A 144,179-nucleotide genomic window follows, 5' to 3' on the forward strand; every position below is an offset into this window, starting at 1 on the left:
GTCACCAGTGAAAGACCACTGGAAGACATCAGTTGTCAAATTGCGTTTGTTATTTGCTGCAGCAAGAAAGATGGCTTGCACTGGGAATGTGGGGCATCTCAGTAAAAGCGTGTTAGGAAGGGATCAATACAAAAGGTGAGGTTGTGTTAGGTGACGTTGGAGAGGTTTCACTTATTTTGCTGTTGCCTCTGGATTGGGTTATTCATCAGAGCAATTCTAAAATTGGGTATCTTGATATTTTGTATGCATTAGGCAGGAGGACTAAGAAAGGCAGATGTTTGTGGCTGATAGAAAGCAGCAGTCACTCGTGTTTGTTTGAATTGTTTGCTCATTTTTGTGGTTTTCAATATGTTTTTATTTTATTTATGCTGAGTATTAAGAGAGCCTTGTTTTCTCATGCACCATCATGATCATAGAATGAATTCCTGATGTTAATGTGCTGTGCCCTTGTTTATATTCAGCAGGAGAACACCATGGCCAGCTACTTGGCAGCAGTAACAGGGACACTCATTTTTTTCTCACAACCATAGATTTAGCAGCCCAAACCAGAAACCCAGGTATCATCTTTAAATCCTTTATCTTTAACCAACACATTGAGCCATTTTCACGCTATTTTGATAGCTCCAAATGACTGTAAAATTCATCAGCTTCTCCTTCCCCTCTCTGCTTCGTCATCTCTCATTTTTTTCTACCATTTTAGGTGGTCTGAGTACTTTCAATTTGCTCCTTCCTTGTTGATTTTATTGATTTCTTTTGGGATGCCATTCCTATTAAAATTTATTCTTCCTTTATTTTTTTTTAAAGATTTATTTACTTATGCATACAAGAGCTGGGGTACAGGCTAGAGGTGTGGGCAGTGAGAGGATTCACCAGAGACAAAGTAGGGAACAGAACAGGCAGATTGACCGAAGTACACTACTGAGGGGAGCAGCGGGCGAGGCAGAAGAGGTCTGCTGCAACATGTGGGTAGCTCCCTGGCCGGCCAGGGGATCAAACTCATGCTGCAGAGGCTGTGGACAGCTTGATAGATTGTGTCTTAACCACTTTCACCATCAGGGAGGCCCCAAAATTTATACTTCTTTTAAAACAATAGTTTTCCATCTTGGCTGTCGATTCGGATCACCTCTGGAGGTTTTAAACACTATTCCCCTTTCTGAGAAGAAAGATTGCACTAATGTTTAATTCTATGCATTTTCTGTAGCTAATTCTTCTACTAAAATTAAGACTTATCACCTAACTAAAGTTTGAAGGAAACGTGACTAGCTAGAAGAGGTTCATGGAGGGAAAGAAAGACAAAAAAGACGAAGAACGAAAATTCCTTTAAGTACTATGGAAAGTGTGATATTGCGATGTCTACTACGAAATATATATTTGTTCTTCAAACTCGTTCCTCTCACAGAGCTCCTAAGCCCTTGAAATTTCTTGAGAGATAAGAGCAATGAGAGACAATATTTGGTCACTAGTTATTGATGGTGAAATGGATATCTCGTTATTTGTAACAAGCTCCTTTTGAATATAATTGGATTTATGTCAATGAGGGGACTTTAGAAACTTATTAAGAAAACAAGATTATCAGAGGAATCAACCATGCAATTAGAGGGTAGGAAATTTCTCATTTCTTACCTCTCCCTCACCCCTCACTTCCAGGAGAGAAGAGAATAGATGGAGATTGACCAGTGACTTAATTGTGCCAATGTGATAAAGACACCATAAAGACCCCAAAGATGGAAACTTCTGGTTTGGTGAATACTTAGTAGTGCTGGGAGTGGTGCTTTCAGAAAGAGGGTGGAAACCCTCTCCCTTTCTTCTTACCTCGCTCCATGTAGTTCATCCACCTAGCTGTTCTGAATTATATCCTTTCAGAATGAACAGATAGTCTAGTAAGAAAAGTGTTTCTCTGCATTCTGTGAGCCCACTCCAGCAAATTAAACCTAAGAAAGGGCATATTGGAACTCCCACCTATAGTCTGCAGCTTAGAAATACAGGCTGTGCTAGCAACTGAGGCTTAGAGTGGGGGTTAGAGGCCTGTTTATGAGAAAGATGGATCTGATGCCACATCAGGGCAAAAAGTGTCTCTGCATTGACATTCTGCTGGAGTCTAATTGCTTGGTGACTTAGGGAATGCCTTCTGACAACACTCTCCCTCTCAACACACACACACAGACACACAAACACATAAATGTTGGGATTGATGATCAAAACCTGTTAGGGAGAAATAAAAGGGAGCTGAACTACAAAGGGACATTAAATTAGCTCATCGTTATGGCAGGATGTTTAGGCTCTGAGAAACCAGCCAAAAAATCACCTCTCAGAAAGGGCTTTCCTTTGAAAGATGAGAAGAAAAGCAGATCTCCGTGACTCTAGCAAAGCTGCTACTTGTCCTCTACAGAAGACGCACTCTGGAGATTCATCAACCAATACTGAGGGTTTCTTTATCATAATTCTCAGTGCTAGCCTTTGGCAGAAAACACATTCATTTATTTTAGCAGTCCTTGCTGAAGCAAAATGTGTTGGGTAGCAAGTAGTAGTATGTTTCAACAACTGGGACTAAGAGCATGTCTTGCTCTTTGTGTTGGAGTGGCCCAGGCGGCTGAGCTTTGCATCCCTCAGCACTGAGGGCAGCCAGGGTGCTTGGCCCCCAATTTCCAGCACTGCCCACGTGGAGGAGACGATGCCTGCACAGCGCCATGGTCTGACTCCACCCCTGACATCCCAAGTAAGTGGGTTGCTGGTAGAAACGGCCATTTTTGTGAGCCTTTAAAAAGGAAAGTGGTTTGGCCTAAAATAAATTTTCTTTTGCTGATAACCTTATCCTAACTCTTTGTGACTATGAAAACCTATTTTGTGCAATTCCTTGCAGAGTCTCTCTACTTGCTGGATGGGATGCTGAATCATTTAACGAAATCAATTAGATGTCTAAGTTTATGCAAAGATTTTTTTCTTCCAAAGTTTAAAATTCTGATATTCTGATTTGCTATTTGCTGAACAATGACAAAGGGCAAAGCACACAGCTGTAAGGAGTTGGTGGTAAGTCATCTCAAAATTATTTTTCCACAGTCATCCCTTCAGAGAAGACCATCACTATCCTATGTGGGGAACTTTTCTCTCTCATTCTCAACAGATGAATTTATAAGACATTGGATCTGAGGGGAATGATTTCATTCTCTGCTGTTTTCTAAGTTCTCTATAGTTATTCTTACATTTCCTCTTTGCATTCTATAGAAAAAGGACACGTAAGTTTGTAAGAATTATCTATAATCTTGAGCCCATCTTTAGAGCACATTTCAGTAAACATTTTTCTGTACAGTACCAGATGGTTAATGTTTTAAGTTTTATGATCTGTGACTTCTTTTCCTCCTTCTCTGAAATGCTTGAAAATTGAACCTCAAACAAAAAAATCCCTGAGCTTAATTTGACCCATAGGAATTTTTTTATATGTATAACCATGATTTTCTATTTATTTATTTTTTTAATTTAAATTTTATTTTTATATTCCCCATACAATTACAATCCCCTTACTTTGACCCCAATCCCTCCTTTCCCTGCCCCGCACCCCCCATAGAGTGTCTCTGGTTCATAGTTGTTTGTTGATTTTGATATTTTCTTTCTTAAAGTTATTCTCTTTCCTGGTCACTTATTTAAGTTTTCCAGATTCCTGCTATGAGTGAGACCATCCGGTATTTTTCTTTTTCTTTCCGGCTTATTTTGCTGAGCATGATGCCTTCCAGCTCCATCCATGTTGCTGCAAATTGCATATGTTTATCTTTTTTTGAATGCTGATTAATATTCCATGGTGTGTATGTACCACATCTTCTTGATCCAGTCATCTATTTTTGGGCATTTGGGTTGTTTCCAAAGCTTAGCTATTGTAAATAGTGCTGCTATAAACATAGGGGTGCAGGTGCTCTTTGGAATTGATGTTTCTTTGTCCTTCGGGTAAATACCTAGGAGTGGAATTGCTGGATCATATGGAAGCTCTATGTTTAGTAGGTCCAGAAATCTCCACACAGCTCTCCATAGTGGTTGGACCAGGACCCACAGGAATTTATACTACACCTTGCCATGCCCATTATTCCGTTTTCTCCTATTTTTTTCTTCTCCCATTGACTCTTAGCTCACCTTTTCCCCATTCTATTTTTTTTAAATTTATGCATACAAGAGCTGGGGTGTATTCCAGAGGTGTGGGGGGTTGAGAGGATTAATCAGAGAGAGTGGGGAGCAGAACAGGTAGATCCACTGAAATACACTGCTGAGGGGAGCAGCAGGCAATACAGAAGAGGTCTGCAGCACCCTGTGGGTCAGCTCCCTGGCTGGGGATTGAACTCTTGCTGCAGTGGCTGTTGTTATCTTCATAGTGCTGACACTTAACCCCTTGCACTACCAGAGAGGCCTCAACCCTGTCACTATTATTTACTTATGCGGGCACTATGTCTTTTCCTCTTGAGATTGTGCACTTTTGAAGCTGGTTTTATTCATTTTTGTAGCTCCAGTGTCTGACTCACAATAGAATCACAGTGAATATACTCTTCTAAACAATGGAAGAACACAAGGAGCACCATTTGCATCTCTCCATCTGTGTTACTATTTCTATTGTTATGATGAAAGAATGAAGGGTAGGGGATTTATGACAAAAACTAGTGCCAGGTAAATTAATTATCTCCAAAAACAGCTTTACATTTTACTTTGATGATGGTAGCCATGGCTTTTCTTTCAGGTGGATTTCTACCCTTAGCTCTGCTTTAACATGAAAGACAGAAATTGTGCTTTTCAAATGGAATATGGCATTATCACCTATTATCAAGCATGTTGAAAGTAAGGGAAAAAAATAAGGGGAAGAATAAACTTAATTTTGTTAGCGATGAGGAAAATATATTCCAAATGAAGATGAATAGAATCTTATTTTCCAAGTTTTAAGAATGCACTTAGATATCCAGTCATTTGGTTATTTATCTAACAAGTACTATTAAGCATGTATTATATGCTCAAAACTGCTTTGAGAATTTCACACTGAAGAAGGCTGGGAAAGATCTTTTTAATTTTTGTAATATACCTGCTTCTGACAATTGAAAATATCAGTCTATTTTTTGCCTTATAATTTGCAATAGCCATCAAAGACAAATGAATATACTTAAAGTGTACTTGAAATATCAAAATAACTTCATAAATGGGTTCTATTATCTCTCTTCCCTGCTGACAATATTTTCTTGGCATAAAGAGATTTAAAGGTAGGAATAAAATTTTATAGTCTTGATAGAAATAAAGGCATAGTAAAAAAAAAGATTTCAGGGAGAAGTTTTACTTGAAGTTTATAATTTTATTATTGGGAAATTAGCTACCTAGAGGTTCACATCCCCCATCCCCAGAGATTATGCAGAAAGAGCAGAAACAACCAAAAACCTCTCTTAAAAGCTAACAAATCAGTGGAGTAGATGAACAGTGTCTAGAGCTGATGAGTAAAAAGCAAAGTGCATTTGTATGTCGTGGTTTGGCTATTCTATCTTAATAAACTTGCTAATTTCCTCGCTGCTCTCCTTTTGGACTGGTTTGTAGAACCAGGAAACTCAGTATAAGCAGATCTTAGGCCTAGATGTCAGGTCCCTACCAAGAAACTGTGTAGTCACAGATGAGGTTCTCCGGGAACACAACTGTGAGACTGATTGGTGTGTGAGAAGTTGGGGATTATTCTCCAGACTAGGATGGATGGGGAGAGAGCAAAGCAGAATTGGGCTGATGGTAGCACTGGTCAATCCGATCAGCAGCTGTGAAATAGGAAACTTTTCCAGGTGATCCTGAATGCCAGCAGGTCCCTTCTCCAAATGCATAGGCCTGGGAAGGGAGCGGAAACTTGAATGAAGTGGTTGCCTTAGCTAGAAGCCTGGAAGGGAGATTCTGTGACCTGGCAAATGTCAAGCCTCCCAAAGCTGGGAAAAAAGTGCTTCTATCTTGAGTTTGAGATATGGGTGGTACGATTCCCACTGCATGGGGGCTATAGATACCTTAGGACATAGGAGTCTGAAGGTGAGGAACACAAGCGTTTGTGTCACGAGGCAATTTAATGAACAAAGTTGGGTGACATCGTGTCTGTGAAAGTGGATGTGTACAGCTGTCATGTCCTATCACTCAGTCTTCCCCCAGGTAACTGAATTAATTAATTGATTTGTGAATAAATCAATTCTCTGTGATATTCTGTGATGATCTTTGAGAATAAATTTAGAGGAATTGTTTTTTTTTTAAAGATTTGTTTTATTTATTTATGCATACAAGACCTAGGGTGTAGGCCAGGGTTACAGAGGTAGAGGGATGAAAGGATTCACTAGAGACAGAGTGGGGAGCAGAACAGGCAGATCTACTGAAAGACACTGCTGAGGGGAGCAGTGGGTGAGACAGGAGAGGTCTGCCGCGTCATGTGGTTCAGCTCCCTGGTGGGGTATTGAACTCAGGCTCCAGTGGCTGGCCATAGCTTGATAGCTCTGAGACTTTAACTCCTGCACCAACAGGGAAGCCCCAAAATTTAGGGGAATTCTTGATGAGATAGCCTTAAACATTGAAATTTTAAAAGTTTTAAAAGATGTTCCTAATTTATAAAATTTCAGATTATATCCAGTTCATTGCTAAAAAGATTTATTTGAATAAAACGACAGACCCTAGGGCTTGGGATTTTAAATTTACTGAGTTCTTAATAATATAATAGAAAGTTGATTTCTTTGGATTAATAAAAACAAAAGTAAGAGGGAATGCTGTTCTTAGAGTAGGACAGGTCTGTCTCTTTTTCCTGTTTTGCTCTTCTGGTCATGAAAGCCCATGGGACGCCTTCAGCAGCAAGCTGTGAGGCTGGGCATTCAGTCGGCTAGCACTGTCACCCACCACACCCCTGGGGAGGAAGTGACAGAGGCAAAAACAAGATCTTAATCTCCAATTTTTCTGAAGCTCTGGAAATATGTGCATACACTCACAGGGTACAAGCTTTTGAGTTGCAAATGAACTTCAATGTAATCCATGTAGATTAGAGTTGGGATGAGTGCCTATCTATTAACAATGAAAGAGAACAGCAATTTTACTGAGAGCTTTTTCTTGGCATATTTTTCAAGTATGAAACAGTTTATTATGTAACTGGCAACATAATCATAGGAGTGATATCTCATCTTACTCACAGATTCCTCCTACTCTTAAAGAGGAGAGGATCATACCAGGGCAAAGGTCATTGGAGGGTATTTTAGAATTCTGCCTACCACCAACTATAAATTTTAAAATGTCAATTACTGATACCAAAATTCCTAGTCTTAAATCTAATTCTTTTAATTCCATTCTCCCCCCCCCCCCCTTCCTTTAATTGACTGCTTGGCATTAACTAGTTCCTCTGTACTCATGAACCTCCTGAAGTCAGGTGGAATTCTCACGTTAGTCCATATGTTCTCTACCTTTGAATTTAAATCTTCTACAAGGTTATGAAACAAATCTAGACTTAGAAGTAACTTAGTCATTTCCAGGAGCATAACTCATAGGAAAACCATGAGGACATAATGCTACTCTTAAACTGAAGGTCTATATTTTTCTGTTGCTTCTGCTTCTTGTATATATAGTGAGAAGGTAGTTAGATTGTTGATTTTTTTTTTCTTTTTCTCTCATGAGATAATGAGGGGAATCTCAACAATATTTACCTAAACTTTACTCTCCTCCTCATTCATCTGCAATACCTGCTCCAACATACATTGTATTTCTAGTTATGGGAGAGTCTATTTGCAGACTTTACATTCTTTTCATCAACTCTCTATCAATGGTACACTTGTTAAAAGGACATCAGTTCTTTTTTTTTTTTTTTTAAGATTTATTTATACAAGCACTGGGTACAGTCAGAAGCGCGGGAGGGTGAGAGAATTCACCGGAGCCAGAGCGGGGAGCAGAGCAGGCAGAAGGACCGAAGTACACTGCTGAGGGGAGCAGCGGGCGGCAGGAGAGGTCTGCGCGCCATGTGGGACCCTCCTCCGGTGGCTGGGGAGCAGCCGGGGATCGAACCAGTGCCACAGAGGCGGCGGACAGCTTCGCAACCCAGCGCTCAACCGCTGCGCCACCGGGGAGGCCCTCAATTATCTTTTTGATACAGTGCTTAGGAGTTACAACATATGAATTTTGTACCACAATTACAACACATATTTATTTATGCATACAAGAGCTGGGGTACAGGCCAGAGATGCGGGGCAGTGGGGAGGGGGATGAGAGGCTTCACCAGAGACAGAGTGGGGAGCAGAACAGGCAGACTGACTAAAATACACTGCTGAGGGGAGCAGCAGGCGAGACAGGAGAGGTCTGCTGTGCCATGTTGCTCCCTGGCTGGCCGGGGATCGAACTCGTGCTGCAGAAGGCTACAGATGCTTCATAGTGGGGTGCTTAACCTTTTGTGCCACAAGGGAGGTCCTCAACAGATATTTTTGTTCCTGATTTTTAAAAAAATGCTTTAACCTTTTACAATTGCATGTAATAGGTCAGTTTTAGCCCTATATCCCTAAAGCTGAATGACATTTGACTGCCCTTCTTCCCTCCACAAACACCAAGTCAGCAATAATTCATGGACAAATTCCCTTTGTGAGAAATAAGAATAAGCTGAAAGGACTTTACACCCCAGCAAAATCCAAAACCAAATTCTCAAAAGTCAGTAGGAAGATCCAGGATATCTTTTCACCAGAGACCTGCACCCACTACAGTGCCAACAATCAGGACGAGATGCTCCATCTTCCAGCTTCATCTAGGGGAAAGCAGAAATTGGTTTGCAAGTCCAATGCCCTAACATTTCTGAGGGGGCATCAAAGAGTTATAGGGGCATTTCCATAAAAGGGGGAGGTGCCTTGTTTCCAGTCCCTATTTACATGCAGCTGCCATGCACAAGCTATTGGGAGCTAGGGGGCAGCACTGCACAGTCAAGTGAGAGTCTATGACACAAAGGCAGTGATCTGGGGAAGACATGTGAAGAAGGGCGTGCAGCTTGCTTCTTGGCTTTGGATGTGTGCCAGAGACTAGGGGCACTTGCAGTAGACACATGGAGGAGAGATATATAGAGACACTTGACAGAAATATGTAGGGAGGCTGACAGTGGCAGCTATAATCTTGATTTGTACTTTGATTTTGATCCTTTCATCCCAGACTTGCCTGGTCCCTTTTGCCATTTTCTCATGGTTCCCTGCCAAAAAGTGCCTTTGACTTCTGGCAAGTGTTGGGGCCTCAGTGGCCCTGTTTTGATTCAACCCTGTTTGGCTGGGCATTTACCCACAAGGGATGGGTAACTTTGGGTATTTTGTTGGAAAACTATTATCCTTTCTTCCTTTTTTTCTCTATACACACTAATTACATTACATTTCAACACTAAGGGTGTGCTTTTTGGGCACAGATAACCGGATGCCCTTAGAATGTGCAAGTTTTGGGGTTGCAGGGTATCCTTGGTCTGCATGCTAACTAAAGGACTGACTTCCCTCTTGCTAGTCTTGGCGGTTTGGGAGGTCTGGTATAGTCTATCTGCTCAGTGCAAAATAGAGGTTGTGGCTTTTGCTGGTAATCCCCTTGATCCCCCGCCCTCCCTGATTGCACAAAGTGTGCAGATGGAAAGACCCCAGCACTCAGCTTCCCCCCGGGAGGGCAAGAGTTGATCTCTATATCCAGTGCCTTAACTTCTCTGATGCTGCCTAAATAACTAGCATTAGTCTTGTCAGTCCTGAATGTCTGAATGGAAACCAGAATCTTAAAGAGATATCTACTCTAATACTTGTATCTTAATCTGTCTAACATGATCCAGCAATACTCCTTCTGTGCAAAATCCACAAATAGGTTTTGTGGACTCCACCCCACCCCAGACCAAAGAGGTCCAAGATACCAAGGACTACTAATCCCATTATGTCATCACCACTGAAGGGAGGATTGCTGGGAACTGAGGGTGGAGTTAGGCAGCCAGGGTTGTGTATAACCAGACATGTGGGTCTTGGGGGCCCTTGGTTTTCGCCAGCTTTCGGCATGCTATTTGGGTTCCAGCTCAGTGGAACTGGTAGGACACATTTACCAATTTATCTCTCTTTCTCCCTGAGTTATTCATTTCTTCATTTCTCCTTTTTGTAAATAAACCCATTATTAACCTTTCTGTGTGTGCCTGCAATTGAGTCTTATTACAAGTCCCTTTAAAGGTTGCAGGTGGGGCCTCCCCGGTGGCGCAGCAGTTGAGCGCTGGGTTGCGAAGCTGCCCGCAGCCTCTGTAGCACTGGTTCGATCTTCGGCTGCTCCCCGGCCACCAGAAGAGGGTCCCACATGGCACGCAGACCTCTCCTGCCGCCTGCTGCTCCCCTCAGCAATGTACTTCAGTCCTTCTGCCTGCTCTGCTCCCGGCTCTGGCTCTGGTGAATTCTCTAACCCTCCCGCGCTTCTGACTGTACCCAGTGCTTGTATAAATAAATAAAATAAATAAAAATAAATCTTTAAAAAAAAAAAAAAAGCGTGCGGGTGAGGACCCACAGTCAAGCCAACCTATTTCATATTGGGGTTGCCCTGTAACACTTCTGGATATTTATCCAAAAGTTTTGAAATAGGAATTTCAAGGAGATAATAGCATGCCTATGTTCATTGAAGCACTATTCACAAAAACAAGATATAGCAATAATAAAAAGATCCTTCAGATAAAGACAATATGGATATATGCATACAGTGGAATACTATCAGCTCTTAAAAAGAAGGAAATCTTGCCATTTGCAACAACATGAATTAAACTAGAATACATTATGCTAAGTGAAATAAACCAGTCACAGTGACAAATATGTCATATTCCAGATATAGGTATCTTAGATAAGCTATCTAAAATAGTCATTCATATTTGAGTTGGAGGAGGGGAAAATGGAGTTATTAACCATCAATTACCAGTCAGTAAGTTCTAAAGATCTGCTGTGTAACATGCATAAAGTTAATGATACCGTATTGTACACTTAAAAGTTTGTCAAAGGTGTAGAGCGCATGTTGTGCACTTACCACAATAAAATAAAATGATATAAAGGTGTCAATTTCACTTTGACTATCAGCATTAGCAAGAAATAACACTGCTAACACCGTATCTCTATGGAAATTTTTCTTTAACTCTCATAATCCTTTGTGCTTAAATTCTATTTTGCTTCAATTTAGCTATGTTGACTATTCTGATTTGGAGTGTCAGCTATTTTCCTATCCTTTTTCTTTCAGTTTTTCTGGGTCTTACTTTTAGGTGTGTCTACTTCAGCAAGTTCTGAAACTTTAATGTGCATCAGAATCACCTGGAGAACATTTGCAACTGAAACGCAGGAGGCTGGGGCTGCTACTCCTGCAAGGCAGGTGTATCGCTTCAGCTGGGTTTAGGGCAGGGAGGAGGAGCTTCCGGCCTGAAGTCCTGGGCTGGGGCTCTCCTGAGAGCACAACCCCCAGCCTGCCCTGGTCTTATGTCAGGTCGGCATGCGCACTCCTAGGTAGGCCAGGGAATCGAATCCAGGTGGAGCTGACTGGCGCATAACAGCATCTGTTAGGTTGAAAGGTGGGCCAATCAGGCTTGACAGGCAGGAGATAGCAGCTGAGGTTCCAGAAGGCTACACTCTATTCAGGTCTTCGCATTTGGACTTTCAGATTTACATTTGTTAGGACCTTGGAGAAGAGACTTGTTGGGGAGACATGTCTGGACCTGGAGAGGGAACTTTGTTGACCTCCAAATCTGACCTCTGCTTGCCAAACCGCCACTCCTGCCTCCGGCCCTGCCTCTGAGATCACGGGCTGCCAGCACCATGAGCCTGTGCCAGTGGGTCTGGGCTTCCTGTCTGTAGGGGTTGTCACACTAGTCCTGTGCTCTGGCGCCATGGGCATTGCTGACCTGTGTCCAGATGCGTCTGAGTGCCGCTACTGCTTCTGAGCCTCTGGTGGCCTCCTGGTGCTGCAGCCTCTGGCTCTCTCTAATCTGGTGCCTGGCCCCTTGGCCAGCTCGGTCTTCAGATGGTGTTGCTGGCTGCCTTGGCACCACTGCAGCAGCCTGGCACCTCTGGCTGCCACAGTGAATTGAATCTTGGCCCCCCGCTTGTCAGCATGCTCTGGACTCCTGGTCCCCACGAAAGGAAGGTGCCATCTTGCACAAGTGGCCTTCGTTTTGAATGACTGGACACTGTGGACACTACCTTGGGTGAGGCAGCTGGCTGCTTGTGGCCTTAGAAACTCTTTCCTTTCTCAATCTCCTGTTTGTTATTAAACCTGTTGTTGCTCCCTGAGCCTGAGGGGTCTTGCAATTGTGATCCCAAGGGTGGGAGCCCATAGATAGTAACCTGTATCTCAGTCTTGGCACCTTAGAAGTTTATTGTGTTTTAGTTGGCAACCATGGCAGGGCTGACCCACCCTGGGGTTGACACCAGCCCAAGGTCCTTTCCGTGTGTTGGTCCACTTAAACGCGGTTCAATTGCAAGATTGGATTTGGGGTATTTTGAATTAGACGTGAGTCCAGCTGTCAGTTTGCGTGGCTCAGCTTCCTCTCCTCTCCCCTGCTCCTTCTACTTCTGTCCTCGGTTTTGGTTTGATGGATCTAATAAGTTCTGGTGTAAGCAATTTCTTGATTATATTGGAGGTTATATGGGCATATCATTGTGGCTCCTTACAAGTTCTGATTTAGGATTTTGGCACCTGGGGTTTTTCATGGGTACATATTGCATGTTTTATATCTTTTTTGGTTCGAGAGGAGTGAGCCTTCTATTTCAGTTGAGTATCTGCAAGAACAGATTCTGGCTGTCTTCTAGAAATTAGATTTGGTAAATACAGAAACCCATTTGATGGCACAGAAAAAAGTGGAGAAATTCTCCCCTCACCTTGATGGTGGCGTGGTGAGGCACAGAAAGAGAGGACTGCCACTAGATGGCAGCCTTGAACCCATCAGCGGAGAATCCCTTCAAGAGCAGTGCCCCTTCTGGGGAGACCGAAAGCTCCACAAGATTCATTGCCCCCCAGGAATATGGCTGTAACAGACAAGACACCCAATTTGGCCAAGGGAGCAGCTCTGGGGCAGGACAGTTCCCTTTACACCTATTCCCTATGGGAGGATTGAACAAAGAGGGCCTGCCTGCTGGGTGGTATTGATCTTACAAACCCTTTCTCCCCCAGGGATCTCCTGAATTGGAAAAATTCTGTCCTTCCATACCGGCCTTATAGCCAATTTGCTTGCTTCCAATTTTATCTCCCTTCTTGGGCACACAGACAGTCTACGTTACAAACATTGTTAACTTGTGATGAGTGGAGAATGGCTTTGGAGAAGACTAGAGAAGAGGTTCACTGGAGGATATAGAAACCTCAGAACCAGAGGAAGCTGTGGTAGACCCTAACTGGGACCCCAATAATGGAGGCATAAAAAGGTGGATTACTATTACTAAAAGTGCTTATTAGTAGAGTTAAGGCAGGTAATTCCTAAGCAGAAAAGTCTTAGTAAGGGGTGAATGGTGGTCCAGAATGATGGTCCACATGAAGAATAGAGGGACTGCGGGGTTCTACTTGATTCGAAAGGGCCTATTGCAATAGCTCCCTCGGAGCCCCAGGTAATACTTGTTTAATTAACTTTTTGGTGGACACTGGATCAACCTATTTGGTTTTAAACTTGCAGTTAGCTCAGGTCAGTGAGAAACTGTACCCATCATGAAAGGTATGGGAAGGCCACCATAAAATGCCTTCCTACAACCTTTCGAGTGCCAGTTTGGAAATACAAACCTGCAGCATGGTTTCTTTTATATAGCAGAATGTCCAGTTCCTCTCCTTGATCATGATATCCTTCGCAAACTGAAAGCACAGATTGATTTTTCAACCAGGCATCAGAGGTTGCACTACTGGTATCCCCAGAACATGCCTTACAATACAAAATGATGCTCATTCAGCATGCTCCACTGAAAGTTGAAGCACTGTCTCCTGAGATTTAAAAAGGGTAAATAAAGTGGTTTGGGTTGATGAAATTCCAGGACCTCCCAAACCTATAAACTCTGCAAAAGTTGAATTGGTGGAAGGGAGCAAGGCCCCAAGGAGAAAATAAAACCCTCTATAAGAAGAGGCTTTGGGCCTCCGCTGGTGGCGCAGCGGTTGAGCGCTGGGTTGTGAGGCTGCCCACAGCCTCTGCAGCGCCAGTTCAATCCCTGGCCACCGGTGAGGGTCCCACAAAAAAAAAAAAAAAAAAAAAAAAAAAAAAAAAAAAAAAAAAAAGAAGAGGCTGTAAGGGAAATCTAGCTGATATTAAAGAGGTTTCTACAGTCTGGCCTCATTGGTTCCTGGCACTCCACCCCAACACCCCAACACTAGCGGGAGAGAAACTCCACATGGCAAGCCAGAATTGAAGGCCATTAATGAAATTGTTAAGGACACACACCCAACGGTGTAAATCCTTATACTTTGCTGACTGTCATCTATGAGGATTTTGGTTGGTTCTTGGTGTTAGACTTGAAGGATGCATTTTTCTGCATTCCAGTAGATACTTGGAATCAGAAATTTTTGCCTTTGAATGGCAGGACCCTGTTTCCATGAGTATTTTGCAATACTGCTGGATATGCTTCTGCAAGCATTTAAGAATTCTCCAACTGCTTTGGGGGAAACAGGGCAGCCTTCCACCGGGTGACCTATTGCTTATGAGCCCAGACTGTTCTCATCTGGAGAATACCATGTTGGTTTAGAACCACCTAGCAGAATAGGCTACATGGTGTCACCCAGGAGATCCCAGATGAACAAGAAGAAGGTAGCATAGCTGGGATTTGAAATTAAGAAGGGCAAGCAAATCCTCACGACCAAGAGTAAACAGGTGGTTACTGATCTCAAAGTCCCCAGCAATCTCAGGCAGTTACATGGATTTTTGGGAATGGCTGGGTATTTTAGAATTTGTTTCCCTAACTTTGGATTCACAGTTGAGTTGGCAGACTTTTTGCACCAAAGCAGCACAAGCACCTGGTATAGGGCTTGGAGAAGCTGAAAGAGAAACCCTGGTGGTGGTGGTGGGGGCTGTTGAAGAGCTACATGCTCTGAAAAGAAAGCAAGTGTTTATAGAGTCACTTTAGCCTTGCCGGGAGCCTGGGCTGAGCTCTAGAGTGCAATGGCTGCTACATGACTTCCGCCTTCCCTAGTTCATGCAAATTGTGCTCGTGGCCAAGATTAGCATAGAACTTTACAGAGAGGGTTCTCTAGTTATAGGCAGCTAAATGACATTGTGTAATTTCATTATAGACATTCTTCATTCCTTCATAATTTAAAAACTTATCACTAAAATAATTTATTAGCTTATTTTTATATGTGGCAGTTTTTATTAAATTATTTTATTGGTCAAATCTAATCAAGTTCCCGTTTCCTAGTCTCCTGATCTATTATTGTTTCCTTGTCATTCCACATTTAGTCTCTATACAGAGAGACAAGCATATACTTCTATTCTTTATTTCACTTCATCTTGTATATATTTTTTCTGATGCTCTGTATTTTGTAAGGTCTGTCTTTAGCTTCTCAAATAGTTATCTTTATTCCTACTACTTGCCATAATAATTTTAGCTCTCATTTCATCATTAATGACTTATAGGAACTCTACTATGAGTGATTAATTAGAATAATTTGACATCCTCATACCTGTGTTCTGTCCATTGTCTGATTTTTGTTTTATCTGATTTTATAATGTCATTATATTAATTTTTGTATTTATTCTTTATACTTTTGAGTATATGTCCAATATACTTGATATTTCAGCTTTAAGCCCACTCCTTTGGTTTCAAGTTATAAAAAGATGAAGCTAGCATTATTCAGGCCTTCTTTGTTCTCTGTGCTTCCATCTAAACTTTTATTTGTTACATTACCATTCTACAGTGTCAGTTTAGAAGATTAAAATTTTCCTCTGTAACCATAAACTTTTCTCTTTTAGCCTGTGTTCCACACGTAAATGGATTTAATGCTCTATGTCAGCTATTTTTACCATAGGGTCACCATTCATATATTTTTCATTTTAAGTTCCTCTTCTATTACAACTTTAAAAAGAGGTTATTGAATTCTATTTCATGAGTTCTATATATTGTAAATATTTGTCTGTGGTCTTTAAACTCATAAGCTACCCTGGCCAGGTAAATTTTTCTTCTGTCATGATTTTCCTTAAGAGGATGTTGTGTGCATAATTCCGCTCTTCCCCAGAAATAACGATCACTGTGGAAAGTGGAAGCCACTCTAATATTTGAAAGGGAAATATTACCTTTTCTTCTGATTTGCAAAAGTTCTTTTGTTGAAATGCCAATAACTTTTTGGTACATATATTACAGCTGAAAATTCTGTACCAAACTTTCTGACTCACAGTGTATCCTGTTATTTTTGTTTATTTATTTATTTAATCTATCTATCTATCTATCTATCTATCTATCTATCTATCTATCTATCTATCTATCTATCTATCTATCTTATAGAGGCATGTTTTATTTATTTATTTGTTTGTTTGTTTGTTTGTTTATACATGCACTGGGTACAGTCAGAAGCAGGGGAGGGTGAGAGAATTCACCAGATCCAGAGCGGGGAGCAGAACAGGCAGAAGGACCGAAGTACACTGCCGAGGGGGAGCAGCGGGTGGCAGGAGAGGTCTGCGCGCCATGTGGGACCCTCCTCTGGTGGCCGGGGAGCAGCCGGGGATCGAACCGGCACTGCAGAGGTCACGGGCAGCTTCGCAACCCAGCGCTCAACCACTGCGCCACCAGGGAGGCCCTCTATTTATTTTTTTTTAAAGATTTATATATGCATACAAGAGTTGGGGTGCAGGCCAGAGGTGTGGTGGAGGGGGAGAAGATTCACTAGAGACAGAGTGGGGAGCAGAACAGGCAGATCTACACTGCTGAGGGGAGCAGTGGGTGAGGAAGGAGAGGTCTGCTGCACCCTGTGGGTAGCTCCCTGGCTGGGGATCAAGCTCATGCTGCAGTGGCTGCTGATAGTTTATAGTGCTGAGACTTAACCCCTTGTGCCACCAGGGAGGCCTGTCACAGTGTATCCTTTTAACCTGTAATTTCATGTGCATTTTTTATTTGAAGAATGTTTTCTTGAATTAAAATTTAGTGACTGTCATTTAAGTCTTCATATATTTTCTTTTCTAATTTTTTTCATGAACTCCATATGCCATATTTTTTATTTCCTTTGGCTGTCTTCTTCAAAAATCTACAAAAAAAATCTTCAAATTTTCTGTTTTTTTTTTTTAGTACAATATTTTCATTTCTGCTTTTGAGTTACTAAAATGTCTTTGCTCAAGATTTTCATTTATTTGAAGGTACCGCTTTTCTGCTTATCTTTCATGCCTCATTTTTGTTTTATTTACTTATTTATTTATTTTAAAGATTTAATTATTTATACAAGAACTGGAGTACAGGTCAGAGGTGCGGGAGGGTGAGAGAGTTTACCAGAGACAGAGCAGGGAACAGAACAGGTGGACGGACCAAACACATTGCTGAGGGGAGTAGGGGCAAGGCAGGAAATGTCTGCCTCGCCATGTGGGTTTCTCCCTGGCCAGCCGGGAGTCGAACCCGTGCTGCAGAGACTGCGGACAGCTTCATAGCACAGCGCTCAACCCGCTGCGCCACCAGGGAAGCCCTTATTTATTTTTTATGCGTAGATATTTTATAAATCCTATCTTATTCCACAAATTTTATTTGAACAAGTCAATTTCTTGCAAGACCAACAATTTTTTAGAGGATGGTTGGTACAGAGTCAGGGTTGTCTGCTCATGGAATCCACCCCGGCTCACTGTGGAACCCTCCAGCTGTTCAGCTGAGGAAAATTAGAAACTTCAGAGTTCCCGATCATTCCCACATCTCAGCATCACAGCACATTCGCAAAGATGGTGTTTTCAGTACATTTCCAAATTTAGCTATTGCTTCTGCCACATGGTGATGTCAGAAGGAATATAGGAGGCATCTTGGATGGCACTGTAGACAGTCCCCGTGTAACATTCTGAACATCCAAGCAAGCAGTGGCTAACTGTGTCCCTCGGGGTGCTACTACTTTGGCAAACTCTGGGCCCTGTCTAACATTTTTGATGCTGAAGTATTATCCTCATGTTCCTGCTGATTAAATCTTCCATTGTCCCCAGTGACCCATCCTATGTGGATTTTTGCTGTAGGTGTGTATCCTCATTCTAACAGCCATGGGTTTCATTTTCTATTGTATTTCTCCCTATTACCTTGGGATGCAATTTAAAAAGGGAAGAGGGTGAAACATATTTTATACTCTATCTTCTGACTTAACCTTTTCTAAAAAAATCTATAAAAAATTTTGAAGCTTGCTCAAACACCTTCACAATATAAAAAATAAAAAACTCACTGTTATACAGAAAACAGAAAAAACAACCAAAACAAAAACAGGTTTACACAGAGCCAGCCATCTACTTCATGAGCTCAATAGAAAGAAATTTTCTATCTTTTCTTCCATGTTTTGTATATGCCAGATGAAGAAGCAAAACAAAGATTTCCATCAGGAGAGCAGGCAACTGGCAGTGGTTCAGGATTTCCTCTAGAATCCACTCTGACTGCCTTTGATGGAATTCTATGTAATTCATAGGAATTTCTTGTTTGTGTAAGTTTGTTTGCAACACAGAAATGTTTCTAGGTTTATAAAGTCCTGCTTTTATTGATTCTTAGTATGCTAATGATATACAAAATACTTATGAGCGTCCTGGGGTGGGGGGGGCAGAAATATGATTCTCCTTTTCTTTTTCTCTCCATTTGAAAATGCTTTGCATAGGGAGGGTCCATAGTTAGCTGAGGACCCCAGGGTTCATGGACGTATCTGGCAAAATACTTGAGAGTTTTAGAGAAATTGACTGCAGAGGGGCTTGAGCTGCAGTCAGACTCCAGGGAGGCAGCAAGGAGAGCATTGTAACTGTGGGAGGGGGATCAGATCACCTTGCACTGTTTCCCATACATTAGGACGGCATTGGGCAGAATTGTGGTGTCAGCAGGTGCCTGCTTGCTGAGGACAGTGAAGTCTGAATGTATGTGCTCTCTCCAAAAGAAATGGAGAGGAACTACAAATGGAATGAAATTGTTCCCCCTTATTCTAGTACAATGGGATATCGAGAGAAATTAATTTGGTTAATATAATGAAATAACAGTACTTTATTTCTAGCATACCTGTGTTTGTGGACAGACATATTTTACTTCTGATATATTCAGGTACTTTGACTGGACAAGTACTTGTAGACAGAATCACTCATGGGTGGCATTGTCATTCTTTAATAACAATATCCATTTTCAATTAGCATTCCTTTGAGTTTATTGAATGCAGCTTAATCTTAAAATAGAAGTGTGTGGATTTCAGATGTGTGATGATTACAGTCATGTGTGCTTGTATTCAAAGAATTATGACATCTTAGATATGCACATTTTGCTATGAGATGCTCCTGGTCTTCCTTGGTGGCCTGGCAGTAGTGCCAGTGGTGCCTCACTACCTATACATGTGGTAGTTAAAGCAACCAAATCCAGAAGAGTCGTGATCAGTTATAGGGTCTGCCTAGAGGAGAGAGTCTTTGTTCCTCTATTACTTTGGTAACTATCAGTGGATAATTTTTCAACAGGTGTGGGTCCCCTGGGGAATCACAGGGACTAGTAAATATTTGGAAAGAAACCTGGAAGATTTTAACTTATACCACTTATTTGAGAAGAATTTCTAAAGTTACTTTATTTTATTTTATTTTTAAATTATTTTATTTATACAAGCACTGGATACTGTCAGAAGTGCGGGAGGGTGAGAGAACTCACCAGAGCCAGAGCGGGGAGCAGAGCAGGCAGAAGGACCGAAGTACACTGCTGAGGGGAGCAGCGGGCATCAGGGGAGGTCTGCGCGCCATGTGGGACCCATCCTCTGGTGGCCGGGGAGCAGCCGGGGATCGAACCGGCGCTGCAGAGGCTGCCGGCAGCTTCGCAACCCAGCGCTCAACCGCTGCGCCACTGGGGAGGCCCTCTAAATTTATTTTAAACTGCATATAAATATAAGTGGACCCTTACCTGTTGATTACAAGCTGGTAATGTGAACTATTAGTGTGGTCTTCTATGATTTCAACAATTATTTTAGGTATACTTTATTCAAGTTACAGCATACAGTAAGAAAATTTAGGATACCTAAAGCATGAATTGCTTTGTGCTGTGAGATTTAAACCATTAAATGTAGGAGATTTGCTACTACAAATAATTATTTGAGCCAATCCTGTGGTAATAACTGTAGAGTAGGGCTAGGCAGTCCTATTTCATAACAATAAAATCATGTTTAGCTTTCTGTTCACAGCAGAAAATGAAAGTTGAACATTCGTTCTACTCATAACCAAAATGACATCAAAGGATAAAGTTATAAAAGAATGAAGTAAAAATTTAGCCTCACTTCATTCCTCTAGAATCCACTACTGAACTTAGCAAATCCCAGTCTCTGGTGAGCCTGTAGGGTTGTTATTCTATGAATGGCTAGGAATACTCCATGTAGTTAGAAAGCAAATTCCTAACGATTTGGGAGTAAGTTGGAATGCTGTGATGGAAAACAGAGAGAACCTTGGGCGCAAAGTCTTGTGGATCTAAGGAAAAATAGCTGCTGTCTTCATTTATCTTTCTGAAATGCAAAGAGCATGCAAATGTAGTAATGGCAACCTGCCTGGATAGAGTCTGAAGCTTGTTTCATGATCATCAATTGGGATATAATTACGTACTGCTCCCTCCAATAGAAGGCGGAACAAATCAGAATTCCAGCTGTGTCCCTCCCAACCTTTTGCTCATTTATCCAAGCCAAGTATCCCAGAAATCTGTCATCGCTTGTAATTACATGGTAACTTGACCATCACTGGAGAGGCTCATTCCTATCCCAACCTTTTCTTACTCCTCCTACACTCAGCAGACAAATACACATAACACGAAAATTATTATTACTCTCACTATGGAAAGAATTGTAGGGTGATATTATGACTGTGAACCATAAAGAAGGTTCTTCAGGAGAAAATTGCTTAGAATATAATAACCTCCTTCTAAGTCTAGACCTTGCAAATAGAGCAGTGAGTGAATGGTTCACAATGCATTTGAAAGATCATAGCCTTCTTTGGGAAAATGATGAAAGTACTAGATCATCCTCAATCCATTGTGGGAAAAAAGCCTTTTTTTTTGGTATTTAATTTTGAGGAGCCCATGGATTCTCTAATATTCAATTAAACATGCCAGGTTGACAAGAATCCAAAATTTAGGCATTGCTGGGAAAGGATTTGTCCAGCCACAGTTGCAAAGGTTATGGAGAAAAAGCTTCTAAAGGACCTTTCTTATACCAGTATACAATATGTATGTGTGTTGACAGTATATTACATTTTAACTCCTTGATGGAAATTTTGTGGACAATGAGAACATAATTAATGTTTACTTTTTTCTGATTTTTCTAGGTGATGCCTAGATCACCTTGATGATCTGTTTGGAATCTGGAAAGGATGTATATTTAAGAGGTTACTAAGACTTCTTTTCTCTGAACTATCCAATGTTTCAAGTCATCCTTTGAAAAAATGTTAAGCAGCAATCAGTTCATATCTAGAGAATGATCAACGAGTGATTTGATCATTGTGAGAGTGATTTGATCATTGTGAGAGAGAAAGACCAGTGATAGCTTGTTCTGGACCCCAATTTCTCCTTTATTCTTGATTCCTTTTAACCATAAAGATTAGTATATTACAAGAAAGAGGATCACTGTCCATTCTATTGCCATTTCTTTGTTTCCTTACTATATACTTGAGTGAGGCTTAAAGTAAGGGTGGTATTTCAGAATATTCATGGTGGGAGACTTAGAACCTGGTCAATCATAAACCAGTAAAGTGGTATATGTTTTTACTCTGATAATCAAATATGTGAATGGCCCCCACTCTGATACCAGGGCGCTCCACTTTTTGTTTCAACTTGTGTCTTTTTCTTTTAATAATTTTAGGATGATTTTCTAATCAACCACCTGTCCTTGCAATATTCCAAAGGCAAATAGATTTTCTCATAATTTGGAAGTAGGAAAGACAAAATCTATCTTCTTTCCTTGTGCATTTCTGATGTATACTACCTAGGAAAAACGTAAATATTTGTTAAATAGTCTTGAATGGGAATGAAGAGATGGGACTCCAGAAAGATCATGAGAAGTATGGATTATAAATTTGTCTATTGATTTAAAAATAATTCAGTTCCATCAGAAGTGATATTTTAAGGTATTTTGTGTGATTTCATGAAACCTACAGTATTATTAGGATGTTTAAAACATTTCCATCAGGAATTTCAAATTTTTCATTTTTTTTTGAAATTCCATTAGCAAGTTAAGCCTTTATACAGAAGTAAACACTAATTTAAAATAAAATTTGCTAATGTCCAAGGGCATACCTTTGATCAAGTTCAAGTGCTGATCTAAGATAATCCTAGTTTCCATTTTAGTTGTCATCAGCATTAAAGGATTCATCAAGTTATGCAAACAGAACTTGGTATTATCTTCGTTTTGTGGAAAATTAGCTCTTTTTTGTTTCTCCTCACTCTATTTTGTTACTTGACTTGTTAGAGTAAATATGTTTTATAGCTCCTTCATGGTCATATTTTCCTTAGCAGTTTCATATACTATACATAAGAGATACAGAGCCCTCATAATAAATCCAGTCTGTTATACCATGACACCCTATGTCGCAAAACTGCATGAAGAGCCATTGTACAAATTACCATGTTATTAGTTTAACAATTATTTGATTATTGTTTTTGCCCAAGGACAAATGCAAGAACTCATTTGATTTTTCTATTCTATAAACATTTCTCATATATGATGTAAAATTGTCTCCCCAGCTCATGAAAATTTTATTGCCAACTGTTGCTAATTAATTATTAATATTAATACTGGGCATCGTGTGTCTGATGAGTCACATTATACACTTTTTGGGTTAGTTTTCCTGTTTAAAATTCTTATTGATGTCAACATGGAGGGAATTTGCTACTAATGAAGCATATAATGAAAACAGATGACTCCACTTTATCTTTTTTGTTCAGCTACCAGGAGAAATAGCAGTTCTTATTGTGAGAACAATGCAGAATTCTGTTTACTGAAAAGGCTCTAGTGAATGGCTGTTAGGAAGATAAGTAATGGTCGTCATTCCCTGAACTGTCATTTCATCAGACAATTCTTCAGCTTTAGAATGGAGCAGATGTGCAGCCCACATTTGTGTACTTGAAACAAGCTGAAAGTATAAAGTCAGACTGAGAGCACTTGTTGGTGAATGGAAGATGCAAGGAGACATGAAAGGCTGTAACTACAGGAAGAATTATAGTTCAGCATGTTCTAGAAACCATTATTTTGGAATTCATTTAAAGGACCCAAATGGTAATAATAACAATGTCTTATACAATATCCAATCCTGGGAAAGCAAAGAACTTTAAAATACATCATGTTGTTTAAACCATGATAACAAACAGTTATTATGAAACTATTACATTGCTTAGAGTAGAAGAAACTAAAGCGAAAGCTACAGTGGTTTTAATTCCACCTTATTTTATATCATGATTTGCCTTGCCTTGATTCAATAAAGCAGAAACAAACGTTAGGTGAAATTTTGTTATCACTGACTCATGAATTTATTCTTGCCTTCATTTATATGTATATTTTAAGCCAACTTTAAACTGAAGCTATAGTATAATATCTCCTCCCAGAATGTACTTCCTTTTGTTTTATCTATGACTAAAATAACCTGAACAAAAGCACTATGGTCCAGCTTAAGGTTTCTCCAACTCAGCACTAGATATTTAGGCTGCATCATTCTTTTCTGTGGCGGCTGTTCTATGTAGAATATTTCGCAGCATCTCAGCCTCTACCCACGAACTGTCAGGAGCATCTCCCCTACCCAGATATGACAACTAAAATGTCACCAGACATTGCCAAATGTCCTCTGTTGGCAAAGTTGCCCCCATTGGGAACCTCTCCTCTAAATTCTGGTCCTCTGACATTCTTCTCTAGCATCATGTGACCTGAAATCCTAGCAGTACTGAAAGAATGCTACTGAATGTTGAAATATGGAGTTTAATCAACCCAACTGCTTCAATCCTGTCACAATTTAGGAAAAAAATCTTTAAAAATATATTATAATTCAGTTTATTGAATCAAGAGTAGAAAAAATTCTTTCATATGAATTAATCTTGAGGCACTTGATGCTCAGCATGAATAATAGCTGTAGTCATAAAATTCATTAGCATGTTGCTGTGAGTATTTGATGGTCATTTTATTCACTGGATAATTGTTTACCACTTGGCATGTTTTACCTGGTGCCTGTAGCCAGCAATGTTCTGTAAAAGGCTTTCTTAGTTACTACATGTGTACTGTTTTCATTTTTACTTTCTTTTTTACACAAAGAAGCACCTTCATGAATTCCAAGATGTAAGAATGATCTTCCTTTTTCACACAGTAAATGCACCAACACCCCCTGTTGGTACAAATTGGCTCAGTGAAGAAAGAATATAATTTGGCATCATGTTAAATCCTGCTATTTCTAGAAAAGGAAAAATCCTAAATTTAGGAGGCACTAAATTTGGGAGACCTTCTTTCTCAATGAGAAAGTGACACAGTTGTTTGCCTTGTAGCAGGTGCTTTTCCATAGTCATTAATTCAAGACTGATACTAGGCATATGGTATCAACATATACCTGCCCTAGAATTATTTATACTCTAGTAGGGGAAAAAAAGATGATTTTGTGAAAAGGTAAATTATAAAGCAGAACAATGACAGAGAACTACTGAGAGCTAGTTTTAAGGAATTCTATTAGGGTACTCTACACAGCTAGTGATACAATGCAAAGGAGAGAACATTTTTGCATGCTCTGAAATTGTCATGTAAATTTTGATTTAGATGATTATGAAGGATGAGTAGGAGAAGAAGGGCTTTTCAAAAGGGTAGAATGATATGAGCAAAACATAAATGAGGCAATTCAAATTGAGAGTTCAGGAGAGACAATATATAAACCATTCTCACTTCAGTGAATTTTTTTTTTTGGAGTAGAAAGGTTGGTTGGAATTTGGAGAAGTTTTTGGAGAGTGTTTTGTTTAAAAGATTATTTCTTTTTTCTTTTTTTAGGAGAAAGAGGTATTGTTGGTGCTTTTATTTTTATTTTTTTAAAATATATATTCATTTATGCATACAAGAGCTGGGGTAAAGGCCAGAGGTGTGGGGGGTGAGAGGATTCACAGAGACAGAGTGGGGAAACAGAACAGGCAGATTAACCAAAGTACACTGCTGAGGGGAGCAGCGGGCAAGTCAAGAGAGGTCTGCTGCATCATGTGGGTTTCTCCCTGGCCGGCTGGGGATTGAACTCATGCTGCAGAGGTTGTGGATTGCTTCATAGTGCGGTGCTTAACCCCTTGCGCCACCAGGGAGACCCTTAATGGTGCTTTTAGAAGGGGAAGATAGCAGAAATACACCAGTATTTTAATAACATGATTTGTTAGTATGGGCAGTGGAGCAATGAACATGGTGCGGTTGGCACTGATACCCAGATACCTGAGTCATTACTTGGGCTCCTATTGTGAGAGAGGGGTTATATGCAGTCCAGTTCCTAGTGGATCCACTGTCACTGGTGCAAGGTGCATTTTTCAGTGGTGATGACTCTCAGGTGAGCTGCAATGGTCAGCCATTTTGCCTGAGAGTAGGCTCTGGAATGGATAGAAGGGGAAGGACACAATGACTATCAGTTGCAGTCTTAACCTTCACTGCAATTCATCTCACAAACCTTCCCCTGTGAAATTTCCCCCAGGAAAAGAGGACTTTCAGAATCCTTGAGAAGCTGTTTCCTGAACTTAAATCTGAGTAGCCGAAGTGTACACTTTGCTGGATGCTGTGGGGCTCCATCTAGTTCTCATTTCAGAACAGAACAGTTTGTTCTCCCAGCTGTTAGGAATGCTGGGAATGGTGCCCACTAACATCCTTAATTCTCTGCTCTTTGTAGTTTGCCACAATGACTCCCCTTCCCTGGGGCAGCCTGCATCCAACCTGTGGTGATGTGGAGGTGGGAGTAGTTTCTTTGTTTTGGTTGAGGCAAACCCTGAAGGTCTATCTTGCTTCCAACTTTAGTGGGTCCCTTATTATGGCTGCGCATCAGTAAAACTTCTCCCTATGGGAATACTCTCTTCTTCCCTTTGCGCGTGTTGAACACTACATCTTAGAGTTTGCTCTTTGTGAACCAATATTACTTTTCTACCTCTCTGTTTGTTTTTCTTGTTATTCACTTAAAATTTCACAACATCCATTTTGTTTTCCTCTCCGTTTCCTTGCAGGTTTTAAAATAGAACAAATATCAAAAAAGTGACATTGCTGTCATGTTGCATTCATCCAAAAATAGCTCTGGCATGGTCTTCCAGAAAACTGGTGAAGGCAAGTTCACTTTTATACATTTAACTGTGAAAATCAGGTGATGATTTACATAACATTAGGGCTTCTACTTTTAGAGGCTTGGAAATTACTTATATAGTATTATTCATCCTTATCACAACTTGTTATAAAAGGCTGATGAAATAAAAATATAGATCACTTCCTCACCCTTTTCTTTCTTTCCTCGTGTTTGTCATGTGATTGCCACCTTTGCTGATCCAGAGTAGTTTCCCCCTACAAAACAAATCTATCCACACAAATTGCACAGCTTAAATGTGCTTTTTCTATAGTTTTATATGTATTTCTTTTTTTAAAAAGATTTATTTATTTATGCATACAAGAGCTGGGGTATAGGCCAGAGGTATGTGGGGGGGTGGTATGAGAGGATCCACCAGAGACAGAGTACGGAACAGAACAAGGCAGATTGACTGAAATACACTGCTGAGGGGAGCAGCAGGTGAGACAGGAGAGGTCTTCTGTGCCATGTGGGTAGCTCCCTGTCTGGCCAGAGCATTGAACTCATGCTGCAGAGCCTGAGAACAGCTTCATAGGTTGCATCTTAACCCCTTGCACCACCAGGGAGGCCCATTATATGTATTTCTTTGACAAAATTTCTAAAATTTTGTCAAATTTTAGAGTAGCTATGTTTGGAAAAAATATAGGATAATAAAAGTATTATATTTAGTATAGTTATGAGTAATTCACTGTAATTGATAGAATATTCAAAGAGAAAAACAAAGCAATAGTTCTTCCTATTCAAAACAAGAATGATAATTAGAGGGGAATGAGTCATTTTATCATTTTTGTCTCATACTCTTACAGTCACAAAAATCATTTTTTGTGGATATTAGTAGGTAAACAAACATTTTTTTTCATTGTATTACTTTAAGGTCACTTTTAAATTAAGAAAAATAATGTACTATCATGAAAGAGTATCTTCCCATGTGCCATTTTGAATTTATTTCAAGTATGTTTAGAAATAAGTTGAAGCCATTGTTTTATCTCAACAAATAGTCAGGGCAAAATGTCTATGGCCAATAGAAAAAGAAACATAAAATTAATAGACTAAAATTTTTTCAGTTGTAACTGAGTATTGCAACATTCTCAAATTTGTAGATGAGGGGATGGGGACATATTGATTTATGAATCAAGAAATAGGGGGAGAAGCTCAGAATATCAGGGGTGTTTTTTTATTTGCTTATATGCTTCTATTTCCTAAAAGTGACATAAAATGAATGAACTGAAGCAAAAAGGTGAACGAAGAAGCTGAAATTCCATCAGCTATAACTAGATCCTTGCTTTGCATGTTTCACAACTCCTTTTCATGTTCTTTAGGTAGTTTTTTGACATTATAGATCTTAAAATATTCTACTTATTTTATATAAAATAATTTTCTTTTCTTAAAATTATTTTTCTTTTTAATTATTACTTTTTACTGTCTTAATTTCTTAATTTCTGTCTTAATTTCTTGACACTCAACCCTGCCAATATTCCATTTAAATAAACATATGGGGCCTTCCCTGGTGGCGCAGGCGGTTGAGTGCTGCACTGTGAAGCTGTCCGCAGCCTCTGCAGCGCAGGTTTGATCCCGGCTGGCAGGCAAGGGTCCCACATGGCACGACAGACCTCTCCTGTGGCACCCACTGCACCCCTCAGCAGTGTATTTCGTCATTCTGCCTGTTCTGTTCCCCACTCTGTCTCTGGTAAATCCTCTCACCCTCCCACACATCTGGCCTGTATCCTGGTTCTTGTATAAATAAATAAAATAAATCTTAATAAATAAATAAATAAACATATGGACCCAGATTATTTATCAAGTTTATACTTACAGTTTGTTTTAATTTATACAACACTGGCAAAAAGTGATTTTATAAATAATAAATAACTATAATATAAATATTTTATTAGCAGTGACATTTGAAAAATATTCTTACATGTTATTTAAGAAATTCTTATTCATTATTTGCATTGTAAAATATCTAAACATTTTAAATTAATTCTAGTATAATTCTGCAATTTTTAAAAAAGGTTTATTTATTTATGCACACAAGAGCTGGGGTGTAGGCCAGAGGTACAGGGGTTGAGAGGATTCACCAGAGACAGACTGGAGAGCACAACAGGCAGACTGACTGACATTACTGTTGAGGTGAGCCCCTGGGCTTGCCAGGAGAGGTCTGCTGTGCCATGTGGGTCAGCTCCCTGGCCTGGGATCAAACTTGTGCTGCAGTGGCTGCTGATAGCTTCATAGTCTGAGACTTAGCCCTTTGGGCCACCAAGGAGACCCATAATTCCTCAATATTTTTGAAAGAATGTAACCAGACAACAGTTGGCAGATAACTATGTAGGAACAACTTATTACTAAAATATTTTTATGTTACAGAAAATAATTTTAATATTTATTTCTGGGTGTTTTTAAGTTAAATCAAACCATTTTTTAATAATCCTTTAAAATTATTCCAGTATAGCTATATGAAAAAACTGGAGTCCAGTTGGGAAGTTTTTATAGTACACAGTTTTTAGATTTTTAAGTCAAGGCATTACCTACTAAGCATTAGCGTGTTTCTTTTTTTCCTATAAAATGATTTTTTCCCTATAAAATGATTTTCCTTTAAAAAGATGATTGCTAAATTCCCCTGTAATGTTTGATTTGATTTAAACAGTTTTCAGTAATATAATTCTGTGCAAAGATCCACATTTGTAATACTATTATTTTATCTTGATGTCATGTTTTCATAGGTTTTTTTCATTTAACTTCCATTCTTCATGTTGACCTAGCAATCTAGACGTGAGAAGAGTGACTTTAGGAATGAATGTGATTCTATGACAAGCAATTCTCCTCTTCTGTACCCAGATCAATTTTATTCTTTTTCCCCGTGATTAGATGTTTCCTGCTAACATTTAGAGAAATTGCTTCTATCATCTCCTTTCCATTAAAGACAAAGTTGCTGTTAGTAAATTTGTTCTTTCCATTTCTTTTAGACAATAGTGAAATCTAGTGACTGATTTTCAGAAAATAATGCAAATTACTGATCTCCCTTCCTAGTTTATTGGGTACAAACTTACATATCAACAAACCGTCACAAGTTTTTTTTTTCCCTTTGCTTTATCTTTGTCAATTCTATCAGAGCCACATTCTCATATCAGACTACAGGAAAGAACATGGGCACTTCCTTGTGAAAATGGCAAAGCTTTTAGCAAACCAATCACTTTGGTCTTGTAATTTGCACAACTGACTTTCCAGGTAAGCTCTTTGTAAAAAAAAAAAAAAAAATCCTTTTATGGTTCAGAGCAAGCTACTGTTTGCCTATGCCAAAAAGACAAAATGGGGGAAAGCCATTTGCTCTCTCACTGGTGTTCTCTCTCACTTTTTCTCTCTTTCAGCTTTCTCATCCTAGAAAATCACCAAGTCAGTCAAGTGTAACTTTCCAAGTATTTCCAAATAAAATGTCTTTCCTCGGCAAATATCTTTTCTTGCTGTACAAAAAAAAAAAAAAAAAAAAAAAAGAAATACAAAGGTCACTATGTATGTCAGTTTTAAGAGCATATCCAAAGATAAAAATAATGCAATGAATTATTTAGCGAATTTAAAAGTCTTAAAAAGCATCTTGGAGGATAAAAATGAAAACATAGCAGGTTGCTTTGGATTAAGTATATTAGGGCCAGAGTTAATAATTCCTCAAGAACCTGAGCGCAGCACTAAAATAATAAAATATAGATAAAGTTGAGGAATAGTAAATGATGCAACCAGAAAACCCTGCAGAAAGAGGTAAATATTATAACTACTCACCACCATTTCTTCTCCATCTTCTCTGAATAACACCTTAGAAACACATAAGCACCTTAAGAAAAGAACACCTCTTATCACTTAGCCTGTTTTTTTTTAATGCAACTCTTAGCATGCCACATAAAAATTTTTCATTCTTCCTCTGCTTCATGCTGTTTTTTTATGCTTGGCACTTAGTAAATGTGAATGGAATATTTGTGAATGAATAACTGAATGAGTGAATGGTGAAGAAAAATAAATATTCCACATTGTTGACAAAATTTTCATTTTCATATCTCTATGTACTTCAGATAAGATTTATCATTAAAATAATTACTCTGTGAGAACTGAACTGAACTTAGAGATTCAGTATAGGGAGACTAGGTTCATGCCTACGAGACATTTAGCCGCTGAAGAACTTTAGTCTGATTGCCTGTAGCAAAATCCCCTCATATCTATATATTATTTTCAGATAATGTGAAGTGAAATTTCTGGTCTGATCTCCCTCTCTGGAATGGAGCAAGATTTGGGAGAGAAGTCAGCTTTCTGGGGACATTTTGCAATGTGTGAATATTGAGGGAAATTATGGACAGCATCTTATAAATGGCTAGGGCAGAGCTAAGAACAACATTCCAAAGAGAATGCCTGATCCAAATGAGACAATATTGAAAAAAGGAAGCCAAATGTGAAGTCATAGATCTTGATAGCAAAAGGAAAGGGTGTCTGCAGAGACAAAGCAAGGAAGGCAAATCTCAAGAATTTTTCAGGAAGTCGAGAAGACCATTTTTCATGTGCTGCCTTTGGCATCTGGAATTATCCTGGGGGTAGATAACAGGTCATTACTGGAATGGGCACTCCTGGTTTTGCTACCACTTAAATTTTTTTCACATGTGCTTACTGTAATATATTTACAAGGTTAAAAAATACATTTGTATATATATTTTTTCTTTAGGCAACACTGGTTTGCAACACTATGTATGATTTAGGGGCATAGGATCTTAGGACAGCACTATAAAGTTATCCACAGACACTGCAGCATGAGTTCGATCCCCAGCTTCAATAAATCTTTAAAAAAAAAAGATATTACTGATAACTGCACAACTATTGAATGTGTGAATATAATCCTGGATATTCAAGAACTATATTCAACTTATAACTAGACTGAAGTTGTAATGTCCAAGATGACTTTACTCATATAACCAACACTTGAACTAGGGATGTTATTTAGTGTTTAGTTTTATTTTTTTACTATTATTATTTTAGTTGCACATTTTTTTCTACAAAACACTGCTTTTATTTCACTATAGATGCATTAAAAAAGATCATAGCCATAGTAATAAAAAAGGAAATAAGATCTTGGAAAATAAACCTTTATTTTAAATATTCAGAAAATAAATGTGCTTAATATACATAGCATTTACATGCACTTATACAGGAGTCTGTGTGTCATGAGTGGCAAGAACTAAGATGCATTTGTAATCAAGAGACATAAGAGATAAATGAAACATCAGAATTTTTCAAATCAGAGCTTTTCTGGTGCTAGAAAAACATAAATGATCTTATGGGTTCGAGAAAATGAACAGAGTTAAAGACAAAATTGAGGCTTACATTTCAAAGAGGAGAGATAAAGTAACTTTAATTTGATTATTGGGTTTTTAAGAGGAGAAGATCTATACCCAATTTTTTTTTTCTGATCCACATGAGTTAGAAGCTTACAGGAGCTTGCCATCTTAGCATACCTCATGGGAAAGCAGCTGAATCTTACTGTGTTCTTGAAGATTTCCCAAAATTTAGTGAGAAATTAGATAGAAGTAGGAAAAATAATTCTCCCCATCACAATGAGGAGTTGCTTCAGCAATGGAAATTAGCATGGATCACACAGATCATGGAGTTGGAAACAAGAATGCCTTAGAAATTGGAGAGGAAGTGTCTGAAACAGTGAAGGCATTGTCCATTTCAGGGGAAGTCACATCTTTGATTATGATAACAAGTGTTGGCAGAGATGGGCTAAAAGGCAACCCTTATGCATTATTAATGGGAATATTAATGGATGCAGCCACTATGAGAAACAGTATGGTGTTTCCTCCAAAAAATTAGCAATGGAATAACCATGATTCAATAATGCCAAAAATGAGACTACATCCAAAAGAAATGAAATCACTATCTCGAAGAAAAAGCTGCACTAGCATGTTCATCATAGTATCATTCATAGTAATCAAGTTATGGAAACAATGTGAGTGTTCATCTATGGATCAATTAATAAAGAAAATGTGGTATATATACACAATGGAATTTACTCAATCTTTAAAAATAAGGAAATCCTGTCATTTGCAACAATAAGGATGAACTTGGAGAACATGCTAAGTGAAATAAAAACCAGAAATATAAATACTACATGATCTTACTAATATATGGAATCTAAAATAGTTGATCTCATAGAAGTAGAATATAGAGTGGCGATTGCTTGGTACTGGGGAGTGAGGGTAATGGCAAGAGGTTGATCAAAGTGTATTAAGTCAAGTTTTGCAATTCTGGAAATTTAATGTACAACATCGTGACTATAGTTAATAATGTATTGTATACTGAAATTTTCTAAGGAGTAAATCTTAATTATTCTCAACAACAACTATAAATAATTAGCTGGATTGCAGTAATCATCTCACAGCATACATAGTGAAATCAGAGGACTTCAGATATGCTGTGCTCAAATTTCTGACCTTTAGAAACTATGAGGTAATAAGTGTGTATGGTATTAAGTCACTGAGTTTTTGGTAATTTGGTTTCTTAAATTTACTTATTTTTTTAAATAATAATTTATTCTTTTATTGTGGTAACATTAGGATTCTTCCCCTTATGTATGACCAATGTGGGGTACCCACCACCAGATCACCCGTAGTCCACCACCAAGGCCCATTGTGCTTTCTTTCCTGTTTATTCCCACTCCTTCCCCCTTTAGATGCTTAAGTTCTTTGGTCAGTTTTCAAGGGTTAGCTTTTAAGGGTGTCTTTCTCTGGTTCTTAGTTTGGTTTCTCTATATTCCACATATTAGTGATAGCATCTGTTATTTATTTTTCTCCTTTTAACTTATTTCACTTAAAATTATCTCTTCCAACTGCATCCATGTTGCTGTAAATGGCAAGACTTTATCTTTTTTGATTGCTGAGTAGTATTCCCTTGTGTATATTGACCACATATTCTTGCTCCAGGCACGGGAGACTTCGCTGATGAGATGGCAGTTAGCTGAATATGGTCGCATTAATTTAGCAAAGCAAAACCTGTGGTTTCTCTTTGAATATTCTATAATAACCCCTATTACCACTTGGTTATTTAGTAGTACACATTCTACTAAGACAGTTTCTTTTAAGCAAACATGTACTTCATTTTCTAGGAGAAAATTCTTATATATTTTCCTGACTTTAGGGGATGTTAGTGAATGTTTGAATTATCTAAAGTACTCGAATCAGAAATAATGTAGTTTGATAGTTTCTGAAATGCTAATTAGAAACCCCTACTCCATGGCTTTTATTCTATCTGTAAATAATACCAAGTTTAATTAGTCCAATGAATCTTTAAAATAATTTTCACTGATGAAATGAAAATGCTCAATATTTATGGAAAGGCTAAAGTTATTTAACAGCCAATATAATAGTTTTATGAACACAGAATAAGAATCTATAGAGTCCATTAGTCTCTACATTTCTGATTAGCGTGGTAAGATTATAGAGGTTTTGTTACTTATTCCATTGAGAAGGTTAGCTGAATTTTGTCGTCAGGATATTATTACATCTGTCTGATTATGTTCATTACTAATGGGTTGAAAACAATAATATGTATTGACACTAAGGAATATTTGTTCATAATGTTTTCTTCCTGATGAGGGAGTAGTAGGGAAGGTGAGGTAATAAATATATAAAGTTGTTGATATGGCAAAAACAATATGCAAAATAAATGAAATAAAAGACATTGTTATCATTTCTGAAAGACTGCTAAAACAGTAATGAACGACTTCATAGAAGTTGTTGCATCCCTTAAGCTTTAAGGATAATGAAGTATTCCATGGTTAGACAGTGCAAGGGTGGGCTATAAAAATAGTACAACAGAGTGGGAATTCAATAGGTATTTTCACAGACTGGGGAGGAATTCATTGTGATGGAAGGGTAGATTATCTTCATCTCAAGTGCCTTCCACATCTCACTGAGAAAATTGGTTTTTATTTTCAAGCATTGTAGAGTTATGGAAAGGTTTTAATCAATATAGCATAATAAAATTTGTGCTTTAGGAAGATTATTGTGACAACAGTGCCCATTCTGGCAAAGAGACCAGCCAGATGAATGCAGCAGAGACTGGATAGCTGCTCACAAAATCCTCTTCTCCAGATTGAAAATTATACCCTGTCTTAAGGGGCTGTGGCGGGGCGGGGGGAGCATCTAAAACTATATGCTGAGTTCTGGTAAAAGGAAAACAGATGGAATGTCACTTTTAGTGGATATATGTATCTTCTAGGCCTGGGACATAGTACCCATGAACATGCAATCCTGCATATTTTTCACCTGTAGAAAGTAATCCCTGAAGACGGTAGAGCCAGTAACCAGTAGTTAGAGATCGTCTGAGTTTGATCAGTATTTGGAAACATACCATCCATAAAATCAGAATGCTTATTTTTGGCATTTTTTTGAGTGAAAAATACATATTTGTTGTTATTGAGGGTTTGAGATTAATTTGTTATGGCAGATTCTTTCAAATGAAGCAGAGATTATTACATGGTATGGTGAGGAATTATTAGATATTGAGATAGTGCAGTGGTTGTGGGGTTAGAAAGTAATGGGCAGCTCTCCTGCCCACCTGTCAGCATGCAGTGCCTCTCTTTTTCCTCACAAACCTGTCTTTTTAAAATGTAAGAAGAAAGAAAGAAGGAAGGAAGGAAGGGGCTTTTCCACCAGATTCAGGAGATAGAAGTAGCAAGGGTATTGAGTGATCTACTGTGAAATAAATGGAGGGATAGAGGATTACTTAGATTTTCCCATCTTGGGCAACTGGAAAGATGGTACTAGTAAAATGGCAAAGGTAATGTAGGATTCATAGAATGATAATAAGGTATTTTGGAAAAAAATTGTCAAAATTTGAAATACTGCTTTCATGTATGATGTTTTGAAAGATCACTTTTGTTTCCCACTTTTAAGTTCTTTCTACCCTTTGCCATACCTTCCTATGGGTAGAATATACTTCCCTGCACTATTGCTTTTGGGCTTCATGGTGTTATTTTGTGGACCAATGAAAGGAGAATAGGAGCTTTAGTTTCCCATTCCAAGTAAAGGTCTTAAGAAACAGTTTGTCTTCCCTTCCATGACTTCTCTTGCTTTCCTGCTTTCTACCATGAGGACAGGATAACCCGGACTTATTTCTGTAGCCATGTCACTATGGTTTATATTTTAACATGATCAGGAAGAAAGCTATCACAGCTGACCTCGATCCTATAATTAAGAAATAAATAGGCTACAAAACTGCATGAGTTATGTGGCATTATCCCAGAAAATAATAGAGCTACTTGGATGAGATAGTTGAATGCAGTAGGAAGTTGGGGATATTACTCTGGAGGAGAATAGGAAGAGAAAGATTTTTATTTTTTTAATTTATTTTTAATGCTATTTTCTTTTTACATCTTTGATCATTTTTAAACAATATTTGCTTCCCCCCACCTCCTCAGGTGTAGTCTCCACAGAATTTCCTTCCCCAAGGCACCCTTGCACCATCACCTCAGTCCCCTGTGCTCCCCCCTCCCTCCCTCTGATCCCTCTCCCTCCTCCTCCCCTGCAGGATGGCTCTGATTTATAATTGCCTGGTTTTGCTTTGTTGTGTTTTGTACTGTTATTATAGCTTTTCACACTGATGTCTTATTTGGTTCCCTTATATTCCTGTTAATAAGTGAAACCAATCCGATATTTTTCTTTAGGAAGAGAAAGGTCTTTCTTTAGGAAGAGAAAGGCATTAAGATGGATAAGGTAATCCAGGTCAACCATAGAAGAGAAGTCCAAGCATGGAAGGAACCCTAAGAGCAGCAACAACTCAGGTGTAGGCTAGAAAGAAATCCTACAATGGAGAATGAGGATGAATCAGCAGCTGCACAAGAAAGTAATGTCATGAATTGGAAGGGCTAATAGTACTTTGGTGTTTAAGAGTGATAACAAACAGGGGCCTCCCCGGTGGCGCAGCGGTTGAGCGCTGGGTTGCGAAGCTGCCCGCAGCCTCTGCAGCGCCGGTTCGATCCCCGGCTGTTCCCCAGCCACCGGAGGAGGGTCCCACATGGCGCGCAGACCTCTCCTGCTGCCCGCTGCTCCCCTCAGCAGTGTACTTCGGTCCTTCTGCCTGCTCTGCTCCCCGCTCTGACTCTGGTGAATTCTCTCACCCTCCCCGCGCTTCTAACTGTACCCAGTGCTTGTATAAACAAACAAACAAATAAATAAAAAAAAAAAATGCCTCTATTAAAAAAAAAAAAAAGAGTGATAACAAACATCACGAAAAGTTTAGGTAAAAAAAGTTGTGGAAAATAAGCCTTTGAAAATAACAATTAGAAGGCACTGCTAAAATTCACAAGATTTCCAGTGAACTTAATACAGTCTGTACACTTAATTAATGCTTGTTCGATTAATGCTTGCTGAGTGAATGCCTTTGTTCGACTGTACTTACACAGAGGTTAGAAAAAAAATCCAACAACAACAAAAAAAAACCCTTGACATTTATTCAGCATGTAGTACAGTCAAACGTCTGTATTATGTAAATCTAAAACACTTTTGTGTGCTTTAAAAATTACTGTTTTACTTTTAATTGAATTAAACAATGCTTTACTAAAATGGCATGGTAGAAATTGAACTCTGAGATTTTTAAAGAGAATTTAATGCTTAAAGGAGAAACTACACATTTTGATTTTTATATAAATTGAAGAAGACTCTAAATTTATAGATTTTTACCCACAGAGACCAATATTTAATAAGATATTTTAAGATATCCATACATCTGGTTGACATAGTTTAAAGTTATATGTGTGTGTGTGTGTGTGTGTGTGTATATATAATTTTTTAACTTACGGAATTTAAAAATGAGCATAAAATCTTTCAGATCTTTCAGAATGCTAAAAAAAGAATGAAATACTACATATACAATCTACTTGACTGATTACCTTTTTGGATAGAGACTTACAAGTTCTTATGAACCATATCATAGACAAAATATCAGGAAACTCTTAGAAGGCCACTTTTAAGGATCCTTTTGATGATATTAGACTGATTTGGATAATTCAATTCATCTTCCTACTTAAGATCCTTAATTTAAAGACATCTTTGAAGCCCCCTTTACAATGTAGTCTAATCTATTCATAGACTCAGAAAATTTGTTCTGTGAGGACCTCTATTCTTCCAGTCACAAGAAATAAGGAAACTGAGGCCCAGAGAGAATGACATTCTATATTCATAAACTCAGTGTATACTTAGAACTAAAGACCATGTTTCTTAATTTCTGGATCTCTGCTTTTTCTATTATGCTTGAATGAAAAAATAATCTCATATTTGACTATTTAGTAAACCAAGGATTATAGTCAATATGAGGCTTATTCTATTGTATAATGTTTTGACCCTTTCTTAGGGTTAATGGAAAGAACTCGGGATGTTAAGAGGGGTGTATGTTTTAGCCTAAATGATCCAGACAATTTCCCTTTAAGGTTAGTTTCACAGCTGCTTGCATGAATTGTAATTCATTCAACTCAGGAAAACTGAAATAGTTATGATTTGATCTAGATAGAAGACCATAGACTACCCAGGGTCCCTATTTAAGTAATTGTTTTGTCATATCTTTCTTTGGATGTCATGAGTTAAGTGCTTCATTTGGACTAATTGGTATTTTCCTTGCCCTTTGCACAATACCAACAGATACCATAACACACTCAATGCCTTTTGGCATTGCTATGCAACTTCTGTGCACTTCTGTGTCTACCAGTCTTACCAGGAGTCAGCTGTGTTAACAATTAAATCTGCTTATGCCAGTTGAATTGCCACTGTAACTATGCAATTTAGATACTACATAATATGCTAAAATATGAATTGAAAAAGAGTTACGATGACCATTAAATTTAATACCCTGGAAAGCTTAAATGCATTCAAATTAGCTCTATATTAGACAGCTCTAAAATACTGGGAGGAAATCATGGGAACATACAAAATTCAGAGGGATTATGCACTCAGTTTGCCACTAAGGGTCTTAATGTTCTTGTTCCCCTTTTAGGATCCATCTACAAATCTTAGGCAATACATTGTGCTTATGGTTTATGAAGGAAGAGCTTGAGTACCTGATCACAGATATTTGCTCAAATATTTTAAAGTTTGTAAATAAGTGCAAGTATATAGAAAATAAGTTAAAAAATAGATCTGTATATCTCTTTTGAGACTATCACTTTTAAGTAACTTTTGATTAACCAATCCACTCTGTTCTACCTTATTCATTTAAGAAAACTTTTATGATGTCCAAATCTGTAGAAGTCTTGCCAATCTGACGAAACTCTCATCTTTGATTCTTGACTTAGAGTTTTCCCTTAGCAACTTGATGCCTCATTTGGACTGTCTTCCCTAGTGATTTCTTGTGCTAATCTTCCTGAGATGTATTCCCATGCTGGAACAGGAGAAAGAGAGCAAAGCCCTGAGTAGGTTCTCTTCTAACACAGAGCAGATGGGACTGGAGGGCCTTGTGAGGCCATGATCTGGCATACAGTGATGCTCAATAAATATTGGTTGAAATAAATGACCCTAAATGCCCTGCCTGGGCCATCACCGCAATCATAATTTATTGTTTTAGATATATGACTGCTTCTGTAACTTTTTTCAAGTCTTCTATTGTATGAGTGAATTTTTCAATTTATTTCTCATCTTGTTCTAGACTAAATGAATATTGTTAAATTCCAAACATTATTTCTACCTATAAACTACCTTAATTATTTACATATTATTTATAAGTAAATATTGATCTTATGATCCTAATCATATAGTAAATCATTATTCTACTCAGAGTACTTATACTTAAAATTAGAAGATTAGGCTTAAATCACAAGTATATCATTCTCCAGCAGCTTAATTTTAGGGTATTCATTTTACCTTTTCTTCCAACTCTTATTTTCTTCATCTGTAAAGAGTCAGTGACCTCATACTGTATGTAATGGATCTTGTAAGTTTTAACACACTGTTATCACTGCAGATATTGTGCAGTATTGCTTTGAATAGGATTACTATTTTGATTAAAAATATACCTGTCCTTCTGAAGTTAATGTTTAAAAACTTTGTAATAACCTCCTACCAGAGAAATGCATATTGCACATTTTAATTATAGTTTAACTTAAATGAGCATAAATTCTTGTTCAACTGTAGATTAACAACAGGGGCAAATATCCTATTTCAACTGTATAGTCTGCATAAGAGTGCTTCTTCCCTAGAACTATTTTTAATAATTCAAAATCAGTGTGAACTGGGATACTCGATAGAGGATCCTAAGACTTGCTTTCTATATTTGACACTGTCACTAAATTGGCATTCTTTTGGGTCAAGACATTTAACTGCTTTTTAGTTTAGTTTTACCAGCTGTAAATTGGCTTCTTAGGATAGACTGTCTGCAAAGTTATTTTTATCGATGAAAATACAATTTTAAATTATGAATAAGAAGTAGAAAGCATACTCTAAGGGAATGGAAGGTAGCATAAGCCTTATGAAGTAAAATTACATGCAAAAATAACTCAATATTAATTATTAATTTCCCTAGCTTTTCAAATGAAACACACAGAATAATTCTTTGACTGCCTTTAAAGGATATTTTAAAGCAACAATAGACAAAGAGGCATCATATTCTTTCCCCCTTTAAAAATAGCACAATAATTGCAAAATCCAAAATCCTTGAGGGATGGTGTGAGAATCACATGCTTGACCACAGGCTATTTCAAAGGTGCTTGCTTGGCTGATGGTGTCTAGTCATTTCTTGTTAAAATTGGCCGGAGTGGAGATTAAGGATGAAGGATGGCTAAGTCAATTTCTTCCCTGAGGTTCCTTCAAACTTTAAAAAATTTAACATATCCTCACTATTCTTGCTTCTGATGCTCTTTCCTTGCTTAGTTACCCTCAGGATGAGATTGTCCTGTGCAGTAGAAACAAAGTTAGACCTTTCTGGAAACCGGGATTTAATAAATCAGATGTTCTGGTACCTTCCATTAGTATTAACCACATTTCAGCTTTTACAATTGTTAATGCACTTTTTAAAAGGAGACACTGTTTACAGTCCCACAACTAAAACTGCTAACTGATGCCTAAATAACTCATATCTGTGTCATTTCATATTCCTAGCTACTCAGCAGATGTTGTTCTTGTCAAATCCCAGCCTGTTAGAAACAAGCCCAGAAGAGTTTCAAAAGTTCATTTTCAGAGTAGAGCAATGTCATGGTACTTTATTTCTTTCCTCAACCATTTTTAGTTACCAAACTCTCTGGGAAACTATAGTGGTCAAGTTTTACATCAGAGATGAAAAGACTCCAAAATTAGCTCTGGAGGCCATCCAAAGGAATTAATATTGTTAGTTTATCTTTACTATTAGGGAGTCATCTAAAGTTTAGTACTTTATATTTTCAAAACCAATTGAAAAGAATTGTCTTTTTTCCTGAGATACTAAAATGTTAGCACTATTCTCACTCTTTACCAAAAAAGAGAAGGAAAGGATGATTAAAGGAAATTACTAGGATGGAGGAGTGAAAGACAAAAAGTTGACTGAAATCAAATGCGTTCTCAAGCTTTTCCCAAGCTACTTCGCCTATTTTAAATGTCCATTCATCCTTGTATGATTTAACAGTGTTGATAATCATTTACCTTCTGATTGAATCAACAATGTTTTTATTCATAGGTATTAAAATCCATTAGAATCACATTTCTAAATGTAACAGAAATTCTGCTCTAGGGAGTTTCTGATGAATCCAGAAAAGACATCAAGAATAGAGTTTTTTCCTAGTTGCTGAAGAACCGTACACTTGTCTAAATTTAGGTACAGGTACTTCTAATCAAATTTCATCTACATAGATTTTTCAAATATAGGAATATATTCCCTTCCTAAAAGTAGGAGGGGGTTGACCAAAGGTAGTCACCCTATTTACTTAGTTGTTTATTTTGGGAAAAACTTAATAGTAATAAGGCTTTCAGGAAGCCTCAACTAGAATACTGTAATGTTTTTGACTTATCAAATTCATGTCTGTTACCAGATGAATTGACAATCTCAAGATACTGTCTCTTCCCTAATAGATCTAGGGCAAAATTCATATTTAATTCACACACACACACAAACACACACATTTCTAAGATGTGATTCATCCCCTAAATAGTGGCAAATGATTATGATTAGGTTGAAGCAAAGAGTTGGTGCTTCAGTTTTGCTTTTATAACTGATTATTTCTAGAAAAGTGAATTAGGAAAAAATAAGTGAGATAAAAAGTAAAACACTGTTAGGTACATGTGGATTATGTCTGTGCTTTTCAAGCCTCAGAGAGAGGTGAAAAACACATAATAGTTTCTAATTATCACAAAGAACCAGTCCGAATTTCATTTTTAGAGAAAATATGAAAGAGAACATGAAAGGGGGTTTGTTTGTTTCTGGAAATTCAAGCTCATTTGTACCATTTCAAGCTGATGGTAAAAAAAAATCAGAATAATAGAATCAAATTTTCAATTTTCTGCCTATATTCAAAGTTGTTTTTGGTTGTAAATGAGCTGATTTGCAATTTAACCAGAAACGTAGAGTTTAGTTCTTCACTGAGCAGTGGTGTAAATAGTGTAATTGTGTTCTAGTATAATCTGGTGGAATTCCATTGTGTTTTGTAGGTGGCAAGAATATTTGGTAGAAGTACCAACTCTCAGTTCTTCTACATAAAAACAAACAGATCTTAAAAAAAAAAATACTAGCTCTGCATCTCTTCAAAGTCCTATTATAGAATATTCACCAAAAAATGAGACTTCGACCAAAAATTGGGGAAGGTTATTGTGTGCTTGTGCTATTCAATCTCATTGTGTGTCAGTTTCCATACTTGTATAATGTCAGTAGTGATACAACGTAACTTGTATGGTAGCTGTGAGACTTAAATGAGATAATGACTCTGAAATACCTCAGTGATAGTAAGCATACAATGAATTTAGATATTTAGAATTTAGATATTTGGAAGTGTTTATTAATATTCAAATATTTGAGTACCTACTTTAGTAGACACTGGCATGTTCTCATAGTGCAATCTGATAAATTATAACAACATATAGTCTGTAATTTGCATGCCAAATAATTCTGCATGTTAGAACTTCAAATGCAGACAAACCTTTCTAGGACATTTACTTAGTTATACAGTTTATAATATTTATGTTAGCTAAAGTAAGAAAGTTCTTAAATAAATGATTCCCATTAGAAAAAAAATTACTATGGATAAGGAAAATATAAATGTGATATACATAATATATGTATATATATGTGTACATAGAATATATGTAATATATTTACATGTAAAAGTATGTATATTCTCATGTAAATGTGTGTGTATAGACTAGAGAGATATCTATATTTGAGAAATATCTATATATGTGAAAGTATATGCACATTCTTATATGTATATGTGTGTACAGATGTTCATGTACACATATATTTTATATCTATATGCACACGCTGGAATATTATTCAACTTAGAATAGAAGGATAGAAGGAAATCCTGCCATTTGTTACAACATGAATGAATTTGGAAGGTATTATGCTAATTGAAATAAAACAGACTGAGAAAAAGAAATAATGCATGGTATAACTTATTTTTGGAATCTAAAGAACAGGAAAATTTAAAAATCTAAACATATGGAAAGGTGATTGCCTAAGGTGTGGGGTGGGAGGGGTAAGGAGAGGTTAGTAAAAGGGTAGACTCTTTCAGTTATAGGGAATATATATATATATATATATATATATATATAAACCACACAGAGACTATAGTTGATAGCACATTGTATTGTATAACTGAAACTTACTAAGAGAATAGAACATAAATATTCTCACACAAAAATTGTTAAATATATGAGGTGATGGATATGTTACTTAACTCATTGGAGGGGATCCATTAACAGCATATATCAATTTATTGCATTGTACACCTTATTTTATAGTTTTGTCAGTTATACTTCAGTAAAACAAAAGAAAACAAAAAAAGGAAATGAAAAAGTAACATTACTATTCAAGAGAAGCTCATGGTCCTATAGTTATTCATTGTGTCATCTATTTAAAAAAGAACAGTATAAAATTTGTCAGTAAAGTGATTATATTTGCTAGATAGTTATCTTCTACCTTCTTTTGAAAGAAGCTTCAGGCCTTATAGTTTTATAAAAAAATAAAATGAAGGTGTCAATTACCTTTGTTTATATGAGATCTCATATTTCCTTTGCTTGCAGAGAAACATTCTTAATTTTTGCTACGATCTAGCAAACAGATGGATAAATTAATGGACATTCCTAGTTCTGCTTAAGAGGTCCTGTACCTATTTTCTTTTTCATAGAGATGTGGCCATAGATCCTATCTTGTTTAGAGCAGTTTTCCAATAAAATGCTCTCTAAAGTGGGAAAGCTCTGGGCAAGAAGTCAATGTTACAGCGAACATCTGTGTGTTTTATCACAGTAGTGGCATTTAACTGTGTCTACCATCCACTGTCAAAGTAAATGAGATTAAATCTTTTATTCTTTCTTCTCTCCCACTATTCCCTTTCTGTTCTTTAATTAATTTTTCTGTATTTTTCTCTTCTTCCTTCTCCTTTTCTTCAGATGATAGCTACTGTTGCTCAAAGACTGACAAACCATTTAACTTCATCTGTGGGCACTGGAACTAGAATTTGTCGACACAACTTATTTCCTTAGACAGAAGTCTGTGGGGACATTAGCCATGCCTCCCACAAAGATGTAGGTTTTCAAGGGAGACGAGCCAAGGACTGATCTGACTTTTGATCTTTTAACATTTATACTTTATTTGGTACTGCTACCCATATCAGTACTTTTCAGGTATATGTCAGACATCTATACTGGGTTTATTTTCTACCTTAATTCAAGAACTTTGAAATATAGCAACTGAAAATTTTATAAAAATGCCTAGTTTGCTTCATGAGTGTCATGCTGGACCCAACTCTGATGGTGGAAATCCTAAACAATTCTGATATTGCTTTGAGATTTTAACGTTTTCTTGTATGTCAGATAATTTATACATAAAATAAGTAAATTAAAATAAGTGATACTACTCAGAATTATTATGTAAAATTGGGTTAAATATGTGGGTCATTATTCACTTCCAACTCCCTTGGAAGTGAAGGGAGAGGTGAATTGAGAGCTTTCTCAATTGAGTATCAGTTTCTTATACATCAGATTGAATAATCTTTTCTCATTTGGAAATCTAATAAATTGCTATTAGATTGCAAGGACATAGATTTGGAAATTAAATGACTGTCACTACATATAGTCATATTTATTGACCAAATTACTAACGAATGAGTCTGTGTTTAGTTGGTAAAAAAAAAAAATCAATCATTCAAGGTGTTTCAACTTGGACTAAATTAAGGAATTGAATATCAAGAGAATATTTGAAAAAATAGAAGCATTAGAGATCAAGAAAACAATGGCTGTTACAAAAGAGTTCTCAAAAACTGAGTAATTCACAGGAAATCACTGTCTGTACTCTCAACTGCCTGCAGAACTGAAGTGGGAGAAGTCACACAAAGTGATACAAGTTTATGCCTACAATTTCTACCATTTCCCCATGTCTTTGATCATCAGAGCTGAAAGAGAATAATACCATCATCTCTTTTGTTTTCCAAACCTGCTGTCAGAGCCTCTCACTCGGTACAATTAAAATTTGTTTATTTGGTATGTCCTAATCCACTATGACTGGTATTTTTCCAAAAAGAGGGAATTTGTACATACAGACAGACATGTATTAATAGAAGATGAAATGAAGGCCAAAGGGAGAATATGGCCATTCAATTGTAGTGATAACTTTACGCACGGAGGAGCACCCAGGACCACCAGCAAACCACAGAGGCTAGAAGAGCAAGGAAGGATTCTTCCCTAGGGGATTCCGAAAGAACATGTCCTATTGACACCTTGATCTCAACTTTTAGATTCCAGAATAGTGAAACAATAATTTTTGGTTGTTGTAAGCTATTCCGATTTTGGTACTTTGTATGGCAGCCCTAGGAAACTAACACAGTCCCCTAAATTCTTTAATCTCGGCAGTGCCTGTGTCTTTCACCCAGTCATATCTAAAACTTGGTATTAGAATGAAAAGAAAATATACCTACAAACACAGCAGAACCCTGCTGGGACTGTGGATGGAGAAGCCTTTTTAGAGAGGAACTAGCTTCAAAGAAAGGTCATGAATGAAGTTCTGGCTGCAGAACTTGACTAGGTGTACATACACAAAAAACTCTGCTGTTCTGAGTATTTGTTTTATATTGTTTCAAGCAAATAATATGCAGGCCTTCCTCAGAGAATACAGCCTGGAATTGTGCTGTGTGTTGGAAGCAGAGGTACATTACAAGCATAGCTCTCACAGTCTACAAGCTACACGGGGGTGGGGTGGGGTGGGGGGGGTAGGCAGCTACCTTAACTGTGCACACCCTGAATAACCCTCAGGAGCCTGAGGAAGAAAAGTTAATGCTTTCCTATTAGGTTTAGTTTCCTAAATTGAATGGGAGGAAAAAGAATTACAGGAAAATGAAGCTGACTGGTTGTCATTTTTATTCCCTTGAGTTCAAGTTATGGCTGAACATTACAGAAAAGACCATCTAAATGCAATCTTTTCTTCTACTCTAATGATATAAACATTCATTAATTAAAGCGATTGGGCTTAAATGTCATCAATAAAAACATGACAGCTGTTAAATGCATAATTCTAAGACACATTCTAAGGGCAGTTTTTAGGGCTAATTTAGAAAAACCGGCTTTAGCTAGGCATTGCAAGAAGAATGTGCTTTAGGCTTCAGTGGCCATCAGAGAGATCTGTTCCTTTGAACCTAAAGGAAAGCTGTTTTTCAAATAAAGCTAAATCTTTGGAATTGGGAGTAGTGTTTGGATTGGAGAGCCCCTGATTTATTCCATGAATACGTATTGATTAAAGACTTGAATGTAAGACCCAAAACTATAAAATATATATTTTTATTTTTTAAAAAAATATTTTATATAATTCTTATAGCATTTTTCATCTTTGTACATGTATGCATTTTCATTTTGGTTATATTCCCCATACAATTGCACCCCCCCTTATTTTGCTTCTAGTTCTTCCTCTCCCCGCCCTGTACCCCCCTGCTGCCCCGTAGTATGTCTCTGGTTTACAGTTGCTTGCTGATTTTGATTATTACTTTGCATTGATTAGTCTTTTTCCTGGTCTCTTATTTAGGTTTTCTAGATTCCTGCTATGAGTGAGACCATCCAGTATTTTTCTTTTTCTTTCTGGCTTATTTCACTGAGCATGATCCCTTCTAGCTCCATCCATGTTGCTGCAAATTGCATTATCTTTTTTTGAATGCTGAGTAGTATTCCATGGTGTATATGTACCACATCTTCTTGATCCAGTCATCTATTTTTGGGCATTTGGGCTGTTTCCATAGCTTAGCTATTGTAAGTAGTGCTGCTATAAACATAGGGGTGCAGGTGCCCTTTGGAATTACTGTTTCTGTGTCCTTTGGGTAAATACCTAGGAGTGGAATTGCTGGATCATATGGAAGCTCTATGTTTAGTAGGTCCAGAAATCTCCACACCGCTCTCCATAGTGGTTGGACCAGTTTGCACTCCCACCAGCAGTGCAGGAGAGTTCCTTTTTCTCCACACCCTCGCCAACATTTGTTGTTGCTAGTTTTTTTAATATGTGCCATTCTCACTGGTGTAAGATGGTATCTCATGGTAGTTTTGATTTGCATTTCCCTGATGACAAGTGATGTTGAACATTTTTTCATATGCCTGTTGGCCATTTGCATTTCTTCTTCAGAGAAGTTGCTTTTTAGCTCTTCTGCCCATTTTTTGACAGGATTATTTTCTTTGTTGTTGTTGAGTCTCATCAGCTCTTTGCAGATTTTTGTGATCAGTCCTTTATCATTAGTGTTGTGTGAAAAATGTTCTCCCAGTCAGTGGGGTTTCTCTTTGTTTTTGTTATTGTCTCTTTTGCTGTGCAGAAGCTCTTTAATTTGATGTAGTCCCAGCTGTTGATCTTTGCCTTCACTATCACTGCTTTGGTGATGTGTCTGTAAAGATGTCTTTGATGTTCATGTTATGTAGTGCAAAACTATAAAATATTTTGAATAAAACTGGAAAACAATATATGACACTTGCTTCAGTGATTGTGGATTCATTTCCAACAGCAAGAGAAACAAAAGCAAATATAAACAAATTGGACTACATCAAACTAAAAAGCTTCTGCACAGAGAAAGAAACTATTAGAAAAGAGGACTCACTTTTGAATGGGAGCAAATATTTTCACTTCATACATCTGATAACAGGGTAACATCCAAGATATATAAAAGTCCTGCAATTCAATGAAAAGAAAATGAACAACCCAATCAAAAAACGGGCAGAAAAGCTAAACTTCTTCAAAGACATACAGATATTTAACAGAAACATGGAGAATGCTCACCACTACTTATCAGAGAAGTGCCAATCAAAACCACAATGAGATACCATTTCACACCTGTAAGAATGACCCACATGAAAACGACTTGAAACAGTAAGTTTTGGAGAGGTTGTGGAGAAACAAGAATACTCCTACATTGTTGGTAGAAATGTAGACTGGTCCAGTGACCATAAAAACAGTGTGGCATCTTATCAGAAGATTACAGATATATCTACCATTTGATCCAGCAACCTCACTCCTAGGTGTCTACCCAAAGAATGCAAAATCATTAATTTGGAGGGATATATGCATGCCTGTGTACATCACCGCACTACTTACAATAGCCAAGTTATGGAAACAGTGTCTAAGCCCAAGGACAGAGAAGATTAGGAAAATGTGTTATAGATATGCAATGCATTGCTACTCGGCTATTAAAAATGATGAACTTTTGCACTTGGGACAATATGGGTGGAACAATGGGGGATAATATTAAGCAAAATAAGTCACAATCTCAAAGAAAAAAACCAGATGGTGTCTTTTATATGTGGAATATTGAGAAAACAAACAAAAGACCAGATGAAAAACCCCAATCCTTGAAATCTGACTTTAGTATGGGTGCTGCAAGATGGGGGGGGAGCATTCTAGGGAGGGAGCACCACAGACTACGGGAACCTTGGTGGGGGGTGTGGTGTGGAAATGTACATCTGAGGAGGGGTGATCCTATGCCTCTGAATCACATTCAGTGTTGTGAACCTATGTTACTTCAATAAAATAAAATAAAGTAAAATAAAATAAAATAAAATAAAATAAAATAAAATAAATAAAATCCCAGTGTTAAAAAAATCACAACAACATATATCAGATTGCTCTTCACCTCATCTCTTATTCCTTCTTCTATTCCTGATTAACTGAAGTTAGGAAAGCTGAAGAAAACTGTGGCTCAGGATTTTCATTCTTAAGGGACACAAAAAATTTGGGGCAATTAGGAATCACAGTTATAAGCACTTAGGAAAATATCCCGATAGAAGAGAAAAATCTAAATATTGTCTCCATCTTTCTTTTTTTCTTTTTGTGGCATATACTCCATTTATGGTGTTTTATGCTTTTTTATGGCATTATCACCACATAAAGAGCTTTTCTAGCACATTACAATATTCAAAAGACAGCTCTCTTAAATTTTCATTTTCAGTGTTGGCTGGAACTTAGTTTAACCTTCAAATCACCTCTTTTCAGCAGAAATAAAAGCTATTTACTCCCTATCAGTCATTCTGTTTCTGATGTCTTCACACTGCAGAAATCAATAGTCACTAAAGATGTGGACACTTTCTATGTAGGTGTTGTAGACTTTCTCCCTGTCTGATTGTTACATAGGTGCTGTAGTTACTTGAGAAGTTTTTTCATATAATATTTCTGTGTTTTTATTTTTATTTTCTTTATCTTAGCTTCATAAGTGGCCTGAAGGCTATAATATGATGAATCATTTGAAAAGTACTGATGGGGAACTCTATGTTCAGATAAGTGAAGTCACTCCAGGGAGGCTTGTGGACTCTTCCCAGGAGATACACTCAGAACTTGGCAGGCTTGGTTTGCTGAACGAGTCAGTAACCAGCCTAGGGGATCACAGAATTTTGGTGATTACAATCTGTTCTGCTGTGCTCATTTTAAATTCAGCTGCTTTTTGATTTAGAGGCTTAAAATATCATCTTTCAACAAAAGGAAATAGGGACATGAATAGCATTTTTAAGGAGTTCTGATGTTGTTTAAGCTGATTTGTATATCAACTACACTTTGAGCTATGTTGCAGCATAGGGGCCTGTGGTTGTAAAACCTCAGGGTCCAGAACCTTTAAGAATCCTCCTCACTCATGATAGAGTTTGCAGATTCACAAAGAGGAGAATGACTCCCAGGTGTTTATGCTTTGTCTCAACACACACACACACACACACACAGTTTGTATATACACTGTATATACAGGTGAGTTGTACTGATTTTCAATTTGTAAGATGCCAGAGAAAGAGCAGCATCTCAATCATAACTGCACACACATTTCTTACCAATTTGGCAGGAAGGAGGTCAGAAACATTAAAATTGATAGAGAAATTAAAGAAATTTCATGCTTCCTGTTTTTGAGTTTTGTGTTGGTTGTCAAGTCATAGCTATGATTTATTATAATAAAGTTATAGAATGATGTCAGAAATATCTAGACAAGAAATGTTTAGTCAGGATCAAATAAGATGTTTGCTATTATTTTGTATGAGATCAGAGATGACTAAACATTATATTTTCTCCTTTAAAATTCATCCTGAAATCACAATTATAGAAACCAAGATTTATTTAAAAAATAAGTTATGGATGGAATAGCCAGTTTTTCTTCTGTTTACTCTTTGTATTCAGATGTTGACATTTCATCTAAAAGTAGGCTATATTTAGGTAACTCACTTAAAACCAATTATCTTCCATTCTTCAGATCACAGTCTTGGAGCTTCAGCCTACATTTAGCCATGTGACTTCAATTGGAACATTTAGTGACTTGTTGCATCTAGTATATTTTTGGTTTTCTCCAACCCATCTCTTTGCCTTTACTTTCGTCTGTGTATGTATGTGTGTGTGTGTGTTTTGATGAATATGTATGTTTGTGTGTGTAATGGCAGCGAATGCTTCAGTACCAATATTCATTTTTGTAACTGCACTAAGCTCTTCCCATTCCTCATATACTCCCTGCCTAACCTCACAAATAAGGACAGTTGACTCTCTCTTAGAGGTTTAGCTTCCCTGCAATATCTAAAACAATTCTGAATTCAGATGAGAGGACAATTTCTTATTGGGTCTTCTGAGACTCATGGTCAAATTATCTAGGTATTTAGCTTTGTGATAATTGTCAGATAATTATGGTTGTATGCTTATTTCATTCTTTACATCTTGTCTCCAGCTCTGACTGATGCCTTCAGTGCTTACTGTTTAGCCTAGGCTTAATAGCCCACAAAGTACATTTGGAGATACCCTCCTAAGCACAGAACCCTAAACTATTGCACAGGTCACAGATCTACAAGACTGGCCCTTATTTAAGCCACCTCTTCCTGCTTCCTTTCCAGTCCCTCATCTCTTAAAATGGCAATTTTATTTATTCTGTGGTTTGAGCTAAAAATATTTTGAATTTTTTCCTTTCCTCTAAAGAAATCTATAAATCTAGTCTGCCTGTGACAGTCCCAATTTATGTTTGTTTTTCCAGCATAAATGTTAAGGCCTCATTCATTCTTAAGGTATTTTGACATGGGTAAAAATGGTATGTTCAGCTTTTCTAATTCCATGGTATATTTCATAAAATACACATAAAATTTTATTGGCACTACCCTCAAAATATATCCAGTATCCATCCACTTCTTATTTCTTATACACCATTATTATAGCTTATGTTATTCTTTCTTATTTGGATCATGGCAACACTTCAAACTGGTTCCTACTTCTAGAGTTGTTGCATTCTCCACTCCATCTACTTTCCATCCAAGAGTAAGGTTATGTCACTCTCTTGCTACACAACATTCCAATAACTTTCCATGTCAAAATAAATGTGAACATGTTGTCATGCCTTATAAGACCAGAAATGTGCCTCTGTTTATCTTTCCATAATTATGTTCTAACCCTCTTCCTCTTCAGTTTTGTCCCAGCTGTGGTGGACTTTTTTACCCTCTTGCAAACACAATAAACTCAACTTCCATCTCTGCAATGTTTATCTCTCTGACCAGAGCTTTCTTCCCCTGGTCTTTGCATGAATAAAGCCTCTGATTTCATTTGGTTTTTACTCTACTCAAAGTTCAATTTATCCAAGAGACTTTATAGACCACCTTTTTGAAAACAGCTGCCCTCATTTAATGTAGGAAACAGAAAAACTAGTTATTTCAAGCAGAAGGAAATTTAACCTAAAACTAGAAGCCTACAAGATCAATCAGAAGAAAGGAAATCAAGGGAACATCACTGGGCCTTTGGCTTTGGGTCATGTCCCTGTAGAGTTTAGGAAGTGGCCCCTTCTGTGGCCATCTCATCCCCTCCAAGTGAGCTTTAGAGAAGGACTCTGGAGCCCAGCAGGGTACATGTTCACATCTGCTGACCTTTCTTAGTCCATTGCCAATGATGCAGGAAAATGGCCTCTATTTCCCTGATTCTTCTATAATTTATGCAAGGGTAGCTCACTGGGTGAACCGAAACTACACCTAGTGAGCTAACTAAAGAGCAGTCTGGGAAATTTATTATTTACGCTTCCAATTCTAGTATAACTGGAGGAATAAAGGGGGAGCAGAGGGTCAAGAGCTGAGCGCATTCTCCCTAGGCCCTATCATGCTCTCTTCTTGACTCTGCTTTATTTTTCTCCAGAGCACTTATCCCTGCCTCAAATATTTATTTGTCTGTTCGCTATTTTCCTTTTTATAATAGAATCTGAAGTCCAAGACAGGGATTAGGGTGATGTCTATTGGCTCAGAGTACAGCACTTGAAAAACAGGTGCTGAATGTATGAACAAAGAAAGGAAGTAGCCAATATATATCTGCCTTGGATGTATGGACATATTTAAGCTATTTTTAAAATAATAGCTTGCTCCATGTTGTAGAGAATGATTTCATTAGGTAAGAAAAGGGGAAGTGATTAAAAGTTAAATTAGTAGTCTTAGGGAAAACTCAATTTTAGGTCTTTTAGATTTTATGGGGAATAAGAACGACCAATTAATTGTTCTTTTACATTTCCAACTGGAAATTACAGTTCCTTCCCTTAGGGAAGGAAAGCAAATGGCTATTAGTTGGAGTAGCAGTAGCTTTCCACTACTTTTTCTACCACTCTCTACTCTCCATAGGAGGTTGACCTGATTGGTGAGATTGTGAAAACTGTGTATGCTGGCTTAGCCTTCTTTCTCTCACTTACAGGACCTGACTGCAGGCAGACCAAATGCTAGAAGCCAACAGGGGTAAGCTCTGGCCCTGCAGGGAGTAGTCTGTGATTATCTAGCTGTTCCAACTATGACTAGAGGTTAATTTCAATTTGTGTGCAAAGAAACAGAGGATTATTTTGATCTCATGGGTGAAACTATGTTCTTCAATAATAGGACAAATTATTTTTTTGTGCTTAGTTGTCTCCTGTGCCTAGTACAGTAGTTTTCAAGCTTAGATACACATTGAAATCACCAGAGAGCTTTCAAATATACCAGTCATCTCCAGAAATGCAGATTTAATCGTTATGGGGGACACACTTGAGAACTGGGGATGGTTAAAAGCTCCCAGGAGATTCTAATAATCAACCAAGGTTGCATGCCACTGCTTTATGGAAAGGAGTGTTAATTACTATTACAAAACCTACTGCAATATTTTGAAAATGGCACAAGTTTATTGTTTTTCTTCTGTTATGGCTTATGGGAAGCTGGAAGAGGCAAGGAAAGATATTCTCCTAGAGGCTTTGGAGGGAGCATTCTGGGTATATTTCTAGCTTCTGAAACTGAGAGGAGACATTTTTGTTGTTTTAAGCTATCCGTTTTATGGTGCTTTGCTATGGTTGTCTGAAGAAAGTAATGCATGCTGTTTGAAAGTACCTTTTCTAAATGCATTTCAAAGACTAGAAGCCTTCTTAGATATCTCATACTTCCAAGTACAGTGTTGAAACAGGCTTTTGGATGTTAAACTCTTCATTAGTCAGAACTCTGTTGTCATTCTAACTTCCTTAAGAGGGCTATTGTGAATTCTTTGTCTGACAGTTTAATAGGTCCATTTCTTTAGAGTAATTTACTGGAGCTTTAGTAGTTTCCTTCTGTATTGTCATGTTTATTATTTTTTATTGAGACAACCTTGGTCTACATCATAATATATGACTTAGGGGTAAAGGTTCAGACTTCTTCAGATTTTCCGTAAAATAACAAATAAAATGAAACTGGGTGAGAATTTTCATCCTGTTTTCTTTCTTCATCTCAAGAAGAAAATTTGTTTATTTTTTTCTCCTCCATAAATTCTTTCTTATCTTCCTGGTGTTATTTTTTTTTTAAGATTTATTTATTTATGCATACAAGAGCTGGGGTACAGGCCAGAGATGCAGAGGGTGAGAGGATTCACCAGAGACAAAGTGGGGAGCAGAACAGGCAGATTGACTGAAATACACTGCTGAGGGGAGCAGCAGGAGAGTCACGAGAGGTCTGCTGTGCCATGTAGGTTTCTCCATGGCCGCCTGGGGATCAAACTCCTGATGCAGAGGCTGTGAACTGCTTCATAGTGCGGTGCCCAACCCCTTGCGCCACCAGGGAGGCCCTTCGTGGTGTTTTTATTGTTTATATGGTATACTTCCTGTATCTAATATCCTTACCATTTACCTTTTTCATTATGATTTCTATCCTATTATATTTCTATCCTATTCATATCCTATTTCCATCCTATATAACACTTTGAAGGAAAACTTGAATTAAATCTCCCAAATCACTTACTCAGGTCTCAAGTCTGATCATACTCTTCAAAATGTATGCTAAATTGTGTTTTTTTGGGTATAATTATGCTGTATTTTAATTTTTTAAAATCTCTCTTTTGTGTTGAATCTCCTGAAGTGTTCTCACTATTTTCATTCAAATTATTATCTGTCTTTCCAGCAACTCTAGTTTCCTAGGCATTTTTTTAATTTCTTTTGTTTGATAATGCTTTTAAATTGCTCTCGGCCAGTTAGTAGGATATTACATTTTTCAGTTGGAGGAACCTAAATGACAGTAGTCACACAGACAATGGAAGGATATAGTCTCCTTTCCCTGGCCTGGCAGTGTAGAAGGATGGAAGAATTCCGCTGATTTCCATAGCTCAGGGAGAGGTAAGACTCAGTTCATCAACTTGGCTCATTCTTTTCCTTTAGGCCGTATTAAATGTCAGTCACATTCATGGCTTATGGAAACAAGGAATTTTTTTGCAAGTCAAACATTTCCCAGGAGTCAACACTTCCCATTTTCTATTTCTTACCCAGGGGCACCTGGTCCTAATCTGAAGCTAGCCAAGGCCATGCCATGGTTGAAAAATTTCCATTCACTTGTATCTGTCACTCTTTGCACAATATCTAATCCTGCACCTACCTTCCACCGTCAACAGCACAAACAGGAGCAAGTAGGTTGGAGATGAGAATGGGGAAAACAAGTCTTGTTCATATCACCATGTCTTCAGAATTCTTTTCTTGACAATCATTCATAAAGAGAGGTAATTTAATGAGAATGTGTTATCAGCTATACTATTTACTTCTTCATTTATATAGGAGATTGACAAATAGGTAGAGGTTAAAGTATTCTTTGTCCCAGTAGGAATAAAAGAAGTGCTTAACTTTCAGATAGCAGTGAGTGCATGTCAGCCATTAATTTAAAAACTTGCCCATTTCTGATGTAGCTTCATAAAAACAGTGTGAAGTAGGCTCCATCCCTACCCCCAGCTTTATGATGAGGAAATGGAAGATAACACAAGCCCTAGGCTGCACATGTGGTGAATGATAGAGTAGGATTCAAGTGTTGGCTATCTGGCTTCAGAAGGCACCATGAAATGAGGGTGTTTCATCAGGATGAAAGAAACAATTCATTATAACATCTTTTGTAAAGTAGTATGGAAAATGGTATTCTGATTCAAGAAAATGCTGAATTCTGATGAAGAAAAAAAAAGGATGAAGGAGGAATTAGTATTCCATGTAAACTTTGATAACAAAATTAGTCTGGGACAATATTAGGAAACCTTAAGACATGCTTATGTTTTATATTTCTCCATTTTATTGAGATTCCATTTCCCCTGCATTACCCTAGGACATGGATGATAGGAATCAACTCATTTTGGACTTCAATGCCAGGAATTGATAAGCTGTGAGCTAACACCTAGTTTAGATGACTGCCTATTTTATAAAGAAAGTTTGTTGGAGCTTGGCCAGACAGTGTGTTGAAGCTTGGCTACACCCATTCACTAATCATCCATGGTTGCTTTGGCACTGCAGAGTCAGAGATGAGACGTTGCAGTGAAGACCAGGTAATCTGCAAAACCTAAAATATTTACAATTTGATCCTTAGAGAAAAATTTTGCTGAGCCTTTCTCTAGATTAATATATTCTTTTCAAGAACTATTCTGGGACTTTCATTTCCCTTGCAATACAATATAATATGAATCCAATTCCAGGGGGCTTGTGTTGTCTCTCTTCCAGTGAGAAAGTTAAATATCTAAAACCTAATTTATGTGATGATATTGCAGACCAATGCTGTTTTTTATGTGATTCTCTTAGGTGGCATTTATTCTCTAATAGACTTCTGAAGAGAAATGTTGTGGAACAAAGAAATCACTATTTCATTTTATAATTTGAGTTCACTGCAAGTTAGAAAATATCTTTTTAATGCTTTTCTAATTATACTACCAGGTCCACTTCTGATTTTATCATTATGCCTGTACTTTGTTTGCTTTGGCTGATATTTCTCTCTCTGACTACTGGACACCAAAATGAATTAATATCCTTTCTATGGGATAGTTCACTAAATCTGGTTGTGGAGGTCTGTAAGTAGCAGCAGTCACACAAATGATGGAAAATGGTGTGCTCCTTACCTCCTTGATCAGTGCTATAGAAGCCATTGCATGGTTATGTCGTGGTTATGTCATGGTTTCATCAAATAGTTTTATTTACAATTAATAGATGTATTATACATAATAGATATGGGGCTAGTGCATAAATGTTATTTGGTAGAAAGGAAAAAAAAGCTATTGTAGCAATGACAGCTCTTCTGTTGTAGATATTTATATTAGTTTTTGAGGTTTACGAAACCCTTTCCACACTCATTTAATCTTTTCTACATCTTCGTGGATGTATCTGTATTTGTATTCTCACATCACAACTCAGACTCAGATTAAATAGGTTGTAAGTGACAGAGGTACAACAAATCTATGTTTTCAGGTATTAACTATCAGGCTCTTCCATGTGTCCATATTGTTTTATTGGGAAGATATAGAGAAGTGTGATGGCGAGACATTAAAGGACTTTGAAGGGAGTTGGGGCTAAAGCAGGAAAAAGCAATTTTGCGCCCTGCAGAAAAAGACTATTTTTTTTGTCGCAAAGGAGAGCTAAAAAGAATTATTAGAAAGTTTTTCCTTTTTTTATCGATCACTCATTTAACAAACATTTATTGAGAGCTTACTGTGTGTCAGAGATTGTTCTAGGAACCAGAGTGACTGCAGTAAACAAACAAAAAAAAATCCTGTTTTCATAGATTGTATATTTTGGGGAGGTGGACAATTAAAAAAAATAAAATACATAGTATGTTAATCAATAATTAAATAAAAAAGAGAAAAATCATGGAAGAGGGATATAAAGCATCCAAGGCATTAGGCTGAAATTTTTTAAAAAGATATATTTATTTTTGCATATAAGAGCTAGGCCAGAAGTGAAGGGGGGTAAAACAGAGTGGGGAGCAGAACAGGCAGATTGACTGATATACACTGCTGAGGGGAGCAGCAGGAGAGACAGGAAAGTTCTGCTGCACCATGTGGGTCACCTCCCTGGCCTGGGATAGAACTCATGCTGCAGTGGCTGCTGATAGCTTCATAGTGCGGAGACTTAACCCCTTATGCCACTAGGGAGACATATCATGTTGAAGTTTTTGAAAGAATGTCCAGGAAAGGTCTCACCAAGAAGGCAGCTAGGAAGTTCCCCAACAGGCAGGTAATGTTATTTTGACTAACTTGCTTAATAGTTAATTTTCCCATTTTTCTCTTGAGAGATGTCCAGTACCCTATTCTTACTAAATCAGCTGATTTACTTGTAAGTGTTTCTATCTACCTATACATGCTAGTTAATTTATCTAATTTTTTTTAAATACAGTAACTGTGTACAAACTTGGTAAAGTTTGGTACACCTATCACATTAATTCAGCAATGTCCCAGATAGGCAATGTTTTCATGACTTTCTATTTAAAGTCATAGCTATGAAAGTTATAACTCTTCTTAAAATTCCAGTACTATTAGAATATTAACTTGGATAAAATGATTCACTGTATTGCTTGTACAATTGTCTTTGTAATGCTAAAAATACAGATATACTAGAAATCTAACAGTTAATTTTATTGCCACCTCTACTAGAAAATGAAATAGATGACAGTTAATATTCCATTTCTCTTCCCACAATCCGTGAGCATCCATATTTACCTTATGGAATATTCAGACAGTCGATAGCTAAGAAATAGTTAATGTCCTTTTCTGGGGCTTTTGAAGCAGTAAGCCAACAATTGTTGACATTTAAGCAGGTTCGCAGCACCTTTTCCCTAATATCTAAATTTGGAAACAAAATACTTGAGAGTAAAAAAATTTCAGCTTTGTTACCAAGAAAGCTGTTTGAAGAATATAGCCTATATTTGCAGGTGAGTGGTTTTGCTAATGTTGTTCTTTATAATTAAATATATGACCTTCAGGGCTATCTGCCTTGCTAACCCCACCATGCAGTTGAGAACAAATAAAAACCAAACCTAAAAACAAACCTCTATGCAGACAATTAATTCTTTGGAGAGAAAGACCAATTTCAGGGCCGCGAAATAGAGAGTCATGACAACAGATGCCTGGCACTGAGTAAAATATTCCCTTATCTCCCTCTGGAAAAATGTAAGATTAGAGGTGAATAGTGTCCGGAAGAAGAGACTGGAGTGCTACTCTAACATAGGTACCTCTTTTGGAAACATCAATAAAGGGAAGATTTGAGTTCCCTCTTAAAGATTTCATTTGATCCAACAACACTTTCTCATATTACCTTCAGTATGGTGATATATGAAGACATTACTTCTAAAATTAATTTGGTATTAGTTTTAACATCACTCACTCAATTCAAAACAGAAAGAAGACTTGCAAAGTTAAAATGGATATTGTAGTGCACTAGCTTCCGGGGATACTTGAGAATGAGATATAATCTTTATCTTAAGAAGTTTATAATTCATTAGTTTGGGCAATAATAATAAACATAGTAACATAGCACTGAGTATTGGCTATTACTGAGTGTGACAGACTGGGTCATAAAGATAGAGGACAGCATGGCATATTATAAAAAGTCCTCCTCTGGCAGGCAAGAGTTCAGGATTCCCGTTTTAATGAAATCTGAGAAATTCTAGATAAGCCTGATTTAATCTCTTTAGGTTTCAATTTCCTATTTTATAAATGAAAGGTTCAACTAGAACCTAGATTAAATTAAAATTTTAATTTTTCTAGTATCATAGCAACCAAAATAACCTTTGAGTTTTAAAAGTTACAGTGAATACACATCTTTTGTCTTCCATATCGCCAATCACAAGGGAAGAATAGAAAGAAAATGTAAATTGGTAGAGGTAATAATGAAATATGAAGATACGATAGAATCATCGCAGGAGTTACGAAGAAAATCCAATCATAAGTGATTTTTTAATTTAATTTAATTTTTAAAAAAGATTTATTTATTTATATAAGAACTGAGGTACAGGTCAGAGGTGCTGGATTGTCAGAGAATTCACCAGAGAGAGCGGGGAGTAGAACAGGCAGACAGAACAAAGACACTGCTGAAGGGAGAAGCGGGCAAGGCAGGAGAGGTCTGCCTCACCATGTGGGTATCTCCCTGGCCGGCCGAGAATGGAACTCATGCTGCAGAGGCTGCAGACAGCTTCACAGAGCAGCGCTCAACCCTCTGCACCACCAGGGAGGGGAGGCCCCCAATCATAAGTATTTCAAAGGCTCAGATATTTGTTGAAACTATGGTGAATGTGTACTTGGTGGAGTTGTGTGTAGCTGGGGTGTCTCTGCACTTCTGCTTCTGAATGGGAACACATTGGTCTGCAGAAAGGTATCCAGGGTCCTTTCTTGAGTGTAATTTCATGTAACCTAGGGTGGGTGAATCTAATTTGTGTAATTTTGGTCTCAGCCTCGAATGTTTCTGCTTCCAACAGATGAAGTGTCATCTTTGCCCTGTGAACCTTAATGGGTGATAGGAAGTGAGAGGATAAAAGGAGACTATTCTCATTTGCTCCATTAACTTTGAAATTGCTATATATTTTATGGAATGGGAAACAGCATTTTTTTTTAATAGCTAAAGAAAAATAAGGCACTTTCTTAAATTTTTTTTAAAAAGGGTTATGTTTGGGTGAATTTACTGTCCGATCATTGACCATAAACTTAACCAGTGGCCACATACAACAAAACATATAGACTTCCTAGGATTAGTTTCAGAAAGTCACTAAATAAGCAGCAACAATAACTAATGGGTCGGGTGGGGGTAGGACCCTGGTTTCCAGAGTTCATATTATTTTATTAAAATTTGCATTTTCAACAAAAAGGAAAAAATTTGCAAACCAACAATTATGACCCATACACAGGATAAAAGCAACTAATGGCAATCTGTAGAAAATAAGGTCTGTCTCTACAGAAGTGTAGATATTGGACTTATTATGAAAAGTCTTGAGATCAACGATTTTATGTTTTGTTTAAAGAACTAAGGAAATTATGTCAAAAGAATGACTCCTTATATGATTTCTTCATTCATGTAACTTATATTCCTTCACTTATTTAATTTCCTTTCTTTTTATACCCCTGCACCTTATATCAGACTTTCGGCATCCTGAGGCAATGTCTTTTGTGTTCCTTCTCGTCTTTTTTTACTCCATTTTGCCCTTGTATCTGGGCTCTTCCCAGATACAAATGATGCTGACTGACCTGGGTATTCTTGATTGATCTTTTGGTGATATCTGACTCACTCTCATCAGTATATGCAAATTATCCTATATTTGCAGTTTTCACAGTTCTTAGAAGAGTATGTTCCATGGTTACTTTTACAATACATGCTTTTGAACAGAATTAAGGTATAAGTAACTTACTTATAAACATTTTTTTTGTCATTTTGTTTGTCACAGAACAGAAGCACATGTGGGTGGAAAGACACAGAGGAGACATTATTTATAAAGGGCTTCTTTTCCACTGTTTCCATGTCTCTGATTGTCTCCCAAATTGCATTCACATCTTTTGGGGAGTATTGGGAAAAAAACTCTTGCTTTTATTCATCCCTTATTTTTTCTTTTTAATTGGTGGAACAGGTGCATGTATGGCCTTGACACATTGCTTCCACTGCAGACCCCTCTGCCTGTCATCTACTTATTCTTCACTGCTTCTGCTTCTGCCAGTTGGCAAGTTTGTTGGAGAAAGTGCTGCTTCTACTGGAGATTTTCATTAGTCTCACTGTGTCAGCTGAGAATGTATGGACAAGTCCAAGTAAAGGAAAAGTTAGGAAGCAGACCTTTGCTGTATCTCTCCAGTCCAATTTCCCTTATATAAAACCCACATTTTGATTTCTGTTTGATCTTGCAGATCAGAAGGGTGAAATAAAAGGACACTTCAACCCTACACTTTGGAGTCAAAATGATCTGAAAAATATTTGGAAAAAAGGTGAACAAGGATGAGAAAATATAAAGTGCTATTTTTTTGGGCTTGGTTCATTATAAAAGCAGATAGGAGTACAACAGATTGTTTAAATGTCTTTTTTCCCCCTCCTTCTTTCCCAATACCAAATGACATGAATCATCATGTATATCAGTATATCACCATCATGTATATCAGTCACACTGTTAAGGAATAATTATTATAACAATGTTGTGTTAATTAAGGAAAATTCTTATGCTATTTTTGATAGGCAAATGATAGATACCCAAAAATGTTCTAATCCCTAGGTTCTGTTATGTTATGCTAACTTACATAACTAAAGGCACTTTTCAGCTGTGATGAAGCTAATGGGGAGATAGAGAGATTGTCCTGGAATACCCAGCAAGGAGCTATGAAAGCACAAGGGTCCTATCAGTGAAAAAATGAGACAGAAGCATCTGAGTCACAGATGTGATGACATTCTGTTTTAGAAACTTTTTTAAAGATACTAAGTTTGTGATAATTTTTTTTACTGCAGCAGTTGTTCTGTATGTGTTAAGTATTTTGATTTTGCTAAAGACACAGAGACTTGCCTTCAGAGGTATAAACAATGCTAAAGGAGAATAAAGACTTTTTGGGAATGATGTGTGGGAAACATTGATTCATACAATTTAGAGAGCATGGTCTATGTTGCAGCTAATCATCAATGGAAGAAACAGCAGTACTCCTGTTTTCTTATGCTTTATCCAATTAGTGGATGACTCTTATACTATGGTTTGGCATACAAGAGAAAAGGGCATATCTAATTTGCATTACAGAGGCAACAATAAGAAGGATGACCTGGAGCAGTAAATCACTAACAATGTGCTATACTTTTCAAGGGATATTGAGCATCACTGAACAGCAGGTGCTAATTAAGAGGGAGAGAGGGAGGGAGGGTTCCAACTGCCTCTGGGAGCAAAGGTTCATGTAAGCAAATAGTGGAAGGCAAAATTGGAAAATAGAAAGTCTCTGTACTAGGCTTTAAAGCATTTGACTTTTATTCTTTAAGCAGTGTAAAACTATATTAAAAAAAACTATATTAATAACTGTAGAGTAAAAAATGTCTAAGGATGGTGAGGTCATTAATTCTCAAGCAATGTGAGCATTGGGATTACAGAAGTGCTTAGAATTTTCACATTTTCTGTGGGTCCCAGTAATAAGACCAAACACTTGGCTTAACATGCCTGTGTCTTCCAGTTATATTCCCTAGAGACTAATTTTAAAAAAGGGAGAAGGGCACATAAGGAAAGAATCCAGCTGCTTAATCAATAAAGTGACAGCCTTTCAGGGATTGTCTTTGTCAAATCTCAGGGAAGCTAATGCAAGCGTTCTGTAACAGCTCTAATTAGATGCTAGACTCCTAAGTGAACTGCATTATTTAACTTTATCAGTTTTCAGTAATTACTCTTTCCTGTCTAATTTTTTTTAAAGTTATGTTTTCTAAAGTAAAATCTACAAAGGGAGGAATTTATGCAAAATTGGGGGGCAGTGAGAGGAATACACCAGCTTAGATTGTATAGTACCAAAAACATTAAATAATGAAAATGAACCAATAACCAGAAATAAGACAGATGATGTGATTGTCAATAACCATGATGATTCACCAAATGTGTAAATTCTAGGACTTATACACAAGCTTATAATCTACAAATATGAATTGGTGATGTTTTGTCTTAAATAGACATTATTAATATTCAACAAATAATAGAAAAAGAATTTTCTTAATAGGGTAAATAATTATTAGTTCTCAATTTATAATGAGAGTACCCTCACTATACTAAAAATTTTAAAATCTTTTATATAAGTTATAGACCATTATGAAAATATCAGTATTATTATTGATTTCAAATTGTTTCACAGTAAGAACAATGTATTTTCAGCTGACAAAAATACTACCCACAAAACCTACTAACAGATGATACCTGTACACACTATTATAACATAAATTAAATATCCATAAAACATGAAATTGCAGAAATTAAAAGAACAAAAATGAAAGAAAAATGTGAAATACAACTGATAAAAATAAAAACATAAAATAATTTCAGTTGTGAATACTAAAATAAAGATAAATGATAGAATTTATTTGACAATAGGAATCCCAGAGAGAATTAAAATAGCTAAGAGTAAAATCAAAATAAAGGAAAAGGCAAAAAATCATTAGTGATAATGAAGATTATCAGAGAAGATAAAAAATATTTGTGGCTGGATTCCCTTGTTAAACAAAGACAATTTAAGTTTAAAGTTATAATTCAAGGGCCTCCCCTGGTGGGGCAGCAGTTGAGCTCTGGGCTGTGAAGCTGCACGCAGCCTCTGCAGCGCCGGTTCGATCCCTGGCCACAGGCGAGGGTCCCACATGGCGCGGCAGACCTCTCCTGCCGTGCCCGCTGCTTCCCCCAGCAGTGCATTTCTTCTGTCTGCCTATTCTGTACCCCGCTCTGGCTCTGATGAATTCTCTCGCCCTCCTGTGCTTCTGACTGTACCCAGTGCTTTTATAAATAAATAAATCTTAAAAAAAAATAAAGTTATAATTCAAGACAGTATCTAGAAATGAAAAAAGGCCTAAATCTACATATTATAATGGCCCACATATATCTGTGAAAGTTGAAGGTGATTTGAGAGTTAGACTGAGTGTTGTACGGAGAAGAGTTGTGAGTCAAACATAATGGAAGGCTAAGCCAGGAGCAAAAGAAGGCTGTGAATATGAAACAAAGTTATTTTATAAATGCCACCCTTAGACCAAAGTATGAACCCTTCTAGGATTGGTCAATTACCAGTTATTTAATCAAATGCTAATCTAGAATGTTATTATGAAAGGAATTTGTATACATATTTTAAGTCCCATCTTGGCTGACTTTTTGCTCATAAAAAGGAAGATCTGCCAATAGGCAAGGTTTTATTTATTTATTTAAAAAAAAGATTTATTTATTTATGCATACAAGAACCGGGGTAGGGCCTCCCCGGTGGCGAAGCAGTTGAGCACTGGGTTGTGAAGCTGCCCTCAGCCTCTGCAGCACCGGTTCGATCCCCGGCTGCTCCCCGGCTGCCAGAGGAGGGTCCCACATGGCGCGCAGACCTCCCCTGCCTCCCGCTGCTCCGGTCCTTCTGCCTGCTCTGCTCCCTGCTCTGGCTCTGGTGAATTCTCTCACCCTCCCGCACTTCTGAGTATACCCTTGTATAAATAAATAAACAAATAAACAAACAAATAAATAAATCTTTTAAAAAAGAAAAAAGAACTGGGGTAAAGGCCAGATGTGCGGAAGGGTGAGAGGATTCACCAGAGACAGAGCGGGGAGCAGAACAGGCAGATTGACTGAAATACACTGTTGATGGGAGCAGCAGGCGAGACAGGAGAGGTCTGCTGCGCCATGTGGGTTGCTCTCTGGCTGGCGAGGGATGGAACTCATGCTGCAGAGGCTGTGGATTGCTTCATAGTGAGGTGCTTAACCCCTTGCACCAGCAGGGAGGTCCCGAAAGTAGACTTTTAAATAAATGATGTTAATACAGTGGCAGACATTTAGAGAATAAGTAAACACTAGATCTATAACTCACACCATATAAGTAAACAAACTGCAATACTTTGATATATGGAGTGCCTTTCAAGCTATGACTCGAAATAGAAATGAAAAGGTTGATAAAGTATATAAAATAAGAACTTGTAATAACAAAGAAATACAAAAGTGTAAACAAAATAAAATCACAAAATAAGGCAACATTTGCAATTTACAGCTTATATCACAGATTAGATGGCTAGTCTCCTTAGTACATTAAACTTTATTAAAACTCAAGAAGAAATGAGCATGAACCCAATTAACAACAGAATCTTCTCTCCAGTCTTAACAGTGCCTACAGCTAGACTATTACATTAGAATGCATTAAACTACTGTCTTGTTGGAGTCACTGGATTTTTGTTTCTTTTTGTTATAGCAGCTTAGCCTATACATGAAATAAGACACTGAAGTCATCAAAGTCAAGAAAGTTTTAGTAACCTTGAGAAATGAAACCATAGAATTGGACAACTGTCTCCACTTTGTAGACAACATGGTATTGGTAGTTTTGAGGTTGCTTATCACAACTTTGTTTCTTACCTTCCTTGTTTCTAGAAATTCTAGGGAAAAGTTCTGATGAAGCCCATCATATAATGTCTACTTTCATGCCACTCATTGTGACCAGGAAAGTAAGTTTCTAGGATTAAGTTTAGTTCAGATTCTTTTTATTTGAGCCATTGTTTTAGCTTGGATAATGTAAAAATAAATTTATATTGGATCTTCATTGTGAAGGAGTTTAAGGAGTGTCATTGTTCATTCAAATTCCATCCACCATTGACTGTGCTCAACTAAGTAATTAAATTCTCAAAGATCTAAATATGGTCACATCCAGGGTATACAGAAAAAGTGAACTAGCTCCTTTCAATTTTTGGGAACAATTATGGGACTATGAGGGAGATGTTGACAGAAACATCTAAAAATTATGTCCCCGATCATCCAGAGATCACCAAAGTTGTATCTGTCAAGCAATTAATACTATTATGTATGAAGAAATTTTTGGGAAGAATCTGATGACTTATTTTCTAATGACTTATTTATCATTGCATATTTTCACTTATTGGATATGACAATATTTAGAAAAACTTTGTGAAAACCCTCAATATAAAAGATTTTATGGTGTTCATTGCATCAAACTGGCTTTCCTGTTAGGAATCCTGTGTGCCCTGTGGAAGGAACAGTCTTGGAGCTGAACTACTAACTGATATTCTTAACTTGTTTATGTAATTTACTTGTTTATGTAATGCAGCTAATACAGATAGAACCACAAATTCTAAACCATACTTTAATCAAAACCTATTTACCTTATTTGAAGAAATAGAAAGTATGCAATTCAAAATGCACTTTATAACCTTGAAACTTGGTAAAATTGTGCCAATTCTGCTTGAAATGGATCCCAGAACTAAAACCATAAAAACTTGCTGCTTGTAACATCCATGATTGATAGGTGGCCTACTTTTTTCGAGCCTTTTATCTCTATTTTTGTGTAAAATAACATCTATAAATGATCCTGGTTAAAGTGTGCATTTGTGTGTACTAGTTTGGGAAAAACTGAATCTGACACAAACAAGAAAAAAGGTACTCCCCAATTTATGCTGAGAACATTAGTGAATGTGGATTCAAAAAGCCCTCATAAATCACGCTGTGTTGCAATGTAAAAGGGTAGTAAAGCTGGAACTAGTATTGGCACCCACCCTGGTATTCAAGATTATGGAAGGTGGGCCTCCCTGGTGGCACAGGTGGTTAGGCGCAGGTGGTTGAATGCAGCGCTGTGAAGCTGTCCACAGCCTCTGCAGTGCCAGTTCGATCCCTGCTGGCTGTGGAGCAACCAACATGGCAGAACAGACCTCTCTTGTTGCTCCCGCTGCTCCCCTCAGCAGTGTATTTCAGTCAGTCTGCCTGTACTGTTCCCTGCTCTGTCTCTGGTGAATCCTCTCACCCTCCAGCTCATCTGGCCTGTACCCCGGTTCTTGTATAAATAAATAAATCTTAAAAAGAAAAGAAAAGAGTATATGGCATTAAAAAAGATTAATGGAAGGAGACTATCTCTATGAAAGGTTTGTAAATTTTAAGTCAGAGATATCGCTATTAAAGCAATCTTCAACACACAAAAAAAAAACTTAGTGGAAACAACCACTTACAGGGAAAAAGGGATGGCAGTTTGGGGTTTTATTTTCAATTTGATGACGCATATTCAGTTGATATTGATTATGTTCCCGAGACCATTCTGATAAGATCACTCTAAGGGTCATCTCAGTTATTCTGAAAGTGATGGACAAATCTAAATAGCATTGACTTAAATAAGATTTGTTGAGCAAAACAAGATTAGGCAAGCAAAAAACAATTTGTATTTTGCTCGCCTATGTGAAGGTCCAATAGGCTATTTTTGGTCCTTTAATTATTGATAGACATTTTATCAATACATATTCAGTTTGTGAATTTCTACAAAACACTTGAATATTGGCTGGAATTATATGAATCTAAAGGTAAGTTTGGTGAAATTTCTACAAAACATTTGAAATATTGGTGGAAATAATATGAATCTGAAGGTAAGTTTGGTGAAAATTAACAACCTTAAAAATGTTAACTCTTCCTATTCATGAGGAAGGACTATCACCCCATTTACGGTTTTCTTAAAGTCTAAAAGTTTACTTTCCTGAGACAGGAGGAGAGAGAGGGGTGAGAGGGAGGGAGGGAGAGCATAGGGGACTGTGGTGATGGTACACGGGTGCCTTGGGGAAGGAAATTCTAGGGGACTCAATCTGAGGGGGTGGGGGGAAGCAAATATTGTCTAAAAAGGGTAAAAAAATGATAAATATTAAAATTAAAAAAGTTTACTTACCCGAGAGAGATTTTGAAATGTTATTTTATTTTTATTTTTATATAAATGATATACTATACATATTATTCTTTTATTTAACACAATAATACATCTTGAAGGCTTTGTAGAACTAAAGCACACTTTAAATTTCTTTCTTGCATTATCTAGTAGGAATTTACTATTATTTATTTAGCCATTTTCTTAATGATGTTTCCAGTTTTTCACTATCATAAACAAAGCTGCAAGGAGCATGACAGTCCATTTGGATGATAGATACCTAGGAGTAGAATTACTGGATTACAAATGTTTGTGTACTTTAACTCGTTAATTTTGTATATTTTTATTCTATTTTTTTATATCTCAATATTTTTATATGTAATTTTCTTCCTGTAGGATTTTTGGAGTAAGCTGATTTCTGTTTTTCAATAGTTTTGTTGAAATTGTGACTGGGGTATATTTTCTTATTATATTTGCAATTTGTTTATTGCTATTGATTGCAGTTTTGTGTCAGTACTATATTTAGCTATATTATTGAACTGCTGTATTTGTTTGACTAACTTTGGAGCTCAGTGAAAATAACTGAAGCAGCAAACTCTCTACTTTGTCTGGTGTATATGAAATTTGCTGCATAACAAATATCAGAATTACTATTTTCAATTAGTTCTGTGTTCCGCTTTGAGCTCATACTTGGCTGCTGAAAAATTAAATATACATCATTTCTGTACCTTGTTCTGCCTAGTAACTGGATTAAAAACAATCCAATTTTATTTTGTGCCAGAAATGGGGGGATGAGGGAACTTTAGGTTGTAATTACCCTGATCCCATAATTTTTGCCATACTCTGCCTCATACAATAGCTTGCTTTCCTTTTTTGATCTGCTCTGGCAAAGAAAAACTGCAAATAATAGTGTTAACAAAATGCACTTTTATGTCTTAACATTTTGTCCTGCCTCTCTTGCTTGGAAGTCACTTACAGTCTGGCCCATGTTACCCCATCCATTATATTTTGTGCTAATATTCAGTAGGTGCTTCACCACATGATTTATCTCTTCATCTTCCTCTGCACATGTTCCTTCCACATTCATCAACTGTGGTGATATTTCCTTTGTTGGGGATATTGTTCTTTTGTCCAGTTTTCAAAAATTCTGGTCATGTTTCAGATATTTTCATTCTTAGTACCTCAGGGAAGTCAGACTTAATAGCTTTTCAAAAGCTAAAATGAGTAGAAGTTTATTAACATAACACTAGATAAATAAAAGGTTCTAGTGTTTGTAGCTTAGTGTTCTATTTCTGGTCACACAGTTACAACCAGTAACTATAGAATAGCTTTTGAATGCGTCTGTGTCAAGCACTCTTGAGAAGTAAGGTTTTGATATATATATGGTTATAATTGGGTATAAGGCAAGGAAATAAATATTTAAACCTCTGCATTCCCATATAACCATACTACACTCATTGACACAACAAGGGTTAACAGAATTTTACTCTCCCACTAATGGATTTAAAATAAGACATAAAAAAAGTAAAGGTAAAATGAGGTTATCAATAAAATTTATTTATTAATAATATATCTCCCAGGCCTCCTGGTGACCTACAAGTTAAGAGTCTCACTATCACGGTGACAGCCCACCACAAACAATTGCATGAGTTTGATCCTTGGCCAGGGAGATAATGGTATGGCAGGCCTCTCCTGTTTCTCCTGTTGCTCCCCTTAGCAGTGTATTTCAGTAGATCTGGTTTGCTCCCCACCCTGTCTCTGGTGAATCTTCTCATCCCCTGTACCTTGGGACTACATCCCAGTTCTTCTACACAAAAATAAATAAAATCTTTAAAAAAAACAATATATCTCCCTAAATAATCTAGAACAGAAAAAATCCATTTACTATTGAAGTGAAGAGCACTGAAAAATTTTAGTATTGTTAATTTCAATTCCTTAACTAAATTTTGGCATGGTAGAGGGATATCATTACTTCTTGATATTTAGGTTATGAAATAACTGAAGTAAGGAACTAGATTTTTTTTAAACCAGATGGAAGAAGAAGAGGCTATCTGAAAAGAGTTCATAAAGAAATTAAATTTTAATTCTATGCTGGGATAATTACTGTAGAGTGGAAACAACATTCCCCCCCCCCCGTATAGTCTTGAGTTTGTGTTCATATACAGATCCAGAAACATGAACAAGTACAGCTGTTCAGCACATTCTAACCAGCCACCTATTAGAGTAAATGAGACATTTTCAAGCCAAATGTTATATTACTGGAATGAGGAGTGGTGCAAAAATTGAGCTCCTTTTGCTGGATTAGATATCATTTAGATCATGTGACAAACTCTGCTGGGAACACAAAATTTTGGTAACAAAATATGAGAAATTAATTTCAACAGATTTAGTGAGTTAATGTCAAACACAATTATTTTAAAGACAAACAGTTTAGGTCAACAGAATTTGGTGATGCAAAGCAGAGCATGAAAACTTTCTAAATCAAGGAACAAGTAAGGAAGCTAATTCAATTACATTTTTATTATTAATATATTTATTTTAATTTCTCTATTCAAATTTCCTCTTTTTTTCTGGTTCTATTTCCATCCCTAGAATTGGTAAATGATTCAGTCTCTCCTATTCTTGTTATTTACAATATGAGACTCTGGGAAATGTATATCTAAGTTCATCTCTATTGTGTTATGCTTGTTGAAAAACTGAACAGGAGATTAACATGTCAACATTATATCTGAGTTAAAAAGGGAAATATCTTCAATAAATGGTGTTGGGAAAACTGGACAGTCACATAAAAAAGAAACTGGATCACTGACTCCATATCCAAAATTAAACTCAAAATGCATTGAAGACTTAACCTATGAAAACATAACTACATAGAAATCATATGTGATACATTCCACATCAGTGTTAGAGATGTCATTAGGGATTCAACTCCAATGACAATAGAAATGAAAGCAAAAATAAACAATCAGGACTAAAGTAAATAGGAAAGCTTTTGCATAGTAACAGAAAATATTAGCAGATTTAAAAGACAACCAGAATGGGAGAAGATATTTTGAGTATCGCATACGCAATGAAAGGCTAACTTCCAAGATATATAAGGGTCTCAGCCAACTATCAACAATCAAAAAAAAAAAAAAAGAAAAAAAAAACAACAAACAAACCAAATGATTGAATTGAAAATGTTCACAAGAGTTGAATAAACAATTTTTCAAAGGAGGTATATAAAGATGGAAAATAGACATGGAAATATACCCATCATGCCTTCCTATAAGGGAAATGTAAATCCAGACCACAATAACATGGCATCTCACACTCATGAGAATGGCTTATGTCAAAAAGACTACTCAAACCAAATATTGGCACAGGGGTGGACGAAGGACCTGTACACATTGCTGGTGGAAATGTAAATGGTGCAACCATTTTGGAAAGTGGTATGGGTCTTCCTCCAAAAACTATAAATAGAACTACTATATGATCCAGTAATATCACTTTTGAGTTCCTAAATCATTCCTGCATCAAATCTACTGTGCTCCCGGGATGGCAGCAGGTTGGGGTAGAGGACAGCTTACTCCCCTAGGGCTTTATTGGCTGTGCTTGTAGGTTGGGATTTCTTACCTCTCTCCTGGGTTTATCTGCTCTGGCAAATGTTTCTTGGGATCCTAGATATTGTTGGCTGTTAATTTTCTTTTAGGCATCGCCCTCCCTGCCCTAACTGCCTAACTGTATCTATCATTCCTATATTTTTATATAACAAAAATCTAATCCTAACAGCGACTACAGTTTGCATTATACTGTGGAGGCCCATTCACTACAGCTTTAGTGGTTATTTATTTCTTGTGGAAAGTGGCTTTCATTGATTCATTGACTCAACAAATGTCTATGAAGTGCTTACTATTCAGCAGGGTCTGTGCTAGGGAAAGAAAAGATAATAATTCACACTCACTATTGTTGGGAAGATTTTCTTCTAGTAGATGGTAGCAAGTGGTTAAAGCACCTACAAAATGTGAAACAATAGTGCTTTTGATTTTCTGTAGGCTCAATGAATGGGGGTCAGGTCAACAACTTCTGTATAAGAATCACTGCACCTATGACCTAAGGAGTGACTTTCAGAAGTTGCTGACATTTGCTTTAAGTATTCAACAAGGTGGCTCAAGTGAGGGATATTGTTTGTGCTCGTTTGTTGGCCTGCTAGTTAAACATCTCTCCCTGAGGCAAACCAATATCTACACGAAGCAATGCTGTTGGAAGCTGCAATTTCAAACTCTGCAGGCAATGCTATTTTTCTTTTTTAAGTGTTATTTATTTTTCTGGAACATAATTCATGGGAAATTATTGTGCCATTTTGGATATTATGACTTGGGTCTTCCTTTTTTATAAGCACTTCATTTTTAATTGTATGAAAATCTTTCATTTTGTGAGTATGTTCTTTATAATATTCTGATGTATTATTTGTTGATGGTGGTTCTGTTATGCATTCATAATTAGAATCATAAGCAGCAGGTGTGGTAGAGTTTTGTGAACTGACAAATTTTGTGTCTGAGAAAATGGCAATTATTCATTGAATATAAGCAATTCAGCACTTGGCACAGTTTTAATTGGTCTCTGCACTCTGGATATAATTCTCTTTTATTCCCATTCTGATATATTGTGTAATTGCTTGTGTTGAAAACAAATTTCTTATTGGTAAGCTAGTTTGCAGCTTAAGATACTCAGTCTTAAAGTATAATGTTCTGTCATATGGCAATTCAGTTTAAGTTCTAATGAGTATAGTATATATTGGGCATCTAATGAGTTTCTGCTCACATTCCTTTTCCTTCCTTTTTGGGTACATTACAGTTGTAGCCACAATCAAGTGATTCTAGAAGAGGCTACCATGACAAGAGTGAATGAGTTAGGATGCAGTACCCAACCCAATTAGGCTTGGCTATAAAACTCCAACCCTTATTACTACTATTACTTGTCCAGAGATGGATAGTTTATTGTATTTGTGTCAAAACCCCTACTTCCTGGGGATTGTTAGAATGAATCATTAAAGCAAAGAATTCTGTGCTTTTTTATAAATGAAGATTAACAATATTAATAATATCTTTTTTGTTTTTGCTTATACTATGTCAGTGAAGAAATCAAAATCACTGAACAAAGTGGGTGCATGTAGAGAATAAGGACAAGAGGCAGAGGGTGTAGATCCTGGCAATATTAAAGTCCCTTATCCTGTGCTGCAACTATAACTCTGCCTTTGATAAAGATTAGTTAATATACATTAGTACATTACTTAAATACAATTAGTTGCTGTATGAAACCCACATTAGTTCACATGTTTTTATATTTGCAATGAAAATTTTTTCATTGCAAAGATTTTTTTTTTATTGCATTTGCATTCTTCTCATTTTCCCTTTTCCCATGTCCACATGCTAGCTCAAACAATAGTAGTATATATTTGTTTCTCTATCTATATGCATAAGGAAATAAATTGAATAAATCTGGGCTTATATTTAGATTAAATTTTATTTACTGGAAAATATTTGATGCAAGCAACCAGAGTGACATAATCCTATTCTCCTCACAGTGCCCATTATATATTTCATTTTCTGAAAAATTGACACATACATTGGAGTCACCACATGCTTAAGCTTACTATAATCTACTGTTGTTCTCCACAACCTGTCTTCTACACAGGCCAAATAGGCTTCTTAAATGGAAATGTGGTAGGAATCACCACCCTGGCATCATTTAAATCATGATGCTATTCCTCTAAGCTGGTTGTATTGTATTTGGTTTGCTATTTTCTGTGGTAGAGGAAGTTCTAGTGTTTTTTAATTGGCATTTCTACCAAAATTGCTCACATCTCAGGGAATGAATCTTGAGAGTCTGCCAACTGATGATAACATCTATTCTAATAATGTGTTCTGGAAATGAGGAAATAACAGCAGATGATTTGAAGGACCTACTAGACCTACAGTGAGATGTACCTGAGATAAAATTCCATTGATCACTTGATTTCCATAAGCCCCATTCTGATTATTTGTTTCAGTGACATCTTGGGTCCTCTGGAATCAGCTTTAGGTCAGAACCAGTAGGTCCCAAAGAATCTGATTATTTCCTTCTCTTTCATGCACATTTAAGATCATAGGTCCCTTTGGGAAGTCTGGGAGAAGAGTAACTACATTCATGTAGTAGTGGGCATCCTTATTAAAGAGCTCTTCACTTCTGACTTATTTAAGGGATTCTGGGTCTATAAATTGATTCAGGTTTTGAAATTATGAGGTCATGGCTTTCTGTATTTATGACTCAGGTTAGACTTAGTCACTTGATCCTAGAACTTTTCTGATTATACAGCTCAATGAGACTTTTGTAGACTTCTAGTATATTTCACTTCTAGGAACACTGTGATCACCTAGCTAATATCTTAAGTCTGTGAATCAGACTATTCTGAGGGCTGCTTTGAACTGCTGCCCATTAGCATAAGCATGCCCATCTTCCTTTGCAGTTCAGTACCACCACTTAGCTGCTGGCACTGCAGGAATAAATTACTCTGCCTGTACTTGGGTTTCCCTTTCAGTAACTAGTTCCCACTGTAAAATCTGCCTTACAGAGAAGCGTGATCACAAAGTTCTTCAAGGATGCCAGGGCTCCTACAAGTTTCTTTCTGACAGTATTGGTGAAGGTCTGTGTTTTGAACCTTCCTGATGTGGGTGAATAGGCCCTAAATGACAAATCCACTCAACACGTCTATTTCCCCAAACCTTAGAATTTTTTTTCTCTACGTTAAACCAAGGCATGGATAGAATTTCTCTTACTGTGGATCATCTTTTGGTCCCTCTTTAGCCAATTATCCAAACAAACTACTAGATCCCTTTTTTGTTCCTTGAGATACAAAATTAAATATACAATCTCTGTTCTTGGAGGTAATATTAATAAATTTGGTCTGATGCAACTTTATATGCCTTCCACCATAACCCCCGTAATGTCTGTTCCCATCCTTTCCCTGGATTTATGTCTGCATAAATTAAAAAAAACTCAAGTAATTCTTTTGGAGTATTGTGTTCCTTCTTATGGGTCATACTTTGTGACTCACCTTTAGAGGCCTGCTACAAGTGGAATTTAACAAAATCTATAGAGACATAAAGAAGTGGTGGGGCTGGGTCCTAAGGACAATCAGCATTTCATTTCATAGCAACTGGCTTAGGAGTGGCCATTACCATTTTCTATGCAATGCATGGTTAATCCCTTCAGATGGGGGTGAAGAGGATGCTACACTGGGTATGAGTAAGCTGCTGTCACTGGGGGTAGGAAAGTTCCTCTACTAGGGGTAGGAGATCTCTTTCCCTGGGGCTGAGGAGAACATGGTGTATACCCAAATTGCAGCATGTATATTTACATATACATATGAATGGATGTACTCATATAAGTATATATATAATTATATATAAATATATATATGTATATATGTGTAACTGTATATGCTGTAACTCAAGCATATATACTCATGTGATTATGGAGTCTGAGAAACCCCTTGATCTGCTGTGTACAAGCTGGAGACCTGGGAAAGTCAGGGTATAGTTCTTACTGTAGTTTAAAAGCCTGAGAACAAGGACAACTGATGGTGTAAGTTACAGTCCACGTCCAAAGTCCAGGAATGTCACTGGCATAAGTCCCATTTCAAAAGCAGAAAACACTGATGTCTCAGCTTATGGTATCAGGTGAAGAGAGAGAATCCTACTTTCTCCTCCTTTTTGTTCTATTAGACTCTGAGCCAACTGGATGACTTGCATCCACACTGGGATGAACAATCTGCAATATTCAGTGCACTAATTCAAATGCTATTCTCTTCTGGAAATATCCTGATAGTTGCAGCCAGAATAATATTTAACTAGATGTCCATGCATCCCATGGCCCAGTCAAGTTGACATATAAAATCAACCATCACAGGAAATAACCTATGCACTCTTGTAAAAGACTGTTTTAATTGTTCCTTGCTAAAGGGTGATGATCACATTGGAAACGATAAAGCAATTTTAATCCCTCTCTGTCTCTGTAACACTCCTATAGCAGTTATATTTTTATATGCTGTATATTGTTTTGACATACTTTATTTTTGTTTACTCAGTCATAAATTCTTTAGGATGGAATCCATGTTAGAAGCTTTAAATATTAGGAAATAACATCTGGTATAAAATAGTTGCTCAGTAAGTGAAGAAATGATATATTTACATAATAAATTTATCAATTTCATTATGAAATTTAATCAGCTGGGTTGCAATGGGTTAACAAGTCTGCTTTGAAATTTTTCCTGCCATAGAATAGAGTTCAATAGATAGTTATTAATGAAATGGAATGTTTTTCTATGTATCTAAGAGATGAACAAGTATTGACTATGCCAACACGAAAGAGTAACTGTAACAAAGATAACAATAACACTGAAATAAATGATTTTCTATCCTTTTTCTAGGTGTTCTTTCTTCATTATGGCTTTTTAAGTACTCGAGGATTTATATTTCTGTTATCAATAATTCTCTTTTAAAAGTAATCACCTGTTAATAAACATAATATTTTGGAAAGTTTTTTGGAATTAATAAGCCTTAGAATTTGTAGTACTTTATAAAAACCTAATCTTCATCTTTAGAGGGTAGAACTGAATATTTGGGAAAAAGTAAAAGTCATTATTACTGAAAGGCTGATAATATTTTCAAGCTAGGCAATAAATACTATTTGGAGTAAAAATCTATGTATGATTAACTACATTTTAGATTGCTAATATCTTATAGGCTTGATAATTGCTCAAGGGAAGAATAAATGGAAATTTGAATGTCTTGTGATTAATGACAGTCATTAGAATAAATGCTTGTAAAATTTGTATACTTTGGATATTTACTAAATTGTGGTTGATTTGTCTAGACATATACCTCACCTGCTTTCTTTGAAACACTGAATTTATGTTGTCCTTTTTTGTAAAATTAAAACTATCAGAGCAAAATATTTATTTATTACTGACAGTTTACTTTTCATTTTCTCCTCCTGTGTCTAACAGAAAGAAATTGTCATAAGAATGTATTTTGCAATTAGTAGAATTAGAATTAGTCTTCTAAAATATCTCCTCTGATGACAGTTTTCCCCTCACTAGGATAGTCCCAGTTTGCTGATTTAGTTAAGTCAAAATTGTTTTGCTCTTCCTACCACACAAGTGCCCACTCAGAAGTGTTTCAGAGCTTCCCTGAGGGAGGCCCATAATTTCCTATGGCGATTTATGATGCTGAGGGACCCAAAACAGCAGCCTCTCTACACTGAAGAATTGTTGTCTTATTTCCTGAGGCTATGATAGGATTAATGATATTTCCTCATTTTATTCTAAAGGTCAAAACCCTGCTGCTGTGTCAGAAAACTATCTTTTTCTGTACTTCTTTGTGTTTTTGCTCAAACAATAAAGAGCTAGGCTACTCTGTGAACAAGTACACACAGAACACAGAGGGACTTTGCATTTCTTTTAGAAAAGCACGTAGAGATTCTGAACTCATTTTGTTATGAATCAGGAAAGAATTATAAGTAACTCACCTCTTGCCTCAGTACACTTAATTTAAATACAGAAGTTTGATTACACCTTGTGTCCTTCCTCACTTGTGACCAGGAACTATCATGTGTTTTTTCATTCTCTGACATGCATCTGAGAATGGAGTTTATGCCTATTTTAATTCCCAAAAATAAAGTAGAAAGAAATTTGTAAAGAGCTTTTGACTGATTACTTTGTTATAAGAAACATAATCAATGTACAATTTTTTTTTTTTAAAGGGGGATCATCAAAAGCTAGAAATAATTGGAAAGATGTAGTAGTGAACTGATTTTCTAACACATGCCACATTGCCTTTCTCTTTCAAGGTTGTTCAATATTCTTGTCATCTGTTCCATTTTTCTCTCTTATTGATTTGATTCCTCTAGGTCTTTACAATGTTTGGTCTTGTAACCTTGATTTAGGACTTTACTTTCTAGCGTCAGTTTTTTCTATTAATTTATTGTCTTGGAATCACTTAGTTCACATTCCAAGGGAAGGAATATCTCAGTCCACGTGTTTGAGTAAGACCATAGTTGCAATTAGCCATGGCTGAAGGGAGTAGTGTGAGTCCCTTCTGAAAAACAAGTCTGCCTATCAGTGGGGATATGGGTTAGGCATCTGCTCTCAGATCCATAATGAGCAGCTAGGTTAATAGGCCAATGCACTACAAACTACTAGTAATTTTTCAACTACAGAATCCTATGGGATGTTGTCATTTAAAAACTATAGTTGTGTAATGGTTAAGAGTCCAACATATTTTTAACTATGATAAAGCTGAATCATTTTTTAAGTAATGCTAAAAAAGAAATTTGAAATACATTATTGAAATGAAAGTACAATGAATCTACTTAAACTACTGACAGTTTCTACTGATCCTTATGCACATTTTCTTTGTGTGTCTTTAGAGACATCAATACTTGCAAAAATACCTTAAATATTTATATCAACACATGCTTTACATGAACAAAGTACCTAAAAATAGACTAGTAAAATTACTAAAGGAAGTAGTGCAATCCCTAATGAGTTTGGTCTTCAGAGACAAGGAGATGTTATTTAACTAAACTTCTTTAGAAAGTCTTTAGAACTATGACTTCAATTTTTTTTCAAAGTTGGATAACTTAACTATGATCAATGTGTTGAAATTATTTTATTGCTCATTCATGCACATTTATAAAATGTACCTTTTCCCAAGTCTCTTAATATGATTGTATTTAAATTTTAATTTTTGTGATACATTAAAATATATGGATAAGCCAGATTATTGAAATTTAAATGAAAAGTTTTAAAATTTCAGGAGGATTATCAGTCCTTTATTGGTAGCCATGGTATGGTAACATATATTTGAAATGGTATGAGCCTGTACCCCTAAAACACATCCAGTGTTGTAAATCAACACTGCCTCAATAAAATCAATTTGGTATAAAAATGAAAAATAAATAACATTAAGAATAGGAATAAATACAATTTTAGAATGACTTTACTGAAATTTTATTGGAACATATCCTCAAATTGTGTTACTTAAGTCACACATCAGAATTACATTAGTTGCTACTAAAATGTAGATTCCTGGGCTTTTGCCTCATTGTGCATATTATTAGATCCTGTTAAAGATGGAACTCCTATGAAATTGATTTTGGGACAAGATCCATGCATCTTTTGTATGCATTACAGTTTAAGAATCAGTGAGTTTCCCTGACCTTCAGTATTGTTTAATAAATCCCAAGCATTAAAAAATAGTTCTCAGTGTAGCCCTTCACTATTGTAGTGTCTTAAAAATTTTTTTTCCCTTTGGTGAAAATTACACTATTCAGGTAAATATTATGATATCTTCACTTCTGTGCTAAGGGAAATAATTATTTCCAAAACAACAAAGGAATTAATCTTCCTACCCTACAAAGACATCATGATCTTCGGAGTGTGATTGATTTTATGGCTCTACAAATTCAGTACATTCACTCAATCTTTTGTTTTAAGACACTTGAAGAGAATATACCTGACTAACATTTAAAAATAGATTGAAGGCATTATAACCAACCCTCCCGCTCCAAATCCTAAGTCTGAATAAAAGATACGCACATATGGAAACACACACATACACACAAAAATACACACACATCATTTCTTTAATTGACTAATTCATGCTTTTGGTAAACAAATCATTGTTCAGGATTTAATTTCCTTGGCCAATAAGATACATCACATATATTATTACATTTGCCACTTTGTGGCCTGATATAATTTTATCTTCTGTGATCTTTCAAAAATTTTCTATGTTGAATAATCTTCAAATAAATCTTTTAGCTTTCTTGAATGAGAAATAACTTGTCAAAACTAATTTTGAAGTTTGCCCTTTTTAATATTGTTGATTCTTTCTTTTCAATGAAAAGTTCTTGTAATGGTTTTAGTGTCTTACAAATTTTTAAAAGTAAATTGTTTTTTGTTTTTTGCGGGACCCTCGCCGGTGGCCAGGGAACCAACCGGTGCTGCAGAGGCTGTGGGCAGCTTCGCAACCCAGCGCTCAACCTCTGTGCCACCAGGGGAGGCCCAAAAGTAAATTGTTTTATGGGTCAGTGTTTCCTTAGTTTTAGGTTTTATTTTTAAACTAATGTAGCTTGGATCTTTTACTGTGGATTATTTGATTTTGTAATGTTTCACTGTATTGTGAGTGTACCTTTATCAGTGTAATTTCTGTCTCTCTTAGCTGCTATATTTAATAAAATATTCAATAAATCAATGTTACATGGAGCTATAATGTCTTCCCATTCATATTGTTTTTAGCTAGCTGAGCTAGTATAGCAACTCTCAAATTTTTTGATCTCAGGACCCCTTTACACTCATAAAAATTACTAAGGATCCCAAAGAGCTTTTATTTATTATGTTTATAAAAATATTGTATATATAAATATTATAAATTAAAACAAAAACCATGAAACATTCATTTACTTAAAATATCCACAAAGTTATTACCGGGTAATATAGATAAATTTTTTAGGAAAAATACCTATAAATTCCAGGTCAAATTTTATTGAGAAGAGTGATATTTCACTTTTTTGCAAGTATCTTTAATGTCTGGCTTAATAGAAGACAGCTATATTATCACATCTGCTTCTCCATTCAAACTATTGTTGTGATATCACATGTGTGCAACCTCTGGGAAACTCCTCAGTTCTTTGTGGAACTCCTCAGTTCCATGTTTTCTTACAAGGGAAAACATGGAAAATTAATATTATATTAATAACTTAATATTATTGTAAAAATTGTATACTTCATTTATTTCCAAAAGTTCTGGGGAACTCCCAGCCATTTGAGAACAGCTACTGTAGAAAGCATACACTGGCACTTAGCTTCTTTCATCTATTTGGAATGCTAAAGTTTGTGTAAAAAGTATCTATTTCTGTTCTGAAACAGAGGAATATTAGAAATGGTTTTGTGTAATATTGAAATTCAGTTAGTATTAACCTGAGATAGATTATTTTATATTAAGATGCTAATTGTAATCTCCAGACAACCACTGAGAAAGTAATATAAGGAATGATTTTTTGATGTCAGCCATTTTTTTGAAAAGCCATCAGAGGAAAGATGATACTCTAGATCACAGAAAAAGAATAGGATGTTTGAAATTACATGGAACTAATTTAAACGCCAATATAAGCACAGAATTTTAATTATAAGCATTGGTTCTGAATGAAATTGGTAGATAAAAAAGTGAGATTATAATCACTATGAGTATAGTTTTTAGAGGTTGGATGATTTGTTAATAAGTAGATTTGGAAATGGGGTTTCTAATAGCAAGATTTTATTCTTAAAACTTAGTGAAGATTTTTAAAAATATTTATTTATTTATGCATACAAGAACTGGGGTATAGGCCAGAGGTGTGGGGGGTAAGAGGATTCACCAGAGACAGAGTGGGGAACAGAACAGGCAGACTGACTGAAACACACTGCTGAGGGGAGCAGCAGGTGAGTCAGGAGAGGTCTGCTGCACCATGTGGGTAGCTCTCCTGACTGGCCAGGGATTGAACTCATGCTGCACTGGCTGCGGATTGCTTCATAGGTTGTGTCTTAACCTCTTGCGCCACCAGGGAGGCCCAAAACTTAATGATGATTAAAGAAAAAAATGTCAGTTAAGACAGGTTTGACATTTAAAATAAAATCAAATCTTCCCATTAATATTAAATCCATAACTATTTAGCTTTCTACATTTAGAATGTATTTTTGTTCATTTTGCCTTTTACATACATATTAACACCTTCCCTGTATCACCTCTGTTCCTGTTAATCTGGAATAGTTGATTTAAGACAACTTCTCAGATTCTGCTGAAGGTACTTCCTTTTTAGCACCATTCTAGGAAATCTCTTGTTTATCTTTTCTTAGTTACTTATTTTCTGGATTCAGATATTCTTTCTTTTATTCCTTGTCTTGATGGAGCATTTCCTCCTGGAGCTTCCTGGAAAAGGCTGTGTGATATTACTTTTACAATAGTTGAGATTTTTTTATGCTTGAAAATGTCTTTGGTTTGCTGTTACTTTAGTAATTTCACAGTATTGAATTCTCATTTGGAAATATTTTTTTCTAAGATTTTGAAGGAATTGTTGCATTGTCCACTAGCTTTGGTTGCTGTCCTTAGAAAGTTTAATATTATAATGAACCTCAATTTTGTTTTAAAACCTAAATTATCCATTCTGGAGACTTTAAAAATCTTCTCTTTGCCCTATTCTGAAAATTCACAATGATGTCTATTGATTTGGCTTAGTTTCATGCATTTTAAGGGCCATTAGTGGATCCTTTAATCTGGAAATTGAAGTTGTTCTGAAAGTGTTTCTTACATTATTTTATTATTGATTTCATCTCTTTGCTATTATTTTGAAACTAATGTAATGCATTTTGGGGACTTTCTGGAATTATGTTCTATTAAAAATTGTTTTCTTAGAATTTCTTGTCTTTTTTATTACATTTCTGGGGGATTTCCTCAACTTTGTTTTTAATAACTATTGTTGAACTTTTACTTATTTTCTCTTTTGCCTATCAACTTTTAACATCTAGCATAATTTTCTTTTTTCTTTTTTAAAGTTTTTTTAAAAGATTTATTTATTTATTTATACAAGCACTGGGTACAGTCAGAAGCATGGGAGGGTGAGAGAATTCACCAGAATCAGAGCGGAGAGCAGAGCAGGCAGAAGGACCAAAGTACACTGCTGAGGGGAGCAGCGGGCGGCAGGAGAGGTCTGTTGTGCCATGTGGGACCCTCGCCCGGCACCGGGGGATCGAACCAGCGCTGCAGAGGCTGTGGGCAGATTCGCAGCCCAGCGCTCAACCACTGCGCCACCGGGAGGCCCTAGCATAATTTTCTTACTCTCTAAATGCTCACAATTTTCTTATTTAGTGGTAAAAATAAATTTTCTTTTTCCTAAAGAGATTAACTATGTGTATTTGAAAATCCTCATTAGCTTCTGTCTGCTTCTCTAATTGTTTATTTTTTTAATCTCTAGTTTGTGTGCTAGGTTTTCTCCAGCTAAACAATGTTTAAGAATCTTAATGTTCCTAAGGTCCTCGACCAATTCTTCTGTTAGCTGTTTCAATCCAGAAAATGCTAAAGAAAAGATTCAAGAGTTCCTTTGTTCATATAGACTGATTCTCAGCATTCCACACTGGTTTCTTAGAAATTATTTACCACTCACTCATCCATCTTTTTTTTCAGTCATCAAAATTGTATTGTTATTGACTCTTTTTCTATTCAATGAGTTTTTTTGTTGGTTTATGGTTTCTTTAAAAATCAATTTTTAGCAATTTTTATAGGTTGCAAGGGAGTGAAAGTTACTATGACACTTAATCCACCAGTTTTTAATCAAAAGCCCAGGAATTGCTTTGTTTGTCGAAAAATGTTACTAAACACAGATGAGCTAAAGCTTGTATAATTGAAATAAAGTGGAGATTTAAATGAATAAATGGTTTGTTTGAACTGAGGCTTTTTAAAAGCTATTTATCATTATAAGGAATCTAACAATCACATGCAATGTATAGCTAACACTTTATTTTTTGCTTACTTTGGCACAATTGAATGAGATTTACAGTATATGCTATAATAATCTCTCTCTTCTCTCTCCCCCACCCCGCCTTCTCTTACAAATGAAAAATTATGCCAAATGCATTTCTTTAACTTCTCTAAGATCACCTGACAGATAAATGGTAGAGTTAGGAATAAAACCCTAGTTGACTAAATACAAAACCCTAGTTCTCCATCATTATTTTTTACTTTATATGCTTAATAGGTTAATAATAAAGGACCCTAATAATGAGGTTTTGTTAGCTAAGGTAATTTTCACTGTTGTCACAAGCAGAATATTTATTATGACCTGAACACAATAAATGTTTATTTCTTGCTCATATAAAGTCCTTAACAAGTGCCACTGAATTACAGGCAGCTCCCTCCCAAGTATATTCATTGCTCAGAACTATTCCATTTTTTTGTCTCAGCTCTCTTCAGTCTTCTTTCAAGGTTTCTACACTTGCTACATAAAGTAGGTGGAATTGGTTAAAGACAGTAGAGATATCACCAGTCTTTCCTAAAATATCTTAACCAACGATATGCACAGCTTTCTTCTGTTACTATTGTTTAGGCATTTTTTATATGATCAACTCAAATCATGAGAGATTCTGGAAAACGTCGTCTTGCTGTGCGCCAGGGAGAAGAAATATGTTTGCTGAGCTGCTACCATTTGCCTGCCAGTAGACATATCTCTCATCTTTCACACATAATTGAAACATGGTAGGTCCTGTTAAAACTCATGGGATCCAGTGTCCGTGATGACCCATTAGTGGCAGTTAGCTGATAGTATGGATAGTATGATGAAAATAGCATTGACTTTTACTATCAGAAACTTTTTATTAATCTCTCTCATGTTTACACTTTTATTTACTCAATTTTTTTAAAAGTATATTTCATGCTTTTGTATAAAATATTCAGTGCCATTTAGATGCAGAACTGAGAGCCCAGGAGTTAGACTATATTTGAATCCTGGCTTTACTTATTTATACAAATCTTCATGGCAGGCACAGAAAAGTCACCTCCTATGCCCCTGCAAACTAAAAGGGACAATCCCTCTCTTGCAGTTGTGAGGACAAATGAGAACAGAGGCAAATGCACAATGCCTGGCATAGAGAAAGCCATCAATAAATGTTCATAACTGCTAATCATGTTAGGTAATTCTTAGTAATTCACTTAGTATATTAACAGCAAGTAGCTTTTTGCCCTAAGCAAAAGCAAACTTTATGGAATGGCTCATCATTATAAGTCATCTTTAGTATCTGAAGGTAAGACTTACATGTTTATTAGGAAAAAACCCTCACAGTCTTCCAGCAGGCTCTTTTTTTTTTTTCCCTTAAGACAAGGAAAAAACAAGGACCCAAAATCTTAACAGCAAGATTCTCAGATACTGGGATTTTGGTAATTCTATACAGTTTTAAACATCAAGCATTGCATATTATATTGTTCTTTAGCAAAATCCTCATCGGGCATTGAAGTCATAGCTTTGATTTTATTATAATATCCTACTGATTTTAGGTCTATAGATGAATGGACAGGCAGAGAGTGCAATGCCAGTCATCTGTGTGTGGATGAGAGAGTGAAGGAGTGAATGAAGGCGTGAGTGAAAAAGTGTATGGTACATAAGTGTGAAAATTGAACAAGTAGGGGTAGAAGATTGCAAGTTCTGACATGATGTCTTTTTCCTTTTATCTTCTCAAATAAGACGTTCTGTTGTGTGATGTAGAGTGGGAGATAAAAATTTGGCAAAAGAGTTTAATGAAAAATTTGTTACAACTCTGTAGATACAACCATTTTACTTCTGTATCCCATTGATCTCTCCGATGACAGGAAAAAACACCAGCTTGACACTTTTTACTTATGCGTTTTCCACCTGAACTCTAAAGGATAACTAGAAAATTTGAGGTTGGCTAGTGCATAGGCTACAAGTCTTTGGATAATAAACGCTTCCCCAAGAGAGATTTTTGACAGTCAACAATGTTGTTTCCTTCCTATTTACTTTGTTTGCTAAGTTCAGATGAGAGGCTGTTTTTATCATACATTCATTATTCAGAAGAATAATTAAAGTATTGAATAAGGGCAGCCCATTGGGAACAAATGTTAATCACAAATTGCTTATTGGTTTACATGAATATAAATAAGCATATGCTAATTATACTACACTTGAGAACTGTTTTTTATTAATTATTTAAAATTTTTACATCATTGTTCATTTTTAAACAATATTTGCTTCCCCCCACCCCCTCAGGTGTAGTCCCCATGGAGTTTCCTTCCCCAATGCATCTGTGCACCATCACCTCAGTGCCCTATGCTCCTTCCTCTCTCCCTCTGATCCCTCTCCCGCCTCCTCCCCTGCAGTATATCTCTGGTTTTTCCTTTGTTGTGTTTTTGTACTGTTATTATTTTTTTACACTGATGTCTTATTTGGTTCCCCTGTATTGCTGCTATAAGTGAAACCATCTGATATTTTTCTTTTTCCTTTTGGCTTATTTCACTGAACATAATTCCTTCTAGTTTCATCCATGTGCCTGCAAATGACATGAGTTTATCTTTTTTGATTGCTGAATGATATTCCATTGTATGTATATGCCACATCTTCTTGACCCAGTCATCTATTTTTGGGCATTTGGATTGTTTCCAGGTTTCACCTATTGTAAATAGTGCTGCAATAAACCTAAGGGTGTAGGTGTTCTTTTGAACCATTTTTCAATGTTTTTAAAGTCAGTTCTGTCTTTGAAAAAAGTTTTTGGTCAAGTAGATTCTCTAATTTTGATGTGACTTTCCCTTAATCTCTCCTTTCACCACCAATAGCTGTTTTTTTGATGTTCCCTTCAGAAATGTGTTTTTTTCCTTTACTCTCCTTTTCATTTTGATTGTCATTACTTTCGGCAGAAAGAACTAGTGTTCATGAAACTGAAATGGGTTAGATGTGAATTCAGATGTTGAGTCAGCCATATATCAATTGTTGGCCCTTAGGAAATTATCTAGCTTTTCTGAACTTCAGTTCCCTTTTCTGTAAAATGCGTATAGTGTTTATACTTGTAGGGTGGTTAGTACAAAATGGAACATGCTCAAAATAATCATCAGTGTCAGAACTTTAGACTTTTCTGTTCTTCCACTACATCTAAAGTGGTAACAAAATACCATGCTCTTCCTGTCTATTTTGTAAATCATTCTTTGATAATTTGTAAAAAGTGTCTGATCAAAGATGACACTGCTAAGTGGTAAAACTCCACAGCTTATGGAATAAGGTCAAAACTTATTTGCCCAGAATTAGAATATATCTTTCATCTAGTTAGAAGCTATAGTTCAGTCTTATTTCCAAACTGTGCCTTATTCTTAATCAAATTAAACATTGCTCTGCTTTGCTTTTGCTGTTTTCCATCTGAAATGCTTCACCCCAATTCCACTTTAAGATACACTATACCTCCGTAAGACCCAGAACAAATTGCATCTTATTCAAAAATAATATTTTATGCCAGCTTTGAATTATAATTCAAAGAACAAATAACCAAATTTGCTTCTGTGTCTTATCTGCTGCACTGCTTTCCAGAGCCTACTGTATCTGGGCTGCTTCCAGGTCCTGTTCTGGGGCTTGCTGGAACCTGTGGGTACCACTATTGCGACTACTCCCAGGTAACATCTCAAGTCTACCATCTAAGGGTCCTTGTCAGTCCCACTCTGAGGTTTGCAAGGCCCACCAGTCCTCCAGGACTCACTTCCCCTGCCTGGACTCCCTGCTTAGCCAGTTCCACTGTTCACTGTGTCTTCCTTCCTCTGGATGTTGCTACTTGCTATAATGCTTTGTTTTTCCTTGAGGAGTTATTGGTTTGTTCTGTTGCATTCTAGCTGTGAGTATGTGCAGTTGGTAAAGCCAGTGTCTTCACTCTGACACCATATTGATGTTCTCCTCTGTCTGGTTTTAGTGTTAGGTTAATGCTGGTTTCTTACAAACAGCTAAAAGGTGTTCCTTATGTCTATTTTCTGGAAGAAATTGTAAAAATTTGTAACACTTATTTCTTAAATATTTGATAGAACTCACCAATGCTACTATCTGGTACTGTTGGTTTCTTTGAAAGGCTTTACAATTATTTAATCAACCTCTCTCATAGAGAGAGCTAGTCTCATATTTGTAGATAGGAGTTTTGGTACTTTGTAATTTTCAAGGATTAGGTTCATTGGATCTAAGATCAAAAGTATGGGCATAGGGATACTCATAGTATTTTGTTATTTTTCTTTCAATATTCAAGGGATTAGTGTTGATGTTTTCTCCCTCATTTTTAATACTGGTAATTTATGTCTGCTTTTTCTCATGTAAATTTGGCTAGAGGTTTGTCAAATTTATTCATTTTCTTAGATAATTCGATTTTTATTTTGTTGATTTTACATTTAGGGTGATTATTGATATATATGGGAGAGACGCAGACAGATTAAAAAATAAAATTAACTTGAAATTTCTTGCATACAAAAGTTTGCAATTAATGTATTAATGCTTGTATTCCTGTTTCTGAACTGAGTGGGATATGCACCCACTTGAAGCAGAATGGTTAAGATACTAGATATTGCTTAAAAGTTAAATATATAAAAGAAAAAGATATTGAAAAATCCTTGAGCAACATCAGAGATAGTCATATACAAGCATATAAACTTGAGGAAAGTGTAGCAAAAATAATTCTGAAAATGCTCAATGATTAGTTTGGAGTAGGATTTACGTCATGATCATAAGAAAAGAAATTTTGTAAATCAAAGTAAAAAGATATGTACTGATATTTATATCTCCATAGATGTAGGGTAAAGATTTGAATCTATTCTGATTTTAAAACTTTTGTTTTTTACCTTCTGAACCATATATTGCCTTGGATACTTATTTAGAAGCAACCAAATTATACTCTTAATTAACCCACCTACATTTAATTCAGATCTATTTGTAACTTGAATAGATAATGAATCCTATCAGGAGGAAGAACCTACTAAGAAGAAAAATGACTAATATTTTGTAGAATGTTCTTTGGATATGCCTGTATATAATTTGGTCACACGCTTTTGAGTTTTAAAAGGTATTAGTTTTTAATTTTTTTGTTTTTAAATACTCCTTTTCTGTCATACTTTTGCCCTTTATTTTTAAAAAAAGATTTATTTATTTTTATACAAGAGTTGGGTTACAGGCCAGAGATGGGGGCGGGGGAGGGGAGAGAGGATTCACAAGAGACAGAGCGGGGAACAGAACAGGTAGTCAGACCAAAGTACACTGCTGAGGGGATCAGCAGGCGAGACAGGAGAGGTCTGTCCTACCATGTGGGTTTCTCCCTGACTGGCCAGGAAACGAACTCGTACTGCAGTGGCTGTGGATTGCTTCATAGGTTGCGTCTTAACCCCTGCGCCACCAGGGAGGCCCCTTTTGCCTTTTTTTTAGAGCAGAAAGTACCCAAGACATATGGAGAAGTTGGTGTGGGATTCACTTATTTGAAAACAATAATCCTGTTCTAAAATGTCCCTGAAAAATAATTTCTGACTTCCTGGAGTAATGTGAAGCTTTCAGAGCAGCCTAAAATTTCCTAAACAAAGATTTATGACAGTAACTCCTCTTTCTAAACTGCACTCATAAAACGAAAGTCATAAAGAAATGACATAATCCCATGAGCTCTCTAAATAGAACTTTAATAGAATTTAATGTCTTAATAAATAATATGAAAAAAATCAATAAAGCACTTACACCATGCAATTTCATTTGTTTTTTCTTAGGCAAGTTGCTTAACCTCAAAGGAGCTCACTTTTTTTCATCTGCAATAAAGTGATGGCAGCCTTTCCTACCACACAGTAATTTCATAAAAACACAATTGCAGAAAACATGGATATTCTTGAGTACAAATTGACATTTAAATACAAATTGTAGGGCCTCCCTGGTGGCACAAGGGTTAAGGTGTAACCTATGAAGTTATCTGTAGCCACTGAAGCACAAGTTCCATCCCTAGCCAGGGAGAAACACCCACATGGCGCAGCAGACCTGTTCTGACTTACCTGCGGCTCCTCTCAGCAGTGTATTTCAGTCAATCCTCCTGTTCTGCTCCCCACTTTGTCTTTGGTGAATCCTCTCACCCCCACACCTCTGGCCTATACCCCAGTTCTTGTATGCATAAATAAATCTTTAAAAAAATACAAATTTGTAAATATTACTCATCTTTCCCCCCCCCCAGAATCTCTTGCTTCATTTTACTGTTGTCCATGTTCTAATGTCATTGGTTCACCTAAGGCACAGGTGATTTCTGAATGTGATACTCAACATCATTACTTTCTTTTCCTAGAATTTCTCTGAAGTCTAATATTAGTTCTTTGAACAAAATTATTTTGTATCATTTTCTAATCTCTGTATAAAATTTGTGCACTTCACATTTCCCCCTGAGTAATCCTTTAGGAGAACTAACCTACTATAAAAGGGAATTGTCCTCCTGTTCCACAAGAGAGTAATCAGTTCTCAAGGAAAGGAGCTATCTACATAAGAACCACACTCTTTAAAAGATTCTAATTCTATAAATTACAAGTAGGCAATCTTTCTTCTTTATCCTTTAATAACAACATTGCAATGACTTTGCTATTTTCCTAGGGTGATAGTTTTTCAGACATTTAATTGAAGCTTTCATGGACATGAGAAACTGAAAATGAAAGAAGTTAAAAAAGAAATCTCTTCTCACTAAGATCAAATCCGAAAAATATTAAGCCTCCCTAGAGTCTCAGAATTTGCCTAAGAACAATGAGTTTTTCTTTTTTTCAATATCAGAATTGATTCTCTCATTTAACATTAGTTAGCTATGTCAAAATGGGACAATGTTCTAGAATGTGTCTTGTTTTTCCTTGCTTGATATTTAAATCAGGGTATGGATTATCTCTCCAAAATTATTTTTGCCTAAAGGGTTTTAGTTCACGGAAAACATTGTTTATGAAATCAAGGGTTTTCCCAAGCTTTTCAATGAAAAAGTCAGAAAACTATATACAACCATGAGTTCCATGACATTAATGAACAAAATAAACTTAGGTTCTACTTATTTAATTTATATCTGCTACTAGTCACTGCTGGTCTTGTTTGGGTCAGTTCACTTTAGGTCAGTTAAGTGAAGATCTCAGTAACAAAATGTCTTTACTCCCTGCTAGTGATCTGTTTTAGATCAAATTCCCCAGACTCAGTGAATTAAAACAAGCAGCATATATTTCATATATTATCTCAGGAATGAACAGTATTCGGAACAAAGGATAAGAATGTCTAAGAACAGCCTGTGGTTGGATCTAAGCATATTGTGGGCAGATCTTTGGTCAGACAATAATGCCCCCCAGAGGACATTCAAAAATATATAAAAAATCAGCAATAAGCAAGTCCTCAGCTTCACTGACCCCCCCAGTACTTGCACAATGGGATTATGAATGCCCAAAGGCAGTCAAAGAAACCGTAGGGATGACAGCATAGGCTTCCCCCCAAGACTTGTCCACCTTTGTCACAATAGAATGCCTGATCCATCAATAGCAGAGAACAACTCAGAATATTCTCTGTGGTAAAATCTCTCAAGAAGATCAGCTAATCTTTGAAGGTGACTATTATATCAGACCTCCCGCTTTACCTAGAGTGGGAACAAATTCATCCTTACCAGGACTGATGATACACAAGGGCAGCACCTCAGGGGCTTGACACCTACGCACAGTACAGCATGTTTGCTTTAATGCTCTGGTGTCATTGTGAAATTCTTCTTTTTAAAGATTTATTTATTTATGCATACAAGAACTGGGGGTACAGGCCAGAGGTGTGGGGGATGAGAGAATTCACCAGAGACAGAGTGGGGAACAGAGCAGGCAGATTGACTGAAATCCACTGCTGAGGCGGGCAGGTCAGGAGAGGTCTATGGGTAGCTCCCTAGCTGGGGATCGAACTCGTGCTGCAGAGGCTGCAGACAGCTTCATAAGTTGCGTCTTAACCCTTTGTACCACCATTGTGAAATTCTAAATTACTTTTGAGCAAAGGAACCTGCATTTTCAATTTACAATGGGTCCCACAATTTATGTAGCCAGTTCTCTTGATACATATTCCAGCTATGGGCTTACCTTCCTTTTGTCTGTGACTCCAGCACAAAGGAACATCAGAATCCAAGAACATAAGACACTACCTGATTTATTGCTATACAATCTCATAAATGTCACTTCAAATTAAGGGACCCAATGACAATAGGAGATGCAACATGGATGCAATGACCCACCGTACCTTACTTCGAATTAAGAGCAACTTATCTAAGGAATTGCAAGAGGTCACTTCTGGGTGAAAGATGGCAAGGGGATAAAATCATTGAGAATGATCTTTGTAGAAATCAGTATCTTCTAGAATTTCATTTTCCTATGTTACTTAATAGTATATAATGTCACTGAAAACTTTTAATCTCTTAAAGTCATGTTTTCTTTAAGATTTTATTATTTCCACTGGCAGTGTTCCTAACATGACTTTTTTAAAATATAACTTCCAAGATTTATTTAGACTTTATTTTTTGAATGTCTATCTTCTCTGTGTCATTATTCTAGCCAGCTGTTAGGAATAAATTAGGATGCAGGCTGAGATTGGCAGGAATAGAAAAGGTTTGAAGCATCTGGACGAATACATCAATAGGATTTAAACTATTGGAACATAGGGATCTAAAGTGTATAAACTAAAAGAGAGCCTTTAGTTTGCAACCTCTGATCAAACTGACCAGAAAATAAAAAGGTTTTGAAGTGTAGTATGATTTTAGAAGCTGAAAGACTGCATTGTAGATTTTTTTTAAAGATATATTTATTTATGCATACAAGAACCGGGGTACAGCCCAGAGGTGTGTGTGTGGGGTGTGTGTGAGAGGATTCACGCGAGGCAGAGGGGAAAACAGAACAGGCAGATTGACTGAGATCGAGGAGAGGAGTGGGCGAGTAAGGAGAGGTCTGCCACGCCATGTGGGTAGCTCCCTGTCCGGGGCTCAAACTCATGCTGCAGTGGCTGTGGATAGATTCATAGGTTGCATCTTAACCCCTTGTGCCACCAGGGATGTCTTGTATTATAGATTTTTTATTGGTGAATTTGGGAATTTTATTTTGGAATATTCCTTAAGGAATTATATAGAAGTTAAATTCTTGATAAGAAAACCCAATTTATTCTTACCCTCTTTCAGAGAATGCTGTTCAATAATCCTATAGAAGGTAGTTGATTTATGAACATGGATTCTAGGCAAATAAAATTGCTTGACTATTTCTGAATTCCTTTCCTATTCTCCCAGGCAAGGGAAGCTGGGTCTGTGTAACTATCATGAAGCTTATAATTTGGTTGTCCTATCTTGTTAAACACTGAATGCTGATAACCTTGTTCCAGGTAGGAGTGCCATTATTAGAGATTTCACCATGAAAGGGAAGTGCACCAAGAGAAAACAGAGAACCTAGCCATCTGTGAGGAACTGCAGGCAATTTTAATTGCAAAGCATGCTAATGTATGCAAAGTTCATTACAGACACTCCAGGCATCTGTTGTAATTCTAGGACAGCATAGAAACTCACCAATAAACAAAGCTCTTGGAGAGAGGGTATGGACTTCTGATTAGTTTAAAATGCTGCCTTTAGTCAACATTAGTCACAAAATTAAATGTATTTCTGACTCATGTCCCATTTCTTGAGGAGAAAGGAGACTAATTTTTTAAAAAGATTTATTTATTTATGCATACAAGAGCTGAGGTACAGGCCAGAGGTGTGGGGGGTGAGAGGATTCACCAGAGACAGAGTGGGGAGCAGAACAAGCAGATTGACTGAAGTACACTGCTGAGGGGAGCAGTGGGTGAGTCAGGAGAGTTCTGTTGTGCCAGGTGGGTTAGCTCCTTGGCTGGCTGGGCAATGGAACTTGGGCTGCAGAGGATGCGGAGGCTGCAGACAGCTTCATAGGTTGCGACTTAACCCCTGCACCACCAGGGAGGCCTTGATGATTTTTTTAAAGTGTTATTGCTATATTTTCTTAGAGACGTGAGTTTTGATTGTGTCTCTCACTGGATGATACTGGTTGATGTGTTTTGTATGGGGAAAAGAACATTTGACTGAGAAATCAGAAGACTTGAGTTCACATGCTGACTTCAGTGTTTATTAGCCCAGTGACAGAAGCCACATGCAATTCCATTCTCTGAATTTCAATGTCTTCATTTGTAAAATAGAGATTTTATCACTTGCATCTTTTTATGACGTGATGTTGGGAGAAGCAAGTAAAATTATATATGCAAATGAGTTTTACAAGTCACAATTACTACATATGTATTAGATATTAACTTTTACCTGGCAAAATCTTGAGACCTCAAGTTTTATTTTTTTATTTTTTATTTTTAAAAGATTTATTTATTTATACAAGCACTGGGTACAGTCAGAAGCATGGGAGGGTGAGAGAGTTCACCAGAGCCAGAGTGGGGAACAGAACAGGCGGATTGACAAAATACACTGTTGAGGGGAGTAGCGGACTCGGCAGTAGAGGTCTGCGCACCATGTGGGACCTTCGCCGGCGGCCGGGTATTGAACCGGTTCATGCCCAGCGCTCAACTGCTGCGCCACCAGGGGAGGCCCGAGACCTCACATTTTAAAGAGCAGATATGACTTGGGACTAATAAGGGACCCAGTAGATTAGATATTCAAATTAAATGAATTCTATTAGCTACATTTTTTTTAAGAGGCATGTATTTTATTCATTTATTTATCTTTTTGTTTGTTTATACATGCACTGGGTACAGTCAGAAGCGCGGGAGGGTGAGAGAATTCACTAGAGCCAGAGCGGTGAGCAGAGCAGGCAGAAGGACCGAAGTACAATGCTGAGAGGAGTAGCGGGCAGCAGGAGAGGTCTGCGCGCCATGTGGGACCCTCCTCTGGTGGCCGGGGAGCAGCCGGGGATCGAACCCGTGCTGCAGAGGCCGCTGGCAGCTTCGCAACCCAGCGCTCAACCGCTGCGCCACTGGGGAGGCCCTATTAGCCACATTTTTATGGGATATCTCAAAATAATAATAAGGGGGGAATGAAAATAGAGTGTGCTTAGAAAAAATGATAGATTTCAGTCTATTCTTTTGGGTTTGAATCCAAGTAAAAATAGGTTATGTTTTGCCCTTGGTTTGGGATAGCACTTAAAGAGCAGAAACAGCATGGTGAGCAAGGGGCAGTTCGAACCAAGTGATGTCACATCATTATTTGTGGGTGGTTTGTGGGAAGCTGGTTGGGTCAATAGGTTCATCCAGCTGCTAGATACAGATTCAGTGTCAGCAAAGGGAGCCAGTGTCTTTACTGAGGATTCTTAAATGGAAAAGGACTTAATAAAAGAAGGGGAACCAAGGTAAAGAATTCTACAAACAAAGCATGAAAGGTAGACAAATGAGAATATTTTCTAAAGGGATTCCAGGAAATGGTGACATGTGATGGAGCAGGCAGGCTGGCGAGCTGACACAGAGGATTCTCACCTACCAATCTATAGCGAGAAGGTTTGTCCCATCTGTTTTGCTCTGCTGTAACTTGACATGTCTGTGTTTCTTTTAAATCAAAGGTTTTGTTCCATGAGTTTATTTAAGAATGTGTTCTAGGAAGGGGAAGTAAATAAGGAAGAAGAAAAATTCACATAAAATGTACAAATTGTCCATCCTAAACACAATGTTTGATCCGGTAGACTTCTACTTCTAAAGAGTTATGTGAAATGCTTCCGTGAATTGTCTTCCTGTCGGAAAGAAAGGAGGAAATTTTGTTCGTTATCTCCTATCCTCCACCAGTCTAGAGTACTTCCTATGTGTAACTTTACACCTGTGATGTGAGTACACAGAGGTTTTCCACAGCATTAGAGAAGTCCTCAGGGCACAAAGTGACTGGGTCCAAGACCAGATCTATCAAGTTGAAGTAAATGCTTGAAATACATGGAAGTTTGTATGGAACTTGTCACCCCAGGAATCACAGGTATTTTTATTTTATTTTATTTTTATTTTTTTAAAATAAATTTAATTTTTATATTCCCCATACAATTGCAACCCCCTTATTTTGACCCCAATCCCTCCCCTCCCCACCACCCACCCCCCATAGAGTGTCTCTGGTTCATAGTTTTTTGTTGATTTTGATTTTCACTTTCTTATAGTTATTCATTTTCCTGGTCCCTTATTTAAGTTTTCTAGATTCCTGCTATGAGTGAGACCATCCAGTATTTTTCTTTTTCTTTCTGGCTTATTTCGCTGAGCATGATTCCTTCCAGTGCCATCCATGTTGCTGCAAACTGCATGTGTTTATTTTTTTTGAATGCTGAGTAATATTCCATGGTATATATGTACCACATCTTCTTGATCCAGTCATCCATTTTTGGGCATTTGGGTTGTTTCCAAAGCTTAGCTATTGTAAACAGTGCTGCTATAAACATAGGGGTGCAGGTGCTCTTTGAAATTGATGTTTCTGTGTCCTTTGGGTAAATACCTAGGAGTGGAATTGCTGGATCCTATGGAAGCTCTATGTTTAGTAGGTCAAGAAATCTCCACACAGCTCTCCATAGTGGTTGGACCAGTTTGCACTCCCACCAGCAGTGCAGGAGAGTTCCTTTTTCTCCACATCCTCGCCAACATTTGTTGTTGCTAGTTTTTTTAATATGTGCCATTCTCACTGGTGTAAGATGGTATCTCATGGTAGTTTTGATTTGCATTTCCCTGATTACAAGTGATGTTGAACATTTTTTCATATGCCTGTTGGCCATTTGCATTTCCTCTTCAGAGCAGTTTCTTTTTAGCTCTTCTGCCCATTTTTTGACAGGATCATTTTCTTTGTTGTTGAGTCTCATCAGCTCTTTGCAGATTTTTGTGATCAGTCCTTTATCATTAGTGTTGTGTGCAAAAATGTTCTCCCAGTCAGTGGGGTTTCTCTTCGTTTTGGTTATTGTCTCTTTTGCTGTGCAGAAGCTCTTTAATTTGATGTAGTCCCAGCTGTTGATCTTTGCCTTCACTATCACTGCTTTGGGTGATGTGTCTGTAAAGATGTCTTTGATGTGCATATCACGTAGGGTTTTGCCTATATTTCCTTCTATGTATTTTATGGTTTCAGGTCTTATGTCTAGTTCTTCAATCCATTTTGAGTTGATTTTTGTGTATGGTGTGAGGTAGTGGTCAAGCTTCATTCTTTTGCATGTAGCAACCCAGTTTTCCCAGCACCATTTATTGAACAAACTTTCTTTGCTCCAATGCATAGTCTTTGCTCCTTTGTCAAAGATTAGTTGACCATAAATCTGTGGGTTTGTTTCTGGATTTTCTATTCGAAGGAATCACAGGTATTAGAAGATGGAACTTAAAGGAGATACAGTAGTGTTTCATGGTATAAAAGGGAAACTCTCAGAGTAAAGGCACAATAATTTTTAAATTTTTTAAATATTTCTTAGGAAGTCAAGATGGGGCTAATTCTACAAATTCTCATTAAAATGTGTCATGTACTGGGCCTCCCCTGGTGGTGCAGCAGTTGAGCGCTGGGTTGTGAGGCTGCCCGCAGCCTCTGCAGCGCCAGTTCGTTCCCCCACCACCAGCAAGGGTCCCACACTCACACACACACACACACAAATGTGTCATGTACAGCATATGTGTTTCCATTTTGATTAGATGAGTAAGGATGTTTTGTTTTCTGTTTTTATGGAAAGGACAGAAATCATAGATAGTAATTGGCCTACAGAATTCATAAACAGTTAGAATCTAAACTAGTGGGGATTAAACCCTCTTCAATTTAATTAGGTTCTATATTTTAGCATTAGAGAAGGAAGGATGTCTCTTAACCTTAGAAAGGTATCAAATTAATAACTTTATGTAGCATGATGTTTTTCTTACACCTGTTGGTGTACCCATTCAGTTTTCTGAGGAGAGAACTTTTTTTGCTTTTATTGGGTAATATTCCTTATTTCACACATCTTGAATTCAAAATGGTATGGATAAATTAATTCATATGAATAAAATGGTGATTGAATAATTATAAGGTGTAAGTAACTATAGGAAAAACCATAAGATTCTAATATGATGGTGGATGCTCTATTCAGAAATCAGCATGAGTACTAGATTCTTTGTATCGCATACACACTGATTTATATTAAAGAGAACAAGAATCTTACTGTAATCTACTCTTCTTGTCAATTGATACATTTGCTTCTTGAGACATGAAAAGCATATCTCACTCTATCAAACAATTTTCTTTGTTTTATTAAGAAAAGCTTGGGTTTCATGTTATATAGTTGCAAGCAATGTGTCTCTTGCACTTGATTTCTATGCTCATAAAACTCTGCTTCCTTCTCCAATGTGTGTGTGTTCTGCAAATTTACTTAGGTGTGTTTTTAACTATAGGTATCAAATCCAATACATACTATTCTCTTATGGCAGGTGCCTCTTCCAGTTCTTGTATTGATTTTCACCACTCACCAAAACATTTCACTCTGTTTTAATAGGTCATGCATTTTGTGATAAATTACAAGTCTTTAATGTGAAAATGTTTGTTCCTAGAAATCCCACAGTTTATATTCAATCTGCACCTTACTCTATTCAGAAAATGACTTCTTCAAGAGTACAAACTGTAGTCTGTCTTTCGTGAAAGTGTTAGTTTTTCTTACTCCTGAGGGAGGTGACAAGAAATAGTAATGCAGAATGTCAAGTTGAATTATTGTTATTATAATGTGCCATTCTGAAACATTAAGCAAAAGATTAAGTAAGGACTTCAGAAAGAATTATTTTCATTCTAAACAAGGAAGCTAGCCACCTGTCACCATCTCTCCCTAAGACAGAGATGTGCCTGTAACATTAGTGATAGCTCCCATTCAGTAGGCGCTATGATCACTACATACATAATCTTGATCCAACACAGCACTGCAAACCAAGTAAGTACAGTAATGGCACAAATAAAAAATCCCAAGGAATTACTGTCCTGTCCAAGGTTGTACCATTGCATTTCTTTCCATGCAGAAGGAAACTCAATCTCCTTACATGACCCTATTGATTTCAACCTTACATACTTAGAAAACGTGCACTTTTATTTATTATGCTACACTTTCAGAAAAATACTATGAAATTATTACATAAACTACATTCGTAATTTAAACTCTTCCATGAGGAAAGTTCCAGGACTAGATAACTTCATTTAGGTCTTCGATATACACTGAGGGAGAAATACTACCAATTTTACCCAAGAGCTTTCAGATAGTAGATTGGGGGCCACTGTTTTCCAACCCATTTTATGAGAGTAAGTGATTTAATTTCTAGTTATGTACACCATGGTAATTTATTCAAATGTGCACTGAAATCATGTAAAAATGTTGTTCTTAGGAGCCTAAAATTAAAGGGAAAAACCCTCAAATTTCATTAAATTTATAATAGAATTATAGAATAGATAACAGAATTACAGAGTAGTTCAATTGTAATACATTCTTATAGTAAAATACACAATGAGAATGAACAAACTGCATATGAATTATTATTTATGAGACAAAAATAATATTTAGCCAAGTCAATCATATTGATTCCATTTACATTAAGTTCAAAAATAAGAAAAAATGACAGGTATTGTGTTTTATATATATATACACATAGACATAAATATTGTATACATAAGTGTACCATATATATACCACATAAGTGTACCATATATGTATACACATAAGTATACCATATATATGTATGTGTGTATATCTATTATATAATACATATTATATAAATAACATGTATTCTTATTTCTGGTTTGCTATTGCTTTCATTTTTACTTTGTCTCACAATGTCTCCATTTCATATTCTTTGAAGAATATTTTTTTTAAAGATTTATTTATTTATTTATACAAGCACTGGGTACAGTCAGAAGCATGGGAGGGTGAGAGAATTCACCTCTAGAGCCAGAGCGGGTGCAGAGCAGGCAGAAGAACAGAGGTACACTGCTGAGGGGAGCAGCGGGCAGCAGGAGAGGTCTGCGCGCCATGTGGGACCCTCCTCCGGTGGCCGGAGAGCAGCCGGGGATCAAACCGGCGCTGCAGAGGCTGCGGCAGCTTTGCAACCCAGTGCTCAAACGCTGCGCCACCAGGGAGGTTCTGAAGAATATTTTTATTTCACATACAATACTACTATGGCAATTGATATATTTTGACTCCTCAGGATAATTCTTGTGTTTAATTTAAAAATTAACAGATTAACATTTAAGGTTATTTTAGGTTTATAGAAAAATTGAGCATAAAGTACAGCGTTCACATATGCTCCTTTACCTCTGATTTTCCCCTTAATCAACATTTTACATTTGTATGGTCTGTTACCATTGGTAAAACAATATTTATTGTTATTAAAGAAATACATACTTTACATTAGTGTTCACTCTTTGTGAATGAGGTAGGAATGCATGAAGCCTATATAGAGGATAAAGCCATTGGACAGATAAATTACAAAATGTATTAATGATGAATTATTTAAAAAATTAAAAGATTTGAGTCAAATAGCTTTAATTTCACCATGAAGTGGTATATAAGGTAATCTTCTGGGAAGCACATATACATCAAAAAGAGTATATTATATTTTGAAGTAAATTATGTATAAAATAAATAATAACTATTTGTTTTTATTTCCTAAAACTTTTAAAATTAATGGGCTCCAAAAGATATTGTTACTCACCTTAAAGTTGGATTTATAAAAACTGTACCTACATTCACAGCTGAGACAGAAAATTCAAATAGTTTGTTGGACGTGAACTGCTAGTGTCTTCACCCTCTGGGAATGGTTCTAACTGTGACTAATCTTGGATCTAATTCTCAGGTGCCTAGGGGAGCCTCAAAGGTTAGGTAAAATCCAAATTTCATTCTCAGTCAGTAAGGATAAGACATATCTTCTTGAAAAATGGTTTGACTCTTTAGAAGTGTCTGTGGGGTCCAATTTTGTAAGTTTGTTCTCAAACTTATTGGAAAACTGATTTATGATATATTCATTTTGAATTTCTAGGAAAGGACATGATCACTCTACATTTTATTTTTCTCAAAGACATGTGAGAGTCAACTTGTGAGTTCTGCAATTGAAAATATCTTAACACATTTTTATAACATTTTTCAGTTTAACTATAATAGTGTTATAGTCAGTATAAAGGTTTTTTATTACTACTACTAAATTAATCATGAATTTCATGTTGAATATTTTTTATTGGCATTATTAGTATTTCAATAATAAAACTAACATGAAATTTTATAAATTTCTTTTAGTGTAACTTTATTAGATTAAAAAATTAATGATGTATCTAGGCAGTCATAATTGTCACATTAGCATTGGAAAGTGTCGTCCTTATTCAATTTCTCTGAAAATTTTAATTTACTTTCTATACATTAATCAAACACATAAAATCACATCTCTTCAAAATGATTGTTATTGCTACAAATTAAAGTGGTTGTTTTTTAAATGTTAAAAACAATATGTATTTCTTAATTTTACCTGTTGTCTTCATGATTCTATGAAACTCTCTGATCTGCTTGTTTTAATATCTATCAGAATTTTCATGCTCAATATCTCATTTTATAATAATTGTATAACCTCAAAACAACAAAAAGACTTACAGATATGTGAGTTAGAGACAAATTACATAGACAAATTTACTCTTCCCAACTTTTTAAAATTTAGTAATTATTAGTAGCAGGGTGGATTGTTTTAGTGACCAGATTTTCCATTTTAAGAAAGAAATACAAATGCACAGCAATAATCTATAATCTTGAAATTGCACAAAATCATTAGGCATAACACCAAGAAATGTAATTTTTTTTCAAACACTGGCATTTGATTTTCTGCTCACAATTTATAATTAGGTGATCTCAGGAATAGTGTCTCACTTTCTAGGCTTGGTAAATAATAGGAAACAATGATCTTTATCATTGATCACTTCGTGTTTGTGCTTTCCCCAGAACTAAAGAATTTATACAATTAAACAAATTTGGTACAAAGTATATGTCTTCCTCTTCTCTCTTGCTCCTCGCCTTTTTTTTTCTCTTCCTCTTTTGCTTCTTTCTCCCTCCCCTTCTACGCTCCACATACACACAGACATATGCACAAGCTGACATATGTAAAATTGTTTTTACATGTGTGACTTTTACGTTTCCATCTCCTAATAATATAAGTATTAAATGTAAAAAATACACAAAAAATGCTTTGTTCTTTGTCTTGAGCATATTAATAGGTCAACTATTTTCAGTCATTGTCATTTGTAAATGCCAAATATATTTCATATTGAAATGAGTTTTTGAGTAAGTCATTGTTATTAGCTAACTTAATAGAAAATGCATTTCCTTTTATTAGTAATCCTTATGCTTTTAAGATCTGTATGTGATTTTTAAAAACTCTGTCACATAATCATATATTTTAAGGCATCTTTAGTGTCATTTAGTTTCATCTACTTTTTTTTCTTTGTATAAGTAAATGGTTTGTGTTGAATAATTTGCACAGCGAGTTTTTGAGTGGGTGTATGTGTGAACATGGTGGAGTCCCTGGGGGACTATGAAGATGTAGCGAGGGGTGGGGGAGAACAAATTCAGAAAGCAACTTTTATACACATTTTTACAACAATCTATATTATTTTCTCAATTCAAAAGTCACATTTATGCTATAAATATGTTGAAAATGGAAGAGTCAAAAACAGAGAATTACTGAGGTCCTTTCCCACAAGAAAAAAATCTTTACAAGTGAGATATGTGTCATTGTAGTTTTCCATTGTCTGCACCTACTTTGCTAGTTTTATGTACTAGTTACCTTATTGACTGTACAGGTTTATATATATATATATATATACAAGCACTGGGTACAGTCAGAAGCGTGGGAGGGTAAGAGAATTCACCAGAGCCAGAGCGGGGAACAGAACAGGGAGACTGGTGAAATACACTGCTGAGGGGAGCAGCGGGCGCGGCAGGAGAGGTCTGTGCACCATGTGGGACCCTCGCCGGCAGCCGGGCATCGAACCGGTGCTGCAGAGGCTGCGGGCAGCTTTGCAGCCCATCGCTCAACTGCTGCGCCACCAGGGGAGGCCCTGTACAGTTTTTTTATACTGATTTTTTAAATGTTCTTTTTTTTAAAGATTTATTTATTTATGCATACAAGAACTGGGTTGCAGGCCAGAGGTGTGGGGGGTGAGAGGATTCACCAGAGACAGAGTGGAGAACAGAACAGGCAGAATGACTGAAATACACTGCTGAGGGGAGCAGCAGGTGAGTCAGGAGAGGTCTGCAATGCCATGGGGGTAGCTCCCTGCTGGGGATTGAACTTGTGCTGCAGTGGCTGTGGCTAGCTTCATAGGTTGTGTCTTAACCCCTTGTGCCACTAGGGAGACCCCTATACTGATTATTTCCCTTTAAAATTATACCACATCTACTTTTTTAGCGGAGGGAATTGAGCCAAAGATATTTCAGGACATGCCAGAAATATCTTGAATTAATTTCTGTGCATATTTTATCAAAAATGATCTATTCCCCTTTTATTGAGAAGTCAAGAGAGATTGTCTCCCTGGAGAAACTTTTGGAGGAAATAGTGGAAGCTTCAGCTTGGGCAACCCTAAGTTCAAATGAAATTATGTAGTACGATGAGGAGCATGTTCATTTCCACATTTGCCCAAACTTTTGAATGAATGATGAAATGCTTTGAGAAGGTTTTTTAATATCTCAATCATTTGCAAGAAACAAGTTGTTCTTTATTTGTTCTCTTTCAATTGGATGTGTGCTTTCTACTCAATTTAAAATAAATTCAAATAAGTTGACTAACTAGTAAAAGCAATGCTGACGGAGAGAGAGACTGCCTACCCTGTTGAGCAAGTAATCATAATTTAGAGTTTTAGTGGATAATGAAAATTAGGAGAAATCTGAGCTGGTTTCAGGACAAGCCAAATTAAAGCATGGCTCAGTTCCTAATTTGTAACCTGAATGTTTCCTCATGATTTATGTTTTCTCAAATGTAAATATCTTCATCTATTTTTACATAGAAAATGGTTATGATTATATAATGAAAAATTTGCTTATTTCAGTTAATCATTTATATGATTTCTTGCAAAATGTAAGACTTAAAACTTGTATTTTATCATTCCACACACTTGTGTCTTGCATCTTACACGTATAAGACATTTGTGCAAAAATGTCATTTTATTTTACTGTATTAATAATCTTTATGATAATTTATAAATGAGTGTATAAATGTTTGCTATTAAGAAATTGTGAGACCAATATTCAACTGAGACCAATATTCTAGAAGCAGGACATTTATATAGAGAGATAAAGATATATACAGGGAGAGAGAGAGAGATAGCAATAGAGAGAGAGAGAGATTTCTTGAATATAAGCTGACACTATGAAAGTTAAGACCTTATGAGTAGTGTTGAGCTAGTCTTTGCAGTTATAATTAAATTAAGGATTTTGAGATTAGAGAAGCATCTTGAGGTATTGGGGGTAGGTCTTAAATCCAATCACAATATTCTTATAAGAGAAACTAAAAGGAAAAAGAAGGTGCAATGTGTCCATAGAGGCAGAAATGAAAATGATATGCCCACAAACTGAAGAATGTCTGGAGACACCAAAAGCTGGAAGAGACAAAGAACAGAAAGTTCCCCAGAACCTTTGGAAGAAACACAGTCATGCTGACATCTTAATTTTCTTTTATTTTTTATGTAAGATTTCTTTTTATTTATTTATGCATACCTAACTATGCAGTTTATCATTTATAACTGCATATAAATGCAGTTTATATGCAGTGTAGGCCAGAGGTGCAGGGGCTGAGAGGATTCACCAGAGACAGAGTGGGGAACAGAACAGGCAGACTGGATGAAATACACTGCAGAGGGGAGCAACGGGGGAGACAGGAGAGGTCTGCTGCGCCATGTGGGTTAGCTCCCTGGACAGGGATCGAACTCAGGCTACAATGGCTGGCAATAGCTTTATTGTGCTGTGACTTAATCCCTTGTGCTACCAGGTAGGTCCGACATCTTAATTTTAATATCCAGAACGGTGGTAGAATAAAGTTTCATAGCTTGAAGCTACTAAGTTTGTGACAATTTGTTACAACAGCCCTGGGCCACTGAAACACAAGCTAATAACTTGCATTATTGATCTTGCTAAATGCTGTGCATGACAGGTTGTACTGTGAGGCAGCAACGCTCACTCACTTAGTGTCTGGACATTTTTATTCATATCAATGTTGAATTTACACCTTCCTTCTGCTTAGAACAATGGATTAATTTGACATTTTCTGGTCTCTAAGAAACAAGCTATAGACTTGCTTGAAAATATATCGATTCTGTCAGATTTGAAAGGTATTCGAGCTGGTGGTATGTAAGCAACAGAGAATGACCATCCACTGGGGAAGGGGGTGATGTGCCTATGCTGATAAAGCAGACTTTTCCTTCTGAGACTCAAAGATCATGTTGATATTCTAATGACTGCAGGAAAAATGGAGGAATCTATTTCAATTAAAAGATGTTTTACTATACAAGAAATTTTAAGACTCCTACATTACAGTGAAACACATTTACTAAATTTGAACCACATGCATGATGAAAAGCTCCTTTTAGAGGCTTGATAGCTATAAGGTAGCTGTAGGGGAAGAGAGGAGATGTAATAGCTCTTTAGTTTATTTTTAAGTATAATATATTCAGTTAACCAAATATATATTAAGTTTCTGCCATATGTGAAAGAGAATTCTGGATTTTGGAGCTATAGCAAGGAACAAGGGAGGAAAATCCTTTCTCCTTATGGAACTTCCATTTTGGTTTAACACTGTTTGGATGAAAGAGTTACTCCTTTCTTTATTCTGAAGCTTATTGTAAAATTGAATGGGGGAAACACTTGACTATTGTCACACACTAAATTTATGTAGATTTATTTTCTGTTGTGAAAGACAAACATATTCCAGATAGAAATATCTGGAAAGGTAGATGTCCTTCTCCAAACACAAAATGCATTTCCAGTCATAAAATAAATAGGAAGAAATATGGTCCTTGCTTGAAAAATTAACTCCATGAAGACTGTAATTCCTAATATTTTCCAGTCTTTGTCTGTGCCAAGGGAGATGAGGCAACAGGCTTTAAAGTATGAGTCAAAGAGCTGATTTGTCATGATAGGAAGAAAAGATTAAATCGAGGGTTTCTATTCCAAAAATGAAAGGACCAAAAGCAGAGAAAATGAATGAGAATGGATTTCTGAGCAACATGACAGCGCAGCTGAAAGACATTTAAGAACTTAAATGTTGAATATTCAATTTTTGACATTTCTGTGATATAAACCATGAAAGATCACTTAAATTCAGTAATGGTCTCTGTTTCTTTGAGTGAAAAAATTATATATATGTATTTATACATCTACATATGTATATATATATGTGTGTGTGTGTGTGTATGTTTCTTTCCTTTATGTTAAAGACAATGTACAGAAGAAGCAAGGAATTTAGCACAGGGAGAATTTAGAACATTGATGTTAAGGGTGACCATGGGAAATATCAGAATTCTAGGAATTCATAAATATATAGGTTATAGAAATAAACTTTACAAAGGGTATGGAATAAGAATTCAAACCAAACTTATCTAGATCTTTATTTTGTTTTGCATAGAATGGGGGTGTAGGCCAAGTGTGCAGGGGGTAAGAGGAATCACCAGACAGAGTGGGGGGCAGAATAGGTGGATTTACTGAAATACACTGCTAAGGGGAGCAGCAGGAGAGACAGGAAAGGTCTGCTGTGCCATATCTGGGTTAGTTTCCTGGCAAGGGATCGAACTCAGGCCAAAGCGGTGATAACACTGAGACTTAACCCCTTGCGCCACCAAGGAGGCCCTGCCTAGATCTTTTTATGCAACTTTGAGTCCAACTGACACCTGAGTTAAATAGAGACAAATTACTGTATACAAATTTACTGTCCCCAACTTTTTAAATTTTAGTAACTATTAACAGTAAAGTGGGTTTTCTTTAATAAAGAAAATAAAACAACCTGATTGTGATGCTAGAAGACTGATCTTCTATCCTCAAAATTATGTCAAACACCTCAAAATTATTACCCTCTCATCAATCAATCAATAAATTGTTCAATGTATAAATTGGAGACTGATTTGATACTTATTCTTTGTTCCATATAAAATTATTTAGGTGCTATCACTTTTACTTTCTATATATCTCTTGAATTTTTATGAAATTCTCCATCTTATTACTTTGCTCCTTTCTTAATTTTATTCCCTGTCACTTCCAATCCAATAAGTTACCTGATGTTCTTTTTTTTTTTTTTTTTGGTTTTCAAAAATATTGCATAGAATATTTATATAGTAAACTTGTTTAATTCCTTACATCTTTGTTAATTTTGGGGCAGTATTTGATTTCTCCTTTCAACTGTAGTCCCCTATAGTTCTCCCCCCACCATTGCACCGGTGATCCAGCACCATAGGCCCTTGTGCTCTTCCCTCTCACTCAACTGCGCTTGCTGTAAGTTAGCTGATATTCTTATTTTCCTTATGATACCCCTGAGAACCAATCACTGTTAGACTGATGTTCAAAAGGCACAAAATTAGTTTATACCTGTGATGATTTATATTACCCCTAGTTGAATAGTTTTCAATGCCACCCCATTTTATTCAAGATAATGTTCACGATGCCAAACAAGAGAACTCAAAGCCCCAGGATCTGTTGTTTGTTTGCCTCTTTAGTGTCACCCATCATCACAAGCCAGCATATACCATGTTCTTGTGCCATGGTGTCCTGCACAACCATAGCTTGTGATTTTCATGTGACTTTCCTGTCTGATTAATGCAGAGCCATTTTGGAGAGCAATTCTAGTGTTTTCCATTAACATTTAGTGAAATTTCACCGTATGGTATGTCAAAATGATAGATTTAAAAAAACTACAAACATCAATAGTCCATGATATTTAATTATAAAGCTTCATAAAATAATTTCTTGGGATGAATATAAAGGTAATAAAAGCAATACAAGAAAAAGGTGAATTTCGGGTTTATTGAGAGAATATCGAAACACAAATTATTAGCATAAACATAAGCAAAATTACATTAAGTTTCATTTGTATAAGTGTTTGGTATCTTTACCAAGGTTTTATAGAACATTCCAATAACTGAGAATTTAGGGACTGGAATTAGTACATCAGTTAAAGTAACTAGCAACTGTATTTAATTATGATGTTATGATTTTGTAGAGTTCTTTCTTTTTTGCCACCTAGAAAGCTAGGCTTAATCATATTTGAAGCAATGCTAAAACATTTATTACAAATGCTTTGTTATTTTCCTCTGAGAAAAAAGTTGATATGTATTTGTAATATATATGTATATGTATGTATGTATTTGTTATATATTTATTTGTAAATACATATATTCACATTTATATAAGAAATTATATCTGTTATATAATTTACACATTTAACGTTTTAAGTTTTACGTTGGTCAGAATAGTTGATTTTCCCGTTGTCATTGAGGCTTTTAGGTGAAATCAATATGCTTCTTCATTATCTGATAAATAGGCATGTAACAGTGTTTAGTCATCTGTTAACTTGCCAAGGCACAGAAGTATTTTGTATTGGCACGAGTATTGGTATATTTATAGGAGAATTGTGAATTGCCTTGTTCACTGTGTGTTCCTAATCAGTTTCAGCCAGAGAGCTTAAGGTCAATGAGACATGTTTCAGATTTCCTTGCTGCTGTGTTCTTAATGAGAGTATGCCAATCAAATGCACTCTCATCAGACAGGATGGAACTGAATCAGGTGAGGACAGAGGCAAGATGCTGGGCACCCATTTGCAGGTACAGGTCATAGAACTCTCAGTTGCTGTAACAGTGTCCTGATGGCACCAGTTGGCTACCTGATTGTGGCAGTTCTTTCTAGAAACTCAGCCTAGAGGTTGCCCACTACACTTCTCCAAGATTCTTAATCTCCATTACTAAATTCTTTTATGTACTAGTAACAGCAGTTACTGTTCTCTACAGCTATTACCAGTCATTTTTAGAAGTAATTACAAAAAGTAGCAATATGAGGCAGATCATTTTGAAATAGAATCCAATAAAGTGATTATTAAGACTGAATGTATGCCAATATGAATTAATAAAAATATTGTGTGCTCAGTTAAATTTTAAATTTCATATGGATGTCAAATATTTTTTAGCTTAAATATGCTCTTTGCAATATTCAGGATATATTTAAATACCCAATACAAAATCATACTAAATATGATGCTATACTAAATAATATTAAAATATGTGTTCCTGAAAAGATGAAAAAAATAACATTTACAATATGCATAGACTAAAAATTATGTTATCGTCTATCTGAAATTCAAATTGAACCGAGCATCCTGTATTTTATGTGACAATCTAATTTTCATCACTAGTGTTTAGTAAGCATTTTAAGTTTTATATTCACTTCTCCTATACATGGAATTCCAAGTTCACTTTATAGCTTGTTGACAAAGCAGATGTGGACAAGGCATAACTATAAAGTTATGTGCTAGATGCTCACAAACTCTATATAAGACCAATTTCTGCCAATGCCATTCTCATGATTGAAAAGAAATTGGTCCATTTTCTTTTTGGTGTGGTTTCCTTGGTCATCTGAGTGTTTATAATATGCTATATATGTAAGGTTGTATTATATATCTGGATATAATTGGAATATATGGTCCAACTGGTTATACATGGAAAAATATCCTGGTTAGAACACTGCAGGCTAACTGATAAGATACATATGTTCAAATGATTGCTTTTATTTTGGTCCTGGCTATTTTCTTGGAACTCACTTCAGTGTACCACTTCTGCCAAACTCAAGAACGGGAAGTCTGAAATGGGTTCCGCCAGTTCATGATTAAATGGACCAGGGTGTGTAGCTTGCTGCCAAATAACTTGCCCGCATATCCTCCTAGGACGCTTATAACTCTAGTGTGTCATCATCCCACAACTGTGAACGCTGCCCGCAATCACAGCCCACCAGGGGAGAGAGCTCTTGGGAATTTATTGTCACATCAATTGACGTAGATTGCTAGTGTGGCCCACTTTGCTTCTAAGACTCATCAAATAGTGCCTGAACTTCCTTTTATTCTGAAGGTTTAATTCAAGGACTCTTAGGACAAATTGCTTTCTTGTATTACGTGAGCATTTTTGCCCTCTCAGGGAGAAGGAGCTGGGTAGGGAGGCATTAGTGGGAAAGTTCACACAGCTATATTAATAGAGTTGTTTGTCTCAGCTTTTCCACAGCATTTTTTCATTTCTTTCACATGGTCATGGAGCTTATAAAAGGTGAGGAGAAAAATGAATGCATTTTCACTCAGAATTGTTCTTTTCATTCAAAAAAGGATTAGTTCATTCACACTTTATCATAACAGTCATTCCTCAGCCTTAGCATTTGAGCAAATGCATTATAAGTTGTGAAACTGCATTCTGTAGGATCTGTGAACCCTCTGATAATCTTAAATATCTCAAGCAGAACCAGCAAAATGTAGAAGGCAGCTGTTACTCAACTGAATTCCAGAAACTCTGATTTCTTATGGTTGCATGTGACAATATGCTCGTAATTTAAGGTTAAATAGCATAAACATGGCATTGAGAAACAATATAGGTATAGCAAAACAAAATGTAGATTTGAGTCTAGATGCCTGGGTTCCAGTTTTAGGGTTCTAGTTGTGCCACTGAGTGCACTTCCTTGGCCAAGTCTTTTTAATCTATGTATATTCCAGATTTATTTCACTTTTTAACTAGGGATTCTAGGCTAATGATTATTGTAAGTCTCTAAGGATATAGAGAAATCACTCTTCATTTCTCTCTTGCTTTTGAGCTTGAACCTGTCAGTAAATCATGTTGCTCTATTATTAAAATATATTCATATCCTGATCTTTTATTTTTAGCAGCTTTACTGCTGTCATTCTAGCACAAGCACCTTCATCTCATGCCTTGTGTCTGAATTATTGCATTAAATTCCTCATTGGTCTTCCTTCTTCTACCCTGACCCACGCCCCACCAATTACTATAAAATCCTCTTAAAAATATGCATCAGGTCATGTCTCTCCTGTGCTCAAGACTCTCGAGTAGTTTCCCATCTATTCAAAGAAAGTCACGGTTCTTACAATGGTCTACTTGTGCTGGTCTTCTTCGTTCCTCTGCATTCCCTCCTTCAACACATCCTTTCACATCTTCTTCAGTCATACAAGTTCTTCTTCAACCTTGGGCTTTGCCCTTGACATTTCCTCTGCCTGAGCTAGTCTCCTTACAGAATCTTCATGGCTTAATCACTCACCTTTTTGAAGTTTCAGCTCAATTCTCATCTTTTTTTGGTGAGCTTTATACCTTATAAAACACAGCAACTCTTTATTCCCCATCCTTCTATTCCCTTCATAGATATTTTCTCCATAACACACCACTTTCTATCCTATAACACACCACTTTCCATCCTATATGATTATTTATTTGTTTCTTAATTATATCTCTCCTTAGGAATTCAGTCTTAGCAAGGCAATAACTGTTTCTGTTTTGGTCTCTGAAAAACAAAAGCAGTGAAGAGATGACTGGACATATGGATAATGAACAAAACACTGTGACCCTGTATTATCATGTCTACGCTTCATAACATAATTAAGGAGGTACAGTTGTTAACTTTGTAGGAGTTAATGATGAAACAAGCTAAAAAGTTTTACAAATTTGGGCCTCCCCGGTGGCGCAGCAGTTGAGCGCTGGGTTGCGAAGCTGCCCGCGGCCTCTGCGGCACCGGTTCGATCCCCGGCTGCTCCCCGGCCACTGGAGGAGGGTCCCACATGGCGCGCAGACCTCTCCTGCCGCCCGCTGCTCCCCTCAGCAGTGTACTTTGGTCCTTCTGCCTGCTCTGCTCCCCGCTCTGGCTCTGGTGAATTCTCTCACCCTCCCGCGCTTCTGACTGTACCCAGTGCATGTATAAAAAAACAAACAAACAAACAAACAAACAAACAAACAAACAAATAAAAAACATGCCTCTATTAAAAAAAAAGACTTTTAAAAAGTTTTACAAATTTAAGCACGCAGCTCTCCCACTTCAACTATCCTTTTACTGTCATCTTCATTGAAATAATATATGATAAAGTAGTTTGAAAATGATAAAACACTGTCCTCCAGGTATAGTAATATCTAGTTAAATATAAAGTTTTTTGTCTGTTCTGGGAAATTAAAAATAGGGCCATTTTGTGGTTAGTATGTGTGGTAACATATATCTGAAGAGGAGTGATTGATCCCATGCAGATTTATTATTTTTCTTTCATGATTTATATTTTATCCTTTTTATTATTAATTAATCAATTTACTTTTAATTGAGACAATATTAGGATACTCCCATCAGGTATTGCCACTATAGTACCTCCACCACCAAAATCACTTCTAGTCCAAAACCATAGTCCTTTGTGCTTCCTTCCAGCTTTGTTTTTAGCCTTTCCCTAGCTCCTTCCTGCTGCTTCTTCAGCTCTCCTAACACCTCTGAAACATAAACAGTGTTGTCAAATATTGCTTCAATATAAAAAAATACACAAATCAAAATAAGTCAATATTTATTTTGTCTTTTAACTTTGGTTCATATTGAATATTACATTCTAAATGTTGCTGTTTATGTACCTCACATACACATAAGCTACTCCCATATGCAATTTTCTACTCTTCTTGCTGTGGACATTTTAAACTTGTTTCTGGTTTCTGGATTTCTGAACTTTAGATGCAAGAGGAAATTGAATAAGGAGAGTTGGTTAAAGTTCATACACTGAGTCATCTTCTTTATATACTCTATATAAGTTATGCCCTATAATTTGCATTTTTTCATTGAGCCCTACATACATTTTTGTCTTCATATAGAACAGTAACGCTCTCCCTATGGGCTAGACAAAGGTCAGAACAAATACAACATTTTAGGAAACAATGGGATATAATTCAATATTCCAAACTAAGCAGTCATTTACTGATACTTTCATGATTTTTTTGCTTAGCTGCATTAGAACTATAATACTTTTAATATTTTTTTAAAGATTTATTTATTTATTTATTTATATTTAATTTATTTATACAAGCACTGGGTACAGTCAGAAGCGCAGGGGGGTGAGAGGATTCACCAGAGCCAGAGCAGGGAGCAGAGCAGGCAGAAGGACCAAAGTACACTGCTGAGGGGAGCAGCGGGCAGCAGAAGAGGTCTGCGTGCCATGTGGGACCCCCCTTCGGTGGCTGGGGAGCAGCTGGGTATCGAACCAGCGGTGCAGAGGCTGTGGGCAGCTTTGCAACCCAGCGCTCAACCGCTGCGCCACCGGGGAGGCCCCAATACTTTTAATATTTTATGTAAATTGATTAGTAATTCTAATCCAATGCAAAAATACATAAACAATGAAGTTGTTTTCATAGACGAGGTATGCATTTTCTATATGTTTATATTTTGGGAAAAGCGATGGAAGAGAATAAATTAACTTTTAAGAAGACATTGAAAATATTCATAGGATTAGGATGGCTGAATAGTGCTTTATATATCACCATTCAGCCTCAAATGGAGGTAAAAAAATTATATATTTTGGTTAAATATTAAAATGGTTGAGTAGAACAAAGCAATATTCTGCTGAAACAAAAGATTTATTTCAAAAACCAAGCAATGGTTTTTGAAGTGTATTGGAAGAGTAATAGGATTCTTTAGACAGACAGAATCAGTGTTATATGTGTATTATATATATATGTGAGACTTATATGTGTATTATATATAGAATATGTGTATCTATAGTATTTTATATATAGTATATATTATATATAATAGAGTATATGTCCATCTATACTATATATAATAGTCTTACACAATTATGGGTCAGGAGGCCTGCAATCTACTGCCTGCCAGCTGGTATTATAACTCAGTACAAGACCATAGGCCTGAGCCTCAGGAAGGTGATGCTGGAAAACCCAGTCTGAGAGCTGGAGAACGTTCAATAAAATAGCCCCACTTCAGTAGTGAAGTTGGAGAAAAGGAGCAAATTTCTTTTGGATTTATTCAGGTCCTCAATGGCGTTGATGATGTCCAGCCACGTTGGGGAGGGCAATCTACTTTACTAATCCACTGATTCAAATGCTAATTTTGTTGATAATTACCCTCACAGACACATCCAGAAATGATGTTTAATCTGGGCATCGCATGGCCAGTCAAAGTAGCACATAAAATTAACCATCACAAGCCAGCATCTGAAATTTTTCCAAAATACTAATTTTTGATTATGATTTTATTTCAAAAGTGTCAGCATTCAAAAACAATCAAAATGTTTTTATAGTGCTTCTGCCTTCCTACTCCCAGATTCTTCATCTGTTTCTTTATTCAGTCACACCAGAAACTATTCTCCTTTTGCACCTTCTTAAAAATAGATCCATATACTTTATAGGATGATAAATTTTAAAACTCTTTCCTTTCAATATTTCATATACTTGTCACATTAAATTTTCTCTTTGATATTTGACTTTTGAATCCCTCCCATTTGTAACCTGTCAGTTTCTTATTGATTTCATTTTCTTGCTAACATAGGGCTGCACATTAATGACTCATTTGTTAATCCTTTGTTTATCTAGTACAACTGATTTTTGATCATCTGGCCTGTGTGAAATATGACTTTGAATTTCACTTTTCCATTTCACAATTGCCAACATTGCTAGAGGAAAAAACCTTACTATTTGGTTCCAAAAGCAAACTAAACCTCCTTATTATTTTTTACACAGATCACTAATATTTTCGCTCAATCAATATCAACTTTGTTATAAAAGACAGTTTGCTGTTCTTCCTAGAATTATAGATTACCCCACCCTTCCATGGAGACCCCAACTAAGCATTGTGACAAATTATAAATGTGTAGAGTACATGTCATTAGGGTGCAGTCATGAGAGATAAATAATGGTTTGATCTCAGATTATAATTGACTAAGTTATTCAGACCAACTGTCACTCAAGAAGAAAAAATTAAAAGCTGAATAAAAAGGATTAAAGTGCTTCTTAGTTATCCATGGACAGAGTGGTAGAATAGAGTGGCAGGAAAGAGTGACAGTGGTAAGATGAGCACCAAAGCACCCCTTTGTGCTAGTAGGTAAGGGAGAAAAGTGCCGAGATACAACCACAAGGCAGCTCTCTCTGGATTTTCAGCTCAAGCTATATGATTCAATAATTCTCAATGATGAATGCACCTTGAAGTGGTTTGACAATATTAATGTGTTTCCTTAGCACTTAGGATAGTGGCTGCTTCGCAGTGTAATGGAGATGGTTGTGATCAGGAGGGACATATGAGACCTGCTGGGGGTAACTGCTTTCTTAAAAAAAATGATCATTTAAAGTGTCTATGTATTTTTTTTAAAGATTATATATACAAATGCTTTACAGCACAATGAAAAATGTATTCTAGGATTGTTTTTGTTATTGTTGAAAGGTACAGAATGGATGTTTTCTTTCGGAGAATTTTGAAAAGCAGTGGCATCAGTGGAAAGAAGTTTCAGTAAAGCTGAATAGGTGAATAATGTATGTCAAAAATCTATAATGATTTTGCTTTTAAAAGAGTGGTATCCTGGGGCCTCCCCGGTGGCACAGCGGTTGAGCGCTGGGTTGCGAAGCTGCCCACAGCCTCTGCACCGCTGGTTCGATCCCCGGCTGCATCCCGGCCACCGGAGGAGGGTCCCACATGGCGCGCAGACCTTTCCTGCCGCCCGCTGCTCCCCTCAGCAGTGTACTTCGGTCCCTCTGCCTGCTCTGCTCCCCGCTCTGGCTCTGGTGAATTCTCTCACCCTCCCACGCTTCTGACTGTACCCAGTGCTTGTATAAAAAAATAAATAAATAAATAAATAAATAAATAAAAACTTAAATAGATAAATAAATAAACAAATGATCTTTAAAAAAAAAAAGAGTGGTATCCGATTACACAATGTAAATGATGAAAGGAAAGGCATGTTAGGTGTCATGCATGTTAGTAGCCATGCGTGAAGGCAAAATGATATAGAATTGAGAACATAGTTAAAAAAAAAGTGGTAGGAAAAGGTTTCTATGAAGACTGGCAAGCAGAGTTTATTTGAATGAAGGTAGTAAAAGGGTTGAGCAGCAGAATCACAAGGCTTAGTAAGGTTGCCTCATAATTCCTTCATTAATCTTCTTTCTAAGTTTTCCACAGTATAACAAACATGTAAATAAATAAAGCATTGTCTTTGTCATCCCCACCACTATTTCTACATAAATTGCCAATTTGATGATTGTCATATTTAAAAACTGTAAAGCTGCCTGATGGTTTGCGAGAGAGGCATTCCATTTAGTTTAGTATCAGGGCCAGAGAGTACAAAAGATAAAGATACACCCTATTAGGACGTAAAGTCAGTTCTTAAAACAAAATTAAGAAGACATGCTTATTAGTGGATGCTATTAGCTATATTTTTAAACAAATATTAGCATCCATAAAATATGTATTGAGAGGATTGAAATTTAAATGTGAAAATAAAACGAATTAAATAAAAAGTACTAAAATAGAAATTAAAATGTAAATTGGTTGTCCTAACCATGGCATTAATTAGCTGTAACTTTAGACTTAAATCCTATGGTGTTAATATTTTCTGTGTGGTCATAATAGCACAAGGCTTGTTTATTCAGAGGCTGCATTTCAAGCAGAGCTTTAGCAAATCTGGAGGGTTTTGCTTTCTTTGTTTTGATTTTTGAAACTTCAGAGAACCTGCCTAAATGATGTTTTTGTGGAAAGGGTAAGGTGGCATGTATTTGGCAGTATTACAGGCCCCCAAATCCTCTTCACAGAGAGCTGCTATATTTTTATTTGTTTATGACTCTGGGTAAGATTTCAATTGAACAAAACTTCAGCATCTAAGAAAGCAATAGACTAGCTGATCTCACAGACTCCTTTCTAAAACACTAAGAAACATTTTTATTTTTAAAGTGGAAGAGTGGCATGGACTCTCAAAGGTACCATTTTTGTTCAGGATGGAACCTGACTCATTATATTAGTTTAACATGCTGAAGTGTACTTCTGTTTTCTATATAAAAAGCTGTAACTTCAATCACATGTATACTTGAGTTTATTATCTTTTCTATGCCCACAATAAAATGCACCAAACAATTTTTGAATATCATCTCATCATAAAATACTCTATAAACCTTTCTTAAGAACAGTTTTGGAAACCTGAGAAGTGTTCTGACAGTTTACTCAAGTAAACTATGAAGTCAATCTCTTTTTATAGTGACAGTGAGATCTAAATGAATCATTTAACACATTATATTTCATAGTTTGTTCAATGAGGTTACTTTTTAGGGAGGAAGTTGTTTATGTTCTGTATTCTTTTCTCTTATTTCATTTCTCAATTTTATCACAATGATTATTTGATTCCTTTGGAATATATGACAGTTCTTAATTTCCTGAAATAAATATAAGGCCAGAGAAGGCATATTCTGAACAGGAAGGGATGAAGTGAGAGCCAGGTAGAAAATGAATGTGACACTAACAACAAAATAAAATGATGGATTATTTTGGTAGGGGTTATTTATACATCTTAATTGAACAAAAACTGGATTTGAGCCAGAGCTAAAGTATACTCTATTTTTTGTTCTGAAATCTGTTAAATTGTAGTCATATTTTTCTCTTCTCTAGAGGCTTTCCTATCCATATATGTACAACGCACGCAGGCCTAGACACACATGCACGTCAATGGGCTCTCCCGTACACTTCCTTCTCTACAAAGGCACCCAGACAACTACCCACTCACAGGATGAAGGGGAAGGGACAGATCACATTGTGCTCTTACAAGGAAGCAGCAACAATGACTTATAGCTTGGAGAGCTGATTCAGAGGTACAGTCTGCAGATACTTGTTTGGAAGGAACAGCCTAACCTTAGTCCCCTTGGGAGCAACAAAAGCCAGAAAAGAGAGAACTGAGTTGTCCTTTTTAAAAGTGAGTGCTTTTGCTTCCTGTCACATTGACCTGATAGCATCTCAGTCTCTCTGAGCCCCACTGTGATAGCTGCTTGAAGTCAGCATAATGTGAGCCAGCAGGGTAAGTCGGCTGCGAGATAGATGTTGTATGACTCACTCCAGTCCCTGAGATTGTTTAGAGTTTGGCAATTTCTTTGTTTGGGGTTCTGCTACTCCTGGCACAGATATTTTATCGAACTTTAATGGTGCTTGAAGTGACCATTTTATATTTCCTGTATTTACCTGCATTTTGAACATTTATTATCGAAAATGCTTTTGTTATCGTTATTTCTGAACACTGACAGACTTCTCATCAGATAGAGCAGAGACTTCAGACAAAATCCAATTATTTCAACTTAAATTTCAATTTTTCCCCAAAGGTTTTTAAAATGTTATTTGTTGAAAATAAAGATCTGAAAGTCACTCTTATCCACAGGCAAGTGACCATATCACCCAGAGCTGCTAGCTGAGTCATTTTGTTATAGGACAGGGAGAGGGGCAGCCCAAAACCCCGCAAACCTGCCTGTTCTAAATGGGTTCTGCCATCTGCCGTATCAACACAAAACATATGAGACTTTAATGGGAAGGAACTTTAATAAAACCAGGCAACAATACAGGTAAGGCAAAGAGTCTAGTTTCTAAATAAAGCACCCAAAGTTACCCATCCCCTCGTGGGTAAAAGTCCATCCATATGGGAATGGCGCAGAGCAAGGCCCCAAAGCCTGCCACAAGTCTACAGCATCTTCCAGTGGGGACCCACAGGAAAGGGTCAGAAACAACCAGACAAGCCCGGAAGGAAAAGAGCAAAATCAACATCAAGATAAAAGCTGCCATTGTCACCTCCCCACGGGTCTCACCCACATCTGTGTCACCCAGTCCACAACCAAAAGACAAGCGCAGTTTCTTCACGTGTCTCTAGGCTCCATGCGCCTCCTCCAGGTCTCCTTCTGGCTCCATCCTGCTTCCTTCCTCAGTCTCTTCTGCTGCTTCTCCTCTTCCTGCTCAGCTCCACCCTCCCTTGGGTGGGGCAGGGAACCTCCCCCTTTCCTGGGGACCACCCTGTTACAATTTTAGTTATACAAATTTTTCATAGATATTTGTATTGGGTGTTATGTATATGTTTGGCACTGGCACTGAATGCTAGCTGGGTCACAGAATAAACTCTAAAGGAACAGAACCCTGAGGGAGTATGATAACTTTGTGAACAAAGAAGACTGCATTTAGAGAGTCACCCATTGTGAGGCTGCTTTGGGATTAGACATCCTCTTTGGGTCTCAAAAGGGAAAGTGTATTTATTGTGAACTCATTAATATCAGGAGGATTTGCCTAAGCAATATAAGTAATGACTTTTTTTTTTTTGTAAAACAAAAAACTCTAGGATTCTTGGCCTATATGTTTAAATGACAAAATTAAGGATCACTCACTCAAGCAAATTCAGTGATTTTTTTTACATGGTGACAGTACTGCTCTTGTATCATCCCTTAAATATAGGGGTATAAAGTCAGTTACCATTTCTCATTTTGCCTTGTGGCTAAATGCTTGTGCCGACTTAAATTCCTCCCCGATTTAGTTGCTCCAGCCATCTGAGCATATTAATCCTGCTTTAACCTGTTTACTTTTGACAAAAAGGTAATTACTGACCCTTAGCCAATAGTGAATTTTACGCGATAGGTAGTTGCGATTGGGCCAAGCATTGACTTCCTGCTAGGGGATGAAATGAGCCCCTCGTGGCTTCCCTTTTACAAGACAGAATGTAAGCTCCACTTTGGTTATAGAGAGGGCTCAACTGGTTCTGAAGTTCTGTTGGGGAAGCTAAAATTCATGACAGTTTTCTTGGATTTTCATCATTTTGTAAGAGATAAGTATTTTTCTTATAAAGAAGAAAATATTCTCCCTGGCGCATGTTCGCTGTTTATTGAATGAAAATCTTAAAATCTTTCTGACATTATTGATGCTTTTTTGTCTTGTCGTTCCATGTTTTTCCACACGTTTGATGTAATAACAGCCACGATTCTATCAGTAACATTCTGCTGCGTCCTTAGAGTGAGTGGGAAGCTTGGGATGGAGCCTAGACTAGCTTCACTAGCTGTCCACCCACATCACATCTGTCCTTGGCCTGGAGCCTGTGAACCAGTTGGAAGCACATTAGGCCAATACTGTTACCCTTAGTTCATGTAATGCTTGTCCACATCAAAATGCCTTATTAAACCACCCACTGACATGTCAGTGCTTTTTTAGCTAATTATAAGTTTTTGATACAGAAAGTAAATTTAAACTAGAACAGTAGGTACAATAATTTAGAAATGAAGTCAGCATTATTTACATCAGAGTAGTTCCCTGTCAAGAAAAGAGAAAGAAGAAAGTTGTATTGTTATGAGTAAATTATGCCAGGTTGGTAAAGCTTAAAATAACCTTAGCTCTAATAATCTATCAAGATAATTAAGGGCATGTGGTCCTGTTAGAGCTGCAACCTTTAATTTCAAATAACTCTTTTTTTATACAAGTTTTACAAATAACAAATGTTCACAGTTAAAACCCATCTGGGAGGAGAGGGTGAAGTCAGCATCAACATAACCAGAAGGTGGCAGCAGTGAGCTGGGAGCAGAGAGAGGACTGGCCCCGTTTTGCAGGGGGGTGGTGGCTTCTTGGAGAGGGAATAATTTGCACAGAATAGAAAGAACATTGTCTCTAACCATGATTTGGGAATTTTTTTGCACTAAACTAAAAATATGAGGATTCATGCAGGTGTAGTGGTAGTGACTATTAGATTGTGGATTCCAAGACAAGAAGTCAGATAGAGGATTTTACACTAGATAATTCTGTTAATGCAGCATATGGTTGGTAGCTGGGTTTTAAAATTCCACAATAGGTCATTGATTCTTAAATGCTTAAAGGTATTTCTATATTGGATCTTTGGATGACAAGGCTATGATTGATGGCTAATAAACGATGAAAAATAATTCCTAAAAATTCATTCTCCCTAGTTACCAATTCAAAACTCTGAATAGGTAAAATTGTCCAAGGTAAAAAAAAATATTGATTTGTACAGAAAGAATTCCATTAATAAGGATACATATCATTTAAGGAGGAAAAACCCAAAGATCAATTGGTGATGCTTTTTTTTATGTTGAATTTGTTTTTGAGATTTATTTATTTATATAAGAATTGGGGTTCAGGCCAGATACGCGGGAGGGTGAGAAGATTCACCAGAGACAGAGCAGGAAACAGAACAGGCAGACTGACAAAATACACAGCTGAGGAGAGCAGCGGGGGAGACAGAGAGGTCTGCAGCACCATGTGGGACCCTTCCCGGCTGGCCAGGATCGAACTGGTGCTGCAGAGGCTGAGGTGAGCTTCACAGCACTGCGCTCAACCACCTGCACCACCAGGGAGGCCCTGGTGATGCTTTTCCAAATAGTACAAGCATTGGAAAACTAATGTAGTATCAGAGAAAAAAGCTCAGTTTGCTGTGTTCCAACACAAGCATTATATTGTTCTAAAAAGTAAGTAAATATTAAATATATCTCCTATTATCTGAAAAGTGTTTTTGATATTGAAATTCAAAATAAGTGTACTTTCTATGTTGTGTCTGAATTGGTAAAATTGTCCTCTGTATGCTCTTAGAGTTTGGAATCAGGCAGAATCACACATCTGCAGTTAATATGTTGAGTAAAAGATAACCTAATGCCATTCACAGCAACATGGATGGAGCTAGAAAGAATTACGCTCAGTGAAATAAGTCAGAAGGAAAAAGAAAAATATGAGATGGTTCGACTTATAGGAGGAATATAGGGGAACCAAATAAGACATCAGGTGAAAAAAATAGTAACAATACAAAACTCAACAAAACAAAACAAAAACAAAGACAATTATAAAGCAGAGACATCCTGCAGGGGAGGAGGAGGGAGAGGGATCAGAGGGAGGGAGGCAGGAGCAGAGGGGACTGTGGTGATGGTGCATGAGTGCCTTGGCAACTTCACCTGAGTGGGGGAGAGAGAAAACATTGTTTAAAAATTAACAAAGATGGACCTCCTTGGTGGTGCAGGCTGTTGAGATCCACACTGTGAAGCTGTCCGCAGCCTCTGCAGTGCCGGTTCTATCCTGGCCGGCTGGTGAGAATCCCACAGGGCGCTGCAGACCTCTCCTGTCTCGCCTGCTGCTCCCCTCATCAGTGTATTTCGTTAGTCTGCCTGTTCTGCTCCCCGCTCTGTCTCTGGTGAATCCTCTTACCCTCCTGCGCATCTAGCCTGTACCTCGGTTCCTGTATAAATAAATAAATCTTAAAAAAGAGAACAATGATGAAAAAAATATATAAAAGAAAATTAAAAATAAATCAAAACATAAACAAACAAAATATGTTGAATGTGACTTGAAGCCTATTGTTCACTTTGAGACATTTAGAACCTCATTGTGAAATAAACCAACTAGACAGAAGACATTATTAAGGAAATGATTAAGGATTGTTTTTAAGGAAATGATAAACTTAGACAAAGAACTAGACCATGAGGACTTAATAGATATTTAGAGGGTACTTTACCCAAAAAGCACCAGTACACATTCTTCTCAGTGCACATGGGACAATGGACTGAGAAATCAAGAAAACAATCCATTCATAATCTCATCAGAAAGAATTAAATATCTGGAAGTAAACTTTAAGAATGGAGTTGAAGGACCTGCACAATGAATACTATAAGACATTGTTAAAAAACAAAACAAAACTAGAAGACACAAAGAAATGGAAAGACAGTCCATCACTAGTCTTTTCTTGAGCTGCAGCAAACAAAAGCAACAAAATAACACCACCTCTGGGTTTCCTCTGGTGTCAGGTCTCCAGATTGCTACCATATCTAGAAAGTTGGAAATGCTGATATAGTGAAGGAAGGAGAGAGTCTCAGTTGAGACTACATGTACACATCCCAAAGTTATCTGCATAGGTTCCCTTGTCAGGAGAGTCATTTGTAATTCTCGTTCTGCTCATCCCCATAGTTTTCTGAATCACATCCTTAATTCAGTTGCATATTCATGTTAATGTTAACTGAAAACATTGGCATTGGCCAATAACATTAAAAATAATCATTGCTACACTTGACAGTAATTCCAGAATCTTTCTCTATTTCTCAGAATCTTTCTACAAATTAAAAAGATAAAACAAATAATACTTCAGCAATGTATGTAAATTCAATTGCAAACAGGTTTCAAGGTTTCCAAATAGCTTGCAGAGATGAAACACTTCATGCTTACGCCACTACATTTGTTTTGTGATAATATACACCATCCACACATAGGGAAATCGGAAATACCTGCTAACTTCTAAAAATAAACTTTTGTAAATAATAATCCAACTGATCAATAAAAATTTACCTGTCACCAAATTGAATTCAAAAAGTAAATGAATTCCTAAAGTAATGCTAAGACTTCTAATTAACACTCTCAAATTCATATATGGTTATTTGATTTTTTAAAAAGAATCATCTCTTTAACTTTTGCAAAAATTGGTTCTTAGTTTCCCAGGGAACTGTCAAATCCAATTGCAGTTTCTAAGCAAAATTAAAAGAAACTCCCTTACACTGTTTGATTTAGTCTGTGTATTGTGGGGCTGGAGAGGGAATATTTGATTAGGAAGTCTTTAGCAGGCTTTTTAAATCATCAAAGAATAAATAACAGCATATGAGCTATATGAATCAAGTTTTATTCATTTTATCACTTCATTTACACAAGTCGTCTTTCGAGAATAAGCAAATTCTAAAGCAATTCTTTTTTGTAGACTTTTTCTTTCAGCATTTTATAGTAAAAATTCAGCACCCCATCTCCTCTTTTTTGTCAGGGACTCAAATAAACCATGCCCTGCTTGGCCTCGTAAAAGTTTATGGCAATATATATGCATGCAAGCTGCATATTCAAAGCTAGATATTGAAATCAGTGTGCCTGGTAAGCATATCTATGCCTTACCTAGGTAAGTAAATGTTTTGGGTTTCTTTTTGTTGTTTGAAGACTCAAAGTGCTGGTCTCTTCTTGGCACAGTACATTGCCTTTGTTCCATTTCTTTGCGCGCTGATAGACCGTCTGAGGCTAATGAATTGCTCTGAATGATAGAATTGTGTGCTGGTTCTTATCCTGATTGTCACTGCTGGCAGGCTTTCCCCTGCTTTCACCTGCAGTCTTTGCCAGGATATTGTTCTGTCTACATTGCCTGCAGATAGGCTTCAAGGCTGTCCCTGGCTCTAGACAATGGCACTGTGTGGCTCTAGTGCTTGTGGAACTGCAGTCCCCACTTCTCTCTGAGACCCGATCCATTGTATATCTTATGTTGTGTCCTCACCATACAGGATGCCGAAGTGTGTCCCTCCTGTTTTGCTTCTTGCCTTGGTTCCCACCCAGTAGTTTTCATGAGACTAAATTTTAATTGGACTTAGTAAAGCAGAGGATAGTGGAGTTGCTGGAGAAGCATTCTGATTTCTTTAAAAATCAGTACTCTTTTATTGGAAGGACAATGAACCCTGTGTTTTTGAGATGGAGCAAAGTGTGGAAGGGTGGGAAAGATTCCTTGCTGTCTGGAGCACTGTTAGATTATGAGGTCCATTAAATTTCATCATTCTTGTGTTTTTCCATGATTCTGTAATGTTGCCTGTCAATCCATATTGGCTGTGTTATGAATTCTTTAAAGCAAATTTTAGTTATTCTTTGGCCTTTTGATAGGAAGGCCAAACGAAACACTTCAGATGGTACTAATCTGTCATAAGCTTCTGCCTTTTCACTCTTGATCCCTCCGTTATATAATGATGCATGGATTAGGTGGCTAATGGGAGGGTGTACAGCCCACAGCCAAGACCCAGGTATGAGTTGGAGGGCCAGCCCACTGAGTCCATAAAGACTACCAAATCTCTCTAGTCTATCTACAAAATCATGAAAAGAAAATAAAAGAAGGAAAAAGCATGATTTTTTGTTTTAAATCACTTAGTTTTGGGAGTGGTCCGTCATGTACACATCTTCTGAGAACCGAATTATACCACTAAACACTAAACACTGGTCATCTTTTTATTTATGCATGTTGTCTTCTTCATAAACACCAGGGGGACGGAGGCTATTCTGTTTGTATAATTTACTACTGGAAACCCAAGGCCTAAGTCAACACCTGGCATGTAGTACATACTCTCAATATTTGATAAATAAGTAACTTAATATAAATCCAATCTTATTGGTTCCACAATGAGACGTGCTAAAAAGAGCAGCTCTTGGGTTTGCTAAGGACCAGATTTCAACGTTTTCTTATCTACTAGGCAGGCATAGGATGTGAGAGAAACATGATTTTTCTAAACTTGAATTTTAGTCTATAATGTGGGGACATAGTGCCTGTTTCAGGTTGATTGTGAGTAGTAAATGAGATCAAGTTCAGAAGCATCCAGCAAATTATATCACACCATTCATTTGAAGAAATAATAACCGTGATGATGATGTCGCCATAAACAAAAATAAAGTGGCGCTACAATTACATATTTAATAATTTATCTGTAAAATAAGTTCAAACTTAATTGAAAGGACTCCATGTTGTGGTAGTTAAAAAAAGAGTTGCTTCTCAGGAATACAGAGGACATTTATTTCTCAAAAATGTGGGCCATGATTGCGTAGTTTCTCCTATCATTCAGTGTAATCACTCTCTCTTCTGATAACCGCCATCAGCAGTTGCATACATTTGAGAGAAATGGCTGACTTTGGAGCATAGAAAATCCACCATGAGTTTTCAGCTATTAGCACAATTCTCACAATAGTGAGAATGAACTATAAACATCATAGAAAAATGCATTTAAAAAATATGATTTAAGGATGTGATTATTTCTTAATACCTACCTCATAATACTTAATAGTGTTATGTGGAATTAAGAACTAAATGGCATAAGACAAGAACTAAAGCATTTAGAACTACTTAGCACATAGGGAGTATTTTCATTAATTTTAGTGACTTTTCTAATATTAAAATGCTTTAGCATGAGACTAATAAGCCATCAAACAAAATTAAGGGATAATCTCATTGGAAATAGCTACAGTTGATTATATACTGAGTATTTAATGGCCCTGAGTAAAATGGGAACATCCATAATTTTCATGGAAGTTATTTAGACAGATTTAAGTAGTCCTAACTAGTATTTGTATTCATTTTGAGCCATTTTTCCTTTCCAAAAGTCAGGTAAAAGCCTTTGCATTTTGACTTCCTGTTGTTCTGACATTTTCAGGTCCAAAATACCTGCCATGTAAAATGTCCTGTAGGACACATTTAGCACATTTGACATATTTTGTGAGGCATTAGCTATAAATATAATTTTAGCATACTGTGCTTATAGAAATATTATTTTTTCCGGACTTCATTGAGGGACTCAAATTCTTACATCCCTTTTCAATAAATAGCAAAATATGCACATGAAGTCAGGGAAAATCTGAAAATTCATTTAGGATGATGATGAAGAAATGTTCCCATTGTTGTTTCTCATTCATACATGTCATTTCATTTAAAGCACTTGTTTTAGGTAGTGTAAAATTCAATTTCAGTGTGACAACCTAGAACATTTCCTTAGAAATAGTAAGAAAAAAAGTAGAAATAATGAGTATAATTATTTAAATAAACTTTCAGAACTTCTACTGATTTTTATTAAATATGCATTCATGAAATAGCCTATGGCATAGCTCTATTGCATGCAGATTTCTGGTATCCCAAGAATTTCCAAAGCTAATATTTGTGTCTCAAGATCTACAAAGAGTCCGATATTGTACTCTACTTGAAAGCTGATGAGCTATCCTGCCACAGTTCCTTGGATGGTGCAAAAGACACAAGAGTCCTGTTTGACATTTAACATGGGTTCCAGCAATTGTGTTCGTTATCCAAGTTCCATTATCCACAGGGCGATGTGAAGAGAAGTAGACACCACCTGTACACATAGCAGACTGATCAGAGGAGAGGAATTCTGAGTTTAGGGAACCCAGGCCAGAACTTCTTGTTTGGGAGGGAAATAAACGTGTTAAGTGTAATGGAAAGTAAACCATGTAATGGTAAATAAAGAAGTTTCCATTGTCATGGAACATGGACCATAATGGAAAACATGTAATAAGGAAACAAACAAATGTGTCATTTTGTTTTGAGAATATTTTTTTACTTTGAAAATAATATATAGAAAAAGAACTTAAAAATAATATATGCAGACTAATAAAAATTACAAAAAATAAGTATTATTAATCAAACATCAGTGTGCACAATATCAGTGCCTTTCTATATGAACCTTTTTGATTACCATCTCCTTTTTTTAAATCAAAAGTCATCATTGTCCTAACATGCATAATTCATAATTTCTTCCTTTTTTGTCCCATTACCATTTATTTATCTATCTGAAATACATAATTTTATTGTGCCACATTTTCAAATACATACAGTGGAGAATGACATAGCTTTTTTTTTTCCTGCTGCTATTTTTGTTTAATATTAAAATATTTATCTAGATTTTCATGAAACAAATAGCAAGACAATTTGAAACTTTTACTCAGATTGAGAAAATATGCTAAAAATTCCACATATTATTTAAAATATAAGAACTTCAATTTTTTTTTTGCAGAGGAATTCAAATTTTCTCTGTAGAGGAGTGAAAAAGTCTTTCTATAGATGCAGTTCTCGCCAAAATAGCAGCTATATGAATTAAAGCAATTTCAGTAGTCTGCACATTATAAAGATAACAAGTAATATAATTTTATCATGTATCACAGATGGAAATTCAAGGATAGTCTTGTAGACTAATAAAGCTATAGTACTACCACCACCACGATAAATTTCTTGCATATATATTGAGAGAAAATACCAATAAGATCACTGACTTTTAAAAGTGAGAACCTGTTAGCGATATGAGCTGTTTGCAAGGAGAAAGGTGATGTTCATCCTACCAGATTCTACCCTATGTATTCATGCTTGCATCTCAGTCTTTAATTATTAACCTCATATGTCAGAGATTTATTTTTAAATCTCGAAATTGTGGAAGAGTATATGTAATTAAAAAATCTTTTTCTATCTGTCAATTATGTATTAACAGACACTGCAATTATTCTTAAATAGCCATGATTCAGAGCGAGACTAAAGTTGATAAGCTTTCAGAAGGCACGATTTATTCCCCTACTCTTAAATCCATGCAGGATTTGAGATGCTATGCAACTACTAATACGCATAATGCAATAATAAAACAAAAGTAGAAATGGAAGAAAATTGACTTAGAAGAAAATCCAAGGAGATTCATTCACAGGTTTTGAATAACTAGTTAACTGTAGGTTATTCCTACATTACAGGTGAATATTTTGTACTATCTAGAATGAATAACATGCTATATAATGGAAAGCTGGCAAATAAAAATGCCAGAGTGGGTAAAGACAGATGCTTTTTCTGTATTCTATCATTAATACAGTTTCAGAGTGGTATGAGAGAGGTTCTCTACATACCTGAGGTTCTTCACAAGGCTGACAATCATGAAAGGAGAAACCAAAGTTCGTCATTGTTCTAAAATGAAATGGATGCTAGATCATTGTAATTTGACAATCCAAGTTTCACAATATTCTGAAATAAAGTGAATATCATTTCAATTGTGAAATTCTCAATTCCAATTCCAAAAAGATCTTTTGAAACCATTCCTGTGTATAAATATAGGGATAAATATAAATATAGGGATAAATACAGGAATAAATATAGGGGGGTTAGTGAAGATGGGGCCTGGACATAGAGAAAGACTGAAGCAAAATGTCAAAATGCCATTTTTTTTTTGATTCTTGTTTTAATTCTCTTTTTTCTTCTTATCAGAAAATATGCATTTCCCACTTCAGAACAGACACACTTTCAATTTACCACTAAAATGCCTATAAGAATTAATCTATGCAGTTTAAAATATGCTCTACCTATATTTAACGTTTGTGTGTTTGGAGGAGAACACAAGTCATACCCTTTTGTAATTTACAACACAGCATTGTCAGTAATAGTCAAAATATGCGTTCATTTGATGGTGGGCATCCTTTGCCATATATGTACATAGCAAATCCACACATTGCACACTTTATATTACAATTTTGTCAATTATATGTCGATAAAGCTGAAAAAAGATAGAGCTTTATCCCAGAGCCTGTTAAAGTGAAAGAATTACTGTTTGTCATCAGAAGCAGCACTTGTGAGGAGGATACTAGACTCACCACCACATGCTATGTGCCATCTCGGAAATGGATGTCGCGGTTGTCCTAGCTCAGCATCCCTGTAGATGGGTGCTGGCTTAATAACTGAAGTAGGAGAAAAGCTCAGCCCAGATTGCAGAAAGCCTTCATTTGTTTCCTCTCACGAGGAACATTTATTCATTAGACATTCGTTTATCTTCTTTCATTAAAAAAAGTTCAACTACTGCATGAAAAGAAAAGGGATTATCTCTCGAGTATAAAGTCAGGCTAGTCCTGACTTTTAGTCAGAGTTCTAGTCCTGACTATTTCCCACAGTAATTTAGACCAGACTATTCAATATCATTCTTCCTCTGTTTCCTTTTCTTTCTTTTTTAAAAAAGATTTATTTATGCATACAAGAACTGGAGTGCAGGCCAGAGGCGTGGGGGGTGAGAGGATTCACCAGAGACAGAGAAGGGAACAGAACAGGCAGAATGACTGAAATACACTGCTGAGGGGAGCAGCGGGCAAGACGGAGAGATCTGCTGTGCCATGTGGGTAGCTCCCTGGCCGGGGATTGAACTCAGGCTGCAGTGGCTGCAGATAGCTTCATAGGTTCCATCTTAACCCCTTGAGCCACCAAGGAGGCCTTGTTTCCTTTTCTTTTAAGAGAAGAGATAATACATCTAGGGAAGCAAATCAATATATCCCAGATCTACACACTAATTTCCTAATGCTCTCTGAAGCACTTTAGTAATGTTTTTTTAGGGTGACTTACATTCAGCAGAAAAGAGCACTAGGGTGAAAAAAGCACAGAATGAAAACACTTTGGTGTCTGCACGATGACAGAAAGGGCAGATACTGTCTTTTGTACATTTTTCTGACTAGATGACTTCCTGGACTCTTTTTTCTATAACTTCTAAGTTTTGCTTTTGCTCTTTTATAAGTTTATTCTCCCCTGATGTTTCTTTTTTACCCAGTGATTTTCACTGCTCTATTAAAAAAAAGAAAAAGAGAAACCTGGATGTGAGATTAGCAGTAGGAAATTTGGATCCTTCTTCACAAAAAATTAAAATTTTCACTAAGTACTGGCCTGGTGCAGAGTGTCCCTGCAGTTGGGCCACTAATCACTTGTACTTGATTAGTTACCAAGACAGCTGGAGGCTTAGCTCTTATTAAGGCTCCTAAGAGTTTTACTCAACATCTGTCTGTTAATTCTTGCTACCAATCATACAGAAATTCAAGAACAGAAAGAAATATGGTTTAATAATTCTTTGTGTGATAAAAATAATGGGAATTTGTGACCCACTTATAGTGGAACACAATAAAAACATTAACAAACTACAGTGAAGTACAGTGAATGGGCCATGAGAATATACCTTTGACTGTGAAGAAAGGATGGTTAATGACATGTTTAATTTCAACTAATGTCAAGCACTTTCCAGCAAGTAGGGCTCCTAGTTTTCTAGGAACTGGGGGAGCAAACAAGGCTGTTGGTTTTGTTTAGGATGAGGAAATGATTTTTTTAATTTGGTAACATTTGTTTGGAAATAGCAGGGAGTTGTATAAAGTAAAAAAAAAAGACAAAGATCATCTTACAAACATTGAAATGTATATTGTGGAGATACGTATATACATATTTATATATTCCTGTTGAACCTCTGACTGATACAGCAATTGCCGTTGGAACAGACCATTCTGGAATTTTGTTTGTGGTATATTTCCCTCTTCTAGGGAAAAAATGAGGCACAAATAGTTCATAACGTGACAAAAATAATAATTATTCAAATTGTCAGCAGGGGTGAGGTAAGTCTAGAGAATACAGTTCCCCTATATTCTTGCTGTAAGTGAAACCATCTGATATTTTTCTTTTTCCTTCTGGCTTATTTCACTGAGCATAATTCCTTTTAGTTCTATGACATTGCTCTCCTCTTGGGAGATCCAGTGGCCAGGATATGTAGTTACTATGGGATGCAGAGAAGAGTTAACACAATGAGTCTGAGAAGTTTCTCCTTAAGACCTGCTTACAGGATTTGTGCTTCGCTGATGTCTGGGAATTTGGATTTGCACAGAGTTCTCACTATTCCTAGAATTACCAAGAGACATGCGGTGTGCCTCAATTGGGTAAAGAGCATGCCCCCCCCCCACCAGAGCTCTGGAATTAAAAATTGTATGTATTTAAAGGTATCTAACTCGATGCTTTGATATCTCAAACAATGTGCTTTCTTTTGAATACCTGCCTTCCTATGGGAGTCTGGAATTTTGGTCTATAATAGGCTGTAAGTGCCCTCAGTAAAAACCCTGGGAACTGAGTGTAATGAACTTCCCTGGAGACAGTTTTTTGTGCTGTCACAATGCTTTACCTGGAGAATTTAGTAGGTCCTGTGTGACTCCACTGAGAAATAACTCTTGGGAGTTTGTGCAGTTTACATAATGTATCTTTCTGTATTTTACATAATGTATCCTTCCCTTTGCTGAGTTTGCTTTTTTTGCTGTTGTTATAGATTGTACTGTTAATAGTACTATATGAGAGTCCTGTAATCCTCTTGTTTAATGGCTGGGCAGGATGGAAGATAAGGATGGATGCTGAGGAAAATTGCAGACTCTCCCAAATAGCTTTCTGCCTCACATCTAGACTCTACCTTTACCCACTCTGCTCTCTAAGAGTCTGGTCTGTGTTGATAACATCTGACTCCTATTTGGGTTTAAAAATTGGCCGGAAATAGATGGGCTCCGTAAACCTAAGGTAGACATGCTTCTCTTGAAATGCAAATGCTTAATTTTTGTAAGTCTGATTCTAAATCCTATGAGTATTCTACTCTAAAGTAAAGTTTAAGCTCTTATTGTTTTGTCTTTAGTTTCACTTAGAATTACATAAAATAAAAATAGCATGATAGGCTGCTAAGTTATGGGGGAAATGTTCATTGTTTAAACTTTTGGGGGGATTATTTTCAAAATAATGGAAGATGCCTTATTGAAATTTATAATTGGACCATATAGGATGTTTCTACACTATTGTAAGAGCAGGTAAAATAATAATCACGAAAATGTGTTATAGATACCTTAAAATGCCTTGCGTCAGATGAGTGTGTAAATGAATGGAAAACCTATGCCAAATATCTTGTGCTAAGCAATCACAAGGCATAATAAGGAGTAATGGATGGAATGTATCTATATCTTCCTTTGTGGAGAAACATGAGGACAAAAAGAGTTGCAAACTGTTTTCCTTTTTAAATTTTATTTATTTATTTTAAAAGATTTATTTATTTATTTATTTATTTATACAAGCACTGGGCACAGAACAGGCACACCGAGGAAATACACTACTGAGGGGAGCAGCGGGCGCGGCAGGAGAGGTCTGCGCACCATGTGGGACACTCGCCGGTGGCTGGAGATGGAACTGGCTCTGCAGAGGCTGCAGGCAGCTTCGCAGCCCAGCACCCAACCGCTGCGCCACCAGGAGAGGCCCATTTTCCCCCCTTTTTTAAAAAAATAAATATCAATTAATTAATTTTTAATTGAGGTAATATTTGAATATCCCATACGGTGTTACCACCATAGGGCACCCACCACCAACTCACCCATAGTCCACCACCATAGTCCACTGTGTTTCCTTCCCTCTTTGTTCTTATCCTACCCCCACCCCAGCTTGGTGCTTCAATTCTACTCGGCTATCAAGGGTGCATTTTTTAAGCTTGTCTTTATCTGACTCTTAGTTTAGTTACTTTAAAATCTGTGTTTTCTAAGAATGACTGACAGAGGAATTGGGCGTTGGCTATTTGTTGTTAAGTAGCTATCACTAAAACACTGAACTATCCTTTGCTGCTATCATGGAAGCGTGGGGAATGGGAGATAGGAGGTAGGAGGAAAACCCATGGTTGCATTCTGTTATTTTGTCTGATCACCAAATCTTATAAATATATTACTTTCCTAGAGCTTATGGGTCAAATGCAGTTAATCTGATGTGTTGCCCTTTGGTTATCAAGTTTGAGGTAAGCTCTCTACTTCTGTGGTTTTTTTTTTAAGATTTATTTATTTTATTTTATTTATTTATACAAGCACTGGGTACAGTCAGAAGCGCGGGAGGGTGAGAGAATTCACCAGAGCCAGAGCGGGGAGCAGAGCAGGCAGAAGGACCGAAGTACACTGCTGAGGGGAGCAGCGGGCGGCAGGAGAGGTCTGCGCACCATGTGGGACCCTCCTCTGGTGGCCGGGGAGCAGCCGGGGATCGAACCAGTGGTGCAGAGGCTGCGGGCAACTTCGCAACCCAGCGCTCAACCGCTGCGCCACTGGGAAGGCCCTGTGTTTTTTTTTTTTGTTTTTTTTTAAAGATTTATTTATATATGCATACAAGAGCTGGGGACAGGCCAGAGATACAGGGAGTGAGAGGATTCCCCAGAGACAGAGTGGGGAACAGAACAGATTGACCAAAGTGCACTGCTGAGGGTAGCAGCAGGTGAGACAGGAGAGGTCTGCTGCACCATCTGGGTTGCTCCCTGGCAGGCCAGGGATCGAACTCTTGCTGCAGAGGCTGTGGATTGCTTCATAGTGCGGTGCTTAACCCCTTGCACCACCAGGGAGGCCCCAACTCTCTACTTTTGATTGCTTCATTTACTTGGGTTGGACAAGGACTTTAGAGAAAATATTATTCAGAACCTCTACATCAACTCGTAAAAGGGACAACAAGGGAAGTTCATAGTCTCCAAAGTGAGTCATTTTAGTACAGAGATTTCTCACATAATATGGTGCTTGATCTTGGACAATTAACATGTACAAATACACATTGTTACATGTGGCTTACACACATTTTTCCAGGAATCCATCAGGGCATAAAACCAGAATTTGTGCCTTCCAATTAAATATGTCCTAAACTTCCAGTTTTACCCACATAGATGTGGCAGTCATTCCAAAACAGATAATTTAAATAAAGAAGTTTATTTATGATAGATGATAAAAAAGACTATGTGTTAAATACGGTAAACTTAAAGAAGATACAGATTAATGTATGCAAGAATAGACCTTTGGTAGCTTAACTACCACTCTGTGTGTAACTTCACTGATTATTTTATCTTACTATGTCTTCAAAAAATTTATTTTTCTTCCTGAGATAAAATAGTTTTGATTTCAAACTTCAGAAGGTTCCATTATCCCATGAGGATTGCTAATACCCTAAGGAGTTCCTAGAATTAGCACTATGGCCACAGCAGAAATTAGCCCATATCTATGACAGCACTGCTTTGGATCAATATATAAGAATATATATCTGCTTATAAATACACAAATCATTCATATTATTTCATGAATACTTTTAAAATGAGATACATAGTCAGAAATGTTATTCTTATTTTTATATTATTATATTGTATATTATTTTATTTTTTATATTATTCCTAACTTTTGGGAACCATGTCGAATAACACAATTTCATCTTCATGGTTCTTTTAGATGATCAGAGATGACTTTCTGAATAACTGTTACAGTATGAAATTTCACACAGCACAACCTGTGAAAAATTGCTTTTATTTCAATTAAGAAATGTAACATTGATCAGCCTTAAGAATAAGAAAATTAAACCAAACTAGATTGCATAGTTACATTTCATGGAGAAATAAAAGCTAAAATATGTATTGCATTCTTACTTGAGGATTTTGTTAAATATTGACCAGAAAATCTTTAACTGACAAAATTGAAAATTCAAAGACATATGTCAGCATCCCCTTTGGGGTAATAGCTAAGCATGATGATGTTGTGACTTCCATCACTGGAATGAGTCAGTGGTCTACAGGGTAAGTCAGAGTTAATTTGTACACATGTGATAATTTCTACATGTCAGATTCCAGTTTCTTGGGTAGTTTCAATATTTGCAAATCTAAACCATAATCTGCATATAATTCTCTGTGGTTAGTTGTATGTGTAACTATGTGGTCCTGTAAAAGGATTATGATTATGCCTCAGATGTGATAAAAGCAAATTCTAGAAGCCAACTATTATGGTGTGATTTGACCTAAGATGAAGAAGACTGAGTGCCAAGCTTTACAGCTGATAGTTGCAAAAAAAGCCAGAATATATATTCTCTCCACAAATTGAACTATAGTGTTTATAAAGAGGTATCATAAATCAATTAATTTATAGAGACTTCACAGTGGATGTTAAAAGGGAGAAAGGATTATTCTATTTTGAATATGTAATTATACCCATAAGTATATATGATTGTAAAAATGCATGTGTATGTGTAACATGTGTATGTATGTGTGCATGTATATATACACATGTGTGCATATGTACAGTGAGAGCATGACTATTCAAAAAAGATAAAATAATTCATCCTATTGACATACTATGAAAATTTAATCCTAAATAATTGTACCTTATAAAATGGTTTAGATTTACACTAACTTTCAATTCATTTTCAGCATGTTTTCACATCCATAAATAATGCCAGTTATTTAAGCAATTAACTAGTAAAAATGAGAAAAAAAGATTCTGTCAGGGAATAGTATATGACTCATTGAATAGTCAGAGAAAATAAGACAGCCAGTTCATCATAGTGCTGTTTTAGATACTACAAAGAGAAGTGCATTTTTTAATCAGTCATGATAATTATGACATATATTAAATGAAAAAATCTTCAAATAATAAATACAATGACGGATGACTTCACCCCCCAAACAGAAACCTGATATAGTATTTAACTATGGAAGCAATTACATTGCACTGAACAGCAAGGTCAAAATGGCAGCCGAAGGTACTTAACTTAACAAGAATTGTGGAGAAGGTTAAAAGTGTTGCATCCCTCAAGCAACAAATAAGGATATAGTTGAATGTATACAATCTAAATTAAGGGAGGCTTAAAAATCAAGCAATCCATCAATCAATTAATTAATGGAAGATAATCAGCTCATTGTGTATGAACTATCCAATTTAAAAAAAAAAAATCAGAGACAGAGCATGGTGGAAGAGCTGACTCCTGCCAAAGTGGTGGTCACCTACATGTAAATCTCCCTGGATTGACCCATGCATTTTTCTCCCTGAGATGAGTGTGCTGTAACTTGCTAAGGTTTTGAGCAGGGAGAGGGGAGGATGTCATGGCTGTGGTCATTCTGGGTAGACAAACAAGCCAGCAGAGGCTTAGGCTCACATCCACACAGGTTGGCACAGGGGACATTCACAGTGAGTGAGCCCTGGGACAGATTGCTGACTGAGTCTTGGGAAGATTGATTAGTCCCAGTGTATTGGACTGGTTATGGCATGAACAGTGACACAACACCACACCCCACTCCTCTGGGAGTGACAGAAATCCCCTATGAACCATGGAATCCCACCATACTGAGACAAAGCTATGGGAAGCAGGCCCCAGGCATGGAGTGGAGCTTGATTTGATTGTGCAAAGAGAAGCTGTGGCACTGGCTTCCCATTGTAGTGGTTACTGAGAGGTAGATATACATAGACAGGGTAAGGGGAGTACATTGCCCTGGAGCTTTGGTAGAGAGGAAGTGCAGTGTGGGCATGTTGAGGAGTGAAGTTGTAACCCCAAACTTCTATAGTTTTGCAAATGAATGCAAAATTTTATTTAAAAAAATCAAAAATTTATTTAAAATAATCACGATTCCTCTGACCCCTTTCTGTACCTGGACCTGTCCTTCCTTTCTCTTTTCCTTTCTCCCTCCTTCCCTGCCTTCCTTCTTCCTTTCTTTCTCCCTCTCTCTCTTCCTTTCCCTTCCCTCTTTTTTTAGGCACTAATCCATCCATCCATCCATCCATCCATCCATCCATCCATCCATCCATCCTTCCATTTACTGGTTATTTTTACTTAGAGGTTATACTTAGAGGTTGAAATAGAGGCTGATTCCTCAAGATGTTTATCTCTTACATATTTTCTGATCAGCATCAGGTTATGGTTAAGATTTGCCAATTCTGGCCTCCCCTGGTGGCACAGCAGTTGAGCGCTGGGCAGTGAAGCTGCCTGCAGCCTCTGCAGCACCGGTTCGATCCCCGGCCTCCGCCGAGGGTCCCACATGCCGTGACAGACCTCTCCTGCCGTGCCCTCTGCTCCCCTCAGCAGTGTATTTCATCAGTCTGCCTGTTCTGTTCCCTGCTCTGGCTCTGGTGAATCCTCTCACCCTCCCACGTTTCTGACTATACCCAGTGCTTATATAAATAAAATAAATAAATCTTAAAAAAAAGAGATTTGCCAATTCTTTCTTTATGCAGGTATTAATTATTGCTCATTTTAACAGTCTCACTTTCATCCTCTTCACTTTAATGACTACAGTTCTGAATCTCTGTGTTGCCTTTTTGATTCAGCAGAATAGCATATAGAATAGAATAGATCCTGAGGTGCTGCAGTTACTTTAGAAAATGATCACGATTGTCAGAGTTGTGGCCTTTTGTCTACTATTGACACATAATGTGATGATTTAACATATTTATTTTCATAAGAACACAAAGAAGAAAGAAAGAAGGGCCAGAATGATTATTAATAATTGTTTTCACATTAGACCTTTAGTTGCTTTGGTAAATGAACTAATAGTCTTCATACCTGATTATAGACAAAAGTGTTGGAAATTTGGTTTCTAGTTACACAGTAGTTTTTTTTTTTCTTCTGTGTTTATACATAGTAACTTTTCTAGTGCTTTCCTTTCTAATTAAGGAGTGGTGAAAGATTATATATAATCTACAAATGTCAAAATTTTAAATATCGCTTCCATCTTTTTTTCTCAGTCTCAGGTAAAGTAATACTTTTTTCTACTAAAAATTCTACAATACTGACACATTGTAAGACATGTTCGTTCCGTGCACATATTTATTCAGAAATATGTATTATGGAATTTTAAGAAAATAAATGTGATAGTAATGATATGAATAGCACTACACATTTCATTTGCATTGCTATTGTGTATTCTTTCTGGGGGCTTTACCGTAGACTTTTAGAATAACCTTCCATTCTGCACCACATGCTACTAAATAATGAGAAGGGATTCTTTGAGAAAATAGGAGAACAAATCTAGGAGGGGATGACTGGCATCAAGTACTAAAATAATGACTTTCAATCTGTAAACGCCTTTCATAATTCATGATTGTATCCAATTATTTTTCAGTTAAATTTAGTACACACATGGTAGGAAATTTTATTCCAGGACTATGGAGAGAAATCTTGGTGCATATAAACTCTGCTGGGTGATTGTTACTTTAAGCCAGGAATGTGAACAGGTTTATTTCCCTTCCTAATGTGAGCACAGAAATGCTCACCCCTATAAGCCAGGAATGATGTTAGAATTAGACAAGTAATGAGGTGCTTGCTTGATATGATTGCTGGAGAAATCAGATAGGCTGGTTTTCTTTATCTTTCAGGAATCAGTGTATTGTAATTATGTACAGATGCTGAAGAAAGTGGGATCAAATTCTAGCTTAGCTATTAGCTAACTGTAGAGAGAATCTTCGAAAATGACTTAACTGCTTTGTGCCTTTGCTTTTTCATATGCTAATCCTATTTTTTGAAAAATGTGAATGCTAATAGTCCTTACTTCATTGGAGTGTTGTGAAGATAACACAAGGTAACACAGTTAATGTATGTAAAGTATTTAGCATAATACAAGGCCTATGAAGAAGTCACTAAGAGTTAGTGTTGGAGGAGTGGCCTTTCAAAATGGTTGATGGGCACTGCCTCTCACAGGGACTCTACAGACAAAAGTGTTGGAAATTTGGTCTCTAGTTACATAGTAGCTTTGTTTTCTGTGTTTATACATAATCACTTTTCTAGTGCTTTCCTTTTCTAATTAAGGAGTGGTGAAAGATTATATATAATCTACAAATGTCAAAATTTTAGAGCTTCAAGCTCCCACAGAGAGCTGCCAGCCCCTTGAACCCCAGGGGGTCGCCCAGCAGCCACTGCCACCTCACCTGCCTCCCAAGGACTGCATATTCATCTGTGAGGCCATCAGCTTAGCCAAGCCATGCTCAGGAGTCTGTATGTATGGCTATGAGATAAGTGGCAGACTCAAGGTGCCTTAGGGCAAACTGTGTATGAATCCACCATTGTGTGGACAGGCTGGGCATGGGCTGCAGGTGGTGCCCACAGACTCTGCTGCTGGAGCAGTGGTTTGAGTTGCCACTGTCAATTCAGGAACCGGACTCTGTGAGCCTTGGCATCCCACATGGGCAGACCATGTGGGCTGAGGCCGGTTGTTCCTGTGCCTTTATGCCATATCAGGTTGTTCTCCATCAGATGGATGCAATGGATCAACTTGCTGCCTTGCTGGACATCCTGACCCTGCCCATGGCTGGGACTAACAACTTTCCAGGCAGTGGATGGTGCTGGAAGGCAGACAGTGGAGCTTTCCAGACTGGCTCCCCCCACCCCCCTCCCGATTTCCCCCCAGTAATCCAAAGGAGAACTATTGGGAGTAAAGGGAGCTGAAGAGCCACCATGAAGAGTTTAAAAAGCAGGAAACATGTGGGCCATTCTCTTAGTGGTTGGCATCTGTTTGCCCCCTGGTCCCGGAGCTCCACTTCTGATGATGGGGCTACCTCCTGCGCTTTTCACCACATGCTCAGTCCTGGTTCCCTGTTTCTGATTGGCTGCCCTGCTCCTCCCACTTGGCCTGCCCTGGCTTGCCGCGTGGCCCAACTGCCATCTTGTATGTCCAGCTCATGCTTGGACTCCAGTCTGTGTACCAGAGACAGTACCTGGGATAGCACAGACTGTATCCTGGCCCATACAGTCCCTCCTTTGCTCTCTCTCCTCTCCCTTTTTTCACTACGTATGTAAATGAGTTTTGTTGTTGTTTCTTCCTGTGTGTCTGTTTTTGAGTCATGCCCTGAAGTTGTAAGTACATAGCTGAGGATCCACCAGCTGGGTCATTCCCCTCCCACCCTAACATGGATTTTCTTTGTTTCATTAGTTCTTATTTTTCTCCCTAATATGTTGATATTTTCTGACTGATCCTTGGTTTAAATTTGCCATCTACTTAAACAAAAATGATCCAATGTAGTCATTTAACCTGAATGCAATTAGTCATAAAAAATTTTCCTCCCACTAGCTTTTGAGGAGGAATAGGGGTGGAGTATGAAATCACTGGGCAACCATTTGAGAGACCAATTCATGGATGTCAGCAAGGAGCAAGCAATACTGAAGTCAGAGATGGCAAAACAAAATTGAAGCCTATATAACATTTTGCACAGTACAGCAATCACATTTTATCATGAAAAGTAAAACTAATCACTACTACAATTCACTTATAGATCAATGACAAGGGAGAGCAATGCTGGCTTCCCCAACCTCCTGAAGATTGCACAACTTTTTCAAAGGATATCAGTTGCAGGACTGATTGTACAATTTCGTGCCTGGGAAAATGTAGTTAAGTTGCACTGAAAGTAGAGGGACCCATACCTCTTGTTTCCTCTCATGAAAACTGGTCCAGCCCTCATGAAAAGCAGTGTGAAGCTATCTCAAAAGATTCAAAGTGTGTCTGCCATTTGACCCAGTAATTCCACTCCTAGGCATCTTCACCCCCAAATTCAAAGATACTAACTTGAAAAGCAAGTTGCACGCCCATGTTTACTGCAGTGCTATTTACAGTAAGCAAATTATGGAAATAACCTAATTTCCCCAAAACAGATGAGTGGATCAATAAAATGTGGTCATATACACAATTTGTAGCAACATGGATGGAGCTGGAAGGGATAATGCTAAATGAAATAAGTCAGAAGGATAATGATAAATACTGGATGGTGTCACTCCATGTGGACCCTAGAGAAACCAAACTAAGGGCCAGATAAAGACAAGTTCAAAAACCAACACTTGAAAGCTGAGCATAAAACTGAAACATCTGGAGGGGAGGGAATGGGAGAAGGGTGAAAACAGAGGGAAGGAAGCACAGTGGACAATGGTGGTGGACTACAGGTGATTTGGCAGTGGTTGCTCTATGGTAGTGAGACCTGATGATTGGGGATCCTAGTGTTACCTCAGTTAAAAAATTAACTTATAAAAATACTAAATTAAGGATTATGTAATAGGTCTGTGGGCCTGTACACTCAAATTATGACAATGTCCTGAAAATCAAACAAAACTAAGGATCTCTTCTAAAGATTACAACTAAAGGATGTCATAACTTTAGACTACATGTGATCCTTGCTGGATCCAAGGTTTTATAAAATATAGCTATGAAGAACATAATGAGCATTTACAGACATTTTAATTTAGACTGATATGAGGTATCAATATTATATTAGTGTGGAATTTCCTGAAATGATATATATAAGTTCATTATGTAGGAGAACAACTTTATTGTTTCTTTTTGTACTCTTCCACAAGCTTGAGTATCTTTTTTGTTATAGTAACCATGCTTTTTAATGTTATATAAATTTAGCTATACATCATTATAAATAAATCTTAGTATAATACATTTATTCACCAAAAATGTGATGTGAAATATTTAGTGGTTAACTCTCATGAGGGCTGCAAATAAGTATATTTGAAATGGCAAGATATAGTCATTTATTATTTAACTCTAAAGTAATAAGGGCCCTGGAGTTTTGGGGGGAAACTCACAAAATGCATTAACACCCACTTCCATTCAAATCTGCAACTAGTGGGCCTCCCTGGTGGTGCAGTGGTTGAGCGCTGGGCTACAAAGCTGCCCGCAGCCTCTGCAGTGCCAGTTCGATCCCTGGCTGCCGGTGAGGGTCCCACGTGGCGCGCAGACCTTTCCTGCCCGCTGCTCTCCTCAGCAGTGTATTTCATCAGTCTGCCTGTTCTGCTCCCCACTCTGGCTCTGGTGAATTTTCTCATCCTCCCGCACTTCTGACTGTACCCAGTGCTTGTATAAATAAATAAATAAATCTTAAAAAAAAAAGAAAATCTGCAACTAGCACTTTGTGCTCTAAAAGGAAGCACAAACTTTCTGAAATGATTTTGTCTTAATTGGAAAGTGAAAAGAATAATGCCTACTTCTAATGTTGCAGTGCTTTTAAGTGAAAACTGTGTGAAATTACTTTGTAAAGTGTTAGGTGATGTGAGGTTTTCATTCTTCTTTTCTTCCTAATTATCATCATGCTAATATCATCAGCATCTACAACTTGCTGCCATTAAACTTAATTAAAATAAAGTCACTCCATGGTCTAGGATGCAAAATAGATGTCAGTAAATAAAAAAGTGTGTGTCCTTTTGACTCTATAAAAATGCAGAAATTATATTTAAAACAATCATACTATTGCACTATGTGAGTCACACCAAGTTATTTGTTATATCCCATATTTTTGTTCTAATAATGATTAGTGACTCTATGTCTATATAGAGAAAGGTGATAACCATCAACCAAACATAATAGTTGCTATCAAAATATAATAGGTTTAGGAAACACTGGTAATTTTTCCCAGCGATTATTTCAACAATAAATCAAAACAATCCATAATTTAATAATAAAAGGCAAAGAAGAGCTAAAAGAAATAACTTTTCAAGGTCATTTCCAAAACTCTTTTTAAGAGTTTGAAAAATGCCATCATGGTTTTTATAGTAAAGAAGCACAATAATTTGGTAAGGATCAATGTGACCTTTTCAAAGGAAACCAGAGGACTGTAGTTTGTTATTGGTCTGGATGGTAGAGGGACTGCAGAGTGAGAAATTTTGCTGTACAATGTCAATGTCAAGTCAAGTGTGGCCCTACAATACCATTCCTAGATAAGTAATTTTTATGACTTTCACAAGTGATCTTATTGACAAAGTGGGGAGTACTTGAAACTCTAGATGATGAAGATTTATGAGAAATCAACTATACCATATAGAAAAGTATTTAAATGACCCATTAATAAATGGAGGAGCAGGGAATAAGGCTCTCTGTCATATGTTATTTTCTTCTTTCCCCAGAGTCTTGTGGGGGTGGAAGGAACAGGAAATATTCGGGCAGAAATGCTTTAAGAGGAAAATATAGCACTTTCCCTTGGCAATTTAACAAAGATTATTTTCTATCCACCATTAAAGAACTAGATATTTCCTTCTGGCACATTTTATTTGAATTCAGCAACACTTATGGCAGATAATAAACAAGAGAGTGCAGATAAAAACTGAATAAAATTCCTATTATATTAGAATAAGAAAGACAAATGTGTAGCAAATAAATGCAACACAATGGGAAACATACAATATAGTTACAGGACACAGATATTCGAGGGTAGGGAACTATTTTATGAGGCAGAAACCAGAGGTAAGGGAAGGAATCATGACGTATGAGATATTTGAGTAGGTTTAGAAGAATAAAATAAATTTATTTAATGGATTTGGTGAAGGTGACTGAACTCTCTAGACAAAGAAATTACATGCACACAAATCAGAGTTGCCATTGTGTGTTGAAATCAATAACCCAGGGTGACTCCTAATTACTGTCTCTAAATGAACAAGGCAAGAAATCAGATTGAAGAGAAAAGTTCAAGACAGAATACAATGATAATTTACATCAAAGCAGGGGAGTAACATAATATATAAATTGATAGTGGCATATTCAAGAAGAAAAATACCATTAACAAAGTTGTAAAAGTTGACTGCAATCTCATGTTATTTGAGTTGATCTGAGTATCAGACAATAATATTTTTCTCTGATTTTTTTCTTATAGGTTAATCAAATACTCTGTCTTTTGTTTATTAAGCTCCTCTTTACCTTTCCAAATTATATTTGGACAAACCTTTGTTTCCAAACCTTTTACTGCAGAAAGAAGATCGTAGAAATAATGAGGGCAGAGTTGTAGTAATCAGTTGACATATTTGGTCAACTTATTTGTTTGTTTGTTTTGGTCAACTTATTTTTATAGTAATTTATACCCCAATAATGTTTTGGACTTTAAAAGAAAAATGTAAAATACTTGAAGTTATTACAAAATGTTATTTATTGAATATCTTGATTATCTCTTAAGGGCAATTTATAAGTCTATATAATTTTTATGTAGCTTCCTCGAGAACTAATTTCCTTTGCTGCATTGGCTAGTAACCAGTAAATTAGACTTAATAGTGACTCACAATAATTATATATGTATTTCTGAAATGAGACTGATTCTGTAGACAGTTGGAAACTATTTTTTTGAAAGGAGGCTTAGCATAGAATTAATGAATCTCTGCTATCTTCTTGTAGAAAAACAAGTGAGATGAAAGTTTTATAAAGTGTATCAGTCAAGTGCTTAGCAATAGCTTGAGAAATATTTTCTTTTGACAAAGAATTTTGAGAAAAAAACATTGTCAAAAAGATGTTTATTCCACAATCATGACACTTTCTGTGAAATTGCCTCTGAGTTCACCAATTTATTGCCATGGCCTGGCAATGTTCTATAATTTTAGCTATACATCACTATAAATAAATTTTGTATAATACATTTATTCACCAAAAATGTGATGTGAAATATTTAGTGGTTAACTCTCATGAGGCCTGCAAATAAATATATTTGAAATGGCAAAAGATCTGTGCATGCCAGGAAAAGTAAACTTGAGGATATTTTCTGAAACAAAATTTTTCAATTGTTAATAGATGAACATGTCATTAATACAGATTATATTAATATGTTTTATACTGAGAAAAGTTGTGTTATATTTATGAATAGCAATACACATCAACACAATTGGTACTTTTATAAAATTTGTTAATATTTTATAATTTTGAGTAAAGTATTTATAAACTCAGAAATGTAAAAGTAAAAATTAAACTATAAAAATTCCTTTACATTCACTCATTCATCCTAGCTCTGATTACTCAAGGTTGACATAAAAAGAAGTTCTGCTTTGAACTCCATCCAGGGTTAAAAAAAAAATATATTAATCATGTTCCCATAGACTAGAGTGTTTATAACAGAGTGTATAAATTGCCATGTAATACCATCTCTTTCATACAATTTACCTTTAATTATTTTAGGATTGTACTTTTTGAACATATGGCTCTAGGACTGGA

This window comes from Talpa europaea, assembly GCF_964194135.1.
Source record: "Talpa europaea genome assembly, chromosome: 10".
NCBI lineage: Eukaryota > Metazoa > Chordata > Mammalia > Eulipotyphla > Talpidae > Talpa > Talpa europaea.